Source organism: Chelonia mydas, chromosome 10 (assembly GCF_015237465.2).
Source record: "Chelonia mydas isolate rCheMyd1 chromosome 10, rCheMyd1.pri.v2, whole genome shotgun sequence".
NCBI classification, from domain to species: domain Eukaryota; kingdom Metazoa; phylum Chordata; order Testudines; family Cheloniidae; genus Chelonia; species Chelonia mydas.
The window spans coordinates 40,260,513-40,403,765 of record NC_051250.2 but is presented as its reverse complement, the minus strand read 5'-3'; the positions used below and the strand labels follow the sequence as shown (position 1 = coordinate 40,403,765).

The following is a 143,253-nucleotide window of genomic DNA, read 5'->3' as shown; positions in this document are numbered from 1 at the left end:
TGGAAGGTAGGATCTCCCCTCCACGGGAGACCCTCCCCTCCGAGATCCCTGAGGAAGCCCCTTCTGCCCGAATATCACCGGAACCCCCCGTGAACCCTGAAGCGACCATCATAGCGGGCGCCAGAGGGGAGACCCCCGGGGTGGCAGAAGACGACCTCTCCTCCATGTATGAGGAGATCGAGGCCCTAGGTTTGACCCCGGTCACCCAGGGAGAGGATGACCTTCTGCCGGCTGGCCTCGATCTGGACAACCTCACCCCAGTCCCCCTTTCCCCATGCTCCCTCCCCCTAACCGCCTTCCCGGGCGGGCACCCTACAGAAGGTAGTCCACCACCTGATGCCGTGGCTGCCAAATCCACCACAGAGCCTGCGCCTAGCATCACTGGGAGCCCCCTCCCCACCCCCTTAACCCTTGAATCTGTTCAGGAGGTGCCACCTCTTAGCTGCTTGCCTCCCGAAGCTCAGAGCCTCACCTCTGCCCCTGCCCCCACCCCTGTCCCTGCCCAATCCACCTCCTCCTGCAATGCTATTGCTGCCCCTGGGGTTATTTCTTTCCCTTTTTTTGCGGATCCCCCCCAAGGAGCAGCCTTTGCATTTTCCTGCCGCAACCCATTAGGAGCTGCAATTTTCCCTCCGCTGTCCCCTTCTACCCCAAGGCTTGAGATGGACCTAATAACTTTAGCCTGTCAGACGTCCCATCGGTGGTCTGCACCCTGCCTGCCCGCCTCAGCGGACCATGAGGCTGCACCAAGAGCCCCACCAGGGAATAACCAGGAAATCGCAACCCCACCCCCCATAAGCTGCGAAAAGCATTGCGGGAGTTTCTAGAAGACATCCATGGCTCCCGCAACAGGGTACAGCTAGCTCTCCAGCTATGGGGATACCTTGATCAAATCCTCCAGGCCACAAGGGCCCTTATAAAGGAGGGTAGAGGGAAAGGAAGGCACGGTGCCGCAGCCTACGGGCGGGCCCGCAGCTTCCGTGATGATTTACTCACTTACGGGATGGGTCACGGATTGTTGCATGACGCGCCTGGGGCCGCGAACACCCCCGCCAACAAGGAACCTCCACCCCCGCAACCCTCCGCATGATGCCTCTCATTATTGCAACTTTGAACACCAGGGGCTGTAGGATGGCTCTCCGCAGGTCCCAGGTGCTCTCTTACCTTCGGGAAGGGGGGTAGTCTGTGGTTTTCCTGCAGGAGACCCATACGGATCCGACCGCCGAGGACAGCTGGTGGCTGGAGTGGGGAGATGGGGTCTACTTTAGCCACTTCATGATTCGGCAAGCTGGAGTGGCGACCCTGTTCTCGCCCAACCTACGGCCCGAGGTGCTAGGGGTCACTGAGGCCGTGCTGGGCCGCCTGCTGCATCTCCGAGTCCATATGGAGGGGCTCGTGGTCAACCTCGTTAACATCTATGCCCCAACAATGAGCCCGAAGCGACCGCAATTCTATCAGCGGGTGTCTGACTTCCTCGGCACCCTAGATTCTCACGAGTGCCTAGTCCTGGGAGGGGACTTTAACACCACCCTCGAGGAGCAGGACCGCTCAGGGGCCGAGCTGAGCCTGGCCGCCATGAACATTCTCCAAGAAATAGTCGAACATCACTCCCTAGTGGACGTCTGGCGTGACCACCACCCAGATGACACTTCCACATTCACCTTTGTCTGGGTGGAGGCACATTGGTCACACCACTCTCGGTTGGACCGTGTTTATTTATCCCGTTTCCATCTTTCACGAGCCCACTCCTCCAACATTCAGCCGGCCCCATTTTCTGACCATCATCTAGCCACCATAACAGCCTCCCTCCATGCAGAGAGGCCGGAGCCGGCCTATTGGCATTTTAACAACAGCCTGTTGGAAGATGAGGGCTTCGTGATGTCCTTCCAGGAGTTTTGGTTGGCCTGGTGAGAGCAGTGGCATGCCTTTCTTTCGGCGCGGCGATGGTGGGATCTAGGGAAGGTGCGCGCCAAGCTCTTCTGCTGTGACTGCACCCGGGGCACCAGCCGACGGAGAAATGCAGCGATAGAGCAGTTGGAACGGGAGGTCTTAGAGATGGAGAGGCGTCTGGCCGCCAGCCCCGAGGACCCGTTCCTCTGCGGAGCATGCCGGCAGAAGCGGGAGGAGCTCCGGGCCCTCGAGGACCATCGCGCCCGAGGTGCCTTTGTTCGATCCCACATCCGCCTCCTTCGGGAGATGGATCGCAGCTCCCATTTCTTCTACGCCCTGGAGAAAATGAGGGGGGCCAAGAAACACGTCAGCTGCCTTCTAGCAGAAGATGGCACCCCCCTCACGGATCCGGTGGAGATGTGTGGGAGGGCCCGCGACTTCTACACAAGCCTTTTCTCCCCGGATCCGACTGATCCTGGCGCTTGCAGGGTGCTCTGGGAGGAACTCCCCATGGTCAGCGTGGGCGACCGAGACCGACTAGAGCTGCCTTTCACCCTGGCCGAGTTCTCGGAAGCCCTCTGTCGCATGCACACCAATAAATCTCCGGGCATGGATGGGCTGACCGTGGAGTTCTACCGCGCGTTCTGGGACATCCTTGGCCCAGACCTAGCCACTGTCTGGGCCGAGTCTTTGCAGGGCGGGGTCCTCCCTCTTTCGTGCAGGCGAGCGGTGCTCGCCTTGTTGCCGAAGAGGGGGGACCTCCGCGATTTACGAAACTGGCGTCCCTTCTCGCTCCTTAGCACGGACTACAAAATCGTAGCGAAAGCAATCTCGCTGCGGCTAGGGTCCGTGATGGCGGACGTGATCCACCCAGACCTGACCTACACTGTCCCGGGCCGCAGCATTTTTGACAACCTATTTCTAGTCCGAGACCTTTTGGAACTCGGGCGTAGAGACAGCCTGTCGTCCGCCCTCCTGTCTCTTGATCAGGAGAAGGCGTTCGATAGAGTGGACCATGGGTACCTCCTGGGCACTCTGCAGGCATTTGGATTTGGACCTCAGTTTGTGAGTTTTCTCCAGGTGCTGTACGCTTCCGCGGAGTGTCTGGTTAGGCTCACTGACCAAAGCGGTCAGCTTTGGGCTAGAAGTACGGCAGGAGTGCCCCCTCTCAGGCCAGCTGTACGCTCTGGCGATTGAGCCCTTCCTCTGTCTCCTCCGCAGGAGGTTGACAGGGTTGGTGCTGTGGGAGCCGGAGCTGCGGCTGGTCCTGTCAGCGTACGCTGATGACATACTCCTCGTGGTCCAGGACCCGGGCGACTTGGCGCTGGTGCAGGCTTGCCAGGCCATCTATTTGGCAGCCTCCTCCGCCCGAGTCAACTGGGTCAAGAGCTCTGGCTTGGCGGTGGGGGACTGGTGGCAGGTGAGCTCCCTCCCACCCGCGCTTCAGACCATCCGATGGAGCGCGGGTCCACTGCTCTACCTAGGCGTTTTCCTTTCTGCCATGCACCCTTCTCCGCTGGAGAACTGGCAAAATTTAGAAGGTGGGGTGATAGGGCAGCTCCAGAAATGGACGAGGCTACTCCGATGTCTCTCCCTCCGAGGGAGAGCACTGGTGCTTAACCAACTAGTCCTGTCCACGCTCTGGTACTGGCTCAACACCCTGGTCCCGGCCCCGGGTTTCCTGACGAACCTCCGGACATCGATTCTAGAGTTCTTTTGGTCAGGAATGCACTGGGCCCCTGTTGGGGTTCTTCATCTTCCCCTGAAGGAAGGAGGGCAGGGCCTGAAGTGTCTGCACACTCAGGTCCGTGTCTTCCGCCTCCAGGCCCTGCAGAGGCTCCTTTATAGTGCAGGTAGTTCGACGTGGAGCATATTGGCGCACACCTTCCTGCGCCGCTTCCAAGGGCTCCAATACAACCGGCAGCTCTTTTATCTCTGTCCGAGAGGTTTTCCGCGAGACCTCTCTGGGCTGCCGGTCTTCTACCAGGACCTCCTCCGGACCTGGAAACTGTTTTCAATGACCAGGTCCATGTTGGTCACCGTGGGAGCAGATCTCCTCGTGGAGCCCCTGCTACACAACCCCCAGCTTCGTCTGCAGGTGGCGGAGTCCCGCTCGGTGCGCCAGAGTTTGGTCCTGGCGGAAGTCACGAGAGTCGGAGACCTCCTGGACTACGACCGGGGAGATTGGCCGGATCCCCTGAAGCTCGCTCGGCGCATGGGGCTCTCCAGACCTCGTACCCCCCAGCGCGTACCTCAGGAGGTGAAGGCCGCCTTGACGCCCGCTGCTCGGGCTTATCTCAACCGAGCCCTGCGCGAGGGCACACCCTGCCCACCCTCCACCCCAGGCCCGCTGGACCTTTCAATTGGGCCCCTATCCCGTAGATCCAAACAAACCTCTCACACTTTCACTGCGAGCCGGCTGCATGAACTGCAGCCGGTCAGCTTCCAAATTGTGCCACGGAAACATCTATACACACTCACGTTTCACACCCTTCACGCCCACACCCTGGTGTCCCGCCCCGATACAAAGTGGCGGGACCTCCTGCCACCTTTGGAGTGTGAGCAGCCCCGGTGGGCCAGCCTGTATTCCACCTTGGTCCCGAGGCCCGTTGGGGACATTAGTTGAAGGCTCCTTCACGGAGCTGTGAGCACGGGCGTGTTTTCAATGCGGTTCACCCCCATCCCGGATACTTGCCCTTTTTGCAACATGAGGGAAACCCTGGCACATGTATATTTAGAGTGTGCCAGGCTGCAGCCCCTTTTCCGGTTCCTCATGAATATTTTATTATGCTTTTGGCTACACTTTTCCCCTCACCTTTTTATTTACACACTCCCCATCCGTGGCCCCACAAAGTCGCGGGATCTCCTGGTTAACCTCCTCCTAGCCCTAGCTAAAACAGCCAATAAAACCAGAGAGGGGAGGCTGGCCAATGAAGCATCCTGCGACTGTAGGGCCGTTTTCCGATCCTCAGTACATTCATGTATCTGGGCGGAGTTCCTCTGGGCCGCGTCCACCAACTCCCTTGACGCCTTCGAGGAGCGGTGGGCGCTGTCCGAGGTTCTCTGCTCGGTGACCCCGTCCGGTTCCCTCCGTCTAACCCTTTGATTGAGGGGAAGAGCGAGAGACCCCAGCCCCAGCTGTTGCCGCTGTGGATACCATCATCACTGTCACCTAGGAGGGGTCCTATCACACGTGGGTGTACGTCCCCCGACCCCCAAACCGCCCACGCCACAGCCGTGCCCATCTTGTCGGGCACTCTCAGGAGAGGAATAATCGGTGACACTGGGTGTGGCACTAGGTAACTCGAGGGTATGGAAGACCATGAGTGTCGAGGAAGTCCCCCCGCTCTAGGCCACCAGGTTATTCAGGAGGGTGGAAGACCACGAGGAAGCCCCCCCACTCTGGGCCCAGGCTAGCCTGAACACTTCTCCCTCCTGAAGGCTGCTGTGTTATACCTTGCATTTACTTTTGTTTTGTTCCATAGTTTTGCTTTATCCTTCTTGGTGATTCTTCGTAAGTGTTATACAAATAAAACTCTTTTCTGCTTTAAAAAAAAAAATTACTCTCCTGTAGCCATCCGGCCTGACCCTCTCACACTAGGTAACCCAATCCAATGTTTCACCACCCTCCTAGTGAAAAAGTTTTTCCTAATATCCAACCTAAACCTCCCGCACTGCAACTTGAGACCATTACTCCTCGTTCTGTCATCTGCTACCACTGAGAACAGTCTAGATCCTCTTTGGAACCCCCTTTCAGGTAGTTGAAAGCAGCTATCAAATCCCCCCTCATTCTTCTCTTCTGCAGACCAAACAATCCCAGTTCCCTCAGCCTCTCCTCAGAAGTCATGTATTCCAGTCCACTAATCATTTTGTTGCCCTCCACTGGACGCTTTCCAATTTTTCCACATACTTCTTGTAGTGGGGGGCCCAAAACTGGACACAGTACTCCAGATGAGGCCTCACCAATGTCGAATAGAGGGGAACGATTATGTCCCTCGATCTGCTAGCAATGCCCCTACTTATACAGCCCAAAATTCCATTGGCCTTCTTGGCAACAAGGGCACACTGTTGACTCATATCCAGCTTGTCGTCCACTGTATCCTCAGGTCCTTTTCTGCAGAACTGCTGCCTAGCCATTCAGTCCCTAGTCTGTAGCGGTGCATGGGATTCTTCCGTCCTAAGCGCAGGACTCTGCCTCGTCCTTGTTGAACCTCATCAGATTTCTTTTGGCCCAATCCTCTAATTTGTCTAGGTCCCTCTGTATCCTATCCCTACCCTCCAGCGTATCTACCTCTTGTCCCAGTTTAGTGTCATCTGCAAACTTGCTGAGGGTGCAGTCCACACCATCCTCCAGATCATTAATGAAGATATTGAACAAGACCGGCCCCAGAACCGACCCTTGGGGCACTCCGCTTGATACCGGCTGCCAACTAGATATAGAGCCATTGATCACTATGCGTTGAGCCTGACAATCTAGCCAGCTTTCTATCCACCTTATAGTCCATTCATCCAACCCATACTTCTTGGAGGAGCCCCCCAACATTGGGGAGCCCCTGCTGCCCAACAAGCAGATGCTGCCCCTGCTCCCTGCAGGACATGCACCATTGCAGGAGACAGAATCAAAGGGCTATTTTGGCGGTCATCGCAGGAGACATGCATGGCTGCTAGTTCACTGCGTGGCACCAGAGACCCAATCAAACAATATGGGGCTTTCCGGCCAACACTGGATTGAACTAGCCCATTGCCTCCAGCAAAGTGAGTCAGGCTGGGATTTTCAAAAGAGCCAAGGGGAGTTAGGCACTGAACCCTGGTATACATCTGGAGTGACTCTAGCGAATTATTTTGGATTTACACTGGTGAACCTGAGCGCAGGCTGTAGCTCACCACCAGCTGCTGAGGGCTCTGGAGTCAAGGGAGAGGCTAATTTAATCAGCCCAAACTCTTTGGGAACCATCTGTTTCTGTTTCTGTTTCTGATTGGCTAATCCCGATGCATGGTGCTGTCTTGGCCCACTTCTCCCAACCCAGAAACTTTGGCGGCTGCACCTGGCCAACCTCAGCTGTGTCTCTTCTATTGGAAGGAGGAGCAGGGGCACAGGAAATAATCCAAAGGTACAGTGCCAGGTAAACCAGTGCATTGCACCCCAGAGCTGTTCTCTCCATACGGGGGTGCGGGGTGCACCTTTGCATGCCCCATCCTTTCTGCTCCAGCCAAGTGCTGCCCCAAGACTTTTAATTCATTGGCTCTTCCTTGCTTCACAGGGGCTTGTGCGCGGGGAGAGAAACTGAGAATGAACTCATGTGCTTGCTCTGAGATGGACTGGTAGGCGGACACCTACACTCAGGCTCAGAGGGGCCAGTGGCTGCCTGCTTCTTCTACTGTCTGCCTCCCAAGGCTCTTCTCTTCTTCTGGATGCTATATCTATGGGAACTGGCTCTTGCGGAAGGGTTCTCTGCCGTTTTACTGGAGCTGCCAGGAATCTCTGCCTGGATTCCCTCTTGCCAAGGGGTGGAAGGAGGGTGTGCAGGCTGGGGCCGGGAGGGGGTTACTATTAATTCTTTGTATTGTGGTAGCACAGTTGGGCCTTGGCCTCTAAGTACTGTACACATAGCAAAGAGACAGTCCCTGTCCTACAGGTTCTGTATAAGACTAGCATGTGGATACACCAAAGAGACAGGGGCAGGGGCACAAAGAAACGGTCAGCTGATACAGGCCAGCATGTCACACTTTTTCGCCAACTGGTTCTTTGGCTGCTCCCACTGTCAGTGAGGGAAAGAGTGCACCTGTGTGGTGTGGGTTTGGCATTCCTCAGCCATACCCAGTGGAAAGAGAGCGGGAGCAGCTGGCTTCAGGGAGCAAGGCTCTCTCCATGGTGACAAGGTGGGAATGGCAGGCCCTAGAGCTGGGCAGGAATTTGTCAAAAAACATTTTTTCTTTGGAAAATGACTATTTGCCCAAACTGAAAGTGGGGTCGGGGCTGGTGAAAAATGACACATTTTGAACATTTGACAAGAAGGTGCAGTGTGTCAAAAATGTCCCATTTTTTGAATGGTTAAACATTCCACCCATAGGGCAAAGTGACTTTTCCTTTCGAAATTTCAGTTAATGTAGCGTAAACTATGTAAATAGAAGAAATTTAAAAATAGTCAAACTCCAAACAAGATATTCTGTAGTTATCAAAACAAAACCTGGCACTTGACCCAAACCAAAATGTTTACAGATTTTTGGTTTAAGAAAATTTTCAAGATTTCAACCCAATTTGGGACAGAATATTTTTGAAATCTCAAACTTTATCACAGGGTCTGAAAATAGGTCCCACTCTGTTGTACTAGTCCCTTTTCTGCTACTGGGCTAATGCAATATTCATTCTCTCATGGTATTATGGCGAGGGGAGCAAAACACACACACAACAATGCACGTGCCCCACCCCAAACTAGTGCATTGTAAAACAAATCAACATCCCTCCCCATGTGTGTGTGTATGGTTGGTGTGGGCATGCGCGGAAGAACAGAGGTCACAGCAGTTGCTGATGATGATGAAAGGCGGATTTTGAGTGCTCGCCATACCCATCATCCTCGCAGGGCTGCAAGCTGATAGAGCTGTTCTAAATCTCCTCTCTGGCCCAAGACAGGCTCCTGTGCAGGCCTGACCTGCTGCCCCAGGTGTGTGAGCCAGGGTGAAGCAAGGAAGGATGATTTGCACACAGACGCTGAGTCGCACAGCTCAGTTCCTTCAGGAGGGATCTTGGGGGAGCCATGCAGCCTCTGATCCCTCCCTCTCACCAGCTAGCTGTTCCTTCCAGTGTAAGACCCCATCTAGAACTAATTTGTCATACGTCCCCCATTGTTGCCCCGTGCTGGCTGGGACAGGAGCTCAATAGGGTAACTGCTGGGGGGGAGATAGGGTAGCATGTAACGGCGGATTCAGCCCTTGTAGAAGCTGCTGATCTATCAGTTCTCCTCCCTCTTCAGTGCCACTCCACTGGAAGACCTAGAAGAAAATTCAGGTGTTGGTATGACGTGATGGCCATGATCTCGTCCTAGCCCCCAGGGACTGAACTGGGGAGCTGCAAAACTAAACACATGAACTACTCCAGCATGAGCTAAAGACCCCTCCCCAGGCTGCCACAGCTCCTACCCTCTGTGGAGTGGGCCCCAGTGAATCATAGAATCATAGAATCATAGAATATCAGGGTTGGAAGGGACCCCAGAAGGTCATCTAGTCCAACCCCCTGCTCAAAGCAGGACCAAGTCCCAGTTAAATCATCCCAGCCAGGGCTTTGTCAAGCCTGACCTTAAAAACCTCTAAGGAAGGAGATTCTACCACCTCCCTAGGTAACGCATTCCAGTGTTTCACCACCCTCTTAGTGAAAAAGTTTTTCCTAATATCCAATCTAAACCTCCCCCATTGCAACTTGAGACCATTACTCCTCGTTCTGTCATCTGCTACCATTGAGAACAGTCTAGAGCCATCCTCTTTGGAACCCCCTTTCAGGTAGTTGAAAGCAGCTATCAAATCCCCCCTCATTCTTCTCTTCTGTAGACTAAACAATCCCAGCTCCCTCAGCCTCTCCTCATAAGTCATGTGCTCTAGACCCCTAATCATTTTTGTTGCCCTTCGCTGGACTCTTTCCAATTTATCCACATCCTTCTTGTAGTGTGGGGCCCAAAACTGGACACAGTACTCCAGATGAGGCCTCACCAGTGTCGAATAGAGGGGAACGATCACGTCCCTCGATCTGCTCGCTATGCCCCTACTTATACATCCCAAAATGCCATTGGCCTTCTTGGCAACAAGGGCACACTGCTGACTCATATCCAGCTTCTCGTCCACTGTCACCCCTAGGTCCTTTTCCGCAGAACTGCTGCCTAGCCATTCGGTCCCTAGTCTGTAGCGATGCATTGGATTCTTCCATCCTAAGTGCAGGACCCTGCACTTATCCTTATTGAACCTCATCAGATTTCTTTTGGCCCAATCCTCCAATTTGTCTAGGTCCTTCTGTATCCTATCCCTCCCCTCCAGCGTATCTACCACTCCTCCCAGTTTAGTATCATCCGCAAATTTGCTGAGAGTGCAATCCACACCATCCTCCAGATCATTTATGAAGATATTGAACAAAACGGGCCCCAGGACCGACCCCTGGGGCACTCCACTTGACACCGGCTGCCAACTAGACATGGAGCCATTGATCACTACCCGTTGAGCCCGACAATCTAGCCAGCTTTCTACCCACCTTATAGTGCATTCATCCAGCCCATACTTCCTTAACTTGCTGACAAGAATGCTGTGGGAGACCGTGTCAAAAGCTTTGCTAAAGTCAAGAAACAATACATCCACTGCTTTCCCTTCATCCACAGAACCAGTAATCTCATCATAAAAGGCGATTAGATTAGTCAGGCATGACCTTCCCTTGGTGAATCCATGCTGACTGTTCCTGATCATTTTCCTCTCCTCTAAGTGCTTCAGGATTGATTCTTTGAGGACCTGCTCCATGATTTTTCCAGGGACTGAGGTGAGGCTGACTGGCCTGTAGTTCCCAGGATCCTCCTTCTTCCCTTTTTTAAAGATGGGCACTACATTAGCCTTTTTCCAGTCATCCGGGACTTCCCCCGTTCGCCACGAGTTTTCAAAGATAATGGCCAAGGGCTCTGCAATCACAGCCGCCAATCGCCCCAGGGTGAGCCCATAAAGCCGTGTGAATTGCCTTGGCACATTTGAACAGTGCTAAATATTTCATTTGCCAGGACTTTGGCCTCTGTTACTATTAAGTTCTTTGCCTTTTCTATGGAGCTTTCTGCTAAGCTCTGGGTGCCCTCCAGCTCCCACTGACTCCACTCAGAGTGAAGGCACTCAGCACCGCTAGGCACTCAACAGGATGGGGGCCTTTCAGCATTGTTTCTCCCTTTGATGGAGTGTAGGGCCGCTGCCTTTCTGCCGCCGTCACTGCCATGCGAGCAGAGAACGGGGCTGTTTGTGTTGTGGGTTTGTTCCCCCTCCCCTCCCGTACACCAGTTTATTTTTCCAGTTTCTGATACCCCCAGCTCCTTTTGGGTCCTTTCCTCTGCCCTCACCCCTCTGTGCAAATCCACTCCCTTTAGTGGCACCTGGCAGCTTTCTTCATGTGCAGTTCTCGCCATTACCACGTTGTTCAGGGAGAATATGAAGAAGACCTGGCTGGCTCAACGCCAAGCTGTGCAGAACTCCCCTCTCCAGCCCTACACTTCAGGGCAGCAGGTCTTTACTGACCATGGGATTAGAGGACCTGGGGATTACAGTGGATGAGAATCTGGATATGAGTCAGCAGTGTGCCCTTGCTGCCAAGAAGGTTAACGGCATATTGGGCTGCATTAGTAGGAGCATTGCCAGCAGATCGAGGAAAATGATTATTCCCCTCTGTTCGGCACTGGTGAGGCCACATCTGTAGTATTGCATCCAGTTTTGGGCCCCCCACTACAGAAAGGATACGGACAAACTGGAGAGAGTCCAGCGGAGGGCAACGAAAATTATTAGGGGCCTGGGGCACATGACTTATGAGGAGAGGCTGAGGGAACTGGGTTTATTTAGTCTGCAGAGAGGAGTGAGAGGGGATTTGATAGCAGCCTTCAACTACCTGAAGGTAGGTTCCAAAGAGGATGGAACTAGGCTGTTCTCAGTAGTGGCAGATGACAGAACAAGAAGTAATGGTCTCAAGTTGCAGTGTGGGAGGTCTAGGTTGGATATTAGGAAACACTATTTCACTGGGAGGGTGGTGAAGCACTGGAATGGGTTACTGAGGGAGGTGGTGGAATCTCCATCCTTAGAGGTTTTTAAGGCCCGGCTTGACAAAGCCCTGGCTGGGATGATTTAGTTGGTGTTGGTCCTGCTTTGAGCAGGGGGTTAGACTTGATGACCTCCTGACATCTCTTCCAACCCTAATATTCTATGATTCTATGACACACTCTACGCGTGGTGGCAAAAGAGAGACATTCTTGGATTAGTGTCAGGGCTTGTCTGCACTGCAAAGGGGACTTGCGTTATAAGACTCAAGTATGTACCCTACTTTGCGCTCTGTCCCCACACTTGAGTGCATTTGTGCTTTTAACTCCAGTTAGCCTACACGCATCTCAGACCAGTTACAACTCAAGGGAGCACAAGTTGTCTGCCATTTTGTTACCCTTCGGGGAGGGGGTGCCGAAGAGACTGGGCCAGTACAGGGGTTGGGAAGCCCAGGTTACTTCAGGGGATGGTTCTGGGGATTCTGGGCTGAAGTCCAGTTCTTGAGGAGTGCTGTTTTGAGAAGGGACATGAACCCTGAGCCTAGCCCCTTGAGATCCTGTGACACCAGCTGTAAGTGAGGGGGATGGGCCCTGGTCTCCGTGGCAAACTCCACCCTTGCTGGTTATCTTGGCTTCTCCCCTCTGCAAAGACACCAGCTGAGGAGTGAATGTGGCGTCTGAGTGTAATACGCTGTCTTGTGTGCCCCTGGCCACAGCAACTGCGCTATGCTGGTGTCCCAGCGGGGGCTCCGTTAGCTCACGTGCCAGGGGCTGACACTTGGTTTGATTTCTGCTGATGACTGATAGCAGCCAGTAGCCATGAGTCTGGGTCACAAGCATTCTCCTGTGCTCAGGGGACAGAGCTAGAGGAACAAGGTGCTAGCTAGCCCCAGGCAGCACTCAGTGGAGGGGAGTCGCAGCTCATGCCACAGGGGGTGGGTGTCAAAGCAACCCTCGCAGCTGGCTGCACTGTGAGGCGTGTGCCAGCTGTGAGGATCGTCTGGAGGCCCAGCACTGTGAGACACCTGGTTACCTCTTTCCCTCCTGTGCTTAACTGGGTCCCAGCCCCTGCCATATCCAGTCTGTTATCCACCACCCCATCTCCTCTGCGTTCCCACAGCCCTTACTTTGCTCCCCGCTCCCTGAGCCCTTTTGGAGCCTTCCCCTCTAGGGTCCAGATATACCAGGGTGGCTGACCCCAAAGGACCAGTCTACATCTCAGTTTGGATGATTCAGCTGAGGGCCAGCACCTAGTTCAATATCCTAGCACTGAGATAGCGTTATAGTGAAACCAACAATACATTTATCATCAAAGATTCAAGAGCTAGTAAGGACAATAGAAGCAAAAGGGTCATATGTAAAACAAAGTTATGAGATGCTTTTTGGAGACTGAACTTAGCAGGCTAACCTCCACTCTGAATACACCTCACCCCAAGTGTCCTCTGTAGTGTTTCAACCCAGGCTGACTGAGAGCCTGTGGTCACGCATGTAAACACCCTCCCCATTGCCACAGTGCAGGATAAAGGGGTGTTGTTTTTCCTTCTCCATCTATCCCCTAAGTTATTGTCTGTCTTCATGGACAGACACTCCCCCCACCCCACCCTTCCCAGTCATTGGTGTTCTTGGGTCATGCTTCCTCCCCATTGATTTCATATGCCTCTGTTGGCTTCCAATGTGGAGGTGTAGCTGTTTTGTTAGCTACGATGCTCAATGTACATGCTGACAGAGGGGTGAACAGACAGCTGTTGTCTGACAGGAAGCCTGCTTGTCAATGCTGCCTTGATACAGACTTTAAAACCTGTTTTCAGCAGGCCTCCGTTACTCCTGGCATGGCATCTGCCCATACATTTCCCAGTGACTTCAATGCCCAGCGTGCCCCTGGCTTTCATTTCAGACTCACCTGACATTCTTTGGGGAACCAGACCATATAGACCAGGATCAGGATCTTCTTGTAACCCACTGACCAGCTAACAGGGGTCACACGTGCCCGAGTCAGGCTGCCTGCTTCCATTGCCAGAGCTTTGAAGTGGGGCAGAGGTATATGGAGGGAAGAGCATCCCCCTGCATGGGGCCATGGGCAAAGCTGCAGTGGAAGTGCACCTTTGTGCTATGCAGTGGCAGGGATATACAGAGCTTTTGTGCAGCAGGGAGAGCCACCCATGTGACCGAGGGCTATATTACCAGCTCTGCCACTGACTCTCTGGGTGACCAGGCAGCGCCCGTCCATGCTTCACTTTCCCTCTCAGTAGAATGCAAACAACAATACAACACAAACGGGATGGATCTTCCTCCTTATCACAGGCTGGTTTCCCCTCGAGCCCTGCTGTAGCTCCTGCCTACCCTGAGGTAGAGCGGGAGCCATGTTTGACGGGATGCTTCCTTGTCCTTCACGATGTCTTCATTGATCCATCAAACAGGCTGTCAAAATCCAGGCACTCAGGAAGAAGAAACCAACCCAAACTCCCCTTTGGAAGAGGCATAGCATAGAATCATAGAATATCAGGGTTGGAAGGGACCTCAGGAGGTCATCTAGTCCAACCCCCTGCTCAAAGCAGGACCAATCCCCAACTAAATCATCCCAGCCAGGGCTTTGTCAAGCCTGACCTTAAAAACTTCCAAGGAAGGAGATTCTACCACCTCCCTAGGTAACGCATTCCAGTGTTTCACCACCCTCCTAGTGAAAAAGTTTTTCCTAATATCCAACCTAAACCTCCCCCACTGCAACTTGAGACCATTACTCCTTGTCCTGTCCTCTTCTACCACTGAGAATAGTCTAGAACCATCCTCTCTGGAACCACTTCTCAGGTAGTTGAAAGCAGCTATCAAATCCCCCCTCATTCTTCTCTTCTGTAGACTAAACAATCCCAGTTCCCTCAGCCTCTCCTCATAAGTCATGTGTTCCAGACCCCTAATCATTTTTGTTGCCCTTTGCTGGACTCTCTCCAATTTATCCACATCCTTCTTGTAGTGTGGGGCCCAAAACTGGACACAGTACTCCAGATGAGGCCTCACCAATGTCGAATAGAGGGGAACGATCACGTCCCTCGATCTGCTCACTATGCCCCTACTTATACATCCCAAAATGCCATTGGCCTTCATGGCAACAAGGGCACACTGCTGACTCATATCCAGCTTCTCGTCCACTGTAACCCCTACGTCCTTTTCCGCAGAACTGCTGCCTAGCCATTCGGTCCCTAGTTGTGCTAGCTAGTAGCCTAGCTGTGCATTGGGTTCTTCCGTCCTAAGTGCAGGACCCTGCACTTATCCTTATTGAACCTCATCAGGTTTCTTTTGGCCCAATCCTCCAATTTGTCTAGGTCCTTCTGTATCCTATCCCTGCCCTCCAGCGTATCTACCATTCCTCCCAGTTAAGTATCATCCGCAAATTTGCTGAGAGTGCAATCCACACCATCCTCCAGATCATTTATGAAGATATTGAACAAAACCGGCCCCAGGACCGACCCCTGGGGCACTCCACTTGACACCGGCTGCCAACTAGACATGGAGCCATTGATCACTACCCGTTGAGCCCGACAATCTAGCCAGCTTTCTATCCACCTTATAGTCCATTCAGCCCATAGTTCTTTAACTTGCTGACAAGAATACTGTGGGAGACCGTGTCAAAAGCTTTGCTAAAGTCGAGGAATAACAGGTCCACTGCTTTCCCTTCATCCACAGAGCCAGTTATTTCATCATAGAAGGCGATTAGATTAGTCAGGCATGACCTACCCTTGGTGAATCCATGCTGACTGTTCCTGATCACTTTCCTCTCGTGAAAGTGCTTCAGGATTGATTCCTTGAGGACCTGCTCCATGATTTTTCCGGGGACTGAGGTGAGGCTGACTGGCCTGTAGTTCCCAGGATCCTCCTTCTTCCCTTTTTTAAAGATGGGCACTACATTAGCCTTTTTCCAGTCATCTGGGACTTCCCCCGTTCGCCACGAGTTTTCAAAGATAATGGCCAATGGCTCTGCAATCACATCCGCCAATTCCTTTAGCACTCTCGGATGCAGCGCATCCGGCCCCATGGACTTGTGCTCGTCCAGCTTTTCTAAATAGTCCCAAACCACTTCTTTCTCCACAGAGGGCTGGCCATCTACTCCCCATGCTGTGACGCCCAGCGCAGCAGTCTGGGAGCTGACCTTGTTCGTGAAGACAGAGGCAAAAAAAGCATTGAGTACATTAGCTTTTTCCACATCCTCTGTCACTAGGTTGCCTCACTCATTCAGTAAGGGGCCCACACTTTCCTTGGCTTTCTTCTTGTCGCCAACATACCTGAAGAAACCCTTCTTGTTACTCTTGACATCTCTTGCTAGCTGCAGCTCCAAGTGCGATTTGGCCCTCCTGATTTCATTCCTACATGCCCGAGCAATATTTTTATACTCATCCCTGGTCATATGTCCAACCTTCCACTTCTTGTAAGCTTCTTTTTTATGTTTAAGATCCGCTAGGATTTCACCGTTAAGCCAAGCTGGTCGCCTGCCATATTTACTATTCTTTCGACTCATCGGGATGGTTTGTCCCTGTAACCTCAACAGGGATTCCTTGAAATACAGCCAGCTCTCCTGGACTCCTTTCCCCTTCATGTTAGTCCCCCAGGGGATCCTACCCATCCATTCCCTGAGGGAGTCGAAGTCTGCTTTCCTGAAGTCCAGGGTCCGTATCCTGCTGCTTACCTTTCTTCCCTGCGTCAGGATCCTGAACTCGACCAACTCATGGTCACTGCCCCCCAGATTCCCATCCACTTTTGCTTCCCCCACTAATTCTTCCCGGTTTGTGAGCAGCAGGTCAAGAAAAGCTCCCCCCCTAGTTGGCTCCTCTAGCACTTGCACCAGGAAATTGTCCCCTACGCTTTTCAAAAACTTCCTGGATTGTCTATGCACCGCTGTATTGCTCTCCCAGCAGATATCAGGAAAATTAAAGTCACCCATGAGAACCAGGGCGTGCGATCTAGTAGCTTCTGCGAGTTGCTGGAAGAAAGCCTCATCCACCTCATCCCCCTGGTCCGGTGGTCTATAGCAGACTCCCACCACTACATCACTCTTGTTGCTCACACTTCTAAACCTAATCCATAGACACTCAGGTTTTTCTGCAGAGATCTCCTTGCATTTGGTTCCCTGACAAGCCTTCTGTACCTAGCTCCTGTCTCTCTGAGAAAAACTCCTCAGAGGATTCCAGTGAAAGCCAGCCACAAACAGCCCTCCCCGCCCTCGCAGCTGCTCTGGCTTCGTCCCTGCTGCTTGGCTTCAGCCCATATCAACAGCAGAGTCCCAGTGGCTCTGTGCCTTTGGGCCCAGCCTCACTCAACTCAGATGCCAGGGATTCCCAGCCACCTCCGGCAGGGGTTCTCAGCCTTTTTTCCCTAAGACCCCCCCACCTCACCACCCAATACGCTATAAAAACTCCATGGCCCACCTGTGCCACAGCAACTGGTTTTCTGCATACAAAAGCCAGGGCTGGCGTTAGGGGGTAGGATGCTGGGCAATTGCCTGGGGCCCCATGCCACATGGGCCCTTGTGAAGCTACATTGCTCAGGCTTTGGCTTCAGCCCCAGGTGGCAGGACTCAGGGCCCTAGGCTTCAGGCCCATGCAGTTGGCTTCAGCCTTCTACCCTGGGCCCCAGCAAGTCTAATGCTGGCCCTGCTTGGTGGCCCCCCTGAAACCTGTTTGCAGCCCCCCAGGGGGCCCCAGACCCCTGGTTGAGAACCACTGGGGCTCACATGGTCCCATGGGGCTCACATGGTCCCATGCCATGGCAATCGGGACCAGACACAAGTGAAAGTAGCCTCACTTGGTGAGTCAGGCTGGGGTAGGTCAGCCAGGCAGTGGCAGCAGAGCCATGGATATTTTTGAGCCCAGCTCCCATGGGCCTTTGGCCACTCTCTCTGGGAGGTTTTCCCCTCCGCCCCTTCCCCCTCTGAGTCCCAGGGCTTGTACTCTTGACAGGGATTGGGTTTGCTCTGGGTGTCGCCATCACTCAATCCCCAGCCCTGCTGTCTCCTCTGAACCTCACATGCAGTAATCAAGAGGATACCAGCTAGCACTTCGGGGCCTGATCTTGCAGACCCGGGCTCAGCATTTTGATTGGACACTTCCAGACTGGACAGGGCAGAAGGGGGCAGACCTGGAGACCAGTGGCTTGTGCTTCTGCACAGGCCTGGTATAGTGCAGTGCAAGCGTAACCCACGCACCTTCTGGGTGTGGTGTTCTGTTCCCTCTAGTGACACTGAGACCACATAGAGATTAATGCATCTGCTACAGCCTTAGCTAATGGCCATGTGGCTTTTAGTGCACGCAGTAGAGGCTCATTCATTTAGCTCCAGAGATCCCAGGTTCAATCCTGCCCATCGACGACAGGGGTCTGTCAGTGTTACACAAGTTCCTCCAAAGCTGCCCCATCACCATGCCATACACCTGACCTGCTGGGAAGCATCTTGAATGGCAAGAGAATTGTCCATTCTTAACAGCCTGTTCCATATCCGGCCTCTCTGCTGGCAAATTTCTATTCCATGGTGTAACAAGGTGCTGACCAGGAGGTCCTGAGCCAGGCCCCTATTAGCTCAGCTCTAATTAAGAAGTATTAATTGGGGCTGGCTGAGTATGCCAGCCCTAATTGCTGGAAGAGAAGCACCTGCAGGCCTTATTAGCTGGGAGCTATACAAAGCTGGCAGGAAGGAAGTAGGTGGGGGGTGGCAAGGGCAAGGGCAAGGGCAAGGGCGGAGCCAAAGGCTGTGCAACCCTGCTGGCTGGAGAAGCTAGCTTTCCCCCAGGTTGCTGGTTTGGAGCAGACTGTAAATAGAAGGTGGTGGGAGCTGACACTGAAAATAAAAAGCACTGGTGATTGCACTCAGCAGAGGTCTCTGGCTAATTTGTTGTGAGGACCAGCGAAGGCCTCGTTACACATGGGCAATTCCAACATTTGTTTTCATTCCAAAGCTGAACACAAAGTCAGTTTGTTCCGGGATGAAAACTCCAAAAATTTTCAATCTGCAAACATCAGAACATTTCATTTCAACAATCTGGCAAATTGTTTACCCCTCCTCAGAAAGTTTCAGATTTTGAAGACCTTTCCTGTGCTGAATCATGCCAAAAAGTCAGTCTCAATTTTTCTGCAAACTGAATATCTATAAAAAAGTTTAGGTCAATCGAAATGTTTCATGTCAATAGTTTTTAAATGTTTTGATTTTGGGTTTGGTTTTCTCTCTCACACACACAAAATGTAGAACCCAAAAGTCTTTTGAATCTGAAAACCAGGATTTTTCATTTCTAAAAACATCAAAATGGAACATCTTAATTTCAAGACTTTTCTCCAGAATTTTATATTTTGAGTTCAAAAATTCATCAAAACTGATCCTTTCCTGTGCAAAGTTTTGGTTCTCAGGAGTTGGCATTTCAATAATGTCAAGACATTCTAAGACATTATAAAATATTAAATATTATGCATAAGATACATTAAAATTATCATGAAAATTAATGTCAAAACAAAATTAAAAGAGAAAGTCAAAATGAAACATTTTTACCTTATCAAAACAAGACATTTTGATAACGTTAAAGTGCATCAACAAAATCTCAATGACTCAGTTTGACACTTTCCTGTCAAAATCAGCATGTTCCCATGAAATGTTCTGATTTTGATGTGACGGCCTTTGCTGATGGAAAATGTCCTCCAAAAGTGAGGGACCAATTAACGCCGCTGAAGGAGTGGATTTGCACTGGGGCCCATTCACCCAAGGGAGCTAACTGGAAGCCAGCACTCAGTATTTATGGAGTTGTAGAGCACTCTGTGTAAGGATGTTAGGAGGTGCAGATGTAGGCGTCCTGCTCTCCGTATGATACAATAATCATCTGCCTTAGAACAGCCTGTTACAGCTTCGGCTGTTAAGAATTTATTGCTAATATCATTCTTGGCACCTTTCATAATGAAGTATTAAAGAGACCAGCTCCATCTATTAGTCATTCATTTAAATGGACCAGATTATAACAGGCTCAAAGACACCCAGGTGTTTACACAGAGAATAACAGATGAACTGGAGTAACTTCCAAGGGAGTCATTCCACACAGGGTGGGTTCTGGTGCCATCAGGAAGCCGTAAGAGCTTGCCCATGTGACTCATCATTACCGGGATCTCAGCAGAGCACCTGAGCTAGCTGTGTGGGGGAAGGACATCTCCAAAAACCCCAGTAGCCAGATTCTCCACGGCCTGGTACAACAGGTTGGGAGGGCAGCTTTTCATCCCATTTCACACAGGTGTAAGTGGCCAGCCAAGGAGCAGGGGGCTGATTCCCCACTGTCTTAAGTGATGATGGGGGAATTGTGGGGGTTCAGGAGGCTAATTCAGAAGGAAGAGTTCCATCGGGCTAGGCTGTGGTTTGCTGCCATGCATCTGGGGGTTTTCTATTTAAGATCCTGCCTCCCTGTGGTCATTGAAGGACTAGGACTTCAGAGACCTGGACTGCATTCCTGTCTTGCCTCAGGTCACTCAGCAGGCCAGTGGGTAAGTCGCTTCACCGTTATATGCCTCAGTTTCCCCATCTGTCAGGTTTGGTTAATGATCCTGGCCTCCGTTCGTAAAGAGCTTTGAGATATCACTACACAACAGTGCAGGACAGGAAGAGAAGAGAAGGGGGAAGCAGAAAGCAATGATCTAAACTGGGCTCAGTAATCAGAGCAGCACATTCCACCCATAGATCTCCAAGTGGGCAGTCACACTCCAGCCCAGAGGTGGCTGCATTTCAGTGGCAGTGGAAGCAAGCTATGTATATGGAGCCCAGCCTGACCGCAGAGGGCTGTTGTAATTGTTCTCTCAGATAATGTTCTGAAAGTGCTTGAGAGGGGTTGTCTAAGAACAATGCATTTGCTCTCTGGGCTGGTGTAACCTGGGCCATGACAGGATAGGCGTCCCCGCCCCTCCCTTTCCTTGTGCCTCCATTGTGCCCTGCAAGGCCAGCTGTAGTGGGGAGAGAAGAGTCCAGGCTGCATGGCCCATTCAGCCCTGGGCCCCTCTGATGAGGCTGCCCATGGGGGACCGACAGGGGGGTTCTTGCTCACTGGGGTGGTTGTTTTGTGGGGCCTGGCCCAGAGGGGAACAGGACTGAGGCTGGCTGCCCTTCACAAAGGTGGAAGGAAACTGGCCAGAGGGTGACAATGGCCTCTGCTCACTGCTGAGCCAGCAGGGGTTGAGTTCTGCAGAGGCCCCGTATCCTGGCTCCGCTGTTCCCCCCACTCCACCAACCCCCCGGGACCTCATCCCCTCTATAGCCTTCTTCTTATCCCCCAAGCCCCACAATATCTCCAGCCCCCACACTGCTCTATCCCAAGTCCCCACAGTCCATCCCACTCCTCACTGCTCCCCATTGCAGTCCCTCATCCCCAGAATGGCCTGATCTCTTGTCACATGTTGCTAACCAGATTACCATGAAGAGGCAGACCCCATTATCTAGAGCGTTCTCTCCTTGGGGCTGTGCAGAATACAGTCACTCACCCCCTCGAGGGAATTGCGCCCAGTAATGGGGGAAGATGTTAGTCTAAAGTGGGATCAGGGCTCTTACACAAACCTTTGATTAATACTCCCAGCATTGCTACCTTCGCGTACATGGGATTAAAGAATGAATCACCTAATAGCATCTCTGCTGCCTGGACTACTCCTCCTAAGTGCCTTGTCAGAATAGAGGGAGCACCAAGGTTTCCGAGGCCTCCCGCACCTGAGCACCAGAGCCAAGTATCAGGGTTTGCTAGCAGGATGCTGACAGGGTATGTAGTCATTCAGGGCTTCCTGTAGCCTCAGAATAAAGGGGTTTTAAACCCCAAGCCCAGACATCCCCTTCTCTGGATTCCCAGGGTCCCTCAGCTGGAGACTGGTAAGACAGAGCGTGACACTGCACAGGGAAGGAGCCTTAGATTTTAAGGCTTGAAGGGACCTGGGAGAACACAGGCCAGAGAACTCCACCCTGTGATTCTTGCATCCAGCCTGTATCTTGTTACGGTGCATATCGTTTACAAAGACATTCAGTCTGGCTGTAGAGATTGACAACAATGCCTCCACCACCTAGCTCTTCTCAGCAATAGATCTCAAAGCGCTTTAAAATGGGAGGGCAGTGTCATTACTTCTGTAACCCTTCTGCCCATCAGAGTTGGCAGCAACAAGGGCCGGGTTCAATATCTAGGGGATCCATTCCAATAACACAATGCAAACCGGCTCGAGCCCCCACCCAGTGACCTGGGACAAATATATACCACCCCCGCTGGGCGCCTCCAAGAGGCAATACTTCCCCTCTCGCAAGCACATAGTCTGAGTGTAGCAAAAAGCCTTTTAATAACAGAGAGAAACAATGTGGCATTATGTTGGGGAAACACCACCAACAGGATTCATAACACAACCCATGAGCAAAAAAAAACCACCCCAAGCAAACTGGGGCATGCCCCTTTCCCTCGGGTTCTTGAGTCCCAGCACCCAAACGTCTCTTGAGTCCAGCAATCCACAAATCACCCAAAGTCCAAAAAGTCCAGCCCCAGAGTTCAAAAGTTCATCTGCATAGTGTTACTCCCCAGTCTGGCTAAAATGTGCCTGTGTGTGGGGGAAAGGGGTAAGGGGCACCTTACGTGTCCTGAAGCTGACTGCCCCACAGGGCTCTGCTCTGCTACGATGTCTCACGAACGGCTCTGCTCCACCACGACCAGCTCTGCTCTGCACAGCTCGCCGTCTCACGAACAGCTCTGCTCAGCTCGCCGTCTCACGAACACACCGCTGTCTCACGACCGGCTCCGCTCCACCACGACCGGCTCTGCTCTGCACAGCTCGCTGTCTCATGAACAGCTCTGCTCAGCTCAGCTCGCTGTCTCACGAATGGCTCCGCTCTGCACAGCTCGCCGTCTCATGAACGGCTCCGCTCCACCACGACTGGCTCCACTCTGCACAGCTCGCCGTCTCACAAACACGCCGCTGTCTCACGACGGGCTCTGCTCTGCACAGCTCGCTGTCTCATGAACAGCACCACTGCACTCTAGATCTTCCGGCTCCCCACTACTTGACACAGTGCTCAGTGATTTCAGCTCTTAGAGATTTCAGCTCATAGTAGTGGGGGCCTTAGTGCTGGTGCACCATAAGGCCAAAGTGAATGCAGCACAGTACCTGTAGCAAGACTCTTAATAGACCCAAAATTAGCTCTGACATTCCACAGTGGAGAGAGACAGAGGTGCAATTGGTGCTTCAAGCCTTCACAAAGGGGCCCACACCACCAAGTACTAATACCTGTCTCAAGTGTCTCTCAATTCACACAGTTTTGGAACCCATGACCCTTGCCTAGCGAGTGCTACTTAGTTGATGGTGAGTCCCTCCATCATAGCAAAAGGCCAAGTACAGTTCCAAGCACAGTTCCTATAATCAGGGTAATAACAATTTATTCTTCCTGCCCCAATAACAGTGACACTGGGGATCCCACAACAGCCAAAGTGACCATTTGGGCAGCTATGGCCTCATTCTAGGAGGGGTGGGTGTGCCTATGCAAATGAGATCGGCCCCTGAAGTTCTTTTCCACAACTTGCCACACCGCACCACCAGATGTCAGGGTGGAGCTCATCCTGACTCTGCTTACATAAAGAATCCCGCAAACCAGAAGGCAATGCTTTTCATTTTCTGATTTCCAAAAACAACCGTCTGCCCCGTCCTGCCAACCCAACTAGAAAGTTTCCAAACAAAACCAGAGTTCTGTTACACACCATTTTGATTTCTGAGAAAGGCCATTTTCCAACAAACATTAATTCAAAAAATTCTGGCCTACTCCCTCTTCACTTTTGCAGGGAGTTCAGAGCCCTCGCTGAGCATCAGAACTCCATGCTGTACTACTAGTGAGGAGAAGAGCAGGGTGGCTCCCCAAATCTTTACAAGAAACATTAAGGTCATTATCCCTATTTTACACATGGGGAAACTAAAGCACAGAGCAGTGCCATGACTTGCTCAAGGTCACTGAGCAGGTCAAGCGAGGAATAGAACCCAGGTCTCCTAAGTCCCATCCAGCATTCTATTCATTAGGCAACACTGCCTCCCTAACCCTCCTCTTCTGAAACAAACCACATTGCTGTTCAAATTGCACCCACCCTCATGACTCCCTAAGTCCTTGGCAAGTAGCACTTTGGGGGTGCTGCACACACACAACCCACAAGAGAAAACCCTCCACCTTTGCGCCCTGTGGTGGCTGGCCCCCAAGGTTCCAAACCTATAGCAACTGCCAGCGAAGGAGGCTAAGTGCTGAGGTGAGCAGTCAGATCCTGTTGTCTCTACAAGCACTGTAACAAATCCATGCTCCTAGGGGCAGGGAAGGGTTTTCCCCACCTTACAAGTGGGCAAAAGGAGGCCCTGGGAAGCTCCATGCCTTGTCCAAGGTTATGTCAGTGGCCCGAGGAGCTGGCATATTGGGCTAGGGCCTGAGAGCCCCAGTCAGGGACCAGAGCCCGGTGCATACACGCACCCAAGGAAAGGCCAGCCCTTGCCCCAGGCAGCTCACAATCTGAGTACAAGGCAAGAGACACCAAGTGGATGCAGACAGACAGACTGGAGCGCAAGGAAACAAGGAGGCAATTCTGGTCTTAGCACACCCGCTGCTTGACCACTGTCACTCTTTGCCTGGTGTGTGCTCTCACCACCACACTGCACTGCCTCAGCATGACGGGGATGTTTGACTCGGGCTGTGTGCAACTGGAGGGGCCTCTGTCCAAGCGGTGCAATACCCCCCTGAAATTCTCTGCCAGCAGCACCAAGGAAGTGGAATCCAGACCCGCCCCTTGCAACTGCTGGTGATCACATGGGCGCCCACTGATTGGTACTCCCCAGCATTTGGGTGGGGTCCCCAGGTGGCTCTCCAGCGACACAGCAGAGCCCCCAGTGTGGCTCTGACTGGCAGGGAGACATCTGAGGGCCAGGCCTGCCTTGAAGTCCGGTGTTGAGCTGGCACTTGAGATGCCCATGCATGGCTGAGGGGAGCAGGCTTTAACCCCAGCATCCTGGCCAGAGTGCGACTGCCCCCGGCAAGGATCCCTTCCTGTGCTGCTCCCTTCCTGTGCTGAGCACTGCTACACAGCTGCTGCTGGTGCAGGGGCTGGGTCCCAGTACTGCCTGGGTGGAGATCCTATGGGAGGAGAGGATGATGAAGGCACCCAAGAACATTCAGATACGCAGAGCGAGGAAGCTCCTGAAGGGCAACCAACTCCCAAAAGGAAACGTTTGCTGCCCCAAGGCAGTGCTTGGAACAGCGAGGGGCTGATCGCTCTGGCCAGCACCAGGCATAAAGCAGGATGGTCCAGCTCTGCCAGCTGTCAGTGCCCCTTGCTCTTGATTTGGGGTAGCTCTGCTGTTCCAGTGCTAGAACCTGTGTCCACCCCAGCACTGCCAAGGCCCCCCTCAGAGGCTGCTCTACAGCCAGGCCCAGGATTGGGGGCACCAGTGGGGGTGCAAAGGTGGCTTCAAGTGCCATGAGGTGTCGTGGATGCAGCCCATCATCTCCATTCCCTCTGCCCCCCATGGACCCACCCCCACCAATCTCTGTTCCCTCTGCTCCCAATGGCCCCACCTCCCACCACCCCCTAATGGCCCCACCCCCCCACGCATCTCCATTCCCTCTGCCCCCCATAGCTCCCCCAATCATCTCCAAGTCACAGTGTGATCACACTTAGACAAGTGAGGAGCTGCCAGCTGCAGGGCAACTCTTGGCCCTGTTGGTAGGGATCCAGCCTGGAGTCCCACCACAATCCCCTGCACTACCTGCTCCAATGTGGGGCAGGGGTGCTGAGCTAGTGAAACCCAGAGAGTGGGCAGCCCGGAGTATGGGGGTGGGGTGCTGCTGCTGCAGCCCATCTCCTGATCAGTCTCTACTCCCAGGCCAAGGTAGCTTCCTGCTTCCCTTTTCCTGGCAGAGCTCCCAGGGGAAGGAGGAGGGATTGCTGTCTCCTTTGGGTGAAGGACTTCCCTGGCACAAAGAGTGCCAGATTCAAGGGAGTCAAGCCCACCACAGCTTGTGGCACCTGCCTTCCAATCCGGGCTGCTCCAAGTGGGTCATCACAGCCATAGCTAGGCTGTCACCTCAGAGGTAGAGAAAGCCCCAAGACGTCCAGGATGATCCATCAAACTGGTGATCTGGTCATGTGCAGGGAGCACCCTTATTTCCCAGGGCAGCCATCTCAGAAAGCGGGACCATCCTAGGAGATCCTGGACAGGTGGCAACCCTAGCCATAGCCAGCTTCCCTGGCACATGCATCCAGGCTCTGTCAGCCCTGCTCCAAGAGAGCCAGTGGGGTGCCAGCCTGCCATGCCTGGGAGCTTGCCTGGGATCTCCAGTGCAGGCGATGACGTCAGAGCCAGGAAATGCCAGCCTGAGTTCAAGGCCAGGGTGCACCGGAGAGGTGTCTTTTGTATGTGAAGCTGGACGAAATTTCCTGTGGAATCCAGCCCCCCTTTGCTGGCTATTGCCAGGCTTTGACATCCAGTGTTGTGTGGGGAGAGGGGGAGGGCTGGTAGCAGATGAGTGCTTACAAGAGTTTGACAAGACAGGCTAGAAGGAAAAGACTGTTTCTTAAATGCCCTCCCCAAGCTGCCCCAAGAAGCCCCTCAGCAGCCTCCACTTTAGCGTGCACCAAAATTTCAGATTTTGACATTTGACAAAAGCCAGGGAACGTTTCTGAACATTTCTGCAAAAAGCCCCATGCCCATTTTTACCTGCTCGGGGGGTCAGAGTGTGACATTTGTGAATATTTCCTCTTTTTAACCCTCTCTGACTAAAACAGTGCTGGGTCCTGAACCACACACTGGGATCGGACTCTTCCCAACCTGGGACGGACTTCAGATTCAGATCCAAACGTGCAGTTCTGACCCATTTGGGGCCTGATACCTAGTTCTTGCACCATCTTTCTCGGAAGTGGAGGGCAGGATCCCCTATTGCTCTGGACCCAGCTCAGTCACAGCACTCCAGGCCAGAAGGGGCCAGACCATCAAGTCTGGCCTCCTGGAAATCACAGGCCACCAGCACCCACACACTAACCCAACAACTGAGCTGAGACCAAAGTTTGATAGTCCACAGGAGACTGGCTTGGTACAAGCCACAGGCAGAGAACAGGAGGGACAAGAAGCACCAGGGCCCGAGGTCCCTGCTCTGGCAGGAGAGTGATGAAGTGAGATACACCCAGATAAGCTCGGGAAGTGACCCTCATGCACATGCTACAGAGGGAGGCAAAACCACTCCCGGCCCAAGATCACTGTCAATAGGAGCTGGGGGAAATACCTTCCCGAGCCCACATAAGGTGAGGTGAACAGTTAGACCCTGAGCATGTGTCATAAATACAAAGGGAAGGGTAACCACCTTTCTGTATACAGTGCTATAAAATCCCTCCTGGCCAGAGGCAACATCCTGTTACCTGTAGACGGTTAAGAAGCTCAGCTAACCTGGCTGGCACCTGACCCAAAGGACCAATAAGGACAAGATACTTTCAAATCTTGGTGGGGGATGGGGGGGGAAGGTTTTTGTTTGTGTTCTTCGTTTACGGGGTTGTTCTCTCTTGGGACTGAGAGAAGCCAGACAGAAATCCATCTTCTCCAGCCCATCCTAATCCAAGTCTCCAATATTGCAACCAGTATAGGTAAGCCAGGCAAGGCGGATTAGTTTATCTTTTGTTTTATGTGAATTTTCCCTGTATTAAGAGGGAGGTTTATTTCTGTTTTCTGTAACTTTAAGGTTTTGCCCAGAGGGGGATCCTCTGTGTTTTGAATCTGAATACCCTGTAAAGTATTTTCCATCCTGATTTTACAGAGATGATTTTCACTTTTTTTTTTAAATAAAATCCTTCTTTTAAGAACCTGACTGATTTTTCCATTGTTCCAAGATCCAGGGGTTTGGGTCTTTGATGATTTTGTAACCAATTGGTTAGGATATTATTCTCAAGCCTCCCCAGGAAAGGGTGTGTGTAGGGCTTGGGGGGGATATTTTGGGGAAAGAGGTCTCCAAGTGGTCTCTTTCCCTGTTCTTTGTTTAAAACGCTTGGTGGTAGCAGCATACTGTTCAAGGACAAGGCAAAGTTTGTACCTTGGGGAAGTTTTTAACCTAAGCTGGTAATAATAAGCTTAGGAGGTCTTTCATGCGGGTCCCCACATCAGTACCCTAGAGTTCAGAGTGGGGAAGGAACCTTGACACCATGTGAGCAAGAACCTGCCAGCAAGCACCTGAGAGAGGCTGCTCAGTGTCAGCTCAGAACCGTGCTCCTCTTGTCCAGTGTCCCACTGTGGCCAATCCTGTTGTTTCAGAGGAAGAAGATAAAAACTTCCCCCTTGTCTAACAAAAAAACTTTAGAATACATGGGGAGGTGGTGAATCCCCTGCTGACCCCTGCGGGCCGAAACCCTGAAGCCTGAGCTTGCAGGAATGCAAGATGTAAACAAGAAGTGAGCCCCAGGGCTGCTGAGCCCTGACCCCCATCATCACAAGTAACCCCTTCATACAGGGATTTATTACATGCACCTGGCACTGGTATGTGCTACCAAATCACAGTGGTGGCACTTGGCAGCTGCTGTCGAAATGACTACCTCAGAGGCAGCATAGTGGTGAATCAAGCCCGCAATGCCTTCCCATTGACCTCTCTGTGGTACCTTTACCGTGCATGTGTCTGGAGCAATCAGAAGAATAATTGGCAGATAAAAACAGAAACCTTTGCTAAGAGTGCTGTGGATGAGACAATGGCTCACTTACAAACCTGTGCTGCTGGAACTTCACCACTAGCATTTCTAGCAGGCCCAAGTTCTCCAAAGAGTCCTGGGCTGGGCTGCCTCTGTGACAGAGACTCTCATGCTACCTTGGAAAGCGTTATCAAAACGTATTAGGAAGGGTGAAGTTAAGGTGCCTTTGTTAAAACTAATTCTGCTCCCACTTCCCTGTCCAACCCCCACCTCACTGGGGTCATGGGTAAGGCACTGTACCCCATATTCTTCATAGAGATATGCCATAATCAGATAGATCATAATAATAATTATGATGTATTTTATGCAAGATAGGTCATGCGAGGTGTAATTGGAAAGGTTATGATTTACTGAATATAATCATCCTACCTGTATGCATGTATCATCGCTATATCTAAAGTTAGGAATATTGTCTATGTATCTGTGTCAAGTATCAGGGGGTAGCCATGATAGTCTGTATCCACAAAAACAACAAGGAGTCTGGTGGCACCTTAAAGACTAACAGATTTATTTGGGCATAAGCTTTCGTGGGTGAAAAACCCACTTCTTCAGATGCATGGAGTGAAAATTACAGATGCAGGCGTTATATACTGACACATGAAAAGAAGGGAGTTACCTCACAGGTGGAGAACCAGTGTTGACAGGGCCAATTCAATCAGGGTGGATGTACTCCATTCCCAATAACTGATGAGGAGATGTCAATTCCAGGAGAAGGAAAGTTGCTTTTGTAGTGAGACAGCCATTCCCAGTCCCTATTCAAGCCCAAATTAATGGTGTTAAATTTGTAAATGAATTTTAGTTCTGCAGTTTCTCTTTGAAGTCTGTTTCTGAAGTTTTTTTTGTTAAAGTATAGCTACTTTTAAATCTGTTATAGAATGTCCAGGAAGATTGAAGTGTTCTCCTACTGGCTTTTATATGTTACCATTCCTGATGTCCGATTTGTGTCCATTTATTCTTTTACGTAGAGATTTTCCGGTTTGGCCAATGTACATGACAGAGGGGCATTGCTGGCACATATCACAGTAGTAGATGTGCAGGTGCATGAGTCCCTGATGGTGTGGCTGATGTGGTTGAGTCCTCTAATGGTGTCGCTAGAGTAGATATGGGGACAGAGTAGGCAACGAGGTTTGTTACAGGGATTGGTTCATGGGTTAGTGTTTCTGTGGTGTGGTGTGTAGTTGCTGGTGAGTATTTGCTTCAGGTATTTGCTTCAGTATTTGCATACTGGCCTGCATCCAAGGTCTGTGAGAGTGAGGGATTGTTTTCCAGGATAGGTTGTAGATCGTTGATGATGTGCTGGAGAGGTTTTAGCTGGGGGCTGTATGTGATGGCCAGTGGTGTTCTATTATTTTCCTTGTTGGGCCTTTCCTGTAGTAGGTGACTTCTGGATACTGTCCTGTAGTAGGTGAACTTCTGGGTAGTTCTGAGTGGACTACATCCACCCTGATTGAATTGGCCCCATCAACACTGGTTCTCCACTTGTGAGATAACTCCCTTCTCTTCATGTGTCAGTATAACAATGCCTGCATCTGTAATTTTCACTCCATGCATCTGAAGAAGTGGTTTTTTTTACCCATGAAAGCTTATGCCCAAATAAATCTGTTAGTAGTTAAGGTGCCACCGGACTCCTTATCTATGTATCTATTACAAATGTGTTTACATATGGGGAACGCCCACTACGTAGAATGCACTCAGTCTAGTCTCAGAATGCCATTCCTTTAACTCTGGCTCCTCTCTGATCCTTGGGGTGGGTCTCCATTGCTCACTCCCTTCCCCACAAAGGGAACTAACATGCTAGGGACCAGAGCCAGACACCCAGAGGGCGGCGCTGAGAGGGACATGTTGCCCTGGGTTTCCAAAGGTGTTTTAGCTGCCATCAGTGGGAGTCAAGTGGGTTGTGCTAATCCCACAGCACCACGCAGATATGCCCCAGCTGAACACCTGCCCTCAAAGCCATTGAAACGTCCCCCAGTGTTCAGTCTGTGTTACTGGTGCAGAGTGAGTGGTCACATGGGGAGGGGCAAACCCCAGAACCCTAAAGCAGCTGACTCCAACAAACCAATCCTCTCAGGGGCTGCTGGCCGTGGGAGGGGCCTGGGCTCAATGTAAGCCTGACCTGGCTTCTTCTAGAGAGGGGAGGATTGTAGAAGTGCTAAGGGGGAAATAGCTCCACAAAGGGGCAGCAGGAGAGGCTATCACCTTGTCTAGATGGCTGGCTGGGAAGGGCCCATTCAGCTTAAAGGGCCATTAGGAGAAAACAATAGGCCTTATAAGAAGCTTATCTCCCATCGGGGGTGGGGTGTTCCTGAGGATGCTCAAAACAGACATTGGGGGAGAGATAGCTTAGTGGTTTGAGCATTGGCCTGCTAAACCCAGGGTTGTGAGTTCAAACCTTGAGGGGGCCATTTAGGGATCTGGGGCAAAAACTGGGGATTGGTCCTACTTTGAGCAGGGGGTTGGACTAGATGACCTCCTGAGGTCCCTTCCAACCCTGATATTCTATGATTCTATGGCTGCTGTGACAATACAGGGACATGCGACCAGGTCACCTGGTGCTGACTCCATCTTGGGATACCAATGTTTTTTCCATTGACTGGCGTGGGAACCAAGCTTTGAAACAAAGCGTTCCCACCATATGCAAAAGCTATATAAGGCAGTGGAATTACATCACTGAGGTTCTTTACTGACTCCCCACCCAAAGAGACTCCTGGGAACACCTGAGGAACAAAGGCTGAACCAGAGGAAGTGTTGGACCCAGGCTAAAGGGATTTTTAGCCTGTGAATGAAACACCTGGGGATTTTAAGCTGTAAACCAGCACAGCTTGCCCCTTAAGAGCCTGAAGCCTGTTTCCATCATCATTTAGGGTGAGAATTTGCTATACATATCCAATTTATGTAGTATATTAAGCTTAGTTTCCATTTTTGTTTATTTGCTAGGTAATGTGCTTTGATCTGTTTGCTATGCCTTATAATCACTTAAAATTTATCTTTTGTAGTTAATAAATTTGTTTTTGCTTTGTCTAAAACGAGTGTATGTGTAAATCATAACTCTGTGCAGAAGGATATGCAACAGCTTTCTGCCCTTTGAGGGATGGGGCAAATTTCATGAGCTTATGCTGTACAGTTCTTTGTGCAGCGCAAGATGGTATAATTTTGGGTTTACACTCCAGAGAGGAGGTGCGTGCCTTAGGAATTGGGAGGTGCCCTCACTGTGCCTCCCTGTGCAGAGCTGATCACAGCATCTGTGTGTAACTGCAACTGGGTGTGTCCCTATCTGTATGTGTGCTGGTGAAAGTGCAGGCTGGAGCCTGAAAGAGGGCTTGGCAGGCTGGTCACAGCAGTACAGTATGAGAGGGAATCCAGGCTGGTGGGTCAGGGGGGCTCAGTGGGATCCTAGTTCCAAGATGGCACCCTGGGGGGAACCCATCACACCGGCTACCTTAAACATTACAGCAGCAACCAGATGGAAATGTGGACATTTATTGCTTCCTTTCTCTTCTCAGATAGGAGCAGAGGGCCACCCTGGAGTCCAGCTGGGGCCCAACTGAACAATAAGGGAAGGTCACCCCATGGATCTCTGCTGCTTCAGGTGGAGGGTGAGAGTAGGGTCACCACCCAAAGAGGACTTGCTGTTTGGTAGCAAGGGAGGAAAGCAGGGTCGCCAGAGTAGTTCCAGAGCCTCCACACAGATGGCCCAAACCTCCCACGGAACTCTTGGGATCCGTGGGGTTAGAGTGGCCTGTCTTTTCTGATGTCCTGGCGTTCTTCTCCCACCAGAGCCCCCATCCTGTGGGAGTGTTCACTGGAGGGGATGGCTCCGTGCCCTGAGAGACGCAGAGGGCCTCCAGCTTCTATTGACGTCAGTGTGAGCAGCTGGTGCTCAGCACACCTCAGCTTTCAACTACAGCTCTTAGCCTTTGGAGGAAAGAGCTCCCCAGGTCCCATGGCCAGGGCACATGGAGCAGATGGGCAGCAGGGGATCTCTGGACAGCCATTCTGCTCCAGGCAGCACACCTTAGCCTAAGCACCACAGGATGCCCTCAATGGTGAAAGAACAGGTTAAGGACTATTTAGAAAAGCTGGACATGCACAAGTCCATGGGTCCAGATCTAATGCATCCGAGGGTGCTGAGGGAATTTGGCTGATGTGATTGCGAGCCATTGGCCATTATCTGTGAAAACTCATGATGATCAGGGGAGATCCTGGACGATTCTAAAAAGGCAAATATAGTGCCCATCTTTAAAAAAGGGAAGAAGGAGAACTGCACTTCAGTCCCTGGAAAAATCATGGAGCAGGTCCTCAAGGAAACCATTTTGAAGCACTTGGAGGAGAGGAAGGTGATCAGGAACAGTCAACATGGATTCACCAAGGGCAAGTCATGCCTGACCAACCTGATTGCCTTCTATGATGAGATAACTGGTTCTGTGGATATGGCGAAAGCAGTGGACGTGATATTTCTTGACTTTAGCAAAGCCTTTGACACGGTCTCCCACAGCATTCTTGTCAGCAAGTTAAGGAAGTATGGGCTGGATGAATGCACTATAAGGTGGGTAGAAAGCTGGCTAGATTGTCGGGCTCAACGGGTAGTGATCAATGGCTCCATGTCTAGTTGGCAGCCGGTGTCAAGTGGAGTGCCCCAGGGGTCGGTCCTGGGGCCCGTTTTGTTCAATATCTTCATAAATGATCTGGAGGATGGTGTGGATTGCACTCTCAGCAAATTTGCGGATGATACTAAACTGGGAGGAGTGGTAGATACGCTGGAGGGGAGGGATAGGATACAGAAGGACCTAGACAAATTGGAGGATTGGGCCAAAAGAAATCTGATGAGGTTCAATAAGGATAAGTGCAGGGTCCTGCACTTAGGATGGAAGAATCCAATGCACCGCTACAGACTAGGGACCGAATGGCTAGGCAGCAGTTCTGCGGAAAAGGACCTAGGGGTGACAGTGGACGAGAAGCTGGATATGAGTCAGCAGTGTGCCCTTGTTGCCAAGAAGGCCAATGGCATTTTGGGATGTATAAGTAGGGGCATAGCGAGCAGATCGAGGGACGTGATCGTTCCCCTCTATTCGACACTGGTGAGGCCTCATCTGGAGTACTGTGTCCAGTTTTGGGCCCCACACTACAAGAAGGATGTGGATAAATTGGAAAGAGTCCAGCGAAGGGCAACAAAAATGATTAGGGGTCTAGAGCACATGACTTATGAGGAGAGGCTGAGGGAGCTGGGATTGTTTAGTCTGCAGAAGAGAAGAATGAGGGGGGATTTGATAGCTGCTTTCAACTACCTGAAAGGGGGTTCCAAAGAGGATGGCTCTAGACTGTTCTCAATGGTAGCAGATGACAGAACAAGGAGTAATGGTCTCAAGTTGCAATGGGGGAGGTTTAGATTGGATATTAGGAAAAACTTTTTCACTAAGAGGGTGGTGAAACACTGGAATGCGTTACCTAGGGAGGTGGTAGAATCTCCTTCCTTAGAGGTTTTTAAGGTCAGGCTTGACAAAGCCCTGGCTGGGATGATTTAACTGGGACTTGGTCCTGCTTTGAGCAGGGGGTTGGACTAGATGACCTTCTGGGGTCCCTTCCAACCCTGATATTCTATGATTCTATGATTCTATGATATATCTGGACTTTAGCAAAGCTTTTGATACAGTCTCCCACAGTATTCTTGCCAGCAAGTTTAAAAAGTATGGATTGGATGAATGGACTATAAAGTGGATAGAAAGCTGGCTAGATTGTCGGGCTCAATGGGTAGTGCTCAATGGCTCCATGTCTGTTTGGCAGCTGGTATCAAGCAGAGTGCTCCAGCAGTCAGTCCTGGGGCCCGTTTTGTTCAACATCTTTATCTGGATGATGGGATGGATTGCACCCTCAGCAAGTTCGCAGATGACACTAAGCTGGGGGGAGAGGTAGATACTCTGTAGGGTAGGGATAGGGTCCAGAGTGACCTAGACAAATTGGAGGATCGGGCCAAAAGAAATCTGATGAGGTTCAACAAGGACAAGTGCAGAGTCCTGCACTTAGGAAGGAAGAATCCCATGTACCGCTACAGGCTGGGGACTGACTGTCTAAGTAGCAGTTCTGCAGAAAAGGACCTGGGGATTACAGTGGATGAGAAGCTGATATGAGTCAGCAGCGTGCCCTTGTTGCCAAGAAGGCTAACGGCATATTGGGCTGCATTAGTAGGAGCATTGCCAGCAGATTGAGGGAAGTGATTATTCCCCTCTATTCGGCATTGGTGAGGCCACATCTGGAGTATTGCTTCCAGTTTGGGCCCCCCACTAAAGAAAGGATGTGGACAAATTGGAGAGAGTCCAATGGAGGGCAACGAAAATGATCAGGGGGCTGGGGCACAGGACTTATGAGGAGAGGCTGAGGGAACTGTGGTTATTTAGTCTGCAGAAGAGAAGAGTGAGGAGGGATTTGATAGCAGCTTTCAACTACCTGAAGGGGGGTTCCAAGCAGGATGGAGCTAGGCTGTTTTCAGTGGTGACAGATGACTGAACAAGGAGCAATGGTCTCAAGTTGCAGTGGGGGAGATCTAGGTTGGATATTAGGAAACACTCTTTCACTAGGAGGGTGGTGAAGCACTGGAATGGGTTACCTGGGGCGGAGGTGGAATCTCCATCCTGAGAGGTTTTTAAGGTTTGACAAAGCCCTGGCTGGGATGATTTAGTTGGTGTTCATCCTGCTTTGAGCAGGGGGTTGGACTAGATGACCTCCTGAGATCTCTTCCAACCCTAATATTCTATGCCAACCAAGAGATCACATGGGCACAGGGACCTCCAGGCTGCCCATACTCCAAGGGCCACAGAGCCACACAGAACAGCTGAGATCTACAAGAGCTTCTCCTGCTATCCCTGTAGGCCTTGCTATATCTCCACTGGCAGATCCACGCCAGCCCTTCCATGGGAAGCTACAAAACATGTATCTCTGGAGGGTAGTCTCTCTCCACCGGTGTTTTCAGCTCCAGGTAGTTCAGCAGATGATCATTGAAGATGACCCTCCAGCTACACCCCACCTCTCCCAGCTCCAGTATCACCACACCATTGCCTGGAGGGCCAGGATGACCTGCCTACTGAAAAGGTGCAGAGAGAAAGGACACCAGAGAGGCTGTAATAGTACTTACCAGAGGGGTGAATCAGGATTTAGTTTATCACCATCCACACACAGAGCCTTTGGTCCCATTCCCCCATAAACTCTCTCACCTTACAGGCAAATCCAATGCATTCTAGGGAGGCAGCGCCCAGCCTGTGCCCCACCCTCCCCAAACTCAGTGCCCTTTCCCCAAGGTGATAGCCTCTCCTGCTGCCTGCACTTCTACAATCCTCCCCTCTCTAGGGGGGGCCAGGTCTGGCTTATATTGAGCCCAGGCCCCTCCCACGGCCAGCAACCTCTGAGAGGATTGGTTTGTTGGAGTCAGCTGCTTTAGGGTTCTGGGGTTTGCCCCTCCCCATGTGACCGCTCACGCTGCACCAGTAACACAGACTGAACACTGGGGGATGTTTCAATGGCCTTGAGGGCAGGTGTTCAGCTGGGGCATATCTGCGTGGTGCTGTGGGGTTAGCACAACCCACTTGACTCCCACTGATGGCAGCTAAAACACCTTTGGAAACCCAGGGCAACATATCCCTCTCAGCGCCGCCCCCTGGGTGCCTGGCTCTGGTCCCTAGTATGTTAGTTCCCTTTGTGGGGAAGGGAGTGAGCAATGGAGACCTGCCCCAAGGATCAGAGAGGAGCCAGAGTTAAGGGAATTGCACCCAGAGAGTTAAGCCAGACCCATGGCCTTTGGTGTTCTCTCTCCACCCTGCTAGAGGTGCAAGCAGCAGCAGGTTGGCAGCGATCAAGGAAGAGGAGGAAATCTCGATCCCTGAGATTCTCCAGAGGCTGGGAACAGCCAGGGGAGTGGGAAGGCAGCTGGCATACAATGGCCTGCTCCCCATGCTTTGAGGCTCCCAGAGGGCTGGAGTCGCTCCCAGCTGGGAGCTGAAGACATTTCCAGGGCTGTCAAAGAAGCCGCCTTCTCATCCCTATCTTAAAAGGGGACCTGCCTAGGGAAACAATGGCTGTGTCCCCTTTATTCACTGCCTTATATCTTTAAAAAAGCCATAACAATACCTAGCTCTTTGCACTGCTGGAGCTCAAAGCACTTTACAAAGGAGGAGGGGACCTTTATCCCCCACTCACAGATTGGGAAACTGAGGCACAGGGTGGTGAAGAGACATGCCCAAAGTCACCCAGCAGGCTGGTGACAGAGGTGCGTATCGTTCCCAGATCACTTGAATCCCAGTCTAGTGCTCTACCCACTAGATCACACTGCCTCCCAGCCGGTATCCCCGGAGCTCCACTGGCTTTACACCAGCTGAGGATCCAGCCTACTGAAGTCAATGAAGCAACAGCAGTTTGCACCAGCTGAGGATCTGGCCTTTGCGGCTTTGTCTGAAGACATATGAGCTGCGTTTTCCAACAGAGGCCACTAATTAGGTTGCCTCTGGTCTTGGACGCTTGGCTCTTCCCCCCAGGGTTGCTGAGCATTGCAAATTCTGTCTGACAGCCATCGGCATTACCAGTGTTCAGCACCTGTGGGACGCAGGCTCTGATCTCCCAAACTCCCCATAAATCAATAGCCACATGGGGAAAATTCAGGCCAGGGAGGTCCCCCCCCACCACCGGTTTTTGCTCTTTGCCAGAGAAATGGCCTTGTCCAGCCTTTAACAGAACATTCAGGTGTAGTTACACTTTAACAAAGAGAATTTTCCTCCCTCCAGTTTGTTGGACTTGGAGTCCAACTGTGGTTAACAAAACCAAACCATTCTAACCAGTCCTTCCCCTGTCACTTACACGTTCTTCACTCCCTTGGCACAGATGATGTTATCAGCCTACCAGCTCTCCAGTCATCCAGAGAGTCTTCCAGGAAGAAAGGTCAGAGAAGACCTGGTCTCTGTCCTCACTTTTGGAATTGGCTTGATTTCCCCTCACCTCCAACTATCACTTGTCTTCCTCTCATGGGATCCAGCTTTGCTTGTGTGAGTTTCAGTGTCAATAACCACTCTTCCCCCCAGCCAGACGTATGGTGAGCAGGCACCGAGGAATGGTTGTGACTGAAGTGGTGCCAAGACCTTTTCCTGGCCCTCTAGGCTGGGTAAATTTCACTCAGTCACCCCTGCTGCCTTTATTTCCTGATTGTTTTGTGCTGACACCCCTGGTGTGCCAGAGAACTTAGAGCTGGGAAAGGCCATCCAGAAGTCTATCCCCTCCACTCCCACAGCACATTGAGCTAATGCATGATAGTCACACTGCTCCATAGCCACTAGCATTTGGTCTGGTGCAGGTTTAAAGAGAACAAACAATGTGGCGTCCACACCATCCCTTGGGAGACAACTGCACAGCCTCAGTGATTGCCCTGTCAGGCCATTTCCCCTGGTAGCTGTCAATTTCCCTTAGCTACATGCTCTTGGATCACACTCCCCAAGTCCTTTCAATCCAGGCTTATAGACGGTCAACACGCTGCTCTCTTCCCCACCTTGCTCAGTGCTCTCTCAAGCGAGCCGAGAGAGAGAGAGAGAGAGAGAGAGAGAGAGAGAGAGAGAGAGAGAGAGGAAATTAACCCTTTGAGGGCTGGTTGCTGAGCTCAGTTAATTTGGGGGTGACTCCAGTGTAATGCCATCAGGCCAGCCGATGCAGTGCTCCCACTGCCCTGTGCCAGGTACACCACTGCACTGTGCCTACTGGAGAGCCAGGAGGGGTTGTGCATTGATTTTTCTGCCTGGGACTCCCTGGGAGGGGTTGGGGCAGTCTGCACCGGGGTGGATTGCTCTTGGGACCAGTGGAAAGGTGGGGGGGCTGAGTCCTGGCCCTGCCTCCTCCTGAACTCTTTCTGGGTGACCTGATCATGTGGACAGATAGGCTCATAAAGGGGAAAGAGGCTGGGCTCCAGCATATCACAGTCAGGGCCCTTGATTTCAGGCGTGTGACTGGGGTTACCAACTTTCTAATCACACAAAACTGAACACCCCTGCCCTGCCCCTTCACTGAGGCCCAGTCCCTACCTCGTCCCTTCTCAAGGCTCTGCCCCCACTTGCCCCATCACGCCTCCATCTTTCGCTCACTGTCCCTCACTCACTTTCACTGGGCTGGAGCAGAGGGTGGGGTGTGAGGGGGTACAGGCTCTGGGCTGGAGGTACAGGCTCCGGGTGGGGCCAGAAATGAGGGCTTCAGGGTGCGGGAGAGGGCTCCAGGCTGGGGCAGGGAGTTGGGGTGCGGGAAGGGGGTGGGGGCTCTGGCTGGGGGTGTGGGCTCTGAGGTGGGGCTGGGGATGAGAGGTTTCGGGTGCTGGGCTGGAGCAGGGGGTTGGGGTATTGGTGCGGGCTCTGGGAGGGAGTTTGGGTGTGGGAGGGGACTCGGTGCTGGGGCAGGGCATTGGGGTACAGAAGCGGGTTTGGAGTGTGGGGTCCTGGCAGTGCTTACCATGGCTCCCAGGAAGCTGCCGCAGGTTCCTGCAGCCACTAGACACATGGGTGGCCAGGGACGCTCCATGCACTGCCAATGGGAGCTGCAGAGCCGGCCCTCGGGGTGGGGGCAGCACACGGAGCCTCCCTGGCTGCCCATGCGTCTAGGGGCTGCAGGGACCTGGCGGCCGCTTCTGGGAGCCGTGCAGAGCCAGGGCAGGCAGGAAGCATGCCTTAGCCCCAGGCCCCTGCTGCACCACTGACCGGCTTTTAATGGCCCAGTTGGCGGTGCTGACTGGAGCCACCAGGGTCCCATTTCTATGGGGCATTCTGGTCGAAAACAGGATACCTGGCAACCTTAGGAATGACTATGGTCTGGGGTGAGAACTGAGCCTACAAACTGCCCCTCGTTGTGAGCTCAATGGGAAGCCGCATGTAACAGCTTGTACAATGTCACACACTGCTGATAGGAAATGGTACAAAAGGGAGCCAGCAAAAAAGGCCATGTTGAGATAACGCAGAGGATTACGGGAATAACAGGCGAGATGGAACCTGAAATTAACAAACCAAAATTGGTGTGCTGGCTGTTAGGCCTAATTGGGAGACAAACTAGTGAGGGCTTGGGCTGTTCCACCCATCACTCCCTTTTGGGTCCTTAAAGAAAGAGACTGGGGGGAACAGACAAAAGAACAGAAGGAGGCTGCTGGAGCAAGGTTCACCACCATGGCTCCCACCCCACATCTCCTGGGACCTGGGTCCCTCTTCATCCTAAAACTACGAGCTGTGTTGACTGGCCTGGGCCAGCTAGCGGGACCCAGATGACAGCACCACCTCTACTGACTCCAACTGACAGTGAAACACCACACGAGATGAAACGGGATTGGATTTAGCTCAAGCCCTACTCAACCAACTTTTCTTGTCTCCAAAGGACAGTTCTTACATCTTTGACACCCTCTAAGCAGGCTGTGGTCGCTGTGTCCCAAACCTTGCTGAACAGTTTCATGCTGTTCAGTGCCTGGATTATGTAAACACCTTTGGCCCATTTGTTCCATATAAATTAATACAATCCTCCACTACCCTTCCCGTGCATGGTCATTTACACTAGGCCTGTAGGCAGCAATCTTCTCTACAGCAGGATCCCCTTTTCCATACCAGGACCCACACACCCCATCTAGCCAGAGTCCCTCCCAGTTGGCCATATGGGAATGGCGGGGCTCAGAACCCATGCTCTAGAGCTGAGTGTGTGTACAACGCTTCCATTCTGCTCTGGGTGTGTTTCACAGCTGCCCGGCACTGGAGTACAGAGGCACAGAGCGATGGAAAATTGTGCCTGACAGCTTTGAACTGGGCTTGTGCCACCGACGTCAATAGAAGTTTAGCCACTGATTTCAGTGGGTGCAAGATTCTCTCTTAAATCAATGCCTCCAGCCCCTTCATCACAGCTTGTTGCGCTTCTTTCCAGTCCCTGAAACTTAGCACCATCCCCCTGGCACAGAGGTAGACATACTGGCAACAAGGTTTGTTCACTCCAGGCCACATGCAATACAACAAACCAAAGCACATTGGCTTTTCTTGTTGTTGTTAAAGTGCATATGCCAAGCTTTATTGTGCTGGGTAGCTAATGTGATAGCTTTGCCAGTTCATCATCAACAAGGCTAGTGTTTAACAAGGTACCTGTTTTGGGGCTATGCTTGGTTAGGAGCCCAGGCTTCGGACAGGATTAAAAGAGTGGCTGGCTAAAGGTTAAGAACAGTCAGTTTTCTTTTCTGGTTGATTTCTTTGTTGGGAATGGATCAGCCAGCTCATTCCCTGTGTTGTGATAGTTCAGAACCAGCTTGAGAAAGCGCTCTCATGCCACAAGGGGTCAGATTCTTGATTTTCACAAACCAAGGGGCTAAATTGTGCTTGTCAGCTCTGCACAAAAAGCCCAGACAGGTGTGGCTGCAAACAGGTGACTGTGTGCAGCTGCAAACTCTACCCAATCACCAGCATGCATGTGCCCCAGGGGCAGCGTAGGCACCTCTATATGAAAATTAAACCTCATGGGCTAAATCCTGATGTCAGTTACTCCCTGTGTAAAGCTGCAGTGATGCCATGAAAGTCTCCAGAACGACTCCAGATTTACACTGGTGTAATTGGATCAGAATCTGGCCCTTCTAGGCCCGAGTTCAAGAAAGCACTTCAGCATGTGCTTAACTTTAAACACCTGCTTAAGGCTCAGTTGGACTCAGTAGGACTGAAGCATGTGCTTAAAGTGAAGCCTGGGCTTCAGCAACTTCCTGATCAGAGCTGGGCTCCTGGCCTTAGACCAGGGTTTTGTCTGGAACTGAAATGCAAGACCTGATGCTCTTCTCATTCCCCTGGGTGTAGATCAGGAATAGCGCCAGGGGAGTTAACTGGCGTATTTTATACTGGTGTACAATTGGTGTGAGATGAGAATCAGGCATGAAGAATCAAAATCCTTCCAGACATGTCTGGCAATCAGTCCTCCAATGCTACTTTCGTGCCATAGCCACACCCCATTCTGACTCTAGTCCCATTTGACCAAATGACTAGGAAAATCTAACCACCATGAATGGCACTTGACTGATGGAACAGGAGTCACTTGCTGACCCATGGCCGAACACAAAAAAACATTGATTGACCTAGAGAACTGACTTGCTCAGAGGTCCAGCCAATCTGAAACCAATTTGTTCATAAAAATAGAGCATACAAAAATTAATTGTTCTTTAATGAATAAACAGGTTTTTGATTGGCTGATTTCTTTCAGAAGAGGGGTGGGAGCGTAGTCAAAACCCAGAGGTCAATCCAAATTCCGGGGCTCGTCCCCATCTCTGGAACGTTGGGGGAAGGCGTAGGATACAAATCCAGCAGCACAAGGGGTTGGCCTGTCTTCCTTTCCCGGAGACTCTTTCAGTCTTAGTTCACTTGGGCTCTCACCCCCCGCCCAGCCCCGTTTCCCCTATGTATATATCCCTATGTGGAGGAGACCCACACGCCGTCCACCCACAGACCTAGTTAGTGAACTGAGGTGCTCGGCTGGCATTTGGGCATGCCCCTGAACATATCTCTCTCCCATCCTCTGCTTCAGAGGTGGGGGTCTCTATGTATAGATATTATTTCCCTTGTTCCACACGGTTATTTGATCTCTTTCGTTCAGTAAATAATTTCAAATTCCCTGAGCCTCAAAAATGACAGTTAGGTAGCTGGACATTATTGTTATTAGTTTTCCACCTTTTTTGTTTTGTTTTTATGATTAGTATTTTGATTTATTTAAATATATATATATATATATATTTCTGCCCCTCCCCCTGCTCCGATCAGTCCCCATTGCTCCGATTCCTCCCCACCCCCACCCCTGCTCAGTTTTTGCCTTTGATTTTCTGCTTGGCCGATACATAGGGCAGCACGGTCTGAGTGCTTTTGTCCGACACGGTCTGTGTGCTGCTGTTCTTCATCAGTTTCCGTTGCTGAGTGGCACTCAGGTGAGGAGAGTGCCGCTGCAGCAGTGGCAGCGGATTGGCAGAGGGCCCAGCCGGCAGCTTGTGCCCTGCCTCACTGGGCTCCTCTGGAAGGTCCTTGGGCGGTGGCAGCCAGCCAGTGCCTTCCTGGCTGTTCCCGTCGTCATCGTCGCAGCACAAGGCATGGTAGAGCACCTTGTCACTGAAGCGGACCCGCTCCCTCATGCCCGGCGTCCTCTGGTGCTGGGCTTTGAGGTTGGGGCCGGAGCTGAAGGCCTCCTCGCTGGAAGAGTCGGGCGTCTCCACCCGGGGTCCGTTAGGGGTCAGCACCCCGCCATTCATCAGCCGGTAGTCTGGCTGGCGGCCCGGCTGCTGCTCCGAGCCGTCCCCAGAGTCAGATGGGGTGGAGACCTCCAGGAAGGAGCAAAACTCCCAGCTGTCAGAGAGGATGTCTGAGGTCATGAAATCCAGCTGGCCGAGGTCGAACGTGCCACCCCCTTTCTCGCTGCTGGATGTGCTGCTCACTGTGGCCGTGGTCCAGTCGTCTGGCTCTAGCTCAAACTCAAAATCCGACGTCAGCTTGTCAATCTGGCTCACTACCTGCATGAAGACAGAGCGAGAGAGCAATCAGGGGGCTGGCGGGACCACTCCACAGCAGGCAAGCGGGCCAGCCTTAATGTAACGCAGTCCCACTGGGCAGGCCAGCCCTCCCAGGGCTTGAACCTGGTGTGACGTTGCACTCCATATGTTTTATGGACATATGTTTATAAGTGTAAATACAATGTAACTGGAATATGCTTTATGCAAAAGGTCTCTTGTAAAGTATCATTACAAAGCTTATAATCTACTGAGTGTGATCATCTTATTTGTATGTATGTATCATTCTTGTACCTGAAGCTAGAAATATGAAGTATTACTCTAAAGTCCTATTGTAACTATGCAAAGTGTGGGCCATTAATGGTAGTTTAGAATCTTGATGGATCCCATTAACAAGGACAATTGGTTGTGAATGGCTCTGTTTACTTGTAAGCCTTCCTGTGTTCATTTGAGTCAGGCTAGAAAGAATGGAGGCTTGGGGATCTCACAGCCCATGTGACCATGTCACATGGTACTGGAATCCATCTTAAACCTGGTGCTTTTCCATTTAGAAGGAAGGATGGGAACCCAGAGAGAGACAAAGGATTCCCGCCTTGTGCCAAAGATATAAAAGGGGGTGGAACAGAACAAAGGGAGCTGCAGTCATGATAAATCCCCTAGTTACCACCTGAGCTGGAACTAACAAGAACTGTACCAGGAGAAAGGATTGGGCCCAGACTAAGAAGGAGTCTAGTGTGTGAAAGAAGCTTATTGGAACATCTCTGAGGGTGAGATTTACCTGTATTCAGTTTCTTAATGTATTAGGCTTAGACTTGCGTGTTTTGTTTTATTTTTCTTTGTAACTTACTTTGTTCTGTCTGTTATTACTTGAAACCACTTAAATCCTACTTTTTATATTTAATAAAATCACTTTTGTTTATTAATTAACCCAGAGTAAGTGATTAATACCTGGGGGAGCAAACAGCTGTGCATATCTATCAGTGTTACAGAGGGTGGACAATTTATGAATTTACCCTGTATAAGCTTTATAGAGTAAAATGAATTTATTTGGGGTTTGGATCCGATTGGGAGCTGGGTGTCTGGGTGTTGGAGACAGGAGTACTTGCTGAGCGGTTTTTGGTTAAATTCTGCAGCTTTGGGGGTGTTGACCAGACCTGGGTGTGTTGCAGCGGAGTAGCGTGTCTGGCTCAACAGGACAGAATTCTGGAGTCTCAAGCTGGCAGGAAAAACGGGCTCAGAGGTAATCTCAGCACGTCAGGTGACAGTCCCAAGGGGGTCTCTGTGACCGAACCCGTCACACCTGGGACCATTGGATCTGAAAGCGAGACACTCCACTGCCTGAACTAAAAGACTCTGTGCTCTCAAAGCCAGCAGCAGACTCAAACTGCTCTTTCTCCTGGCCCCTAGAGGGGGATAGAGCAGCACGGTGCAGGTGTGTGATGCACTGGCATTTCCTCCCCATCGCAAAGCTAGGTTTGTGCTTGATTAGAGGCCAAAAGTGAAATGAGTTTTGGTGGGCCTCAGCCTAGTTTTTAGCAAAGGTGGGCAAAATGGGTGAGAAACTAACCTGCACACACACTCAACTGCCAGACTCCAATAGAAATGTCACTGAAACTCGTGAAAGCTTCCAGCTAGTATTTTTAGCTGTCAGGCTGGGCTTGAAAGTATTGACATGCTAGGAGCAAGGCTATTTCCACTGGCCCAGGAGGCCCGTGTCATTGACGAAGCTCCAACTAATCAGCTGGATCCTGCTTCTGCTACGCTCCCCAGATGTGTTTGTGGCTCCCCCAGCATCTGCCTTCTGGGAAGGTTGCTCACATCCAGTTGAGCATGCAGGAGGAACTTTGCTTAGGCAAAGGCTCTGGGACTGGAAGGACACATGACAGGGCAGCTTCTGATGGGCTGCTCCCACCTCTGAGTGGTGATGGGAGTCAGGAGAGAGAGTCAGTGGCAGATGCCCCTAAGTCCCTGACTAGCAGGAGCTGGAAGAGAGCTGCAGAGCAGGAGGGTGGCTCATTGGAAGACCTTTTTGTTGTAGAGCTTCACGTATGCTGGGGGTCCAGAGCTCCCAGTAGTGTCCCAGTAGCAAATTCCCACTGCCTAGGCTAGGGGTGGGGTTTATACTAGTGGATGTGTACAGTGCTGCCTCCAGTACAAGTAATAAGACACTCTGGGGTGCTGCAGCAGGGTGCAGGAATCCTGCTTGGTGTTTCCTTTGACGCGCCAATAATACCTGCTGACAACCACACGTCTCATTCTAAGCACGCCTCTTCACCACAAGGCGCTACCCAGTGTGGTACGGGCGGGGATAGGAGATTGCATGGGTCAAACTACTCCCTGTTCTGCTTCCCACTGGCACAAGGCCCCTGGCTGCCTCCCATGACTGTATCAGATCTGGCTGTTTTCCTTGCTCCGAGATACACTCAATTCCCCTGTTTCTCCTCCTCTGTTTCATGCTCTCCTACAATGGTTTTCTCTTCCACCTGCATTCCTCTATCGGCTGCTCTCTGTCCCCTTGTTCCCAGTGTCTCTTCCTCTTTCCGCCTGCTCTCTCCTTCTGGCTCTGCCAGCCCACACCTCTTTCACTCTCCCTCTCTGCCCCCTGTGGAGGAAGAACAAAGCCCGAGGCGTTCAGACAGCTCACGCTGCAGATTGGGCCGAGACAAGGCTGGGTCAGAAATGGGCGGCTCAGAGAAGAGCTGGCATGGGGAGGCCAATGAACACCAGGAACCAGCTCACCTGTGCACGCACAAACAGAGTCACTGGAGGGGGTGCGCTAGCAAAGTTGGTGCCTGGAAGCCACTGTATTTAAACACTGTGCGCCCAATTCGCCTCTCATTTACACGAGTGTGTAACTCTCCAGACGCCTGATTTACACCAGCAGCAGAGCCCAGCCTTCTCCTTCTCTCTGTCCTTGAGGAGGATTCCCAGGCCTGGCTGATGCCTGCCCGGCATGCACCACCCTGGCTGCACTCCGGTTAGATTTCTGTATGGGTGTAACCTACAGTCACCCACTCTCCCTGCAGCTCACTGCCTGGCTTGCCCTGCTGCTCACCATACCACAGCTCAGGTCTCCCAGGAACCAGCACTTTGTACTGTGAAACTCATCCCCGGCCTGATGGCCATGGGGAGAGCAGGATGCACTGCCATGAAGCTTTGGTCGGCATCTTGGCCTGGGGGAACCCAGAGCAACTTCCCGCCAGCTGCATTGAAGTTCCTCCTCCCAAAATGGCAGCATGCAGATCCAGTCTAGGGGGGCTCTGCATGTACCCAAACACTTTGCAGATTTATACCCATGGGGCCAGATCCTCAGCTGCTGTATATCACCATAGTTCCATTGACTTCAATGGGCCAGACCAAGAGCTACTCCGATTCACCCCAGCTGAGGCTCTACCCAATACATTAACATGTAGGGGGCCCGTTTTACTCCAGCCTCCCCAGACTGCAGACTGCTCTGGGGTGTAATGCAGAAGCCATGATGACACCATCTTGATCCTTTCTATGCCAGGGATTTTGTCCTGGAGAGGCTAACCCAGCAGAAGTCCCATCTGATAGCAGCACAACCCATCTGTGCTAAAGCTTGTTACTGGTGCCACACTCCCTGTCCAGCCAGAGCCACACACTGCACTAATGGAGGACATGAGAGACGGCTGGAGAGGGATGGGGACTTAGCACTTTATCGCCCAAGTGGAGTTTGGCCAGGACATCAGAGAAGCAGTCAGGGCTTCTGCCTCCTCCAAAACCCAGCACCCCCAGCAGCACAATGCCCCCTAGGCCCAGGAAGCAGCACCCAACCCCAAGCCAACTAGAGGTGTCGGGTTCAGGTCAGGGCGGGTATGAAAACCCCTTGGCATTCTGGGCCTTGGGTCAGGTTCTCCCTGGCTGTGGTCTAGAAGGGTTTGGGTCAGGCTTCACAATTAGGCCCGAGCAGGAGCAGACTTTAAGCAGCTTCCTAAGGTATAGCCCCTCTGACGCCAGCCTCCCCTCCTCCTGGGGAGTGTGCTGGGAAAGGAGGGGGCCAAGCAGCCCTTCCAAAGGGGCTTCCCAGCAGCCCCAGCTGCTGCACTGTCTGGCAGGAAAGGATCTGCCTGCCAGGTGCACCAGAGACCCATGGAGCAGAGCGGTTTTAGAGGAGGAGAGCGAGCCCCATGGCAGAGGGAGTAAACAGCCTTGCAAATACAGCAGCATCGCACCAGCCCTTCCTGCCCTGGGGGCGCAAATCTTCACCCAACCATCTTCTTTGCAACCAGGGTCTCTGCAGGGGATGCATGGCAGGCACTGGCTCTGTACACCCCCTGGGTCCTCCCTCTCTGCGCTCTGGCATTGCAGCTCCATTGCATGTAATTTGCACCTGCCACCAGTGTGCTATTAAGCACCCCAGGGCATTGCAGGGGCCTGAGACTTGCACCTGACTCGGTTTTGTTACCAGACCCTAACGTCATCACAGCCTTGGATGGGACGGCTGCACAGACCCAGCTCAGGCTCCTCCTTTACTGCCTGCTGGATCCAGAGCCTGTTCCAAGTCGTGGCAGGAATCCACTCCCAGTCCTTCCCTTGGCCCATGTTCCAAAAACATGCACAGCCGCAGGGACTTCTAGCTCTGCCTGATACCTGTGCATACAGCTCCTAGGTCCTGCACATTGGATTCCTGTGTCCCCCAGGACCAGTCACTGGCTTCTCTTTTTCTTTAGCTGGCAAGGGCCCTGTTAATGCACAGTCGGCTGTCGGGGCAGCCCTGGGGCTTGGGGAAGGGGAATTGATTCATTGGCATGTCATCGGGATGCTGTGCCTTTCTCACAGTGCTTTGCAGACATTAACTGATCACATCCCAGTGACAGACAACGGTCACCAGCCCCATTTTATGGACAGGGAAACTGAGGCACAGAGTGGGGCAGTGATGTGTCCAGCAGAGCCAGGAGTACAACCTAATTCTTCCCATTCCTAGTGCTGTGCTTTTCCCCCAGCTCACCCTTCTACAGTGAGGATAAGCAGAGCAGCGTCTCACAGGACTTTTCCTAGTCTCTATGCAAAGCAAAATCCGCATGGACTAAAATGGGATTCGTGCCTGTATGAGGACCAGTGTCGGCTGAGAAAGGTGACAGGTCTCAGGCGCTGGTAGAGGGCACTTAGTGGGCACAGCAGGGAAGCTGGGGGATCAGGGGTCATGCACAGCTGAAAACCAGGAAGGCAGAATCCTTTGAGCTGCATAGGCCCATGGGGAGACCTGCTGGGGAATGCAGGGCAGAGAGCAAGTCTGTCAGGGGATCCACATGTGCAGCAAGGGTGGCAGAAGGAAACAGCAGTCAGGAGATGGTTTGCTGCGGCTGGGCTGGACAGTTGGCCTGACCAACCCTGGGTCGGCGGGACAAAGCCAGCCTGTGCAGGGCCTAAGAGGAATGGGTGCCACAGGCAGTATGGATTGGCTATGCAGGCAAGCAGAACTGATGCAGTGCTGGTGAAACGGTGCAACCGGGACAGGTCAGCCAAAGCTGGGGGAAGGAAGTGTGGTCTGGAGCTAGGAGATCAGTCAGGAGACCTCAGGGCTACTCCCAGCTGTGCCATTGAGCTTCTGCATGACCATGGGCAAGTCACTTCACTTTGTGCCTCAGTTTCCCCTCCCATGCTTTGTATGCCTTAGCCTGGCAGCTCTTTGGGGCAGGGTCTGTCTCTCACTATGCACTTGTACAGCACCTAGCACAATGGGTCTTATTATTGTGCAATACAGAGCTGCAGTGCAGTACAGAGTGGGGCCAGTGGGGCTGGCTCCTGGGCAAGGAGGGTTCTCAGGCTCTGTAGCTATGGGAGACTCTTGTGCCAAAATCTGCAGTCCCCTTTCCCTCCTGAGGGAGGGAGCAGACACATCATGACCTTGCTTTTATTTGGATCCTGGGCCTGCTGTCTCCTACGGGTTAGCTGAGCCAGCTCAGCCCACTTCCTTGGTGCCAGTTCATCCCAGGCATGGCGTGGGTAGGAGGGGAGGAGCGACCCAGTGGAGAAAGCAGAGGGAGGGAACAGGGAAGGTCAAGGCACGACTGGCAGGCGCTCCATCTGGCGGAGAGGAGTGGGGTAGAAGAAAGAATGGATCAATTCGTCCCATGAGCTTCCCCAGGCCCCACTGCCTGCCTCACAGCCTCCCCCCACCCCACCCCTGTGGGGGAACCCGCTCTGGGATGCAGCTGCCTCCATTGTTTCCATCAAGGGAGCTCTAATGAGGCCCGACTGTGGGCGGCTTTTGTCTTTCTGCTCAGTGAGAAGATGGCTCTTTGTTCAAACACAAGGAGAGCTCTTGGGAAGCACACAGGGCTGCCGAGGAGCCATCCCTGGTGCTCAGAATGGGTCGGGGCGGTTGTGCAAAGTCAGCTGGCACGTCCCCCATCCTGACCATTCAGAAACAAAATCCGGGAGTGGGGGCCCCCCCCGAGAGAAACCTGAGAAGCTGCAGCTGACGCTGAGGCAGGGAAGGGAGCCAGGAGATGTCAGGGAATGGAAAGCTCTGGCTTCAGCTGCCTCCCTTGGCTCATGGGCTGGGGGTGTGTTTGTTTGTAGCAGCTTGTGGAGAAGATCTCACGGTCTTGTTTGTTTCAGGCATGTGTCTGCAGAGGGAGGATGCTCCGGTGACCTGGAGGGGGCCTCCAGCCTGGGGTCTATTCCTGCCTCTGCCCTAGGGCAAATCATGTCCCCTCCAACTCTTTGTCTCTCTTGGCTATTCTGGTTATAACCCGTCAGACCAGGCACTGTCTCTGTGGCCTTGTGGCGAGAAAGCAGAGATCTTGGTGCAGTTATACAGGTATAGTCAGACAGTACTACCCTGCCGTGGGGTCTGGTATACGTTGCTTTCTCAGTTTAGCTTAAACCCCTTCCCAAGTGACACTCCCAAAAGGCCCTCTTGTCTCAGAGGAGAGAGTATCTAGAGTATCTTGGTGTAATGAGATCGCTTTTGATTCACACCTGAGGTTGTACAGGAAAACCTTTCCCATGTGGCCAAGGCCATACTGTGTGTGTGCAGAGCCTAGCACAGTAGGTCTTGGATTGCCTGCTGGTCCTATAAATACTAGCAAGGAGGAAGAGGTGAGAGCAGTTTAAGTGAAATTTAAGTCCTCTTGCACTTTTCTAAAGGAAAAGCAATGGGATTAGAGTGAGGACAGATGCTCATGTGGTATTAGTGAAATTCCCAGCTCTGCCACAGTTCCTCTGTGTGACCTTGGCCAAGCCCCTGTGTCTTGCTGTATCACAGTTCCCCAGTTGTGAGATGGGATAAAGATACTCCCTGTCTCCCACCTCTTGTCTGTTTAGCCTGGAAGGTCTTTGGGCAGGGACTGTCTCTCTGTATAAGCATGTACAGCACCGAGTGCAATGGGGCCTTGACCATAACTGGCCACTAGCTGCTACCATAATTTCATCCTGCCAATGATAATGGGACAGCTGTGAGGGGTCATAAAGGGAATGAAGGCCTCAGGAGAGGTCCTGAAAGACGGGAGAAGGGCTAACATGGTTCCCATCTTTAAAAAGAGGGGAAAGGAGGAGCTGGAGAACTATAGACCAGTCAGCCTGACCTCAGTACCTGGGAAGCTACTAGAGCAATGTATAAAACATCCCATTTGCGAATACCTGGAGGATGAAGGGGTGATCACTACCAGCCAGCATGGATTTACCAAGAACAAATCATGCCAAACCAGCTTGATTTCCTTCTTTGTTAGGGTAACTGGTTTGGTGGATGGGGGAATGCCGTGGACTTAATATACCTGGACTTCAGCTGGGCTTTTGTCACAGTTCCACATGATATTCTGATAAGTAAGCTGGAGAATGCAGGCTCGACAGAACTACCATTAAGTGGATACATAGTTGGTTAAACAATATCAAACAAAGAGTAACTGTTAATGGAATGATGTCAGATTGGAGGGAGGTCTCAAGTGACCTGGATGTAGGCATAGAGAACATACTGATCAAATTTGCAGATGACACAAAGCTGGTGCTAATGCAGAGGTATACACATGTGGTGCTCTTTGCACACATGACCCGAGAGCACCACAAGCCCTCTGAGCATGAGGCTTTTATGGTGTACTTAATAGGGACAGCCATATTCAAAGAGCAGCGAGAACGCACAGTGCAGTAGCTGCATTTTAGGCATTAATAAAACAAGCCTTTTAAAAACTAAAACTAAAAGACCATAATGTCCTAGTTCACATTATGGCCAGAACAAAGCTGGTGGAATTATATTTTAAAATCACTGTACGCTGAGGAATAAAGAGAAAACCCTGAAACTGATCAATCAATCTTTCTTTCTTTCCCAGTGTAACACATTAGCAGAGTGTGCATCATGTCCCGCTCTAGTGGCTGCTCTGTTAGACAGTATTGGTCTAATACTGCTGCCAGCGAAGGAAGTGGTGAGATAGATATGGCAATTCCTGCACTATGCTTGGGAGCTCTTACGGAATTAAGTTTAAGTAGCTTTAGAGTCTGTTGTATTATAAATGCAAAATGTATGTCTTATTGTAGGACTGCATGTAACTTCTCAAAGGGGGAGATGTGAGCAATGGAAACCCTGGGAAGGGTTAGGGACGTCCAATAATCATTTGAATCAGTATGCCAGACAAGAAGGAACTTTTGGGACAGACAAAGTTAAGTGGGTTTCCTAGGACATGCTTGGGAGGAGGGAAAGGCAGATTCCCACCTCTGGACCCAAACTTTTGAAGCTATTCTCTGAGAAGAAACCTGCAATCTGCTGATTACCTGTTTCTGGACTCTAAAGCACAAAGGCCTGAGCTGTCCAAAGGAGGGACTCACAGAGTCAGGGGGGTGCTTGTTCTGAGCTAGCAGCTACTGTGCACTTGTAACCATAGAACCACTCCTTGATCGGGTTGGAAGGACAGTTCACTGCCCCGAGCCCTTGTTGGAGTTGAGGGGTGATCTTTGGCCAGCTTAGCAGCAGGCATGGTAGGTTCCTGTTATGTTTTTAATGTGCTTTCTCTGTAACGCATTCACCTTCAGAATAAATGGGCTTGCTTAGAAAGGACAGGGTGGTAACTTGTCACTATGGGTGATTACGCTGTTCAGAGCCTCTGAGGAGAAAGCAATGGGCAGACATAGGCTGTTGAGGCTGACTGGCTTGCTGGAATATCGTAGTATAGGCAGGAGCTGTGTAGCCTGGAAGAGCCCTGCTCAGGAAGGAGAGAGACACAGTCTCCACCCACGAGAGGTGACGGCTGCGGGGCTCTTGCTGAACCACAAGCAGGGAAATCCATGTGCTGTTGCCCTGAACTGTGACTAGCAAGTCCTGTAGCTCAAGCACTAGAAGGCGGTGCTGCGATGCAAAGGGCAAGCCCTGCTGACGAAGAACCTACCCATATGCTGTGAATATCCTGCCATGGCTACTGCTTAGGGAATTCATTAGCAAGCAGAAAGGGCTTATGCCTGAGCCATGACCGAGACCCAGAGCCCTGCTGGCATTCTAGCACGTGGCTTCTAGATCACTCCTGATGCTTCAAGATGCCTCTTGCAGCGGGCCCAATCCTGCACTTATGGTGCACACTCCTGAATGCCCATCACTGTCAGGAGCAACTTTAGGCAGGATCATGACATGCTGTGATGCCAAGGCCCAACGGGGCAGAATGCAGGGGACCGAAGGGAGGGAGTCTTGGCTCCCAATTCCTTCCATCTATGGCCTATGGAGACTTGGACCCCACTTGCTCACTTTCCTCCTGCCCTTTCCCAATCTTCCCTCAGCCCAGCTCTCTTCCCCACTCCACCGGCCCATGAATGGAGGGAGCAAAGGAGCTTCTCTTTAGGCTAGTGGCTCCCGCACACTAGGCAGGGGAAGACCCAGGGGCTTTCCTGGCGCTGGCTACAGCAGAGCAGGGTCTGTAGCATGCTCCTGGCTCCAGCTAGTCTAAGGTAGAGCATTCTGCCTTTGCTCACAGCTGCTGAAGCCGAGTGGGCATGGTCCACAATGATAAGGCCCCATGGAGCATGGGAATGTGTCTGGGAGCCAGCTACCTTCCCAGGGAACCTCATGGAGTGCCTTAGCAAGCTGGATACTATGCAGCTGGGAAAAAGGCACTTAGTTATCCCTAAAACACAGAGGCTGGGGGGCCCCAAATCCCACCTGAACGTAGGGAGAAGCACTGGATTCACCTCTGGAGATGTGGGATAAAATATGGGACAGGTCACCAGTGCCATGAGTTTGGTCAGTCTCACACTAGATCCTGGGGAGTCTAAAAAACAAACCTACAGTCTGGTCTGATTGACGGTCTGGGCTCGAGAGATGCTCGGAGGTGGAACAGCAGAAGGCAAGGCTACAAGTCAGGATGGAGGGGCACTGGCAGAACAGTGAGGGGTCCCGGATCTAGGAGAGTAGCAGGAGGTTGCAGGATGACAGAGGGGCATTGGTAGAGACCCAAGGGTCCTGGGCCTGGGAGAGCAGCAGGAGGTTGCAGGGAGGACAGAGGGGCCTTGGCAGAGCTGGGAGGGGTCCCTGGCCTGGAAGAGCAGCAGGAGGTTGCAGGGAGGATGGGGCATTGACAGAGCCATGAGGGATCCCAGGTCTGGGAGAGCAGCAGGAGGTTGCTGGGAGGGGTCCCTGGCCTAGAAGAGCAGCAGGAGGTTGCAGGGAGGATGGAGGGGCATTGACAGAGCCATGAGGTTATCCCAAGTCTGAGAGAGCAGCAGGAGGTTGCAGGGAGGACAGAGGAGCCTTCGCAGAGCCATGAGGAGTCCTGGGCCTACGAGAGCAGCAGGAGGTTGCAGGGAGGACGGAGGGGCATTGGCAGAGCCGCAAAGGATCCAGGGCCTCGGAGAACAGCAGGAGGTTGCAGGGAGGATGGAGAGGCATTGGCGTGGACTTGCACCCTCAGCAAGTTTGCAGATGACACTCAACTGGGAGGAGAGGTAGATACGCTGGAGGGTAGGGATAGGATACAGAGGGACCTAGACAGATTAGAGGATTGGGCCAAAAGAAATCTGATGAGGTTTAACAAGGACAAGTGCAGAGTCCTGCACTTAGGACGGAAGAATCCCATGCACTCTTACAGACTAGGGAGTAGCTAGGCAGCAGTTCTGCAGAAAAGGACCTAGGGGTTACAGTGGACGAGAAGCTGGATATGAGTCAACACGGTGCCCTTGTTGCCAAAAAGGCTAACAGCATTTTGGGCTGTATAAGTAGGAGCACTGCCAGCAGATAGAGGGATGTGATCATTCCCCTCTATTCGACATTGGTGAGGCCTCATCTGGAGTACTGTGTCCAGTTTTGGGCCCCACGCTACAAGACACACGTGGAAAAATTGGAAAGAGTCCAGTGGAGGACAACAAAAATGATTAGGGGGCTGGAGCACATGACTTATGAGGAGAGACTGAGGGAACTGGGATTATTTAGTTTGCAGAAGAGAAGAACGAGGGGGGATTTGGTAGCTGCGTTCAACTACCTGAAAGGGAGTTCCAAAGAGGATGGATCTAGGCTGTTGTCAGTGGTAGCAGATGACAGAACAAGGAGTATTGGTCTCAAGTTGCAGTGGGGGTAGTTTAGGTTCGATATTAGGAAAAGCTTTTTCACTAGAAGGGTGGTGAAGCACTGGAATGGGTTACCTAGGGAGGTGGTGGAATCTCCTTCCCTAGAGGTTTTTAAGATCAGGCTTGACAAATCCCTGGCTGGGATGATTTAGTTGGGGATTAGTCCTGCTTTGAGCAGGGGGTTGGACTAGATGACCTCCTGACATACCTTCCAACCCTGATATTCTATGATAGGACGCCCTTGGCATGCCGCGCAGCAGCCCAGCCATTGATCCCACTAGCATGGAGCTTGGGGAGGGCCCAGCCAGGGCTGTCAAGGTTCCCACTATTCTGGGCAGCAGTCACATGGCCTATGGGGAATAAGAGGTGCTGGTCATGCAACCTCAGCCTTCAGGTACCGAGCACTCTTCAGCACCACCTGCTGACCACTCTGAGAAGAGCATGGCTAGCCCTTCTGGAGCACAGGTGCAAGGGGTGGCAGCCAGCCAGTTGCATCCGGCTGTGTCTCAGGACAAAAGTGCACTGGTTACGCTGAATAAGTGATGCAGGCTTATATTATGACAAATCAGGGATGTACGTGCTCCCGCCCACTCCCTGTCTTGTTAATAGATAAGGGTGATTCCTCCCTGGGCAGCATAACCTCATCAGACCCCAATCAGGAATTCCAGCTTCATCATATGGCCAGGTCACCCAGGGCTGGGCCCATTAATAGATCAACACCAAAAGGTGGGGGCAGGGGGAGGTGAAGGAGAGATGCTCTGCTGGGTTATAGCTTCAGTTCAGGGGAATGGTGGAAATTACAGTAGGGGAGTCTGCTTCACCTCTGCAAAGGAGATCAGTTCCTAAGAAAGCTTCCTCTTCCACCTGCTCCTCTTCCTCACTCCACTCCCCCTCCCCCTCGCCCGCTGGGCTACAATCCAGTCTGCTGCTCATTTCCCTGCTGTATTTAAAGCTGCAATCAGGTTCTGGCATCAGGGCCTTTCACTTGGAAAACTGGCATGAAAGCCTGACAGATCTGCCAATGAGTGTTCAGCCCAGGGAGTGGGAAGTGGGGAGGGGCTTGCTTTCCTGCAACTGCAGGATGGGGAGAGAGGAGAGCTGGCAGTACGTTGGAGAAAATGCTCCTAGACACCCTGAGACACGGGCCCCGCTACTTGCTCACTCAGAGAACGATTCATGGCAGTGAGATACCACCCGTGCTGTTTGAAGAGTTCCCCAGGTTGGCTTTCAGACAGGGTGAAGTGCAGGGGCTCTTCCTAACTGCAAAGTCTTTGAGCACAAATCCACCCCAGAGGCTGGACAAGGGGCATGCACAGGGTTTTGTTCCCACTGCGCTCAGTGGCTGTTTACAAAATGGGACAGTAGCGATACTGCAACTCGCCAGGACAGAGGCGCATTGGCAGAGCTGCGTGGAGCCCAAGCCTGGAACTGCGAGGGGCTGGGGAGCAGGACTGAGGTGCATTTTTTTGGGGGGTTGGCTCCTCTCTCTCCTCCCCTTGCAGGAGCAACTGCTTAGAAAGCTTTCAGCCGAGAGCGACTAGCAAGCACCATGGCTCGAGGGGGAGGAGAGGTGACCATTGCTTTGCCTGAGCAGTTTCTCAGAGTCATAAGACTTCCTTAGATCTGGAGTTGCACTTCCCTATAAAAGTGCCTGGGCCCTGGGGTCAGCTGCAAAACTAACTAGATGAAAAGAGAAATGAAATAACAACAATTTCTAAATTAAGGATGTGATTTTCACATGTATCTAGGGGATTTAGACACCCAGTTCCCACATAGTAAGGAAAGTTGGGTGTTTAGATCCCTTGGGCAGCCTTGAAAGTCTCAACCTGTGATAACAACGGGAAGCCAACTTGTTTATATGTTATGCATTCAGACAACCTCACAGTCTTCTGGGCCCTCCCCACCCCCCCAGTCTTGTGTCACCTCTCACTACATCTCACCCAGTCCCTCATGTCTTACCTGGATGGCAAGTTCCCAGGGCTGGACTCTGAGCCCAGTTGAAGTGGTGCAACTGCAGAGTCATTTTAAAGGAAGTGGGTTGGCAGTGAGATCAGAACCCATCTCAGAAACGCTGTGCACCACCACTGAGGTGAAAAGGGAGGAGGGATGGTTCGATGATTAAACTTCTAGCTTAGAATTTAGGAGGCTTCGGATCAGGTCCCTGGTCTGCTACAGACTTCCTGGGGCACCTTGGGCAAGCCCTTAGGTGTCCCTGTGCCTCAGCTCCCCATCTGTACCATGGGGATAACAGCAGTGCCCTGCCCCCCAGTGGTGTGGAGAGGATAAATGCATTGAAGTGCATGAGCTGCTCAGATGGGGATAAAAGCTAGGGCCTGTGCTATTCAGGAGGATCACAATGGTCCCACCCGGCCTTGGAATCTCTGAATTCCAGGGAGTGGAGGGTCCCTGACCAAGGTGTTGTGCTCCCACACAAGGGCGGTAAATGCTTCTCGGGGAAGCAGGACACATGGGCAGCATCAGTGTGTAGTGAGCCCAGGGTGTGGGCACCTGACTGGTGGAAGGAAACAGGGCCAATGAGGCCTGAGATCGGGGCTCACTTCCCAGCTCAGCACCTGCATCCTCCGTGAGCTTGACTAAATCATTTGACCTCCCTGGGTTTCAGTTCCCCATCAGTACAATGAGGGGAGACCAATCTTTCCTTTCTCCCCCCCACCCTTTGCTTCTCTTGTCTCGTAGCCTGGCAGCTCTTTGGGACAGGGACTGTCTCTTATTCCATATTTGTACAGCGCCAGACCCAGGCTTTTCCCTGGGGGAGAAGAGAAGCAGACATGACAAATGCACTCGTGGAAAGCGCTCAGACACTGTGGTGAGGGGGGTCAGAGAAGAATCTTCATAGACTAGAGGAGGCTACTGATTTCCACTGGGGCCTTTGTGTGCTACCGTAATGCTGGGATGGCTGTAAGAGCTGGGAATGGGACTGAGCCTTCCAACTCCATGGCTTGGGGCATTTAAAAAGACAGTGGATAAGCCATGGAGTGTCCTGCGGTGGCCAAGGGAAGGGGATGGATGAAACCGTCTTTTCCATTTTGGACATCTACAGTCCAACGTTGGTTGATGAGAAGAGGGCAAGGTCTGTTCGTGGCTATGCTGACTGAAATGAAGCTGCCTGGTTCAGTTACCCGAAGAAATGAGGAATGTCATAAGAGAAAGAGATGCAGCACAAGAACATAGAAAGGCAGAAGCCCAAGGAGTTTGTGAGCGCTGGAGTCCTGCTCGGCATCAGTGCTATTAGCTCAAGGATGAGGATTGAGGACTCTATTTCAACGCAGATATTTCCTAGTAGGATCTAGGTGTCCCCCCAAATGCCATCCCTTGTCAGGGACCCTATGTTCCTAGAAGTCTGTGGGAGTGGGGAAGATCTGCTGCGGATGAGCCAAAGCCACTCATTCTGGAGACTCTACCAGTGGGGTAACGTGGCTGGAAACAGGTGCTTGGTTCCATCAGGAAATGTTTGGACGGAGGGCTCAGGGCGTTGTTAATGGGGCCTGGTGACTTTCCCTTACCACCAGCCATTGCAAACCCCCCCACATACACACACACTCGCTCGGCTGGTCACTGAATCAGGCCCTTGATCACCAGCCTGACTCCGGCCCTGGCCAGCCAGGTCTGACCAGCAGTTTTGTGATCAAATGTGCACGGAGTGGCTGGTCTCAGAGCAGCCTGCTTTACACAAACCACCCCACAGGTGGCTCCCTCATTGCCAGAGAAACCAAGAGCTGCCTGGGCCTGAACTCACTTCTCCAGGGTCAGGCTGAGCCCCATGAGGGAGGCTGTGCTGTCCAGCACACAGTCCATGTCTGCAGAGACGCCTTTGCTCCCAGGGTCTACTCACCTGCAACTGACTTACCCTGAGTATTGGAGTGAAACCACCAAATTCCACCCGCACCTTGTGCCACCCAGTCTGCAGCCCCTGTGCATATCAGAGGGAAGGCGAGTGGTGTCCGAGGTGGGAAGTCAGCTCCCGCTCCACACCCACCTGCTAGCCTGCTTCAGGAAAGGTACGGAGGGTCTAGGGCCTGGCACTTAGCAGGCCTGGGTTCTATTCCCAGCCCTGCTACTGCCCTGTTGTGTGCCCATGAGCAAGTCACCTTTGTCTCCTGTCTACCTTGTCTGTCTAGATTGTGAGCTCTTCAGGGCAAGGCCTGCCCACTACTCTGTATGTAGAGAGCCTGGACCTTGGGCTTGGCTGTTTCAGTATCCTTCATCCCACCGGTACGATTTCCAGACTTCCAGAGTTTTTGTTTTCGCTCTGGGTTTGGTTCACTGACAGCAGCTCCTCCGTTATTTCTGCACAGCTCTGTGTGTGTGGGTGGCATTTCTCTGCCTCGTGGGTGGGAGGCAAGGCAAGGAGCAAAATTTAAGATCAGCAGCATTTTTAAGTGCATATTTTTGGCAGGGAAGTTGGATTTTCTCCCCTCTTTCCCAGCTCTCGCTGGCGGAGATTGGCAGAGGACCCATGGGAAGCCTTACCTGCACAGAGTGCCCCGTACAACGGAAGGGGAGCTATGCATTGCGGAGGCTCAGATCCCCATGCACAGGAGGAGGGAGGGCTCCGGGGTGCCTGAGAATATGCTGGCATGTAAGAAGGGAGTGGGCTGAGAAGAAGGGGCACTGGGGCTGGGACCAGAGGGAGCCCTCAGGCAGGAGCCATTCTTCTAAGAGGCACTAGAAGGAGCTCACTGCAACCCTCTGGTCTGCCCTGGGGTAAGAGCTGGATTTTGTTCCTGAATCTCCTGGATTACTTAGTCTTCTGCAGTTCAACCCATGTGCCCTGGGGAAGGAAGACTAATGTGCGCCACACTGCCCTCTACTGGGTACAATCAGAACTGCTCTGACGTGTGTCACAGGACTTGTAGTGCTAACAGCTGAGGGGGATTCTCCAACATGCAGAGCTCTTGGAGCAAGGAAGAGCCATGTTCTATCCCTGTTGCTACCATGAGGTTTGGAACGACACAGCACAATGCCACCCCAGCTAGCTAGGGGTTTGCTGAGATAGTCACCCACCATTCATAACATGCTGCAGGGGCTCTACCATGGATTCAGGGCAGGGCGGAGTAGGCTCACAAGGTAGGTGCGGAGTGATGCTGAGTTGTGTTCCCAGCCAGATCTCTTTCCACCCCAGAAAGCGAGAGGTGGTAACAAGACCCTGGGCTTCAGCAGCACCTTCTATCAGAGGATCTGACAGTGTTTTCCAAACAGCCAGTGTTTACATGCCTAATTGAACTGATGGAAGACCTGGATCCCAGGAACTTGACAAATACTCTGTAAATAGCCTTCCCAACCCCCCAAGATATTAGCATCACTGCTTTTAGAGAGGAGGGGATTGAGGCCCCCAGGCATGCCATGACTCACCCAGGTGACACTGTGAATCAGTGGAAGAAGCAGGACCAGGACCCAGGTGTCCTGGTGCTCTGTCCCTTTCTCTAACCCCGGCACCTTTGGGACATTATTCACCATGGATCCTATCAAGGATAAATGTAACTGCACTATTACCAGCTACCATACCAGCCTCATGGCCATACCTTCTCCTGCCTTCTGCACCCCAGGGAAGTCGCCCTGACCACCCCATACACATCTCCTGGGAATCCCCTGCCATAGCCCCCTCCCCTGGGGCCAAGCTCTGGTTAGATCCAAGGAATGAAAGCAGCCCTGTACACCCTACACACCATTGTAATAATCTTTGCACAAAATGTGTCTTGTGAAGTTTCATTTGGTAACTAACAACTTGCTGCTCAACAGTATCATGGTGAAATGTGTGTAGCAACATTACATGCAGAGCTATGACATCCCCCTCTGTGATGTTATGAGCACATTAAAACCAGACAGCTCTGCCTAGACAAAAGTTGTTAAATGGGTCTGTCTTAATCACAGGAATGTGTGTTACCTCAATTTATATGTACATAATAAACAGGGTCCTCAGACAGTGGGGAGGAGATGGCAGGAGACAAAGTGAATTTGCATTTCAGCAAACACAGGTAGGAAGAAAGAGCATGGAGCCTCCTTCATCACCAGACTGCATGTCGCCTTCCTCACTGCTTGGTTACCCTTTACTCCGAGGGATAACTTTCAGAAGAATCCACATGAAAGGTGCAATGGACTATAAAAGAAAGGGGGAGAATCCCAAGTTCTCTCTCTCTTTCACTTAAGAAGACAAAGATGCCAGCATGTTTGGGCTTTGAGGAGAGATCCTGACCCTGGGAAGGGTCAGTCACCATCTGGCTGGAAGAGAGGGGTGAGAAAGGCCATCCTGATCTAAAGCCTTGAACCAAAACTTGCTAGATTAAGTTTTAGATGCATGTTTTCTCTTTCATTTGGTTGTAACCATTTCTGACTATCTCCCATACTTGAATTCACTTCTAATCCTTTCTTTTATATTTAATCTAAACCAATCCAGTGCTGTGTTTCAATGGAACTGTTTGGTAATTCCAGTTAGCGTAGAAGTCTGTTGAATATTGACTGTTGACAGGGGCAACAGACCTTTAATCTCTGGACTGTTCAGGAGAGGGCTTGACAGTGCAGAACACATGTTTTTGGGAGAATCCAGGACTGGGGGTGTGTTGGGGTCACCTTGTGAGCAGTAACCAAGGTTGATGGAAGCCAGAGAGTGGTTCGTCTGTTGCAGACAGGCTGCTGGGGCAGAGTTGCTGAACCAGAGCTGTGACTATACAGACACTCAGGTTGTGACCTGCATGCTGTCTGGCTGTTTGTGAGTGGCACAGGTTGTGAGCTACAACAGTAAAGCATTGTGAGGCACCTGAGCCTGCAGGGTAGGTGGTGACACATCCCTCCACTGGTCTGGATTGCGCCCCAGAATGTGGCAGACCCACAGACTGGTAGGTGCAATACTCAGAACCCAATAGCAGGTGAACTGAGAAAAACCCCAATTTTCCCCTCGACAGATAAACACATTGAAAACAATGTGGTATAAACACTGCATATGATGGACTGGAGGTGAGCGATCTACAAACTCAAAAGGTTCCCACTGGAGGGGTGTGTCTTCTTTCTTGTCAATCTGTCACGCATGACTAGCCCCACCCCTTGATATAGAACAGGAGGAACTGGTAGGACTATTTTTGTTGAAATAATGTCCCTTCCCCCTCCCCCCCAAAAAATCAAAAAATCAGCTCTCTCTGAAATTAACGCATTTTCCTGGGCAAATTTTTATTTTGCTCAACATTTTTCCATAAAAGTGTTTTTTCTGTGTTCCCCGCTCCCCTTTTTCCTCCTTTTCTAGTGGGGTGGGGAGGAGAGAAAGAGAAAAAATAGAAACATTTTCAAAACTTGTTTCATTTCATTTAGACAAAAAACAAAAAAAGGAAAAAAATCAAAGGAAAATTTTGAACAAAGTGGACATTTTTTGTTTCTTTCAAAAATGTTCACAGAAAATCCTTATTGTACAATTGCCCTAATTAACTGAGCAATTGAATATGTTGTTTCATTGCAGTTTACTTCTCTGTCTAGACAGAGATTCAATAATCTAGTTAGTTCTATTGTCCAACATAAGAGGCAGGATCTATCCTTGATTATTCTACTGATATCACTACTTGTGCATGTTGCTCCTAGCCACATAGCAGCTCTCAGAGAGAAACTGTTCTCACACCTGCAGAGTTAACCCTGGCTCTTGCCTGGCTTTTAGCCCTAACCCCATCTATCGACCACACACACAAACAACCCTTTTACCTGAGGTTTAACCCAGACTTGCTTACCTGGCTGGCTGTATAGGTTAGACCCTGGGTTTCACTTTAACACAGGCTCTCACCCACATACTTTGCAGGATAGATGCAGGCTGAGATACCCCGTAGAGTTGACTGCACTGCAGCTGGGACAGACATGCACTAACTCTGCTCGAACTAGCATGCTAAAAATAGCTGTGGGGATAATGGCAGAGGCTAGCCACCCGAGTGCAAGCCCCTCAACTCCCAGGGTCTAAACTTGGGTGGCTTGCTTCCAGCGGCAGTGTACGTGTAAGCAGGTAGCTTTCCTTTAAGGTCTCCCTCAACAAGAATGTATGACACCCCTCACTCCAGTTATGGCCAGGAGACACCACCCACAGCCACTAGGCACCCCACTGCTGGCAGCGTGGCTCTACAGCACAGGGATAACCTGGGCCTGGATCTATATATCATCATAACAGTTACAGCGTACACCAGTGCTTAATTTGTGCCCCAGCCCCTCTGGACCTGGTGGTTCAGAGCCCCAGCCCATCTGGGCTTGGTGCATCAGTTATGAAAGTTAAAAAAAATTGCTTGAGCCCTGGCACCTCTTTCATTGCAAATTAAGCACTGGTCAGACCTTATATTTCATTGTAAAAACCTACACTGCCAACAGGCACCGGTTTCCTCTGCACCCTGGGGGTGCTCAACCCCCCGCCCTGTTCCCCCAAGGCCCCAGCCCGCCTCTTCCTGCCCCTGCTCCACCCCCGCCCCACTCCACCCCTTCTCCCAAGCTCCCACCCCCACTCTGTCTCTTCCTGCCCCCCCCACCTCCTGCAAGCTGCAGAACAGCTGATCATAGCAAGTGGGAGGCGCTGGGGGCAGGGGAGGAGGGGAGCTAGCGCCCGATGGGTTTTAAGCACCCACTAAATTTTTTCCATGGGTGCTCTGCTGTGGAGCACCCACAGAGTTGGCACCTATGGCACTGACACACCTTGGGCTGCGTACATGAACACAAAGGCCCGAAATTGAAAGATTCCCCCCGGCAACACAGTCCCCACACATTGCATTTTAGACTACTATCTAGACTGGCTTTTCCATGGGCAAATGTGCAACCTTAAAGTTACATTAATGTAATTTATTACCTTGTTATCTCTCTGCATATGCTCATTAGATAGAGCTGCCTACACATGATGCTGCCTGGGGGTGGGCCAGCTGCAGGGACTGAACTCGAGGCCACTGGATCTAGAACAAGCCTCTACTGCTTCAGCCAAAGGATCAAGTCTTTTGATGTGGCAACAGATTCATAAACTTGTTACCTGGTCCAGACACTACAGGGGACGAAGACTCAGTTGGATAATGTGGGATGGATGGATGGACACATGCACACACTCTCTCTCAAGTTTGTCATGTGTTTCAATAATGGGGATGTTAAGAATGCCCAAAGGCTTCCAGTACAGGGGTCATTGTCAAGTCCAAGACTTTTACTGCAGACCTAAGGAGAGACTCACTTACCAGATACAAATGGCTTGATCTTTACCTCCCAATAGCCTGGAAAGAGCTCATGTCCAGCCACTCATGAAAACGTGTCATGTTATCTGACATACGTCAGTATACAGCACACACAGAAATTACATAGAGCCAACTGCAGATCAATTACACCAAGTTTCACTGGCTTTAATTAACCACTGATGATGAACAGATGGGAGACTCCAGCAGGGTGCAAATGGATTTGGAAGAAGGAGGTGAAGAACTGGATTTTGGAGCCCACTTTAACTGGATTCTGAGAGTAGCCACCATTGCAGTACAGGCTGGATCTTGGAAAGATACCCAACTCTCTGACAATGCCCCTCACTCCAGCCCTGCAGCCCCCTCCCTGCTCTTCCAGTCCTTCCCCCTTCCCCCCAGCTCTGACAAGACATTGTAGGCTTGTCCTGAAGAACAGTCCTGGGTCCACCAACCACCTCTGCCAATGTTCCTGGGGCCTGCCTGATAGCACCCGTACAGGCCTGACATTCCATGCAGCTCTCCTGATAAACTGCAGCCTTGATGGCTGGCACTTCTTGCAATTCCAGTCCTAGCGCCAGATTGCCCACTCCAGATTGTTCCCCTGCGGGTCTGGTTGGCTCCCCCCTCTCCAGCTCCATGCTTTCCCTTGCTACTGTCCCTTGGCTTCCCCTGCCAGCAGCCCCCCACTCCATGCACCATTCAGCTTCAAGCTCTATTGCCTTCTGAAGAAGGCCCCTCCAGCTGCCATGATGACAGTGCCCTTAGCACACCCAAACCCACACTTAGCCTTACCCAGCCTTACCCCCTGGAGAGCTCTCCATGGGGCCAATATCCCCATCTCCACGACTTAGGAGTTCTGGCGCTCAATTCCCTGCTCCTATCCACAGACCATACATCCTCTCGGCCCACTTTTATACATTTCAGCCAACAATGGGCTCCAATCCCTGGCTTGCCCAAGTGAAATCCAAGGCTAGAGGTTACAGCCGGCAAGCATCAGAGAGAGATGCTTACAACATTTCAGGCTCCTTGAAACCTCATACCCTGCCTTTCTTAAAGCCACAGCAGTCAGCAGGGCTGCAGAGCACACATTACAGCTGTCTCTGTCTGTAAGTGACAGGGGCTGTCCTGATTCCACTAGAGAAAGCGCTGCTAACTTCAGCATCAATTAATGCCAGGGGAGCAATGGATGCATGTACAGGAAGCAGGAACACAGCCACTAATTGTACATCTCAGAATGCACTGACTCTTTAGTGAAAGGGACATGGACTGTCATCTGCTTTGTCTCCTCAAGAAGGTTGTCTACAGGATAGGATGGGATCAGAAGTCAGGACTCCTGGGTTCTAGTCCTAGCCAGGAGAGCCAGCAGTCTGGTGGTTTCAAGTGGTCCATTGCTCGTTCCCTCTGTAGATGTGAGCAAGTTAATGTGCCTCAGTTTCCCCATCTGTAAAACAGAGTTACTAATCCTTGGCTGCCTCACACAGGCATTGTAAGGCTCAATTAATAAATTAACATGTTTGGAGACCTTCAAATGGACACCAGAAAGCCCAAAGTTCTGATCTGGATTTCAAAACTTCAAGGACAGGAGGGTTTGGATCTGCAGTTCTGGTTCTGCCCATTACAGGGCTGGGCAGATCAGATCTGGGGTTCCAGTTCAGACACATCTCTAATCCAAATGTTGCAAATTTTGCAATTTCTACACCCCCCTCCCCCAAAGCCGAAAGTCATTGATTCCCACTGAATTTTGCTTTCAGTCTTTTGGGTTTATTTTGACCCCACCTCAGAGCTAAACCCAGGAGTGGGGGCCATGTGGATGTATGAGCTGTGGACTCACACACATGGAAAGCAAACAGAACATTCCCATGAAGCTCAGCCAAGCAAAACAGCTGATCTCCTGTGTTATCAGCATGGGCTTTTCACAAACCAGAACATCCCATCCAAAGCGCAAGTTACAGACTGACCGTCCATCCTCTCCCATCATTCCCCTTTGCAAATGCTCTTGCTATTCACTTTTGCATTTGATCCTGCTCCCCACACTCTCTTGGAAACTGCCATCCTAACAGCAGGTCCAAGACTGGTAAATATCATATGCTGCTGGCAGTGTTCTGTGTTCTCCACCCCCACCTGTTCATTTTGTGTGCAATCAGCACATTTCACTCATCTACAGGAAGTCCTTTGGTGTAGGTCGGTGATGTGCAGGAGATGACAGCTCAGAACATCGGCTCCTGCGGGACGTCAGGTGACTGCGCCCTTCCACTGCAAGGAGCAGCGCTGCAAAGGCACTGGGAAATGTTTGTTTTTAACCCACATGGTTGCAGATGCACCCATAGCTGGATGCGTGTTTCACAACAGGCAGGCCCAGCTCCTGGCATCACGGGGCTAACCTAGTCCTTTACGTACACCTGCTCATAAACCCTTGGAGTAGCAGAACCGTCGGGTCCCAAATTATGTAGGGGGATTATTCACCTCAAATACAGGCTCCCACATGATCCCTTCTAAAAAGCCTTCTTGCTCAAGACGCTGATGTGTCACTCTGGATTTAGCTATTCCTGCCCTGGGCTACCCCCAGCTCTGCCAATGCCCCTCAGTTCTGACCTGCAGTGCCCCCTCCTGCTCCAATCCTGGACCCTCCCATATCTCTGTCAGTGCTCCTCAGTCCTGGGCTCCCCCAACACCTCCTTCTGTTCTGGCTTTAAGGATAATGACAGGTTTCAGAGTAGCAGCCATGTTAGTCTGTATTCACAAAAAGAAAAGGAGGACTTGTGGCACCTCTATTCTGGTTTTGTGTCTCTTGGGAGTATAACTCTTGGATGATTTTGCAATGTAAATAAAGGCTGATCGGGGATAGACTCCCCCAGTTTATTTCTCATTGTGCCTTAAGCGAGGGTTGATCTAACGGCCCCAATGGTGAAAGGACGTCCCTCTGCTCCCATGTGCACATCCCCTCAGTGGAGTCATACAGGGGCTTAAAACTGAATTCCGGGGTTTGGAGTTTGTGGTTGATATGGAAGATGAGACTGGTGATATTGACTAACCCCTCGCTGCTTGGTTTGTCTTGACCAGAAGCCACCAGCTGCCCCTTTCCTGAGCGAACAGGGTGGAATAGGGATTAATACCAACCCGGTCCCCAAAAGAAAGGAGGTTCCCTCTTCTGCTCTCTGAGCTGCTGCAGTCTGTCCCCAGGCCATTGTTACACAACCAGCTCCTCAGCTCCACGCTACAGCTGAGAAGCAGAAAAAGAAACCCCAGGTTGCAGTTTTTCTGACCTTGCTGAGCACATCCAGCCTGTGTGTAATGTGAGGAGAGAGTGCCGGCTCCACCCACCCTTCCCTGGTGCCTCATCTCCGGCCACAGAAGGGCCAGTGCCATGTACCTGACCCTGACACCTCTCCACCCATCCGGGACAGCTGCTCCAGCTGGCTGGGTTGAGGTGACAACAAGTATAGTATGGCTTGCTGGCTGTGGGGGAAGCACCTAGGGGAGGAGTAGCAAAGGGGGGCAGATGGCCCCAGGAGAGAGGGCTGGGGGGACCTCAAATCTTGACTGACCCTGATCAGATGATACCAGCCTTCAGACAGGTCTGTTGCTCCCTGGGGCAGCACTGCACCCTGGAGTCTGCCAGCTTCCCAAGTGCTCTCGGGTGGGGGTGTGTGTGTGTAGGGGGAGGGGGGAGGTGCTGGAGGGCCTGGGGCCGAGGCAGCTCAGGCTGAACCAGCAACCTCAGATCCTGCTCGGAGGCAGGCTCCTTGGAGCCAAGGGATTCTGGACACAGAGCCTGGTGCATCTACCTTGCAGCTTCCTCTGGATGCAATAGGGGCTGGCTCAGCACGACACATGCCCCCAGTCTTCACACAGCTTCTCACATCCCTCTCCATTCCCACCACCCTCCCCAGGGCAGCTGGCCACACTGGGAAAAGTGGGCGCAAGATACTGGCCCATCAGCATTCTCCAGTCCCAGCCCTGGCTGCTCTTTTCACCCATGTTGCACTGCTGTAAGTGACTAACCAGGGGAACGACAGTGGGCACTACGGCTCAGTGTCACAAACAGCATGTGGGTCTCCTGACTGCCAGCCCACTACGCTGACTGCCAGGCCAGGCAGCCTGACGGGCAAGCAGGGGCTCTGCTTCAACAGTGCACACATGCCGCAGAGCCTTTGGGCCATCTGATCTCTGATGCCCCAGAAGCAAGAGATGGCAGAGGCAGGGTGGCCTGGGGAGAGGGCACAGACTATAGGGGTCTCTTCCCAGCTTCCTGGTGTGACCTCGGGCAGATCACTTGCCCCTCTATTTCCCCTGCTGCCCTTTGTCTCATTTGATGGTGAACTCTTTGGGGGAGGGATCTCAGCACAGCAGGCTTCTCCTCATGTTCAGCCTGGCGTTGTCCTGTGCTCTGCCTCCCCCATCACCACTTTCCCCTGACATTGCTGCCCTTGATACCTGCTCTGAGCAAGGGGGGCACAAGATGGAGGTGAAAATACCCGCAGCTGCCTGAGTCCTGCCACCACTCCGTCCCCGCAGGAGGAGCTGGCCATTGGCGTGTAACCAGACCCTGCTCTTTTCACCAGGAGATCTCCAAGCACTTTGTAAAGGAGGCCAGCACCATTTTACAGCTGGGGAAACTGAGGCACAGAGCAGTGAAGCAACTTGCCCAAGATCACCCAGCCGCAGAGCACCCCTATTCCTGAGACCAGAGCCAGTGCTCTATCCACTAGGCAACACTGCAGGTGGACTGTTCCACTGGCTATCAGTCAGGGCTGTCCATATACTCCCTCTACTGGCTGAGTACGAGCCTACAGCCCCAGCCACTACTACACCTGCTCTTCAGTTGCTGCACAGACACCATTTTTGCATGAAGCAGCCCTGGTGCTTGTTTATTTATTCACACTGCAGAGAACTCTCCACCCATGGAGCTCTGTTACCACCCCCCCAGCCTGCATCAGGTTCCTCAGGCACTCAGTTGCCTTTTCCTGGGTGCAGTCCCCATTTCCCCTCCCACAACAGTCCCCTAACCAAAGCATGGCTCGCTCACTCAGAGCCCAGATCTCCGCTCCCCTAAGCCTACCTTATTTCCTGAAGGACAGTCAAGCTTTTCCTGCCATTCTCTTTCTGGGGCTCAGCTTTCCACAGATTCTTTCCAGGCTCTAGCCTCAGCCCCTTCCTGGGCTACCCTGTGCTAGCTCCCCGCATTTCCTCTCTGTGGCCCTCCTAATCCCCTGACTCAGGTGTCAGCCCGTCCCTCATTAGGCTCAGCCTGGGAGCACCTGGACCTGCTTCATTTAAAGGGGCTAGCCACCCTGCGCCATGTGAAAAACTATTTCACTAGGAGGGTGGTGAAGCACTGGAATGCATTACCTTGGGAGGTGGTAGTGGAATCTCCATCCTTTGAGGTTTTTAAGGTCAGGCTTGACAAAGCCCTGGCTGGGATGATTTAGTTGGGGATTGGTCCTGCTTTGAGCAGGGGGTTGGACTAGATGACCTGCTGAGGTCTCTTCCAACCCTAATCTCCTATGATTCTATGATCCCCCTTTAACCTTCAAGCTCAGGCGTGCAACTCCAGTTGACTTACAGCGTGGAGGGTCCAGGATCAAACCATGTTTGGAGGGCGTGAGTTTCTGGCATGTCCTGTGAGAGGCAGGTTACCAGCACAGATGCCTTCCAGCACACCGATGATTGTTAAAAAAGTAAAGCAACTTTGCCATGCTGGGGCAGGAGAGACAAGGAGAATCAGGAAAGCGGAGATGATTACAAAGGATTAGAGGAAGTCAAAAGGAATAAAGGCCAGGGGGTTAAGCACATTAAAACAAAGCAGCCAAGTATTTGACTGTGGTTCAAAACCTTGGAGCTATGTGGTGCCTTGCACTTGGGAAAGGTCAGAGGCAGGTGCAGAGTTAACAATCAGTTTGGGCTGAAACAACCTTTTCACGATGTGCAAAGCCAAGAGAAATAGACACTCTCTCCGCACTGCAGTGGGGAAGGGGCTTAAAAGAGATAAACACACAAGGCAGGGGCACCCAGAGACGGACACTTGATTTGCACCACCCAGAGCCACTAGGTGGTGTTGCTCAACTCAAGGCACCGATCACATACATAATCTTTGCATTACAGGACGGGTCTTTTGCTGGGCTCAAACTCTCTTTCCTGCACAGCCTCTTTAACAAAAAATCTAATGAATTTAGTGGAGGAAATTGTGATCTGGTGGTTACAGCAGGAGTCTTAGAGTCCTGGGTTCTGCTCCTACCTCTGTCACTGACTTGTAGTGTATCCATGGTCAAGTCCCTTAACTGCCCTGTGAACCAGCTATGTGTTTGGACAAATGATGATGAGCGATTTCATGACAGTTTGCAAAGTGCCTTGAGATGGGGCGGGAAGTGGGCTCAGCAGCAGCCATGGAGCAGAGAGTGAAAAGGCATGACTGGAGAGGTTCCATTCCAAACCCCTCTGCAGGCATCCCAAACATCCATGGATTTTTACATGCCTCAGAACAGCTAAGCCCACTACCTGCTTTGGATGGGCACCAAACTCACATCTTCCTGCCCCCCAAAGGATCAGCCCTACAACCTGAACTGACAGAGAATCCCCATGAGCTGTAAGCAGTATACTGTCTATGACACATAGTTGGGTGGTTCTGATTCCAGCCAGCAAAGGCAGTGAAATGCAAACACACCCACATACACACATTTACAAGTTCCCTGGCTCCTATAATAACAATGTTAATACTTAGGGAAGGTCACAGCTCATGAAAGGGATAGCTGGAATATTACATGGTAAGTTTCATACGATTGAGTTTCATAGGGGTTGGATTCTGGGCTGTCCTACACCATCATCAGTTTGTACTTAAATAATACTTTTATCTCCAGCCCAATAACTCAGAAAGTACTTTTTTAATAAAAAAAGAATACAAGACAATAGCTCATTCCAGTGACACTGAGAAGGGATGATATGTTTACATAGGCTTGGCAGAATATGATGTTTATTTTGTATAATTTGAATAATATCAATGTTTTTTTTAAGAATTTTTTTTATTTTAGCTATTTAAATTTTCACAGTTGTGGGCAATTAAAAGGGGATACTAGACTGTAGGGGATTTATACAATAATTATTTAATAGCAGTAGACACTGAGATTCAAAAAGGTAAAGCTTTATAACCATTAAAACACAAATTATCAACATCACATTTCAAAATATACATAATATATATCCTTAAGTCAAACTCTAATAAGTTCTCAATAGCATTTTTCTTACATTGCCTACCTTTAAATTTTGATTATTATTCAATGGAAATATATTTAATCAGTTTGTGTGTATACAGTGAAATCAACATTTACCAATAAAAAATCTAATCCTTCCAAGCCTGTGTATAGCACCTTTGATCCAAAAGTACAGCAAACAACAACACCAACAATACCATTTTCCAATTTTTTTCCATCAAAAAGGCAGTTTTTAAATAAAAATTTTCACCCCCCAAATTGTTTATTTTTGTTGCGTGCAACCCGAAAGAGGGAAAAAAAAGTTTGCAATTTTTCCTTTTTCTCCCCACTTTTATTCTCTATCCCCCCCAATTTTTCAGGGACAAAAGAAAGGAGGAACCACCACCTCAGAACCTGAAATATTGCTATTATAAATTCATAACAGATTTGAAATAAACCAAGAATGGTTCCAATTCAAAACCTGCAGAATGAAACTGATTTTGAAATTTTTCCTAAAATATCTTTCCGACCAGCTCTAATGCTGATAATAAGGACTTTGGGTACATGTAGTACAATTCATCTAAAGCAGGGGTGGGCAAACTTTTTGGCCCGAGGGACACATCTGGGTGGGAAAATTGTATGCAGGGCCATGAATGTAGGGTTGGGGCAGGGGGGTGGGGTGTAGGAGGGAGTGCGGGGTATGGGAGGGGGTCCGGTGTGAAGAAAGGGGCTTAGGGCAAGGGGTTGAGGTGCAGGAGGGGTGCGGGGTGCAGGAGGGGGCTCCGGGCAGGGGGTTGGGGTGTGGACTCCGGCCCAGCACCGCATACCTCAAGCTGCTCCAGGATGGCAGCCGCGCGCAGCAGAGCTAAGGCAGGCTCCCTGCCTGCCCTGGCCCCGCGCCGCTCCCGGAAGTGGTCAGCATGTCTGGCAGTGGTTCCTGGGGATGGGGTGAGGCAGGTGGCTCCACCGCCCCCCGCAGCTCCCATTGGCCGAGAACAGGGAACTGCAGCCAATGGGAGCTGCGGGGGATGGTGCCTGCAGGTGAGGGCTGCGCATGGAGCCCTCTGCCCACCCCCACCCAGGGGCCACAGGGACATGGTGCCAGCTGCTTCTGGGAGCAGTGCAGGGCCAGGACAGGCAGGGAGCCTGCCTTAGCCCCCGCTACGCCACAGGGCTGGGAATCCCGCGGGCCAGATTGAAAGCCCTGGGGGGCCAGATCTGGCCTGTGGGCCATAATTTGCCCTCCCGTGATCTAAAGATCTCCAAGTACTTTATCAGCTGAGTTAGTAGAGGAATCACCAACACATATGGGGGTACAGGGATTGCCAGACTGGGTCCGTGGGTCCATCTGGCTCAGTATCTTGTCTCCAGAAATGGACAGCACTAGAGACTTGAGAGGCAGGTGCAACAATCCCCGTAGTTATGAGATAACCTGCTCCCAGGGGAAATTACTTCCTAGCTCTCATTAATTAAAGGTTGATTTATGTCCAGAAGCAGGAGGATTTATCTCCCTTCCAAAGATCTTGGGTGATATCCTGGCAATGGCAAAACTCCCACTTGACTTCAATGGGGCTAGGGATTCCCCCTTAGTTTTTTCAGTCCTCACTAGTATAATTTGGACATCACTTCCCCCACCACTGAGGTGCAGCTGGCTCTAGGGCTGAACCCAGCGGCTGTTTAACATCACAGAGCAACGTTATTCAGTAATTGCACTACAGTAGCACTTAGATGCCATAACTGGGATCAGGGCTAAATTGTGCTGGGTGCTGTACAAAGCATGTCACAAGAGACAATCTCTGCCCTAAAGAGCCTGTAATCTCCCATACAAAAGACAAACAGGATGGGAGGCAGAGGTGCATAGATGTAAAGTGACTTGCCCCAGATCCCATAGTACGTCAGTGCAGATCTCCTGAGTCCCAGGCCTCTGTCTTGGACGCTAGATCATGCATTCCCTGCACCAAGCTCAGCCAACAGTGAAGGAAAGAGCATCCCAGGGCAAGGCTATACAGCAAAGAAGAACTGGCGGCGCCGAGTCTCAGAGCCCGGATGGTTCCCTGGAGCTGGCATTGCAGGGCTAAAGGCTGCAATGGGGCTCAGGCTTGAGCCTAGCCTCTGAAACCTAGAGAGGAGGGAGTGTCTTGGAGACCAGGTTCCAGCCCCAGGAACATCTCCACTGCTATTTTCAGCCCCGCAGCCCAAGCCTCGTACCCAAATCCACTGAGCCCGGCTCTGAGACTTGGCGCTGTGGATTTTTATTTTCAGATGTCCCCCCCAGAGACTCCTCTGAATTGAATTCAGGGGAATTGAAGGAGACAGAGTGCAATCCTTCCTGCTGGGATCTGGCCAGGACGCTGGGCTCAGTACTGTTTCTCTCACAGAAAGTGCCACGGGATCTGTAATGGGTGCGAGTGCCTGATATTACCTTCCATTGGGAAATCCCGGGGACTTTTGCTCCCCTGACATCCCAAGGCAAGCCCTTCTGTGCCTGGCAGCATTGGGCATGGTGTCAGCCCTTCCGGACCCCCGCATGCCTGGCACTTGGCAGCAGCACCCAAGGATTAGTGCTGAGCTAAGGCAACTGGGCTGGAGATATTTTTAGGTACGCGCTCCTGGCTTTTTCTATTTAAAAGGGGGATGAGGCTAAATGCGGCTAGAGCTGTGACCCAGCAGCAGCGGGGAGCTGGATTTAAATATAAAGTAGGATTTGGCTTTTTTACTTTACTGAAGCAGATTGTCAGAGTGTCTTAGCCCAGATGATCACAGACACAGAGAGAGCGAGAATATGAATGAGACGGGGTGAGTGAGAGAGAGGGATGGGGGAGGAGAGATCGGCCAGGAACACAGTGCCCTTAGGTCTCTTAGTGCCCCTGGAGAGGACCAAAGCTGCAGGAAGGAATGTTGCTTGGGGATTACATAGCATGGATGCTCCTCTCCCATGAGCCACCCCTGGGCCAGGGGCCATAGCCAGGGAGCAAAGGAGAGGAGTTGGATGCCAGCTCCCTCCCTCCGTCCCTCCCCCCACTGTGCAAGGAGTGAAATTTGCACAGGATGCACAAGGTACACTGATGCTGCTTGAAGCCCCACTAGTTAATTCTCCCACGTGTGGAGATCCTCCCCGGGGTCCCTGAGCATGGCCCTGAGCAGGAGCTGTTTGGGCTGCCACGGCAGGGGTGGGGGACACCATAAAGGGGCCTTCAGCAGGTCTGAGCAGGGATCCCTGGAGCTGAGGAGGGCTCTATGGCCTTTTGTGGCTCTGCTTCACTCCCTGACCTGCACGGCTATAGGCCCAGGAGGAGGAGGGGGTGGGGAAGTGGGAGACAGTCCATCCCCGCGGGCAGTGGCCTCTCCTCCTGGGGCAGCTGTTCTGAGGAGGTACCAGGGTTCTGGGAATGAAAGTGTCAGACTCCGCAGCAGGGAGAATGGCACAGAGCCAGCTCCCCAACCAGAACCAGAGTTAGATTTCTGTCCCCACCTGGACCACGCTGTGGGTGAAGTTCCTAGGAGGCTCACAATCTGAACTGGACTCTGGAGCCCACCTGGAACAGATGTCAGGTCTGCTACTGGCTTGTCCTCCTCACTGACAGGTGTCGGAGAAGCCATGCAGTGATCTCAGCCTGGAAACTTAAGGCAACAAACCAAGGGTTCCCATTACTGTAAAAGATACCAGTGAACCAGGAGCCAGGAGTTGTGCTGTGCCTGCAGTTCTTTTAGATAGAATCCGAGCCCACACTGGTACTTTATTCCTTTAATTAAAAAACAGCTTTAAAGCTGATTGCGCAGCGTAATATTACCAGTCAGCCAGGCACAGGCAGTGCTGCCATGCCATGGTCAGAGCTTAGCCACAGGATTCCTGGCGTGAAGGGAGAACCCACCGTCACAGTCCCCCTACCCCGCTCCGGCTGGCGTCCCTAACACACCGCCAGGAGCTGATGGAGACCTGGCCATGTGTTATAGTCCAAGAAGAATTCCTGGCTCTCCATTAGCCAGGCAGACACTGGATAGCAGTGCAAGAACCTCCTGTCCATGCAAGACAACAGCAAACACTGCTCCCGGTCCCCGGCGCTCAGCAAGTATGGCAACGAGGTATGTGTGAACTCACAGATGGATGCAAAGATCTGGCACTGTTTCCCCATAAGGACTGCACACACTGTCAGTGCAGGCATAGTGTAGGGATCAGAGCCATGGTCCATGTAACGCAGGCTCCTGTCTCCGACAGAGGCCAGCACCAGCTGCTGCAGAGAAAGGGGGTAGAACCCTGCAGGGGGATAATCACCCCCCTTTGGTCTCATCCTGATTTCTAGTAAATCGGTTTAAGCCCTGAAGCACCAGGTTTTATCTCCCTTCCATAATTTCTCTTAGCCTCAACTCATTTTCCATGTAAATAGCCAATCCCTCTCTGACTCCTGCTAAACTCAGTGAGTTCCCCAGTCTAATTATGCACTGTGTGAACACGTGTTTCTTTTCATCAGCTTTGAATCTGCCACCGTTTCATTTCATTGAATGCCACAGAGTGTGCCTGGGTGAATGCCAGGAGTTGCTGCACCCAGAACTGGGAGGAAGGTATGACCGGCACCACTGCCTCTGGGATGGGCAGAGGGCATCCCGACCATGCATGGGACATGGCTGCAGCTGGACAGCCCAGGGCACAGGGTGGGAAGAAGTTGGGCACTCTCCTGTGCAGCTGGAAGGGAGAGGGCTGCTGAGCACAGACCCACCCCGGGGGTTTCCTGGACGGAGTGTACCACTTGATGGACAGGGGGAGAGTAGAAAATTATTACTACTGAATCTGTGATCCCAATAGCACCTAGCAGCCCCAGGTGAGTTCAGGGCCTTGTTGTGCTGGGTGCTGTACAGACGCATAGTATGAAACAGCCCCGGCCTGGTGAGCATACAATCTAAATAGACAAGCACCCTTATTTTACAGATGGGGAGCTGAGATGCAGAGGGATTAGGTGACTCATCAGTCAGGGATCTTGTAGCAGAGCTGGTAACTGAAGGGCTAGCTCTTAACCCTTAACCACAAGAACATCTTGCCTCTCTGGCTTTCACATCTCTAGAATTCTCCAGTGAACCACAGACGTCTCACCAATCTCTACCCCCACAGTTTGCAAATTCACTGTGTGACAATGGGGCAAAAGGGCAGGGCTGAGGGCACATCTATCTACACCTGGAATTCTTGCTGTGCTTTCACACATGCTCATTGACTAAAACAACTACAAATTCAAGAACAGACAAAATATTTATGGCTAGTCACGTTTAATCCTGGGTTGTAGCTTAAAGACAACAAATAGCAAATTTAGGGCTAAACGCAACCAACATTTGTGTCCTGGAACAAGCATTTTTGCAGTGTTGACACTTGGTGTTATAATCATACCCCCAGAATACAGCTTCATTTCGAGCTCTGACACGGATTCATTCTGCAGCCCTGCATCAGTGTCTCTTGTCTCAGTGTCCGTACCTGCAAAATGGGGACGATGCTCCCTGGCTGGCTGGCTGGCTGCCTGGTTGGCTGGGAGGCGTAGTTCACTTACATTTCTGAGATCTTCATGTAGAATTGCCGAACATCACAACGGCTCATTCAGTCTCACCAGCACACTGAATTCTCTCTGTGAGATTTCTGAAGGCTTCATGCTGCTTGTACATGCTCACAAAAGCTGCTTGTACGTGCTCACAGGCATGAAACCCCTGTGTGGCTCAGCACATAGGTGTGAGTGCGGATGTAAATAAGAGAGGGGAACACACCCTGGTGAGCCCAGTACAATATTATTGTCTAGTGCGCTGTTCCTACACATCTCTCTCCACATGCAGCAGCAACAGCAATGCGAATGTCCAGTTGAGAGGGGGCGGGGGAGGAATAGCACTCATGACATAATAAGGAGATGTGCAATTATTTAGGCAAATAAAAACAACCAAAACCCCCCAAATATGAAGAGCTTTGTCAGTGACAGAATCAGAATCAGAGCGAGAGAGAGATTCCAAGTGATTTGTGAAAAACCCAGGCACTGTAATTGTTAAAGAATAATATAGAGTCTAACAAAGGAAGTCCCAGTGTAATAAGTGCACTAAACCAGGCAGCTTTCTGCTGATCCCTTGCCAAAGAGAAAAGTATTCCATCGTGAAATTAATCACGAAATTACGGGACATCTCAAACTGCTAAGGTAGGGAAAGGGCTAATGTGCTCATACCCAATTCCCACCCCTACCTCCAAACTCCTGCTTTCAGTGTGAAATTAATCACCGATTTACCATTCAGATCAAGCAGCGTGCTAAACTGATCATGCGAAAACCCAAGAGCTTCCTGCCACATCTGGAAGGCATTTCAAAGCGCAGGTGGACTTGTGCTCTAGTAAGCAAGGCAATTTCACAGCTGTATTTCATGGACCATTAAAGGGAAGCTGCTGGGTGGAACAGACATGGCTCTGGAAGGTTAGCCAAGGTTAGTGGGGGGGAGTGTGGCCTAGTGGCAGGAACAGGGGACTGGTAGCCCAGACTTATGTTCTATTCCCAGCTCTCTGTGTGATCGTGGGTAAGTCACGTCCCTGCTCAGTGCCTCAGTTTCCCTATCTGTAACATGCAGATGATGATACTTGGTAAAGTGCCTACAGATCAGTGGTTATATAAGAGCAAACTGGGTTATGTGGTGGAGAGCCATTCGCTACCTGTCAAGTCTTAGAGCATGTCTGGAGCTGAGTGAGCACGGATGCCTTCAAGGATGCAGCCTGATGGTGCTTGGTTTTTCGCCTTGAGGAATCCCTAGCATTGTTCATCCACTATTCAGCATCTGCCCTTCTGACTCCCTGTCTGGTCTGGTGACCAGTGCCTTTCCTACCCACCATGGAGTCTATGTTAAGTAATAGTTCTACAGCACCTATCTGGGGCTTTGCAGCTGGCACTGTGCCACCTGGATCCTCATAGTAGCAGTGGGTCTTCCTGCTACAAACCATTTGGTTTTCACTCCTGTGTTCTAAGCACAACAAAACGCTACAACACTGATCAGTTACCCTATTTTAAATACACAGGAATACGTTACACACACCTATTGACTAGACAACCAGCATCACTACAAAGAAGAATCTTTGTAAAATCAACACCCTGGAGGAAAGAGCATGGGAAGAAAATTCATGTTAGATTAGGGTTCTCGGTATTCTACTTCTAAGGACTCTGGTATTGCACACATGGAAAAATACCAATTATTTTTTGAGAGACATTTCTTAAAAAAAAAAAAAAAGAATTATTTTTCCAAATTCCCCACAAAAATATTTGGGGGTTTTTTAAATGAAAAAATAAAACCAAAATCCCCCTCTCCCCGATTTGTTTTATGAAAACCCTTTTTAGGTAATTTTTTTTTTAGCATTTTCAGGATAAAATTTTGGTTTTCAAAAACTGTTTTGGGTAAAACAAAATCTGAAAATTTTTCCTGCAAAATGATCAGTTTCCAGATTTTCATTAAAAACAATAGTGCAAAATGAAAAATTTCCATTGAAAAGTCATTTTCTGCCGGAGAGGGAGCTTCAAAGAAAAATTTCAACCATCTGAAGCTATTTTGCGAATGTTTCTGCCATCCCAATGGCAAACGGTCTGATGTAGCACATGTGAAAGGAAACTCCTGGTGCATGCCATTGAGGCAATGAAGTCACTTTGCCGAGTTCCTGTCCCTGAAAAGATGCTAGACGTTGCAGCGGGGGCTACTTTTACTTTCACAGCAAAGCACTGCCCAACATAGGTGGGGATCACTCACACACAAGGTAGCACTGCAGTGTCTAGACAGAAGAGCAGGTGGATATAACAGGATACTGCACTGTACAATAGAAAGACACATCGAATTAACATGGCACTGCTCAAATGGAAAAGCACAGCATGGCCCTATCTGGAGAGGACTTGGTACAACAGCACACAGCAGGACTGGACAATATCTGCTGCATGACTTCCACTCAGACACTACCCAGCACGACACAGTCTGGAACCCGATCAGATTCAGAACAACATGGCAGGACCAGTTGTTGCCCAGTGCTGCTCTTTCCAGATACAATACAACTCAGACAATGTGCCAGTTTTGCAATGCTGCACGGCCCGGAGGGGACTTGGACTCTGCCCAGCATTGCTCTGTCCAGATACCAAATCACTGGGATATTGCTCAGCGCTGCCAAAGTGAGATGCAAAAATACTTGAAAACAGCTCCACAGATTCCAAAGGCAATAGCCCCATTCAAACAGACCACTGCACTAGTCTGTCCAGGTCCAGAGACCAGAGAGGACTTAGAGACGATGCTGCACCGTCCGGAGAGGAAGTCACCCAGATACAGCCCAGCACTGCGCTGCCCAGACAGGAGATCACCCCGACACTGTCCAGCACTGTGTGGCCCAGATGGGAGATCACCCCAACACTGCCCAGCACTGCGCTGCACGGACGGGAGATCACCCCGACACAGCCCAGCACTGTACTGCCCGGACGGCAGATCACCCTGACACTGCCCAGCACTGTGCTGCCCGGATGGGAAATCACCCCGACACTGCCCAGCACTGCGCTGCACGGATGGGAAATCACCCTGACACAGCCCAGCACTGTACTGCCCGGTTTGGAGATCACTTCAACAGCCCAGCACTGCGCTGCCCAGATGAGAAATCACCTTGATACAGTCCAGCACTGCACTGCCCGGATGGGAGATCGTCCCAATACAACCCAGCTCTGCCCTCCTTGGACAGGAGATCACCTCAACACAGCTCAGCACTGCTCTGCCCAGATGGGAGATCACCCCAACAGCCCATCACTGCGCTGCCCAGATGGGAGATCATCCTGATACAACCCAGCACTGCGCTGCCCGGACAGGAGATCACCTCGACACAGCTCAGCATTGCTCTGCCCAGATAGGAGATCACCCCAACGCAGCCCAGCATTGCGCTGCCCAGACGGGAGATCACCCCGACTCTGTCCAGCACTGTGTGGCCCGGACAGGAGATCACCCCGACACTGTCCAGCACTGCACTGCCCAGATGGGAGAGCACCTTGACAGCCCAGCACTGCGCTGCCACATGAGAAATCACCCCGATACAGACCAGCACTGCACTGCCTGGATGGGAGATCATCCCAATACAACCCAGCACGGCACTGCACGGACAGGAGATCACCCCAACACTGCCCAACACTGCACTGCCTGGATGGGAGAACATCCCGATACAGCCAGCACTCTTCAAAGAGCAGGGCACTGGGTATCATTGTGGAACTGTCTGTCAAGTTTGGGGAAGTCAGTGGGACTCTGTTCTACAGAATTAGGCAGGACCCAACAAACAAGATGCAGGCTAGGGAGCCTGGAGGCCCCAGTCAATTCCCAGCTGTGCCACCTATTCTCTGTGTGAACTTGGGTAAGTCATGTCCTCTCTCTGGTCCTCAGTTTCCCATCTGCGTCATGGGGGTGATCACTCCCCCACCTCTGAGGACTATGGGTGAAAAACACTGCCACATGCTGGCACACTGCATCAGACACTGCTCTGCCTTTGCCCTCATACAAGGATGCCAGACTGCAGGCGTCTCTGACAACGCCCTGCCCCACCATGCTGCCTCAGTTAATGGCACTTCATCAGCAGCAGCACCAGGGAACGGTTCCCAGCAGCACCAGGGAACGGTCCCCCATGCTGTCCTGCTGGGCCTGGAGGAGGAAAGCCCTACCGGGGGGGCAGCACCAAGCTCTCCTGGACTCCCTTAGCTGTTCTCCGGTTAATCTTCCCAATTCCGTTCCATTCAAGGATTCCATTTACAAGGCCCTGAAAGTGCTATGGCAGAGATACTGATTGGGAGCCACAGGGAATCTCAGCTTCCACGTATGACTGGGGTCAGCCAGCTTGGTGCACTACGATTTATGGGTTTCTGTTTGGAGGGAATTCAGGGCTCATGAGAGGGAGGGACCTGAGAGCGCTAGCACAGACCAGAGCCAGGCAGAGGCTTATAGGTCGGAGCTGTGCACTTCCATATGAAGATCTGCCAACACACCTCAGCTCTGTCAATGCACCTAGATCTTGACCTTGTGTACCCGCTGCTATTGCAGCCCTGGGCTCCCCACAGCTGTGCCCATGCAGTCCAGTCCTGACCCACAGCACATTCTGCTGCTCTACTTTTGGATCCCCATAGCTGTCCCAATGCACAACCATCCTGACCTGCAGATCTGTCCCCCATTTCACTTTGCCAAAGTCCCAGCATCCTGACCCAGCTAGACCCAAAGCCCACACCCAAGCCATGGGAGATGCACTTAGGGTCAAGTGCCCCTGATGCTTATCCCTCCCCTCCATTACTTATACAGCAGTCAACAGACCTTCAGCCACAGGTCCAGCCCTGGCTTTGGGAAATGGGGTGAGGAGGAGCTGGGCATTGATGACTGCTCCTGAGGCAGGAACAACACACTGTGGTGCCGGGGCAGTGCAAGGCTGAGCATCACCATTCCGCAGTACATGCTTCCCGCAACATAAGAATATAAGAATGGCCATACTGGGTCAGACCAAAGGTCCATCCAGCCCAGGATCCTGTCTGCCGACAGTGGCCACTGCCAGGTGCCCCAGAGGGAGGGAACCTAACAGGTAATGATCTAGTGATCTCTCTCCTGCCATCCATCTCCACCCTCTGACAAACAGAGGCTAGGGACACCGTTTCTTACCCATCCTGGCTAATAGCCATTAATGGACTTAACCTCCATGAATTTATCTAGTTCTCTTTTAAACCCTGTTATAGTCCTAGCCTTCACAACCTCCTCAGGCAAGGAGTTCCACAGATTGACTGTGCGCTGTGTGAAGAAGAACTTCCTTTTATTTGTTTTAAACCAGCTGCCCATTAATTTCATTTGGTGGCCCCTAGTTCTTATATTATGGGAACAAGAAAATAACTTTTCCTTATTCACTTTCTCCACACCAGTCATGATTTTATATACCTCTTTCATATCCCCCCTTAGTCTTCTTTTTTCCAAGCTGAAAAGTCCTAGCCTCTTTAATCTCTCCTCATATGGGACCTGTTCCAAACCCCTAATCATTTTAGTTGCCCTTCTCTGAACCTTTTCTAATGCCAGTATATCTTTTTTGAGATGAGGAGACCACATCTGTACACAGTATTCAAGATGCGCGCATATCATGGATTTATATAAGGGCAATAAGATATTCTCCATCTTATTCTCTATCCCTTTCCTAATGATTCCTAACATCCTGTTCGCTTTTTTGACTGCCGCTGCACACTGCTTGGACGTCTTCAGAGAACGATCCACGATGACTCCAAGATCTCTTTCCTGATTAGTTGTAGCTAAATTAGTCCCCATCATATTGTATGTATAGTTGGGGTTATTTTTTCCAATGTGCATTACTTTACATTTATCCACATTAAATTTCATTTGCCATTTTGTTGGCCAATCACTTAGTTTTGTGAGATCTTTTTGAAGTTCTTCACAGTCTGCTTTGGTCCTAACTATCTTGAGCAGTTTAGTATCGACTGCGAACTTTGTCATCTCACTGTTTACCCCTTTCTCCAGATCATTTATGAATAGGTTGAATAGGATTGGTCTTAGGACTGACCCTTGGGGAACACCACTAGTTACCCCTCTCCATTCTGAAAATTTACCATTTATTCCTACACTTTGTTCCCTGTCTATTAACCAGTTCTCAATCCATGAAAGGATCTTCCCTCTTATCCCATGACAACTTAATTTACTTAAGACCCTTTGGTGAGGGACCAGCTTTGTGTCATCTGCAAACTTTATTAGCACATCCTCACTTTTTGTGCCAAGGTCAGTAATAAAAAAGATTAAATAAATTTGGTCCCAAAACCGATCCCTGAGGAACTCCACTAGTAACCTCCTTCCAGCCTGACAGTTCACCTTTCAGTATGACCCACTGTACTCTCCCCTTTAACCAGTTCCTTATCCACCTTTCAATTTTCATATTGATCCTCATCTTTTCCAATTTAGCTAATAATTCCCCATGTGGAACTGTATCAAATGCCTTACTGAAATTGAGGTAAATTAGATCCATTGCGTTTCCTTTGTCTAAAAAATCTGTTACCTTCTCAAAGAAGGAGATCAGATTGGTTTGGCACGATCTACCTTTTGTAAAACCATGTTGTATTTTGTCCCAATTACCATTGACCTCAATGTCCTTAACTACTTTCTCCTTCAAATTTTTTTCCAAGACATTGCATACTAAAGATGTCAAACTAACAGACCTGTAGTTACCCGGATCACTTTTTTTTCCTTTCTTAAAAATAGGAACTATGTTAGCAATTCTCCAGTCATATGATACAACCCGTGAGTTTACAGATTCATTAAAAATTCTTGCTAATGGGCTTGCAATTTCATGTGCCAATTCCTTTAATATTCTTGGATGCAGATTATCTGTGGCCCCCAATTTAGTCCCATTAAGCTGTTCGAGTTTGGCTTCTACTTCGGATGTGGTAATATCTACCTCCATATCCTCATTCCCATTTGTCATCCTACCATTATCCCTAAGCTCCTCACTAGACTCATTAAAGACTGAGGCAAAGTATTTGTTTAGATATTGGACCATGCCTAGATTATCCTTAACCTCCACTTCATCCTCAGTGTTTAGTGATCCCACTTCTTCTTTCTTTGTTTTCTTCTTATTTATATGGCTATAGAACCTTTTACTATTGGTTTTAATTCCCTTTGCAAGGTCCAACTCTACATGGCTTTTGGCCTTTCTTACTTTATCCCTACATGTTCTAACCTAAATAAGGTAGCTTTCCTTGCTGATCCCTCCCATCTTCCACTCCTTGTAGGCTTTCTGCTTTTTCTTAATCACCTCTCTGAGATGCTTGCTCATCCAGCTTGGTCTACAACTCCTGCCTATGAATTTTTTCGCCTGTCTTGGGATGCAGGCTTCTGATAGTTTCTGCAACCTTGACTTGAAGTAATTCCAGGCCTCCTCTGTCTTTAGATCCACAAGTTCTTCAGTCCAATCCACTTCCCTAACTAATTTCCTTAATTTTTGAAAGTTAGCCCTTTTGAAATCAAAAACCGTAGTCACAGATCTATTTTTGTTTATCCTTCCATTTAGTTTGAACTGAATTAGCTCATGATCGCTCGAACCAAGGTTATCCCCTACAACCATTTCTTCTATGAGGTCCTCACTACTCACCAAAACCAAATCTAAAATGGCATCCCCTCTAGTCGGTTCAGCAACTACTTGATGAAGGAATCCATCAGCTATCGCATTTAGGAAAATCTAAGCCCTATTATTATTACTAGCACTTGTCCTCCAGTCTATATCTGGGAAGTTAAAATCTCCCATGATCACACAATTCCCATTAGTATTTACTTCATTAAAAACATTAAAGAGGGCTCTATCCATATCCAAATTGGATCCCAGTGGTCATCTTCATTGTGTCTTCCACTGCTTGGGTCACTACCATTGCTGCCTCTGTATCTGTCATTGCCTTCCCATCTAAGTCCTGTTAGTCTGGGAAACACAAACCAAACCAAAACATCACCACCCACAGCAAAACAAACCCCCAACGAGCACCAAAACACTGCCAGACCACCACACACTCCCTTCACTAGCCTGTCTGCTCCTCTGCCTGGCTCTCTTAGTCTTCCGCCCAAACTCCCCTTGCAAACTCCCACTCAAACGCCCCTGTTTACAGCTCTGTTTGCTGGCTCCTGTGCTGCTGCAGCTGTCCGTGCATAGCAAAGGAGGAAGGCTCTGACCCTCCTTGGTTTGATTTACTCTCCAGGGGACAGGAGGAAGGACCCTTCCGGGCCCTTGTGTCCCTGTCACAGGTTCAGAAATGACTCGTCTTTCCTGCTCTGGGAGCCCTGTTCTCGTGTGGTGTGTGTGAGAGCATGAGAGAGGACATGATTGGAATGGAGACTTGAAGGTGCTTCCCCTTCCCTTGATCACTGCAGCAATCTTCCCTTCTCTTACATCCCTTCCCTTTTACAACCAGCCTTGCCTTTCCCCTGGCTGAGAAGCTCAGTGATCAGCTCAGCCAAGCCTGCCCCCACCCCACCCTTTAGCAGGTTCCCCTCTTGTCTGGCCATGGATACAGATGCTGCTCTCGCTGGTGTGCAAATGGCAGTGAGGTCCCCAGAGGGTGCCTGGCTCTGCTCAACAGGGCGCTCTTCCCTTGGCTTAGGGGACCAGCCAGCCAAGGGACCAGGAGCAGTCACAGGCATGGCAGGAAGTAGCTGACCTATGGCCAGGATTTCACTCCAGCTATGAGCACCAAGGAGGCCAGGTGGTCCAAGAGCTCCAGGAGCAGAAGGAACAGCCAGCCCAGATCAGACCTGGGTTGATCTAGCTCAGTGTTCTGTCTCTGATAGTAGCTGCTTCAGAGGAATGTGTAAGAGCCCCACAGTAGTAGATGTGGGATAATCTGCCCCCCATATTAGAACTCCTCTGATCTCTAATAGTGAGAGATTGGCTTAAGTCCTGCAGCATGAGGTTTAATATCTCTGCCAGAATTTTTGTTATCATTAAGGATGTTAATTCTGGATGGTGTTGATCATAGAATCATCATAGAATAGCCATGGAAAGCTCCAGTCTGCTTTGAATCTTGTTACATTCTTGGCCTCGTGACTTCCTGTGGCAGTGAGTTCCACAGTCTAATCACACTTTGCATGCAAAAGTATTCTTTTCATTGTTATCCTGGACTTTGGTAGCCAGGAAGCTGTGACCCAGCCTGATTTCATTTCTCAAAGGTGAAGGAAGGTTTTAATCCTAGGAGCCTTCAGTTATTGGTATTGTGAGAGCCATTTTGTCATAAATTCCACCCCACCCACCAGGCTTTCCCCAACTTAACTCATCTCCTTTATGGACTAAAGAATCCTATCTATTACTAGGGCAATTTATAAATCAGTGCTACCTCCTCAGCTGCAACAGGGCATTCAGTCCAGGTCTCTTCCCCTTCGAGATCACATGGTGGAAATAACAATGGTCCAGAAAAGGGCAGCAAGCACAAGGAGGGGCAACCCCACTGACCATACCATAGTCACTGAGTCATTTGTCTTCTCAATGCCCCTGTTATTGTTTCCACGGGGCACTGAGACACAGAAATTTAGTCATTCATCCAACTTACACAGAAAGGGTAGGGCAGAACGGGTAGGGGAGTTAAACACACATCTCGTGGTTCCCAGTCCAGATCATCCTTCCTTCCATTTGCGAGCTGAAGGCTAGGATCGCTAGAAGTGTATAAAATAGCCCAGGTGGCTAGCTGGGGTCCTTTATGTACCAAATCCCCTGATTATGTTACACATCCCCTAACACAACACCAGGAAAGTAAAGGGCAAAGTCCTGTTCTGCTCCCCCTGAGGTGGATGAGAGCTTTAGCATTGCCCTCAATAGAGGCAGGTCTTATCCCTTAATACGGCCTAAAGGGAATGGTTCTGTGTAAGCAGCTGTCCTCTCCTGAATGGCTCTGAGACTTGGGCAAGGCCCCTCCCCCCAGATGATCCATGCATCTGCACCGGGCAAGAAGGTGGATGATGAAAAGTCCATTCAGAGGCGTTCTGCTCACCCTTGACATCCTGGGCAGTGGGTCTCCACAGTGGATCATGTGCGTGTTACCACCACAAACAGGGGCATGGTCATTGCACGGCCTAGATTCATACAGCCAAAACAACACATGGCGGAGAGCAGCAGGCTCTGCTTCCCAGTATAAGGCAGTAGCCAGCAGTGGGCAGCCATCTGAGTGCCACAGAGTGGGGCTAAGAATTAACTCCCAATACCCCATTGTGTTTCAGCACTTTTGCAAAAGAGTGAAGCCCTTTTACTGGAGTTTTGCTCCTCTTTTCAGAGTAGGTACACGGGATTCACCTCTGGAACTCCCTGCCACAAGATAATGTTGATGCAAATAGTCGACTGAGCTTTGTTTTAAAGGATCTGATTGTAGCAAGGTCTCAGTTGGTCCACCGAGCTGCTGGGGGGCAGTGGGGAGCTACTGCCTTGCCAAAAGGCCTTGGTCACACCTCTCCGTCGACGGGGAATTAGTGGAGGGAGGTGTGCTATCGCAGTTGGCATGATGCCGGAGTACTGGCCAGAGTCCATGGCACGCCCCTCAGGCAGGGGAGCGCCAGCAAGAGTCCATGACGCACCCCTCAGGCAGGGGAGCGCCGACAAGAGTCCGTGACATGCCCCTCAGGCAGGGGAGCGCCGGCAAGAGTCCTTAGCACTTTAGTGGGGTTCTGCCACCCTGACGTGGGGTGGCAGGGGTAGGGGAACACAGGCCCACCCTACTCCACTGCGTTCCAGCCAAGGGCCCTGATAGGTGCGGGAGGAGAGAGTCCCGCCACTGGGTCAGCAGGGATCCGTCTGCAACACACTGATCAAACACTAACTCACCTCACTGTCCAGCTCCGCCCTGGGCTACTTCCTACCCAGTCTCTCAAGTGGGTCCCTCTGGTTCCTCCAACTCGTTGGGGTATTCAGCCGCCGGTAGCCCTGGTAACTCCAGCTCACCCTGAGCGTCGGGCTCACTCGGGCTCGGGGCACTTCCCGGCTCCTCCAGTTCCTTGGGGTACTCTGCAGCTGGCAGTCCTGGTAGCCCGAGTCCTTCCTCTGGGTCAGGCTTCCCCTGGCCCAGTGCGTCCCCTGGTTCAGCAGTGGCGTCTACATGGAACAGCGAGCAGCTTGTGTCTGTCTCCCTCCCTGGTCCTTTTTCCACTGGGCAGGGGGTGGAATAAGCTTGGCCTAGCCCCACCCACTCAGGCTGAGAGAGTGGCTCTTTACCCTCTGGTTTGGAGGAAGGCCACCCCGGCTCCCTACACTGATGCTTATTAGAATATGCTCTGCTCTTATACTAGCAAAGATAGGGGCTGTCACTTCTCATACTTAAGAGCATAACTCAATCACTAGGAGAAGTTAGAAGAGAATTCCTCCAGAGTATGGTACTGCTGAACTAGACAAATGCTTGATTGGTGGAAAGGGTATCTGCCTCTGAAGCTGTAGCCAATGGCCACTCTCGGAGACAATGAGCCCAGACTCAGTGGACCACTGAGCTGCTCTACCATGTTAAGTCGGATGTTCCTGGGCAGTCTTATAGCAAATGGGACCATCCTGCTAGCCATTTCTGTTACCTTTCCCTGGACCTTTTCAGTGTTAAAAGCTCTCCATCCAGGAGGATGATGCAGGTAGCTGTTCTGCAGCTAAGGAGAAGCCGTTGTTCTTTGTAATGATTGTATTTCCTGAGCCAGTGGACAGAATGTTGTGCATTTTTAAATTAATTAATTAATCAATCAATCTTCTTTTTTGTAAATTCTTGCCAAAAGTTCAAAATTTTATCTCTTCCCTCCCTGCCCCCCCCCCCAACACCAAACTTTTGGTGTTTTCACTCATCAGGTTTTGATTTTTCCCCTTTCCCTCCATTTTCTCCTTTTTCTGCTGTTTTCAAAGGCAAAACATTTTATGCAACCTGAAACAAGAGTTTTCAACTTTCTGAGTCACTGAGAATTTTTAAAAAATTAATTTTCAGTTCATCCAAAATTATTTCCCCCCCCCCGATCTTTTGAAATTGCCAGTGAACCGAAAAATCCATTCTTTGCCCCGCTCTACTTCTCACAGTCCTACTTGTTTTTCCCACTAACAGAAGCGAGGCAATTGAGGATGATGGTTGATAGCTGGGGTGCAGCAGCGATTGTGAATACACCACTCACAGCTGCCTCTCTGTTCTCTTGGGCTCCCTCTGGGTGCTGTATCCATTTGTCTCCCACCTTATACTTAGATTGTCAGCTTTTTAGAGCAGGGACCAACTCTTTGCTAAATGTGTATATAATGCGGCCCGGATCCCTCAGTCCTTCAGTCACTACCACAATATAAATAAATAACAGTGTCACCAGCAAAATACTCCAGCCACTCACTGGTCACCTGCCCTTTGGCCAGTCCTGTAACCCACAGTTTGCTTATTTTTAGGTTTTTAATCAAGGTTTTATTGTCTGCCTCTCAAATCTGCTTGGGCTTTAGTCACAAGCCCAACCTGGTCACTGGCCCACTTTCAAAAAGCTGGAGAGGCATAATTTCCCCCGACAACCCATGCTGGTTTGCCCCTACTAGGCTGTGCAGTACTCATCCCAATGAATTGCTACCGTCACATCTTTCTTCACAGTGGTCACTTAGCCCAGGGATTTCTTGCCTAACATTTTCAAAATCTGTCTGCCTGAAGGTGGACAGCTAACTTCCCAGTAAGAAGCCACCTTGTGATAAATGAAGGGGGGGTGGTAGCTCCCTTTTATGGACACCCAGCCAGCCAGTTAGCTAAAAAATCCCTCTTAGTAGCTGTTCTCTACTTGCTTTACCTGTAAAGGGTTAAAAAGTCCATAGATAAAAGGAAGGGAGTGGCAGGGCGGGCTCTAGGTTTTTTGCCGCCCCACGCAAAAAAATTTTTGGCTGCCCTCCCTTTTTGGCCAGAATGCTGCCCCTGGAAATGTGCCACCCATGGAAATGTGCCCACAGGTGCCGACTCCGTGGGTGCTCCGGGGCTAGAGCACCCCCGGGGAAAAATTGGCTCCCCACCCCCCCGCCCCAGCTCACCTCCGCTCCGCCTCCTCCCCTGAGCACACTGCCGCTGCTCCACTTCTCCCCCATCCCAGGCTTGCCACGTAACAGCTGTTTTGCGCAGCAAGCCTGGGAGGGAGGGGGGAGAAGTAGAGCGGCAGCGCACTCAGGGGAGGAGGTGGAACAGAGGTGAGCTGGGGCAGGGAGCGGTTCTTCTGGCCCCCCCCCCCCGGGGGTTACTTCCTGTGGCCCTCCCCATGTCCCTCCCCCCAGCTCACCTCTGCTCCTCCTCCTCCCCTGAGCGCGCCGCCGCTCCACTTCTTCCCCCTCCCTCCCAGGCTTACTGCGCGAAACAAGCCTGGGAGGGAGGAGCGGAAATGCGGCGTGCACAGGGGAGGAGGTGGGGCTGCGGATTTGGGAAAGGGGTTCGAATGGGGGCAGGGAAGGGACGGAGTTGTGGCAGCGGTGGGGGGCGCGAGCACCCACCAGCGCCGGGTAAAGTTGGCGCCTATGAATGTGCCGCCCCTGGAAATGTGCCACCCCAAGCACGTGCTTGCTTTGCTGGTGCCTAGAGCTGGTCCTGGGGAGTGGGCACCTGACCACAAGAGCCAATGGGAGGGCTAGAACTTTTTAAAATTGGGAAAAAACTTCCGCGTTGTCTGTCTGTGTTGTTCTCCCAGAGAGCAGAGACAGGGCTTGGGCCAGTTATGACAAATCATCAGATCATACCTAGAAACTACTCATTTGGAATCCCAGATATGGAAGTAGATCAGGAAATGTCTAGGAAGACGCGATTAGGTTTATCTCTTTTATTTCTTTATGGCTTGTGGACTCCTCTGTGCTAACCCAGGTGCTTTTGTTTTGTTTGTATCCTATAAGCTGGACCTCAAGAAAGCTAAAGCTTCTTAATTTATGTATTTGCTCTTTTTAAATCTAGCAATAGCCTGAGTTTTGAGATTTTTTTTCTTTTTTTTTTAAATAAAGTTTACCTTTTTTAAGAACAGGATTGGAGTTTTGTGTCTCAAGAGGTTGGTGCACATGTTGTCTAATTAGCTGGTGGCAACAGCCGATTTCCTTTGTTTTATTTCTCAGCTCTTCCCTGGAGGGGGAGGGGTGTGAAAGGGCTTGAGGGTACCCCACAGGAAAGAGTTCCCAAGTGCACCTTCCTGGGTTCTCAAACGGGTTTTTGCACTTGGATGGTGGCAGCATCTACCCATCCAAGGTCAGAGAAAAGCTGTAACCTTGTGAGTTTAATACAAGCCTGGAGTGGCCAGTATTAATTTTTAGAATCCTTGCACGTCCCCCCCCTTCTGCACTCAAAGTGCCAGAGTGGGGAATCAGCCCTGACACGCCTGTACTGCAGACGTTAAGCATCTGCTTCATTCTCTTCTCCTGTTGTTTGGGGTAATCAGCACTTCTGAAAATCAAGATGCGTTTTATTCAGCTGCCTATCTCTGGAGTTAGGTGGCCGATTTGAGGATCAGTGCCCCCAGTTTCAACATTTGTCCATTTGCCTGGGGAGGTTGTGGAAGCTCCATCACTGAAGATATTTATGAGCAGGTTGGACAAACACCTGTCAGGGATGGCCTAGATAATATTTATTCCTGCCATGAGTGCAGAGAACTGGACTAGATGACCTCTCGAGGTCCCTTCCAGTCCTACACTTCTATGGTTCTATGAATCTATAAATATAAGCGATGACACCAGAGACTGCTGTAGGGGGACTGGACTCTGTCCAATTCAGTGAGATATCTTGCTCAATATTTCTGGTTACAAAACATTGCAGAAAGAGCTATTGAAGGCTTGCGAATGAAACTCATGGAGCTGAGTTTATATTACAATCTTAGTTGCACTGTGTACTGAGCCTACTGTACACTTTAGACATAGATGCTTGGGTTATAGCTGTGAATCTACTCAAGGTATTTCTAAGCTATAAAGTAACTGAGCCAGATCTGCTCTGAGTTACAGTGGTGTAAATCAGAGGCACTTCACCGATTTCAGTGGAGTTACTCCAGATTCACAGCTGTGCAATGAATGAAATAAGACTCTGGCTCACTGGGTCTAATACTGGAGACATTGCCATTTTCTGTTGTCTTTGCCTTGTGTATTCCTTGCCATGGGTTCAAAACGGTACCATTCTGATTAACTAGCATTTTACACTTAGGGGCTTTAATAGAAGGAAATTGGCAGTAAGGGTACAGTGTTCACATGGTGTTAAACCTAAGAAAATGTGACAGAGCACAGGCCTTAGAAAACAACCCCCAGCCCCTTCATCAATCAAACAGAGCACCCAGCAGAGCTTCTGACACCACCCTGGAAAACCGACAAGCCAAGAAGCAGCAGAAAGCAAAAACCCTCCACATTCTGCTTGTGAGAAGGTAGAAACAGGAGGGTTCCCCTGTGGCTGTGATTCCTTCTATGGCGAGGTCACTGTGGTTGGTCCAACCAGTCCACGCACCCCAACCCTACCCCTGCCAATTACAGTCCTGGCTCCTGAGTGTCAATGGTTGGGCAGGTGCCAATTGGCTGTGCAGCCAGGCTGGGGGACACAGAGAAGAGAGAAGAGTCAGCCAAAGCCCTAGGAGCACTAACAAGCTTGGGTTTGCTGGGTGTTTGAGTGAATCAGAGGTCTATGGCCCAGGCAAGCTCATGAGAAAGACTGTGTGCCTGATTTTTGCAACTAAATTATGCAGACCCAAGAGGTTTGGGTACACTTTGGAGATGTGGAGCAGTGATGCTGGGATTCTGGTTTGGCTCATACAGATAGAGGGAGTGTGGACAACTCAGATCTGGAATTTGAAGGTGACCTAACGTCCAGGTGATGGCTGGTTCCAGTGCTTCAGTTCCGATCCACTGTCAACACACTATCTAAAGCAAATGGCTGATGCTTCGGGAGGAGGGATGACCTAGTCGGGAGCAGGCGGGCCTAGGACTCAGAAGACTTGGGTTCAGCTAACAGCCCAGCCATAGACTCCTTGTGGGACCTCATGCAAGTTTTTTAACCCACTCTGGGCCTTTGTTCTCCAGCTGTAAAACGGGGGTCATGCTCCCCTACCTCCCAGCAGAACTGTGAGGAGAAATCCATTCATGTTTATTAGGGTCCCTGTAAGGATCTAGCCAGGCAGACACTTCTTCCTTCCCTAAGGTATCTAGGGGGGACTGATTGTCACAGTAGATAGGCACCAATAGCAGCCTGACCCCAGAAACTAGGTGCACCAGTTCCCTCTGGTGCAAAGCAAGAGATCCTTTACTTCACAGCTAGCCCCCAAAACCAGAACATGAGAGCCATTGGCCCTGTGCCAGGATCCGTCCCAGCTGGGAGCAGAGTGGGGCTTTTTCTAGACTCCATTAGCAGCACGCCATTGCTCACCTTTCAGCAGGCATGTTGCTCCTGTAACAAAGTTTAATGAGCGGGAAGCAGAGCTGGACTGCCATGGCTGCCAGCCTAGGTCAGTCCCCGCAGCACACTGCCCAAATACTAACTGTGCCTGCATGTTTGTGATAAAACAATGCGGGAGGAGAGTGCCGCCCCAACAAGCCCCTTTCCAGGCCCCCGTTCGCTGAGGCATCGGCTCCATGAAATCCTGGGCTGACTGAGTAATTGAAGGGTTACCAAAGATGGAAGCCACCCAGTGAGCGGCTTGATTACCAATCTGCTCTCACTGACCCCCTAGTAGATTCAAGATTCCTGGTGGGGTGTGTAGGGGACTGCCAAATTCCCTTGGAGCAAGAGAGCACTGCAGCCACGGCAATCAGTGGCTGTCAATGCAGAGCGGAACAAAGCCGTCGGAGACAGGTGGGCAGGGCACAGAAATATGGACAGCACACAGGGATGAGTTCCTGAGCTCTGGGTGTGCAGGGATCAGAGACTGGGAGAGCAGCCAGGAGAGGACGTGCAAAGGGAATGCAGAAGAAATTTGCTCAATGGACGCTCCATCCAGAAGAAGTGGAATGCCCCCCTCTTCCCCACCATCGTGTACTGTCAGCACTGGATAGCACCTGGGGCTGGCAATCTGGAGACCTCGGTTCCAGTCAAGGCTCTGCCTCTGTGGTACATCTACACACCCAAAAAAAGCCCAACAAAACCCATGTTACCAAATCTCAGAGCCTGGGTCAACTGACTTGGGCTCATAGGGCTCAAAAGAGACATTCCCACTTTGGGCTAGAGCCTGGGCTCTGAAACCTGGGGAGGGGAGAGGGTCTTGGAGCCCAAGTGTCTACACTGTGACAAAGTTCCTCCTCTGCCTTGGCCACTTTTGCTAGTGGCTCAAACTTGCCGTTCACTCAGCTAACCTCATCACTGGCCAGCATGGGGAAAAGGAAGTAGAACAATCCCCGCAGTCTCTGCTGGTCCACCTAGTGGGTCGGGGGACAGGCCAGGGACCTTCCCCTCTGGTGGGACCCACAGTCCAGGTCAACTCCTCCTGTATCCAATAGGGAGTTGGGGAGATGCGGGAACCCGGGCCTGCCCTCTACTCCGGATTCCAGCCCAGGGCCCTGTGGATCACAGCTGTCTATAGTGTTTCGTGTAACACCTGTGTGACAGCTACAACTCCCTGGTCTACTTCCCCATGGCCTCCTCCCAACACCTTCTGTATCCTCACCACAGGACCTTCCTCCTGATGCCAGATAGCATTTGTACTCCTCAGTCTTCCAGCAGCACACCCTCACTCTCAGCTCTTTGTGCACTCCTCACTGACTGAAGTGAGGTCCTTTTTAAACCAGGTGCCCTGATTAGCCTGCCTCTCTTAATTGATTCTAACAGCTTCTTAATTGGCTCCAGGTGTCCTAATTAGCCTGTCTGCCTTAATTGGTTCCAGCAAGTTCCTGATTGTTTTGGAACTGCCCCTGTTACCTTACCCAGGAAAAAGGGACCTGCTTAACCTGGGGCTAATATATCTGTTTTCTATCGCTCTCCTGTAGCCTTCTGGCCCGACCCTGTCACAACTGTTATTTGGAGTCCCCCAGCACAAGCCCCATGAGCCTGAGCCCATTAACCCAGGCTCTGAGACTTGCTACTGCAATGGCTTTTTTTGCTGTGTGGACGCAGCCTCTCTGACCCTGGGCAAGTCACACACAGCCAAACTTTGCAAAAGTGGCCTCTGATTTTAGGGCTTCAGTTTTCGGGCTCAATCTAAGGTGCCAAGGTGGAGCTGGGTGGGAAGCGGGTTTCTCAGCTCATGACAATTTTTGAGATAGTGAAAAATGTTCCTGACCCAGATCAGGAGAAAAAGTCAAAAATCTGGAAAATCTGAAAGGAATTTTGATCTGGGTCAGTCAAAATGATCAAGTCCAATAGTCTATTTCATTTTGATTTTGAGCATTTTTTAAAATGGTTAATTTCTTAGCTTAAATCTTACTCTAATTAGCTTACATTTCTGAACAAAACATTGTTTCAAACCAGAAAATTATAATTTTTCTCTAAAACATTTAGAGAATTTCAAAACTCTTTTTTCCGAGTCAAAAAATGAATCAGAACTGACACTGGTTTTGACAAATCAGCATTTTCTGATAAAAAACATATGTATTGGGCAATTCCTGGCCAGCTGTACACTGAGTGCCAGAGATCGGCAGCTCCCACTGACATCTACAGCAGTTCTGGTTACCCAGCATCTCTGACATGCAGGGCTCTGGGGTGTCCGATCAAGCACCGTGAGCTGAAGCACCTAACATCAGACGTCACTTTTGAACTTGTAAAGCTAGTTTCCCCACCTGTCAAAGGAAGCTAGTGATCCTCGCTTGTCTCTGGGAAGAGCTTGGAGATTTATGGACGCAAAGCTCAAGAGAATTGCCAAGTGTCATTATTATCATGTCAGAAATACCAACTTGCTGAGGCAGAAGGAAGTTCCTCCCACATCAGACCCTCTGCACACAAACACACATTCATACATTTTTCCTGTCAGGCCACACCAGGGCCCCAGTTTGCAAACATGGGTGTCTGAGTTAAGGCCCCCAATTCCCCATCTGGGGGTTGCCCAGCTCCCCATCTGAGGTGGGCTCAGAGGGGTTTGAGCTCGAATTTCCCCAGAGTTCAGGAGCTGTGGATGTGGGAGTCTGGTGCTGGCCCATCTTTAGCATTGAAAAGCTACAGCCAGATGTTTAACAGCGCTCAGCGCTGGCACCGACAAGAAGAGCCGGGCCCTAGAGCTAGTTCAAGGCCAGATCCTTCTCAAGAGGCCCTGCTGATGTAGAAGGGACCACAATGTGTTGTGATCTGTCTGAGAAACCCTTTTGTGGACGTGCTTGAAGCCTCCTTGTAAGTGCTGGTTGTCAAGTGAAGCAAATGTGGGTGCGAGCTTGAAAGCTGGTGCCAGGCACAGCTGGCAACCTCCTAAACCACCAACAGATGGATCTGCAAACATCCAAAATGGAGCTTCATCTGCTTTAAAGGAAGCCGCCCCATCTGCTCCCCGGCTCTCACTGCTGCACCGCTCCAGAGCAAGGCGCAGGGATGGAGGGGCATTTAAAACAGCTATCTTCCCAGCTCTGCTGACTGTGAGGTCACCTGTCAGCATGGTATGAAGCTGGCGGGGGGTCTGATAGTTCAAAACCACAGTCACAGCAGGGGTCCAGAGCACCTGCAGCCTGCACTGAAGTCAGGGGGAACCCAATGGCCATCAGATCAATAAGCTCCAAGGCTCTGACTTTTGTAAGTCTGCGCACTTGCACTGGGAGCTCCAGCCCTTCTGAATACTAGCCCTCAAACCAGTTCCCATCTGGACTGGCCTACCCCTCACTGGCAGGCTAATTAGTGCAGTTTGCTTTCTTTGCACACCTGCAGCACTGTGGAAATCAGCAGATGAATGGGCCTGCCCCCGTTTTGCCAGTGAGCTCAGGAGTGGTCCCAGCACCTGTGCAGGGCTTTGACTGGCTTAACTCTGCTCCCACTGATGTCCTGGGGAGCCTTACCATTAACCTCACTGGGAACCACACTTCCCCCAGCTCTGTGCACAGCTTCCTTAGCCATACTGTTCAAACCAGCATTATAATCAGACCTAACAATGTAACCTGGAAAATTCATTCATAGATGCTTACCTCCACCAATCAACAGGGAGTAAACAAGATCCAGCTTTTCGGGTCAAGGGCCCTCCCTGTCTGCATTTCCCGAAATCCTTCCACAGGAGGTGAAGCGTGGAAACAAGTAATGATGGGTAAATGATTAATCGGAGCTTGTTTCTCAGTGAATGGTGAGTAGATGGGTTTCTGTTACACTGTCTCGCAGCATGATTGTGCTATCTTGTCTATTCCAGTGTATTAGAGTGCGCCAGATCATTTGCGATATCAGCAGCTGTTATGCAGTTAAACATCATTTACACAGCTCTCTGTAACATGTGATTAGAACAATAAGCCATCTTTTCACCATTCACTTTTCAAAGCAATTTCTACTCATCAGCTATTGATTGCAATATTATTACGGGATTTATTATAATAATGGTAACATTTCTGGAACCCCCATCAGCCAAGGATCTTGGAAAGCTTAGGAACGGTAAACAGTTCTCCCAGCACCCCAGAGAGTTAAGGAAAGTATTAAAGCCAGTTCACAGATGGGTAAAAGACAGCCAAATTGTGAGCACCTGGAGCAGTGCCTGGGGAAATCATACTGATTACATAGTAAGGTGCCCCTCAGCATGAGTAAGGATCAGAATCTGCCCCACAGAGATTAAGAGGTTTGGTTGTCAGGGGCCAGATCCTCAAAGGTACTTAACTGCCTAACTCCCACTGGTTTCTAAGAGAGTTAGGCACCTACATACCTGTGAGGATCTGGGCCCACATGTCTTTCCATGAACTTGTCAGTGGTTTTCGTGCCATTCTTCCCCATTCCTCCCTCAGGGAAAGGATGGGTAGGATCCCCTGGGGGACTAACATGAAGGGGAAAGGAGTCCAGGAGAGCTGGCTGTATTTCAAGGAATCCCTGTTGAGTTTACAGGGACAAACCATCCCAATGAGTCGAAAGAATAGTAAATATGGCAGGCGACCAGCTTGGCTTAACGGTGAAATCCTAGCGGATCTTAAACATAAAAAAGAAGCTTACAAGAAGTGGAAGGTTGGACATATGACCAGGGAAGAGTATAAAAATATTGCTCGGGCATGTAGGAATGAAATCAGGAGGGCCAAATCGCACCTGGAGCTGCAGCTAGCAAGAGATGTCAAGAGTAATAAGAAGGGTTTCTTCAGGTATGTTGGCAATAAGAAGAAAGCCAAGGAAAGTGTGGGCCCCTTACTGAATGAGGGAGGCAACCTAGTGACAGAGGATGTGGAAAAAGCTAATGTGCTCAATGCTTTTTTTGCCTCTGTCTTCACTAACAAGGACAGCTCCCAGACTGCTGCGCTGGGCATCACAACATGGGGAGTAGATGGCCAGCCCTCAGTGGAGAAAGAGGTGGTTAGGGACTATTTAGAAAAGCTGGACGTGCACAAGTCCATGGGGCCGGACGAGTTGCATCCGAGAGTGCTAAAGGAATTGGCAGCTGTGATTGCAGAGCCATTGGCCATTATCTTTGAAAACTCGTGGCGAACGGGGGAAGTCCCAGATGACTGGAAAAAGGCTAATGTAGTGCCCATCTTTAAAAAAGGGAAGAAGGAGGATCCTGGGAACTACAGGCCAGTCAGCCTCACCTCAGTCCCTGGAAAAATCATGGAGCAGGTCCTCAAAGAATCAATCCTGAAGCACTTACATGAGAGGAAAGTGATCAGGAACAGTCAGCATGGATTCACCAAGGGTAGGTCATGCCTGACTAATCTAATCGCCTTCTATGATGAGATTACTGGTGCTGTGGATGAAGGATGGATCTGTGGATGTATTGTTTCTTGACTTTAGCAAAGCTTTTGACACGGTCTCCCACAGTATTCTTGTCAGCAAGTTAAAGAAGTATGGGCTGGATGAATGCACTATAAGGTGGGTAGAAAGTTGGCTAGATTGTCGGGCTCAACGGGTAGTGATCAATGGCTCCATGTCTAGTTGGCAGCCGGTGTCAAGTGGAGTGCCCCAGGGGTCGGTCCTGGGGCCGGTTTTGTTCAATATCTTCATAAATGATCTGGAGGATGGTGTGGATTGCACTCTCAGCAAATTTGCGGATGATACTAAACTGGGAGGAGTAGTAGATACGCTGGAGGGCAGGGATAGGATACAGAGGGACCTAGACAAATTGGAAGATTGGGCCAAAAGAAATCTGATGAGGTTCAATAAGGATAAGTGCAGGGTCCTGCACTTAGGACGGAAGAACCCAATGCACAGCTACAGACTAGGGACCGAATGGCTAGGCAGCAGTTCTGCGGAAAAGGACATAGGGGTGACAGTGGACGAGAAGCTGGATATGAGTCAGCAGTGTGTCCTTGTTGCCAAGAAGGCCAATGGCATTTTGGGATGTATAAGTAGGGGCATAGCGAGCAGATCGAGGGACGTGATCGTTTCCCTCTATTCGACATTGGTGAGGCCTCATCTGGAGTACTGTGTCCAGTTTTGGGCCCCACACTACAAGAAGGATGTGAATAAATTGGAGAGAGTCCATGGAAGGGCAATAAAAATGATTAGGGGTCTGGAACACATGACTTATGAGGAGAGGCTGAGGGAACTGGGATTGTTTAGTCTGCAGAAGAGAAGAATGAGGGGGGATTTGATAGCTGCTTTCAACTACCTGAGAGGTGGTTCCAGAGAAGATGGTTCTAGACTATTCTCAGTGGTAGAAGAGGACAGGACAAGGAGTAATGGTCTCAAGTTGCAGTGGGAGAGGTTTAGGTTGGATATTAGGAAAAACTTTTTCACTAGGAGGGTGGTGAAACACTGGAATGCGTTATCTAGGGAGGTGGTAGAATCTCCTTCCTTAGAAGTTTTTAAGGTCAGGCTTGACAAAGCCCTGGCTGGGATGATTTAATTGGGGATTGGTCCTGCTTTGAGCAGGGGGTTGGACTAGATGACCTCCTGAGGTCCCTTTCAACCCTGATATTCTATGATTCTATGATTCTCTGTCTACACTGCACATCAACGCAGGTTTGAGGGGCCTCCAGGTGCTCCGATCCCCCAGTTGCCCCCAGAGTACAGGACATGGGTGACAATATATCCTAGGATCAGTCTACCCCAGAGGTCATGCTGATGGCATCTAAGAGGTGCAAACAGACACTCAGTCATGGCAAGGGAAGGCTCTGCAATGAAGAGCACTAAAAAGATCTATTAACCAGATCCAGTTCAGCAATAAAAGTCGAGCCAATGGAAAAACCACAAAACAAGGCAGCCCCGGCATCATATGCATAACAACAGCTCCCATCATCTGCAAAGAGTGGGGAGGTCTGATCCAGATGTCAACTTTGCAATAAGTTAATTAGCTAAGCCCCATAAAGCTCGCTGTGAGACAAGCATTACTGCGTCAGAGCTGATGGGTAAACTGAGGCACAGAGCGTTTAAGGGGTGACCCAAGGTCACACTCTGCGGCAGTGACAGAGCCAAGAATGGAGCACTACCATGCTGACACCAAAGGCCCCACATGTTGGGTGCTGAGCACAGACAGTGAAGAAACACTCGTTCCCTAACAGAGCAAAGTCAGGGGGCTAGGTGGAAATTGGAGCAGCAGGCAGGGGGTGTGAAAAGGAGCTCAAAGTAGCTACACAGAGCCTGGAGGAGCCAAGCAACTGGGGAGGGCAGAGGGACTGGGTGAGGTGAGTTGTGCTCCCAGGGCCAGCCAAGTGTGCAGTGATCTCTCCTTCCTCTCAGTTTGTGTCGGCAGCACAGCTGCTGAGAAGGAAGCTCTCTCACACCATGAGAGACCATAGCCAGCCCCTGACCTCCCCCTCACTGGGTTATGAACAGGGCAGAAGACACGGAGCCCCATTCAAATCCTATTCAAAACACAAACTAAAGGAGCTTGGGGTAGAGGGAACCATCACACTACTTCCTACTGGGGCAGCTCTCTGTGCAGGAGATGCCAGGGCTGGAACAGCAGAGACTGCTGCAGGTCAGGACTGATGTGTGTCAGCAGAGTTGGGTAGGATCTCCAGTGATGGAGCAGCAGGGTAGCCAGGGGCTGTGGGTCTGGGACTGAGGGGCATCTGCAAAGCAGGGTGGAGAATCCAGGATTTGAAAACCAGAGGGTGCAGTGGGCAGAGACCAACCTGCGCTACGCCCAGGCTTACAATCCCACATCACTGAACAGCCCCCCTATTTGGAACAGCTCCAAATGAAGTCAAAAGGGTGTGGGGATTGATGGACTAAATGCCTGTGCCTGAGTTTCCTCTGGAGTTTTGCCACGGGTGGTGGAGAAGGTAATTGCAAGCTCACAAGCAGCTTTTGCGGCCTGTCGCGACCATTCCCATGGTGCTGACACATGGCACTGCCGCCCCGACAAGGCCCAGAGAGGCACCGCGTTGATAAGGGTTAGTCAATTTGGAAATGCCAGCACGGAAGCCCATTCATTACCTGCCTCCCCGCTTTATCTTATTTCAAATGTGTGATCTCAGTCAAAGATTTAATAATCATTTTCCCTACACATAATACAGCCCTTTCTTGGAGTTCTGGGGAATAATTATATACACAAAAGGAAAGAGGGAAAGAAAGGAGAGGAGAGAGAGGGAGAGAAAAAAAGACTGTTAAAATATAATCAGGAATAAAATGGACACCTAAAACTGCACGGGAAATTTACCAAGATTAATACATGAGTGGCGGGGTATAAGAAGGTGGCACCTCCCTTTTGGATAATACTGTTAAAAATGAATGGATAAAACTGGGAGGGATTTTATAGAGATGGGCCTGAACTAGAATCCCGCATCTGAACACCCCTGAAGTCTGGTGAAACGCAGATCTGGGTCTAGACTTCACAGCTGCCCCGTGTCTCAGTAGCAGGCTGAACTAACCAACAGACCTGAATGCAGAAAGCCCATTAGGAAGGCACCATGGTCCAGCAGATAGCTACCAGGCCAAGCTGCTAAGCAAACGTGACTTCTAATGTGACTTCTCCTAGTCTAGCCACTGATGGGCTTTGTATCCTTAAGTAAGTCATCTCTGTCTAGCTTGCTTAAAAGACTGAAAACTCCTCAGCACAGGACCTGTTTCTCACCGTGTGTTTGTACAGCATCTACCACCCTCAGGCCTGGTGGTGCTACCATAGCACAAATAAAGATGTTGACATGTAGGACTGAAGCGCGTGACTCAGGCTTATTTCTAATTTACAAGATAGAGACAGGCCCAAACTGGAACCATTTATCCCAGCCTGCCCAGGCCTTGTGTGTGTGTGTGTGGAGGGGACAAGTGAACATGATCCAGAACCAGACTCATTTCCGGATTTACAAAACCAAAATCCAGCCAGCACATTTTTCACTAAATCAAAGCCAAAAGCCACCCCCCACCCCCACCCCCCATTGCAGAACAGTTGTCTGTCTCTGTAGAGTTCTACAGCACTCCGCTGTCGTAGGGTAAGGAGTTTCATAGATCCGCTTGTGAGCTCTGCAGGAAATATCACAGAGCACAAAATGCCTCTTCATATCATCCAAACACTGAGTGAAGATGCTCTGAGTACCAGGGAGACAACTTAATGGGTCACTCTCAGGTTAAAAATCCCAGGACAGATTTTCAGCTGACATAAATTGGCCTAGCTTCATTAACTTCTATGGATCTATGCTGCTTTGCAACAGCTGATGCCAGCAAACAAAAAAACCCAACCAAACAAGAAAACATAACACACTATATTATGGCAACAGAAATAATTTTTAAGATCAGATTTCTTGCAGTGCACTTAGGTCACTTTCTGCATTGCACTCCTCTTGGAAAACAAAATAGTCAATTTCACAGGTTTTTGCAGCCAGTTTGGCTTTCCTGCAGGCAATGTTTGGGTTGCAAACACAGGGCTGCCAAGTGCCAGGCATCTCATGTAACACTCACGCCTCGGATGCCATGCGGCTAGCCGGACTGCGACTGTAGCTGTGGTGGCTCCTCTGGGCCTGCTTTGGCACCTGCTTTGGATGCAGCCCCGCAGCCCGCCCTCGCAGCATTCCTTCTGCTGGAATCGGGTGGTGAATCTAAGCAGGGAAGGAGCAACGGAGAGGAATGGGTGGAGGCGGCACCGGCATCAGACTCCTACAGCCACTAGTGAGACCCCTGCTATCCACCCACCCCAGGACCCCAGCCACCATGTGACTCATTCACCCCTCCAGTAGCACCCAACTAGCACTGAGCAGCCCCCAGTCTGAAGCACTTACCCACCCAGCACCCATCAGACACCATCCAGCACCCACTGAGCCATCCATGTAACCCAACACTGCAACACACCCTCCCCCACGCCTGCCCTAATGCCCCCCCCACCTCCCGATAAAGCTGCCACACTTGGTGCATCTGTGAGTTGTACCCCCGTCACTGCTAGAGGCGGGTGTGCTGGCAATAAGCTAAAACCTATTTATATTCAAAGTATTTGCAAATATGCAAATTAGGCCATGAAATAAATGCAGAAAATACCACACCTCAGGCTCCTGCAGGGGAGGGTCAAGTCCAAACAAAAGTTATTTTCGTGGACATTTTAATTAAAAAAAAGAAACATGACAGGCCAACAAGACGCTGCTCAGCTCCAGACTAGGGGTCGGCTGAGGTGCACACATCGGGTTAGAGGTCGATCAGAGTTCTCCACGTCTGAAATCCTGGATGCCAGGCCCCTGAGGTTGCCATCTGATGATCTTCCTTGGTTGCTGCCATATTGGGTCAGAACAAAAAAACAGGCCCATTCCACTTAGGGGGTGCAAGTCCTCTAGGGATACAAGTCCGACTCAGCACTCCCTGAAACTGAAGGGGAGAGAGAGGAGCCAAGAGTAGATCTGAGTTTCTTAGGCCCATCTTTAATCACCACCAATCTTAGATCGTGCCTTGTTTTCACAAGGGCATGAATCCACTTGACAGTGCCTCTTCACAGAGAAAAAACAAATGTTTCCCTGCCCTCACCCCTTGCAGGACAAGGGAGTGATCCGGGGGAAGCTCCATAACACAAGACAACATTTAGTTGTTGTTGGTCCTGATTTAGTTGAGGTTTTTAAGGTCAGGCTTGACAAAGCCCTGGCTGGGATGATTTAGTTGGTGTTGGTCCTGTTTTGAGCAGGGGGTTGGACTAGATGACCTCCTGAGGTCCCTTCCAATCCTAATATTCTACGATTTTATGATTCTATGATCTCCATTAAAACACCCAAAAACCCTTTGAGGGGTTCGGATTTGTACCAAAGCAAATCAGTGGCCACCTAGCCACTTGACCAGCACCGCTGTGCTGCACACCAGTGCTTTTCAGACCTTCTCATATCAGCTGGGACAGAGCTGAGATCCTGCGTTGCAGAAGCACAGCACCTGAGCGAGAGCAACAGCCCCAAGCTGCTAGGGCCCATGTCACACAGTTGAGCAGTTCTGATTCTATCCATGAGAGCGGCACGCACAGCCACCATCCAGTTCATTACATTAGACAATGTCCATTCTACTTGCCCACTGACGGAGCCCATCAGCTCAACACAGCTGTGATGGTGTGGCTCTGTAGCAGTCATTCCTAAAGGCCTAGCTGTCATTTCACTCCACCCCACCACTCACAGGACCCAGTTTATCCTGTTGCGTTCAATGGGAACTTTAGGCCCAGCACATATAATTTCATTGTAATTAAGAGTTACCTTGAACGGAAGTGAGCCCCTAGTACTGCAGAAGCTGCTTGGTGCTGCATTTTTAGCAGCCTCCCTGGGTTTGGTAAGTGATGTGTGCCACTTGGAACAGAGCCCAGCTAGCTGCGCTACAGAGAGATCAGCAAGATCTGCTGCCTTAGATCCAGCAGTGCTGCTGCAGCAAGCCCAGGAAAGACAGCATGGGATCCAGCCTTTCTGTCCCCTTCCTAACCTCCCTGCTTCACCATCTCTGCCACAGCTTCCTGCTTCTCAACTACCAGCCACATCGGGGATGGCTCATGGCCTCAGAGCACATTCAGCTATCACGTTTACCAATTTGACAGCTTTGCTCGATGGGAAGCAACAAGTCACGACTGGGGCTTGGGTGGACAGACCTAGTGGTTGGAGCAGGAGTCAGTCAGTGATCCAATCCAAGGGTAAGAGCCAGAACCAGTCAGAGACCAGGGGCAGGAACCAGGAACAGGTCAGGGAAGCAGGAACCAGGAATCAGGGAAGAAGGCAGGGGGCACCGTAGCAGCCAGCCAGGAATTTACCAGTTACACAGAAAACACCCTGTACCTTCTTCATGCTTAAATAGCACTGCTGGACCAATTGGTGGGGCCAGGCACTCCTACAGTCAGGATTCCCATGGGTGGTGCCTCTGGTGGGGCGAGGGCTCCATTAGCCACTCAGCCCACCAGTTAGTAGCAAGCCACCAGATCCAGCCAGGCTGCAAAAGCTGCCTGGGGACCCATGGATCTGAGTTCCAGTCCTGTGGCTCCTCCTGAAGCTGGCTCTGGCTCTTTTCAGAGCTCTGAGAACCTCCCTCTTGCCCCTGCCACCAGATCGTCATTCTCACTGCTGTTCGCAGACAGTTCTGTGATTTCATTAGCCTGTCATTTTGTGTAATCTCTGAGGATTATCACAGCATCGCTTTCCTGCTGGGACTCCATTCTCAGTGCTGTCTCTCCAGCTTTGCTCTGAGTCAAGCTCTCAGCTAGCTGGCTCTTGAGGATAGTTCTGAACTAGAACATTAGACTCGGGTCTGGATCGGAGTCTCAGCTCTGCAGCTTGGACCCATCTCTAGCTTTCCTGCTGGATGCCCAGCTTAATAGTCTAGACCACAGCTAGCTGGAATCTTCAGCTGGCAGAAAGCAACATAGCTCTAACTGAAGTCGGGGAGCTAAGGATCGCCCCTGCCATGTCAGTTGCATGCACAGTTCCCACTGACATTAACCAATGGAATGAAGAGGCTCCTGAGGTCAGGTCAGTTTAAAGTCAGCTTGGATCAATTCAGCCCTTCATTGTTCTGAGGTAAATGATGGTGCAACAAGGTGCAGTTTTATTGAAGTTAGCAGTACCCATGAAAATCAGTCTATTTAGGTCCCTACTTGTGGAAGTGGATGCCAAAAGTTATGCCCCCAAGTCTGAGATAATATGTAAATAGAATCATAGAATCATAGAATCATAGAATATCAGGGTTGGAAGGGACCCCAGAAGGTCATCTAGTCCAACCCCCTGCTCAAAGCAGGACCAAGTCCCAGTTAAATCATCCCAGCCAGGGCTTTGTCAAGCCTGACCTTAAAAACCTCTAAGGAAGGAGATTCTACCACCTCCCTAGGTAACGCATTCCAGTGTTTCACCACCCTCTTAGTGAAAAAGTTTTTCCTAATATCCAATCTAAACCTCCCCCATTGCAACTTGAGACCATTACTCCTCGTTCTGTCATCTGCTACCATTGAGAACAGTCTAGAGCCATCCTCTTTGGAACCCCCTTTCAGGTAGTTGAAAGCAGCTATCAAATCCCCCCTCATTCTTCTCTTCTGCAGACTAAACAATCCCAGCTCCCTCAGCCTCTCCTCATAAGTCATGTGCTCTAGACCCCTAATCATTTTTGTTGCCCTTCGCTGGACTCTTTCCAATTTATCCACATCCTTCTTGTAGTGTGGGGCCCAAAACTGGACACAGTACTCCAGATGAGGCCTCACCAGTGTCGAATAGAGGGGAACGATCACGTCCCTCGATCTGCTCGCTATGCCCCTACTTATACATCCCAAAATGCCATTGGCCTTCTTGGCAACAAGGGCACACTGCTGACTCATATCCAGCTTCTCGTCCACTGTCACCCCTAGGTCCTTTTCCGCAGAACTGCTGCCTAGCCATTCGGTCCCTAGTCTGTAGCGGTGCATTGGATTCTTCCATCCTAAGTGCAGGACCCTGCACTTATCCTTATTGAACCTCATTAGATTTCTTTTGGCCCAATCCTCCAATTTGTCTAGGTCCTTCTGTATCCTATCCCTCCCCTCCAGCGTATCTACCACTCCTCCCAGTTTAGTATCATCCGCAAATTTGCTGAGAGTGCAATCCACACCATCCTCCAGATCATTTATGAAGATATTGAACAAAACCGGCCCCAGGACCGACCCCTGGGGCACTCCACTTGACACCGGCTGCCAACTAGACATGGAGCCATTGATCACTACCCGTTGAGCCCGACAATCTAGCCAGCTTTCTACCCACCTTATAGTGCATTCATCCAGCCCATACTTCCTTAACTTGCTGACAAGAATGCTGTGGGAGACCGTGTCAAAAGCTTTGCTAAAGTCAAGAAACAATACATCCACTGCTTTCCCTTCATCCACAGAACCAGTAATCTCATCATAAAAGGCGATTAGATTAGTCAGGCATGACCTTCCCTTGGTGAATCCATGCTGACTGTTCCTGATCACTTTCCTCTCCTCTAAGTGCTTCAGGATTGATTCTTTGAGGACCTGCTCCATGATTTTTCCAGGGACTGAGGTGAGGCTGACTGGCCTGTAGTTCCCAGGATCCTCCTTCTTCCCTTTTTTAAAGATGGGCACTACATTAGCCTTTTTCCAGTCATCCGGGACTTCCCCCGTTCGCCACGAGTTTTCAAAGATAATGGCCAAGGGCTCTGCAATCACAGCCGCCAATTCCTTCAGCACTCTCGGATGCAATTCGTCCGGCCCCATGGACTTGTGCACGTCCAGCTTTTCTAAATAGTCCCTAACCACCTCTATCTCTACAGAGGGCTGGCCATCTCTTCCCCATTTTGTGATGCCCAGCACAGCAGTCTGGGAGCTGACCTTGTTAGTGAAAACAGAGGCAAAAAAAGCATTGAGTACATTAGCTTTTTCCACATCCTCTGTCACTAGGTTGCCTCCCTCATTCAGTAAGGGGCCCACACTTTCCTTGGCTTTCTTCTTGTTGCCAACATACCTGAAGAAACCCTTCTTGTTACTCTTGACATCTCTTGCTAGCTGCAGCTCCAGGTGCGATTTGGCCCTCCTGATATCTTTCCTACATGCCCGAGCAATATTTTTATACTCTTCCCTGGTCATATGTCCATGACATATACACACACACCAAGCTACGTTAAAAGAATGTTCTGTTTGCAAAGTCAAGCACTCAAAAATTAGGAAATGCCAGCATGAAGACTGCCTCTGCAACCTCAGATCAGTCCCCTGGAGTGTGTTCATATGATACAGTCTTTACTCCTGGGGGAATTTTGCATCACTGCGTGTGCACAGAATTCATGTCCCCCACAGATTTCTTTGCTTCCCCACAGAAAAATGACTTTCTGACAGGGAAGCAAAGGGAAAATGCAAGAGCAGTCATGTACCACTCCCTAGCAGTGCAGGTACATTCTTTCAGGTACCTGGAGCAGCCAGCGAAGAGGTAAATCACAGCAGGGCTGGGGACACCCCAACCAGTGGCTCCTACCCTGAGCCAGGATCAGCTGCTAGTCCTGGCTGGGCTGGAGGCAGGAGAGGACGGGACTTCCTCTTCCCCTGCAAGGAGTGGCTGGGGCTGTGTCATACCGGCCCCCAGAAACCTCCCCCAGCTGCAGGAAGCTCAGCATTCTCCCCTGCTTCCTGCCCCCATCGCTCTTCAGTTGTGGGGGGGAGGGGTCACTGTATCAGGAGCTGCTCCCCCATCCACCCAACCCCCATGCATCCGGACCTACCATACCCAGACACCCCTGCCAAGCCTTACCTGGTACATCCAGAGCCCCCCTAGCCCTCCATACCCAAAGCCCACCCCACTGAACCTCAACCCCTGTATCTGGAGACCCCCTGCACCCAGACCCCCAGCCTCTGGGTCCCCACCCCTGCACCCAGACCACCCCCCACTTAGCTCCCTGCACTCAAACCCCCACCCTGATGCCCCACCCCCTGCACTACCCTGAGCCCCCACATCCAGCCCCCATGCCACTGACCCCCAACTAGCTGCAACCAGACCCCCATCCCACCAAGCCGCACTCCCCCACACCCAGACTGCTCCACTGAGCTCCAACTACCTTCACCGGGAAGTCCCTGCAGAGTCCCATTGTCCCTGCACCTGGATCCCCCCACACTTAGACCCCCCACCCCACTGAGATGCCTGCACACAGATTGTCCCACACAGAATCCTGTCACTCCACACCTAGATCCCTCCACACCAAGCCACACTTGGATCCTGTCTGGTTCAGCATGCCTGCCCTGCACCCGGTGTGCCTGACACAGAGGTGCAGGGCTCCAGGGTGTTTCTGGGGCAGGCCCAGGCCTTGTGCTATGTCACGGTTGGGTGCAGCCTTACCACTGAGTCCATGTCCCAGGGGTGTGGGGGCTGCAGGGTGATCTCCCTTCTTCATGCAGCAAATAGCCTGTGCTCCCCACTGCCATTCTGGAGCCTCTGCATTTATTTATTGACAAATAAAAACTTACAGAATTTTAAAATATTGTGCACATAATTTTTAATTTTTTGGTGCAGAATGCACTCAGGAGAATGCATCCGATGAAGTGAGCTGTAGCTCACGAAAGCTTATGCTCAGATAAATTGGTTAGTCTCTAAGGTGCCACTAGTACTCCTTTTCTTTTTGTGTATACAGACTAACACGGCTGCTACTCTGAAATCTTTAATTACATGGTTTCTGAATTTTATTTCCCCAGGACTCCTGCCTCATTTGCAGTACAGAATGGACACCGCTCACTGAATGAGCTGCTGTTCAATATTTTGTTTTCTCCTCATTGTTCAGTGTGTGGTCCAGGCCTTATTTACTATCCACTAGTCAAACCTTCCTCTGAGACAGGATTATTAATTTCCATATGGAGTACCTGAATGTGTCACAAAACCTTAATGAATGTATTTTCCCAATGCCCCCGTGTGGTGAGGGGTGATGTTTTCCCGTTTCACACATGGGGAACTGGGGCACAGAGACATTAACAGCAAAAGTTTGCACTAATTTGACACACATAGGGTCTGAATTTCAGAGTGCTTGGCATGATGTAGTACCTTCTATGTTCAAAGCTCAGCTCCCACTGACTACAGACACTTCTGGGAGTATTCAGAGCTCCTAAAAATCAGAGCCCAGTGTATCAAGCTGGACACACAGAAAATGAGGAACACAGTTAGGGACACCTGTGACATTGCAAAGTGTTCTTGTAACAGTTTTTGTGTGTAATTTCCTAGGGTTTTAAAAGAACCAAATTGGAAAAACAAACATGGAAACACACCAAACAAACCTTCCCCTTCTCCGCTGAAATTCCATCCTGGGGAACCATGTTGACACCTACATGGATCATCAGCAGGGCTGGAAATTTTAGACTCACACAGATCTTTGCCACTTGAGTTAACCAATAGCGAGAGCAGCAGTGGAAAACTGGGAAGTGTTAACTACTGGTGTTGCAGCCTGTGTAACACACACAACCCATGTGCTGCCGTAACTCTGACCAAACACAGCACTCCCTTTGGACATGAAACATAAGGGAGTTAGAACAAAGCTGCTCTCCCTGTCACATTAATTCTCTCTAATGTCCCAGGCAAAGCATCTCATCGCTACTTCAAACACCAATAGGTACAGAACTACACAGCCTGCAAGTTACGAAGCCCACCTGCTCTATGTTCGTCATGGGAAAAAAACTGACATAGTCAGCATGGTGAGAGTGCCAGGGTGCTGGTTCCTTTCTCAGGATGAGGGTGGAGGTGTGATTGAGAGCGATGGAAGGGAGGAAGCTGAGGATGAGGAAGGGAACTGATGAGTGGAGTGGAGATGTGCTGCTTCATGATAGCCACTTATTTTCTTGCTTTTTATCAGTTGCATTGATGGGACATTACTGCTTGTGACATTGCACTCCATGTTTTATGGAAATATGCCTATGAGTGTGAATATGATGTAACTGGAATATGCTTTATGCAAAAGGTCTCTTGTAAGGTATCATAACAAAGGTTATAACCTACTGAATATATTCCTTCTATTTGTATGCATGTATCATTCTTGTACCTGAAGCTAGAAATATGAAGTATAACTCTGAGGTCCTATTGTAATTATGCAAAGTGTGGGTCATTAATGGTGGTTTAGAATCTTGATGGCTCCAATTACTAGGACAATTGGTTGTAAATGGTTTATTTACCTGCACGCCTTCCTGTGTACGTATGCGCTGACCCTGAAAGAATGGAGACTAGGGGGTCTTACAGTGACATGTGACCATGTCACATGATATTGGAAGCCATCTTAATCCTTGTACTTTTCCATTGATAAGGCAGGGGTAGGGACAAGCACAGATAAAAGATTCCCGCCTTGTGTCAAAGCTATAAAAGGGGGTGGAGCAAGACAAAAGAGGCAGCCAGTCATGAAAAATATCCTGCTTACCACCTGAGATGTCTGCTGGAACTAACAAAAACTGTACTGGGGAAAGGATTGGGCCCAGACTAGGAAGGAATCTAGTCTGTGAAAGAAGTTTATTGGAACATCTTTGAGGGTGAGATATCACCTGTAATCAGTTTCTTAATGTATTAGATTTAGACTTGCGAGTTTGTTTTATTTTGCTTTTGTGACTTACTTTGGGTATGTCTTCACTACCCGCTGGATCGGCGGGCAGTGATTGATCCAACGGGGATCAATTTATTGTGTCTCGTCTAGATGCGATAAATCGACCCCCGACCGCTCTCCCATCAACTCCTGTACTCCAGCACCACAAGAGGTGCAGGCAGAGTCAATGGGGGAGCGACAGCAGTCGACTCACCAAGGTGAAGACACCACGGTAAGTCTATCTAAGTACATTGACTTCAGCTACATTATTCACGTAGCTGAAGTTGCGTAACTTAGATCGATACCCCCCTCAGACCAGGGCTTTGTTCTGGCTGTTATTACTTGAAACCACTTAAATCCTACTTTTTATACTTAATAAAATCACTTTTGTTTATTAATAAACCCAGAGTAAGCGATTAATGCCAGGGGCAGCAAACAGCTGTGCATATCTCTCTATCAGTGATATAGAGGATGAACAATTTACAAATGTACCCTGTATAAGCTTTATATAGAGTAAAACAGATTTATTTGGGGTTTGGATCCCACTGGGAGCTGGGAGTCTGGGTGCTGGAGACCGGTAACCTGCTGAGCTGTTTTTAGTTAAAGTCTGCAGCTTTGGGAGCATGGCCCAGACCCTGGGTCTGTGTTGCAGCAGGCTAGCATGTCTGGCTCAACAAGGCAGGGTTCTGAGTCCCAAGCTGGCAGGGAAAACAGGCTCAGAGGTAATTTCAGCACATCAGGTGACAGTCCCAAGGGCATCTCTGTGAATGAACCCATCACAGTGGTGTAGTCAAACAGGGTATGTGCACAGCTGATTGCTTTGAGACAATGGTAATGATTTTAAGTGAGTTTTGAGTGTGGTGGCTGGAGAACAGACAAAGTGGTTACTGGTTTGTTATTTTATGATTGCTTATTTCGGGTAAGAGAAATAGGGAAAGAAAAGTAAGCAAAATGAGTGAGAGTAAAGCTCAGAAGAAGCTAGAACTGCACAGGTTGCGGATCGCTGAGAAGGAAAATGAACACAAAAGGCAGATGGAATTAAGACAAATGGAAATTGATGCCCAAATTACCAAGGAGAAAGCTGCTCATGAAAGAGCCATGGAGTTAAAAGACAAAGAACTTGAGGCCCAGAAACAGGCCCAAATTGAAGCACAAAAAGCTGCCCTGGAACTCAGGCAGCTGGAGGCTGACAAAGAAAAGGCTGCTCACCAGCAACCCCTGGACTTAAAAGACAAAGAAATTGAGGCCCAGAGACAAGCACAAATTGAACACAAAGGCAGATGGAATTAAGAGAAATGGAAATTGAAAATTGCCAGGGAGAAAGCTGCTCACGAAAGAGCCATGGAGTTAAAAGGCAAAGAACTTGAAGCCCAGAGACAAGGAAAAATTGACACCCAGAAGCATGAACTGGTTGTAATGGAATGGAAGAGACAGAACCCTTCAGCAGCTGGCTCCCCTTCCCCCAAAATCCACAAATGGGAACAGTTATGTCCACCATATGATGAATCCAGTGATACTGCCGAATATTTCCTCACCTTTGAAAGACTGTGCACTCTCCATGAGATTCCTGAGGATCAAAAGATGACTACTTTGGTTGCAAAATTGACCAGGATAGCGCTGGACATATTCAATAAGATGCCTATTGCTGATGCTTCCAACTATGGTATATTTAAGGAACTGGTTTTGAAACAGTTTCAGATTACACCTGAAACCTACAGGGTTAAATTCAGGATCCTTAAGAGGGGAACTGGATTAAGTAATGTGGTTTATGTAAATGAAATGAGGGATTTGTTAGACAAGTGCATGAGGGGAAAAGGCATTACAGACTTTGAAGAAATGTGTGATTTGGTTGTTCAGGAGCAGTTCCTGAATATCTGCAGTGACGATGTAAAACAGTATTTGTAGGACAAAAAGGCAGATGCAATGGGACAATTAGCTGGGTTTGCAGACTATTATGAGCAATCACAAGCTGCAATTAAACATAAACCACTGGCAGCGGAGTGCAGGGTTGGTGGAAAGCAGGATCACCGTTTTACCCCTGGGAAAAAGGAGCCTGGGTGTCCACCTCCCCATTCCCCTGTTACTCATCCAAAATCTCCTGTACAAGCAGAGGAGCCCAGAAGGTTCTATCATTGTAATTCCACTGAGCATCTGAGGAATAAATGTCCTGGGATGAGTGGGAACGGGCAGCAGATAACACGTGGAACTGCTGATTCTCACAGCACAGGAGTATCCCAGGCTACTGCCTATTACCACACAGGATTTGTAAAGGTTGCTTTTACACAATCAAGCAGTGAGCATATGCATGCTGTAAACTTAATGGCAAAGTGCTCCAAGGTTGGAGGGATACTGGTGCAGAGATTTCTGTGGTCAGGAGGGACCTGATCCATGAGAAGGATTTGTTACCAGGAAAAATGCAGGAATTAGAATTGGTGGGAGGTTACAAAGTCCTTGCATCTTTAGCTAAGGTACACTGGTGATTTTCAGGCTGAACTAACTGTTGCAGCAGTGGCACACAGTTTTGCACTGTTTCTACTGGGGAATGATTTTTTTGATGTGGAAGAATCTGTCCCAGGGTTTGTTAGCAGCAAGAAGGAATCTTGTGCTGAAAGCCCCAGAGGGGAGGGTGAAATCACATGTGCTGCTGGGGAAATAGCAGAGTGTCTCTTTAATTCCTCTGTAGCAGTGGAAAATGGGCTGTGGGGGCAGGGATGGTCGAGACCAGTTACTGTAGCTCCGGGCTCAAGGCAGGTCCCTGCGGGAGGAGGTGGACAGAGCCAGCTCCTGTCCTGTGATCATCTCCCTTGGGGAGGGGGATGTTCCACCTTGTAACAGGGAGGCCTTCCCAGCTGCTGACTGCCAGGAAGTTGCAGGTCAGCAGGGGACAGGCTCTGCCCTAGGGTGCACCAGGACATGCATCCCGGAGATGGAAGTTGGGGTCCTGGTGACTGCTGTAGTGGGAACAGACCCCAAGGACTCTGTAGCTGGAAGCAAACCCAACTTGAGTGAAGGGGGGTGGATTTTGCTGACCAGTGAAGGGCCTGTCACAGCTGGTAGCTGTGAGCCCACAATTGGATCAGGGTCACATTCCTTTTTAGGGGACAGAGGGGTGTCTGCCTTAGCCGGGAGCCCAAAGAGGGAAGTCCAGATGGAAGGTGAGGGGGGACAGGAAAGTCTACCCACCTTTTGTAGGAAGGCTTTTCCCCAGGAGGAGGGTAAAGGGTCTGCATCTGAAATGCCAGACCCCCTCACCTGTGGATCAGGTTTTAAGGGAAGACTGGCGGAGAGATCTCCTGGCGGGGAGAGTCCACCCAGCTGTCCTTTTGGGAACAGAGAGTGGGGTGACCAAGGGGATCTTACAACCCAAAGCGCTTCATTGAAAGATGTTGTTCCTGCTATGATTATAGAATTTAACATTGTCTCTTCAAGGCAGGAGAAGGAAAAATTTTGCATTTGGGAAGCTTCTCAAGCTGTAACCCTACAGGTGATCTGGATGCCAAGTTGGAAGAATCCAAATTTAAAGTGGTCACAGCCTGGAGCCAAGAATATTCCCCGATGAGCACATGTATTGGAGCCATTGTGGGAGCAGGTGCAGCCAGCACCTTTTAACATGTCCTTTCACTCTATTACATGGGTGGTACGCCCCAAGAAATGGTGGGTGGACCAAATTCATCCTAATTGTAGTATGTACATAAAAGAATTGAAACAACAATTCAATTGGTGGGTGAGGGGACACACCTGGAATCGTTGTCAGAAAAGGGGATTGTGGGCAGCGGGGAACACTATGCTGGATACGTGGAATCTGGGGGACGAGTGGGTAACCAAACAATTAGTAAGCCAAAATGTGAAATTTCAACAACAAATTAATGAATTAATGGCACAGCAACTATTGGCAGTTACCACAGGGTGGAGGACAGCAGTAGAGGTAAACTTGCAGTTAACTCATTGGGCAGGGGACCTGGTGACATGGGTGGGGGATGGCTTCAGAAGATTAACATGGGGAGAAGTGTGTCAAGGTATTCAAAATGCTCAGTTAATAATGTTAATGGATATTATGAGAGATGCTTGGTCATAACAATGGCCTTCAGTATTAAATCGGGACGCTAGCCCATATTTATCCACAATTGCAAAAACATAGCCATCTATCTGGAAAATAACATACCCGACCTGTGGGGACAGTTCTTGTGTTATTGTTACTATGATATCATGGGAAGGAAATGCAAATAAGGTGGTCCCCTTGAACCCTATGGGAGTAACTAGGGAAGGGGGAACGCACTGGGAGCCACTAGGAAATAGGTGGGGGCGATGGAAATTGGACTGTCATCACATTAAGCAGTTGTATATCCAGAGGAGGAATATGGATGTGCCCTTCTCCTATGACTATGGAGGAGCAGGATCAATGGCCTATTGCAAAGGGGGGTATGTAGGGGTAACGTATATGGGGAACGGTGTATTCTGTTGGGAATGTATGCAATCCTGCAATATAACATTAGGAGGCAAAATCCTTCCAGTATATGACCAAATTATGAACTTCTATACACTGCCACCTGGACAATAGTGCACCTATGGATCAGTGGACTTAATCGTTGTAAACAATTGAACCAGCACCTACTACCCCATGCTGTACCAAGTAGTTGAATTGGTTTGGACAATACGAGATTTCACTGTGGATATTCAATGGACACACAATATGGACAAGAGTACACAAAGATTACAAGAGCAACTTGCTGCAAGCACCAACAGTTGGACACACTTACAATATCCACTACAGGATGGTTATGACAAAATTTTAACCCTATCAAAGGAGGAGAAGCAGTGTTTTTGGTGGTGGCCAGGATGTTGCAGTGGTCAGGACTCTCGGTGTTGCTGTGGACTATCATAGCAGCTGGTGTATTGTTAACTCTATTTGTGTTATGTTGCATATGGAAACAATCAAGGGGGTCACAACCCGCTAGAGAACATCCACTAATTATAACCTATAAGTAACGTAGTAAGACCTCCCCCTCTGTGTACTAGACAACCCAGACCCAACCTTCTCGGGCCCACTATAATGGGAAGTCTGGAACAGTAACTGGAATAGGTGTGGTATGCCCATATGAGGGAAGCAGAGGTGAAAGTAAGCCGGTACGCCCCGGTACGGCGTACCGGCAAGAGCCGGTGCGCCGTACCAGGGTGGATCGGCTTCCCCAGGTGCAATTTAAAGGGCCTGAGGGTCCCAGCAGTGGCTGGAGCCCCCAGCCCTTTAAATTGCTGCCAGAGCCCCGCTGCCGGAGCCCTGGGGTAGCAGTGGCGGGGCTGGGACGGCGATTTAAAGGGCCCAGAGCGGGAGCAGTGGCTGAGCCCTGGGCCCTTTAAATCGTCCCTGAAGTCCCACCGCCGCTTCCCCAGGGCTCCGGCAGGCTCCAGGGATGATTTAAAGGGCACGGGGAGGTAGTGGAGACCGGAGTCCCGTTCCCGGAGCCCTGCTGCCAGAGCCCTGGGAAAGAGGCAGCGGGGCTCCGGGGACGATTTAAAGGGCCCAGGGCTCAGCCACCGCTACCTCCCCAGGCCCTTTAAACCTCTGCCAGAGCCCCTGGCTGCCGCTGTTACCCCAGGGAAGGGGAAGGAGGCACTTGCCGGTACAGGGTGGGCTGGGGCTGGCTCTTCCGCCCGAGGCCCCGCCCCTTCCGGGTGCCAGAGCCGGCCCCAGCCCAGCCCAGCCCCGTACCGGTAAGTCCCTAGACTTATTTTCACCCCTGGAGAGAAGGTGCAGGGCACGGTACTACACAAGGGGCAGTGGGACAGATGGAGCATCGACATCTTCCACCTTGATGCCTGGCCTTATCAGGAAGTGTGTCACCATATGTCCTATGCTTTTCCAGGGATACCTGGGCAGGAGGATCCCAAAAGAAAAAAAAGGGGGTGGAATGTTAGGATATAGATATGCAGGCCTGCCTGTAAAGGCCTATACTTTAAGAATTTAGGTATATGTTTATCATTTAGCTAGTTATAGAGACATAAAGAAAGAATCAAAATCACTGTCTGCCTGTGTAAGGGCCTTCTCTCACTGTGACAGTCTGAGGCCCTGTTCTTAAGCTAAGGCCTTTGGCTAAGTAGCAGAGGCAGCCATAAGCTGGGAAACGACCGGTCACCTCCTCACATTCCAAACTAGTTCACATTGAAATAAGGTGCTATTGGGCTGTTAGGAATACAATCCTGTCCTGATAGTGCCTATCACCTCCAGATAAAGATGGTTAAAGAAAACTTAGTTTGATAGCCTCCTGTCTGGCAAGAAACCACTTCTCAATAGCTGTGGTTGTGAAACCGTCATTTCTGTATGTTTTATCTTTATGGCCCCCACTTTTCTATTGTTCATCTGTCTGGTTCTCTAATTGTTTCTGTCTGCTGTATAATTAATTTTGCTAGACGTAAATTAATTAGGGTAGTGGGATATAATTGGTTAAAGAATTATGTTACAATATGTTAGGATTGGTTAGGTAAATTTCAGTAAAATGATTGGTTAAGGTATAGCTGAGAATATTACTATATAAATTAGGGGCAAACAGGAAGTAAGTTGGGATTCGAAAATAAGGAAAAAGGAACTTGGATTTAAGCTTGCTGGAAGTTCACCCCAATAAATATTGAATTGTTTGCCCCTTCGGACTTCGGGTATTGTTGCTCTCTGTTCATGCGAGAAGGACCAGGGAAGTGAGAGGGTGAAGGAATAAGCCCTCTAACAGTGGGGCCCAACACACAGAGATTCCAGAGGGAGGGGCAGAGGGGAGGCATGGTTGCAGTGTACCCTTTCCTTGCCAAAACCCCAAACACATACCTGAATTGAGAACCTTCTCCAAAGAAACAGGAGAATCTGTATCTCAACACCTACCATGGTACACTAAGAGTTTGTGAAATGCAATAGACACTGAACAAGTCAAACTATGTGAACAAAGTCTGTCTGTCATAAATTGGCTGTTAATCTTGTGTCTTTTGCTACTTCATCTAGGGGTCAAGACAATGGAGCTGATGCTATGGACAAACCCTGTGAAAATGTGTAACATACCTGATTTTTGGAAAAAACTTTTGTACAGGCTAGGGATGGAAACAAGACAGTACCACAAACATGATGCTTCTCAGCTAATACCTGTAAACAGGCTTAGAGCTCAGCACAACAGCAAGAGCATAACAGACCTACACTGCTATATGGAAGGGGAAACTGAGGCACTCCACCTCATGGCACTGGTGGCTAAATGCCAAGACACCTACATTTTAGCAGATATTGCTGTCTGCATTCTGTTAGTAATACTACACCCCGGCATGTTTTCAGGCACCCAGAGACCAGGAACCCAGAACTTTGCTCGAACACCTATGAATGACATCATAGGGTTTAAAGGTACTGGGAGGGCATGTGACCAGAGACATACAGGGATTTTACATATACTGCCTCTGCCATGGACAGTGTCCAGGAGTATGGCAGTAAGTTCAGGAGGAAGGTGTGACGTTGCACTCCATATATTTTATGGAAATATGCCTATGAGTAACTGTTCAAAAGGACTCTTGTAAGGTATCATAACAAAGGAATATATTCCTCCTATTTGTATGCATGTATCATTTTTGTATCTGAAGCTAGAAATATGAAGTATAATTCTGAGGTCCTATTGTAATTATGCAAAGTGTGGGCCATTAATGGTGGTTTAGAATCTTGATGGCTCCCATTGACTAGGACAATTGGTTGTAAATGGTTTATTTACTTCCTGTGTATGTGTGGGCTGACCCAGGAAGAATGGAGACGAGGGAGTCTTAAAGTGAAATGTGACATGACCATAGAATCATAGAATATCAGGGTTGGAAGGGACCTCAGGAGGTCATCTAGTCCAAGCCCCTGCTCAAAGCAGGACCAATCTCCAATTTTTGCCCCAGATCCCTAAATGGCCTCCCTCAAGGATTGAACTCACAACCCTGGGTTTAACAGGCCAATGCTCAAATCACTGAGCTACCCCTCCCCGCTGGATACTGGAATCCATCTTAATCCTTGTACTTTTCCACTGATGAGGCAGAGGTAGGGACAAGCACAGACAAAAGATTCCTGCCTTGTGCCAAAGCTATAAAAGGGGGTGGAGCAGGACAAAAGAGGCAGCCAGTCATGAAAAAAACCCTGCTTACCACCGGAGATGTCTGCTGGAATTAACAAAGACTGTACCAGGGGAAAGGATTGGGCCCAGACTAGGAAGGAGTCTAGTCTGTGAAAGAAGCTTATTGGAACATCTTTGAGGGTGAGATATCACCTGTAATCAGTTTCTTAATGTATTAGGCTTAGACTTGCGAGTTTATTTTATTTTGCTTTTGTGACTTACTTTGTTCTGTTATTACTTAAAACCACTTAAATCCTATTTTTTATACTTAATAAAATCACTTTTGTTTATTAATAAACCGAGAGTAAGTGATTAATACCTGGGGGAGCAAACAGCTGTGCATATCTCTCTATCAGTGATATAGAAGGTGAACAATTTACAAATTTACCCTGTATAAGCTTTATACAGAGGAAAACGGATTTATTTGGGGTTTGGATCCCATTGGGAGCTGGGTGTCTGGGTGCTGGAGACAGGTAACCTGCTGAGCTGTTTTTAGTTAAAGTCTACAGCTTTGGGGGCGTGGCCCAGACCCTGGGTCTGTGTTGCACCAGGCTAGCGTGTCTGGCTCAACAAGACAGGGTTCTGGGGTCCCAAGCTGTCAGGGAAAACGGGCTCACAGGTAATTTTAGCACATCAGGTGACAGTCCCAGTGACGTCACAGTCACACCACTAATGTAAAGTTTTCCGTATGGGAGCATTCTCTCTCTCTCTCTCTCTCACACACACACACACACACACACTTTGGACCTGGATTTCAAACACCCCCAGATCAAGCAGGTTCTGGGGTTTTGGATTAGCTGATCATTTTTAAAAAGAGTCAGCTGCGTATATTTGCATCTGATCCCAGATTCCAGCCCCTCCTTACTGGATGGTTTGGATATTGACGACAAGGTGCAGACTCAGGCCCCTCTCTTCAGTTTTGTTACACAGAGGCTCGTGCGATTCTTTAACTTGTGTTTTGTCCCTCTGGGGCTGCTGTCCCCAAGTTCCACTTTGAATTTCAGTTTCAGGACAAACAGAACTGAAGCCATGGAATTTCACCCCCTCTGCTAGTGCCCTCTGGTGGACTCTCTCAGTAGTGGCTTAGTTGCATGATGTTACCTTCAAGTCCTAGATTCCTGGGCCAGCACGTTTTCTACAAGCCATTTCACAGCTTCTCCACCTCAGGGCACAGCAGGGCTCTGGTCTGTTCCTAGCTCCAGCTGGCTGCTTGGTGAGTCTTCGTGCCTGGATGCTGTGCTGCCAGCTCATGCATTTGGATAGGGTTTTATGCATTGTTGTATCAATGCTATACATTGCCATTCAGTTGGGCATGTTGTAAAACAGTTCCACATTAGTGCCTCTGTCCTGCCGAGAGCCCTGTGTTGGCAGATTAGCAGCTTGTGCATTTGTGAATCCTGTGTGGTTCTTTTAGGGCAACCAAGGGCTGATTTGGCAAGGACTTCCAGGGAGGTGATATCTAGTAATGGCACCACAGGTCCATGGTAAATATACCATGGGCCAGCCCACTTCCTGGGGAGCCCCATTACACCAGCCTGGCCCCTGAAGATTTTCCTTACCTGCAGGAAGTGAGGTTTACAAGACTTCAGTATTATTCATGGACCCATTTCCCAGCAGGGGTCAGCAGCTATTACAGTGAACCTTCTGAGAAGGTACAAGCACCTGAACATAGGAATGGACAAACTGGATCAGACCCGAAGTCCATCTAGGTCAGCAGCCTGTCTTTGACAGGGGACAGCATCAACTGCTTCAGAGGAAGGCATAAGAACCCCACATTACACAGATGTGGATAATCTGCTCCACTGAAGGTCTCACCCCGCTTTCCAGTAGCTAAGGGTTGGTTTAAACCTGGACGCGTGAGGTCTAATATCCCTGCCGGAACATTTGTATCATCACTGACTATAACTCCGGGGATTTTCCATCTCCATATGAGCCCTAGCACCTGCTAGCCTGTTAGAAGTCCCTGCAACTATAATGGGTCTCACAAAGCCGCTGTATCAGAGCTCCTCTTAGCCTGAATTTTGTAGGTTGGGCTCATCTCTAGCTAGGGCATTTATTGTCTCATGCTGACATTACATGCTGCTGACCAGTTGCTGCTCATTCTTCTGGCATTTGTAACATGCCCCCCGGGACAGAAACAACACCATATGGTGTGAGAACTTTGCCTTCCCCACCCAACAAAATCTTAACGCTGGTAAGATGAACGACATTTCACCCTTCTTCAGCACCTTGCAGGGTCAGATCTCTGCCTGCTTTGCTCACCGTTCACTAATGGAGCCTCACAGTACTTACGAATTATTCCAGGCCAAGGGCACCCTGAGTCAAATCTGACAGTGGAACCCGGATCCCCTGATGCCAGGGTCCCATTTCTAGGGGTGAGGAAACAATGTCTATTTAATGGGGTGGGGCAGTGGGTGGGACAGGGAATCACTTCTATTTTCAAGCCTTTGTTTTCCTTTTCCAAAAGTCAGTTTCCACAGATGGATCCATTGTTATTTCACACATAGCCGTGGACCAAGGTAAACATGGTGTAAAGGGCCCCACTCACCACAGGTGTGCATCCTTGTGGTTAGGTCAGGAAATTAGCTCTCTCCCCATCTGGCACTGCTCGCCAATGGTTATTCACCCTGTGACGTGCCCTCCTCCCCTCCCCGCCCCGCCTCCTTTACAACTCGACTCTCCAGCTAGGTCACTACACAGTCCCCCATCCTGGGGTGACAGAGTCCCACTGGACAGGCTGTCCACATGCCACCTCAGGCAGCTTTCTGTTCCAGCTCCAGATCCTGGGCCATGTCCCAGTGGCTGGCAGGGGAACCCAGGCCCACCCACTACTGTGAGCTCCAGCCCAGGGACCCTCTGACTGGCAATCCAGCTCTGCTCACTCTCAAGTCCCGGTTGCTGATTCCCTGGGCTCCTTTCTACTCAGCCTCTATCTCCTCCCCTATCTCTCAGTTTGCCATCAGAACTTCCCCCACTCCCACTTCACCCCTATAGGCCTCTTGTAAGGCTCCCTAGACAAGGCAGGACCTTAGGGCTCACTCGCCCCCTGGATCCTCTCCTTGCCTCTGACCAATGCACCTTTCCCTCCAGGGAGTGACCACAGGCCTCCTCTTTGCAGCCTCCTCCTGCTCTGCCTTCCTGGCTTTACATGCCTATCCCAGCTGGGCTTCCTCTGCCTTTAGGCCCTGCTTCCCCTCCAGGTGCAGTGTCTAAGGTTAATTGGCCCCCCGGCCCCCAGTAACCCACTCAGGGCTCATGTGAGGTGGACAGCCCGTCACACATGGTTGAACAGAGTTTACCACTGCTCATCTGGGGAATCTGGAGTTTACTCCTTTTTCTTTTATTTACAAATCTAGCCAAATCATTAAATAAGGATTAAAACACAGCATGGTCACTTCTATGTGAAAGTGAGTGCCCAAAAACAGTCTAATGACACTTCTGGCTTTCGCCCAATGTCATCCTAGCCTAAATCCCAATCATAATACGGGCATCTCGGCTCACCCACAACATCTGCCAGGCTACTGCTCAGCCTGGAACGCCAAAATGGTTAGTTTACCCACTGCTTTTTTCCCTCACTAACCTCCCCTCAGTGATTTCACAGCTTTCTTTGCAATGAGACATGGGGACATTTCTCTCCTACCACAAGATCCAGCTGTGATTTTTCATGGCATCTGCTGTGCCAGGTAAGAAAGTGTGTGCAACTGCACTGTTTGTGCTACATGACGATGTAATTGCTGGCAGAGAGAACATATTTTCTCTGGATAATTTTTGCGGGGCCGGAGGGCAGATAGGGGAAGATCTGGCCTTGAGTGCAAATACTGGCAAAGGAAACGATGGTGCAGAGGTTTCACACAGCTCAGTTCACAACTTAGCTAGACTCTGTGGGCCAGATCCCCAGCATGTGTGAATCGATGTAGCTCCACTGAAGTCAATGGACTTACCCCAAAAATACACCAGCTGAGGATTTCATTTGTCTTTCACCCTGAGGGAAGAGACTGACGTAATTTTCAGCCCTGGAACCTTAAAGGGACATCAGGGCCTTAAAAATTACCCTTGTCTGAAATTATTGCACTTGCTACAGCTATAATTCCTGTAACAGAGATGGAGGAAAAAACACTCTCCTCCCTCCCACCCCCACCCCAGTTTATTTGCTTCCTATATTTGACTGTACTTTTTGTCCAGTCAATTTCCCTGCTTCTTCTGTGCAATCGATTAGTCAGTTTCCTCACTTGTCCGCATGGGTCTTTCAGGCAGCAACAAGGGAGAAACAAATATTTTTAAACTAGAAAACTGTGACTATAAAAGCAGGAGAACGGGCAGGGGACTACCAGGCAGATTTAGGGCTTGGAAGCAGTTAAACAGATTTTTTTTTTTTTTTTTTTTAAGAAATAGACTGCACTTCAAGTGGATGGTGTCCCTTTAAACTGTGACTTTTCCTGCTCTATATTTCTCATCCTGTGGGATGAATTGCATTGAATAGCACTGAATTCCTGCACAAGACATCCCTCCATCCTGCAGGATAGGATATTTGAAGGCTTCAAGGTTGTACTTGGAGTTAGTTACAAGGATGTTTGGGGTTGTGTCTATGCCATGAAAAGGAGAGGTGATGTTCCATAGGTAGTGTATAAGCCCCCCAACACACCATTCCCCGCACACATCCTAGCTTTCTTCCATGTGGCTCTGATCCAAATGTCACTGGAAAGCCTCCTACTGACATCAGAAGGTTTTGGATCAGGCCCAGCTGTTGCACCAGTGTGGATAGTCAGTTAAATGCCCATTGCACTAAACAAAGGGCCAAATTCATTCTCAGCTAAGTCACACCAGGCATGAATCTGGCCCCAGCTGTCCACCATGACTTGCTACAGTGGGAGTTAATGTTGATTGACTCTGCCAGCAGGACACCTACTTCTATCCCTGATTCTTATCCACTCCATTCCTGCACTTGGAACAGGGGCACAGGAAGTGGGGGCAAAGATTGCTTCAAGCCACCTTTGCACTCCCCATATGCTGAGGCTGTTTGGGGTCCAGCACAATGCCTGACATCAGTTAGAGCAGCCACGGGGCTGCTCTTACTTATGCTGTGCTTGCCATGGCTCCTGTAGGTGCTGGAAAGCAGTGAATAACTGGAGAACAGAGTGCTCCCATCAGCTCCCATCCCTGCCCGGGCACATTCCTTCCCTCCCACCCCCAACCTTGCTCCCTTACCCATCCCTGCCTGGGCCTGTGGAACCATTACCAGAGAGGTGTAAAGGGGCTTTAGTGGAGTTTTCTGAGATTTACTCTTTACTCAGAATGCTTTCTGCAAATAATAGTTAGTTAGTACCTCACACATGAGCAGTTTGCTGTGACTAGTGTGTAGTCAAAATTCTAGCTGTTTTGATTGGCCACAAAAGTCACATGGTATGCTAGGGAGCTCTGATTTCACAAACTTTATTCTAAACTCACGTTTGTGGTTTCATTACAAAAGTGAAATTCATTTTACAGAAATATTTTGCACTATTTCTTGAATATTAGCTGTTCCCTCAAAACCTCCCAACCACTAGGAGGCACTGTGGTCTAGTAGTCAGGGCACTGGACTGGGAATCAAGAGACATTGGGTTTATTCCTAGCTCTGCCACTGACCTGCTGTGTGAGTTTGCTCAAGTCACTTCCTCTCTTCGTGCCTCAGTTTCCCATCTTACCTTTTGTCTCTGTTTAAATTGTAAAGTCTTTGACAGGGGGCTGTCTTTCACTAGGTGTCTGTACAATATCTTCCCCAATGCCACCTAACACAATTTCTAGTCTTACTTGAGGCCTGTAGGTGATAGTGTAATATAAATAATAATACAGCAACTGGCTGCAATTTTGGGGCAACAACACCACAAAAAGAAAAGGAGCACTTGTGGCACCTTAGAGACTAACAAATTTATTTGAGCATAAGCTTTTGTGAGCTACAGCTCACTTCATCAGATGCTTACGAAAGCTTATGCTCAAATAAATGTGTTGTGGTACCTTAGAGACTAACACATTTATTTGAGCATAAGCTTTCGTGAGCATCTGATGAAGTGAGCCGTAGCTCATGAAAGCTTATGCTCAAATAAAGGTGTTAGTCTCTAAGGTGCCACAAGTCCTCCTGTTCTTTTTGTGGATACAGACTAACACAGCTGCTAGTCTCTAAGGTGCCACAAGTCCTCCTGTTCTTTTTGTGGATACAGACTAACACGGCTGCTACTCTAACACCACAAAAGGGTCACAAAGACAGGGAAAAAGTTAAAAATTTCAATGCAGAGTCTCAAGAAAGATTTTGCCCAGTTCAAATACTGTTGCCTATGACACGGCAGGGGTGAGCTGGTGAGCAGACTCCGTGAGCGGGTGACCAAATGTTCTTCTCCAACGGGACATCGTCCACCTGATTTTTTTTTTTTAAATCGGTGATTCCACTTGAACTCCCCCACCCCAAGTTTGATTCTGCGAGTTCACCCTTTAAACAGCATGGCTGAGATTGTCCTTTACATTTAGTTCTCTTTACACTGCTCTGGCCACATTATGCAGGAAGTCAGACTAGATGATCAGAATGGTCCCACTTAGCCTTAAATATCTGTGAAAGGGGTCTTAAAGTGAGCATAAATTACATCCACTCTCATTGTGAGCCTCCTTTAAACTGCTGGGGTGGTGTACAGAGATCTCAGTGTAGATGAAAAACCAGCTTCAAGTTCTGATTATTTTTTTAAATCCTTTACAAGATTTTTATAAGGGTTTTTCAGCTCCCTTGCAGATGTTTAGAAGGGTCTTTTCTGCAAGGGAGATGCCGACTGATGGACTATACCATGGAATCAGTGAAACGGATTCTACACCAAGTGGGTTCAAGTACATAAAGAAAACAAATGGAAGAAAAATTCTCCCTTGTATTCCTTTCAGATTCAGCAATCATAGGTATGTCTTGGCACGACACTCTGTTTCCATGGTCAGGAAGAAATGTTCTTTTTCAAACTGCCCTTTCAAAACACTGCTTCCAGTCCCAAGGATAGCCCCTGTCAGAGTATAGCCGTTCAGAAGTAGGTCAAGCTGTAGATCTCAGGTAAGAGCCAGTGCCATTAAGCTTTGCTTAATGGATACTGACCATGTCCCCTATTTTAAACATAAAGCACTTTCCCAGGCGGAGATTCACATGGGGAAGGCAACGACCAATCTGCTGGCAAAACTGGGGTGCTAGGTGTGGATGAGGAAGACTTATCCCAGCTCTTGGGGAGTTCAGCTTGGAACAGGAAGCTTCTTTGAAACTTCGCGTGCTAATAAATAATGACAACTGGCTCTTATCGAGCACTTTTCCCCACAGATCTCACTGCCTTCCAGTCTGAAGGATCTCAAAACATGTTACAGATTGATACATACAGCAAAGACTTCAGCAGCCCCTGACATTCTCTCTCTTCCGGGCTGAGGCTGGGCAGCTGCGTTACTTGTGACAGCTTGGAGCAACGAGTTATAGTTTTGGCCAGGAAGCAAAGAAGAAAAATGCATCTGATTGAAATGGCAGCAGTTGGGTATAATTAGCCATAGTGGCATTTGGCCAGGAGGTTGGAGATAAGGCCCTTTGCTGTTGTGAAAAGTTCCAACAGGCCTTGAAAGTATACAGGTGCTCTGGATTTCCATGTAACATCTCACTCATTAAACACTGCACCCACATTGGTTCAGTCCTGACTTAGAAGGAAGAGAGCCATGTACTACGGGTCGGCTTCTGCCACTTAGCTCACATGTGCATTCCTCAGAATCATGACCTGGCAAAACTAGGGCAACTCAGGCACTGAATCATCCAACTCACCTCTAGGCTTTTCCCTGGAGGTCTTCATTCCAGCACCGACCTGACCTCATCCCACTCTATCAGCTCAGACAGGATTCCATGGGAGTCTCAGCTGCAGAGTCAAAAAATGCACAGGCTCCAAGAATCCAGCCTCCAGATGAAGGACTCCAACTAAGCAAGAGTGTCTGGTCATCTCCAGTGGGCATGAGCCACATGCCCATATGGAAACTCATTGGGCACTCTTCGCTTGACATCACTTCCAGCGCAAGGGTGCCCTGTTTTAGGCCCTTTCCCAGCTCAGTCTCTGTTACAAGAGTTTTCTGTCTGAATCACTCTCCTAGGCCAATTTTCAGGATTTGTTACAAGAACAATGCTTTGCCCTTCCCTCTGAGGCTCTCAAAGCACATTACGGACATGATAGGATTTAGCCCGGTGAGGCAGATAAATATCACTCTCCCTGTTTTACAGGGGAGGAAACTGGGGCACAGAAAGGCCAAGTGACTTGCTGAAGGTCAAGAATACCTTCCTATGCCTTAACCACATGGCCCAGCCTCCTTTCTGGGGAGCTGAAAGACACGTCTTTTCTAGAGCTACTATTGTGTTTCCAGCCAGAGGACAGCAGCTACCAATACTTCTGCTTTCTCTCTCTTCTTCCCGCCAAGCCCTAGCTCTGCTCCCTAGTCTAGTGTTACCATTTCTAATCTTCCCCTCTGGCAGGTATTGATCACTCTCCAAAGAGGAGAAGGATTAGCTGTTAGTCACATAACACGTGGCTAGCTGGTTGGCCTTTTCCTTCCATCAAGCAGCCCATGATTCTGGCCACCTGCATCTCCGCAACAGGGCTACAAGTTTGCCTAAAGCCCCCCCAACAAACCAAATGTGACCCCATAGGCACATACCATCAGGATGGTCCTGATGGTGCATGATGCCTTCTAGGCTCCAAAGTGTCCCATAGGGCAAAGAGGGGAATGTGTGTATTTCACAGACTCTCTGGTGCTGAAAGCAGTCATTCAAGAGGGCTTTGATCATTGCTCAGACACGCAGAGTTTCTCCTGCTGCCTGCACCTCCCACAGCACAGGTTGGGCCGAGTCAGGAGAGAGGTGTAAAGCAACAAGCCACAATAAGCAACCTGCCCCTCTGTCCTCTGCAAAGCCTTCATGCCCACAGATTCTTCGCCCCAATGGAATTCCAGTGAGCCAAGGGATAAGTGCAGCAGGATTTACCCCATAGATTCCTATGCAATTGCTGCTTGCATCTCCCCACCCTGTCTTTGACCCTTGGCTGGTTTTTTAAAGCTCTGCTATTATTTTCCAAGATGGGTTATTTTGGGCAAGGCACCAGGCTGGATTGTGGCTGTGAGCTCTGGCCAAGAGGCATGGAGAGGTATACGACTTCCAGTGCCAAGTGGGGATCTGGCAAGCTGGCTGGCTCAGTCAGCTCCTCCCCACTTGGACTGGGTGCCACGTGCACTCCCTTTTGCATCCATGGCCCTGCCTTTGCCACGTCACTAGTGTTGCCAGCAGTGCTAAGATGGGGTCTGATCCAAAGCTTACTAGAGTCAATGGAAAGACTCCCGTTGACTCCAATGGTTTGGATCAGGTCCCGGAGCCTCAGCTCTGCTCCCCAGCCATTCTATCCATTTCCCCTGCACGGGGTGCAAGGTTGAGGAGGGGAATTCCTTGCAATGCTGTCCACCATGCAGGCCCAGGCACAATCCAGCCTTGGGAGGAGCGGGGGAGGGGAGGCAAGAGCAAAGAAAGATACCCTTGGAGCTCAGCCAGAGCTGAATGTGGCCCAGTATGTTTTCTCATGAACACGTTATAGCGAAAGCTAATCATGCTCAAATGATTCCCAGCAGGAGCTTCTATTTTCACACAGGGAAATGTTTCAAATTTCTGCCCATAGCTGGTGCCACGCCCTTTGGAAAAGCTGAGCCATCCCCTTCAGCTACTGATGCTTCCTGGCTGGGGGAGTGGGACAAAAACCCATTTAATTCACCATCTTAGGGCCAGATCCTCAGCTGATGTAAACCAGCAAAGGGCTGTGGAAATCAATGGAGCTACATTGATTTACACCAGCTGAAAATCTGGCCTTGAGATTTTAGCAGACCCTGTTGATGCACCACCCAGTTTGTGACATCACAGCACTTCCTCCTGCCCAGCCTGACAGACGCAGGCCTGCCACCTGAACAAACCGGCCAAAGGAGGTTGGAAATAACTTGCATCCATGGCAAAATTCACTCGTATGGGGGACAGGAGAATTGTTGGCCTGAGGGTTAGGTGGAGGCCTCCTGGATCCTTTGATTTCAGGGTTTTTTCTGTGAGATTTGCTGCAATCTACAATTTTATGCCAGCTCCCAATTAACCCCCCCCCCCCCCCCCATCATTAAGTTTCTCTCTTTCTGCTTGAAAGATCCAGTCTTCACAATGCCAAACTGACAGGCTGCTACTCTCGTCACCCAGGGCAGCATGCAGTGAACTGTAGCTAAATATTCATTCGGATTCACCAGATCAGCCTTAAGGAAGCAACGCTTATCTGGTATCATTTAAGGACAGGGGATGTCTCCTCTCTCCACCCCCTTTTCTTTAAAGAAGGCAAGGAAATTAAACGCAAAAAAACGACCTGACTGCAGCACATAACAGTCCAAAGCACAGCAAGTCATAACATCCAATGGGAAACCCAAACAACACTAGCTCTACTACACTGTTCACACAGGTGGAATGTCTAGGTTACTTCTGTGATTCACAGGCACAGCTTGGTATATTAGGACCTGATCCACACGGGGGCCTATTGGACCCAATCCTCCAGGGGTCAGATGCCCCGAGCTCTACACTGGGCTCGATCCTGTGTGGAGCTGGGCAGCCCATGGCATTGAAGTCAATGGAGTCAACGGCAATTGGGAGCCCTTCTTGCTTCTTGGAAATCATCCACCATAAACATAAAACAGGCACAGGCGGCCCTGCTAAGGGCGCTGCTGGGACTGAGCTGTTGCATTCGCTGATTTGGGGAGCATCACCTCTCTCCTGTGAAGGGCTATCCTGAACATGGAGATGGAGGAAGGCATAGAAATGGGGGCCGGATTTTCCGCTGACATGGTGTATGTGTGTGGTGGGGGGGTGTCATGGACTTCTCCACAAAAAGAGTGCAAATCAGACAGCAGTCAAGATATGCACTCATGATTTGACTGTCTGGGGTTTAGGGCAATAGGGGAAATCTAATTTGCCCCCTACACACACACAGAAGCTGTACCCACAATAGGGGACAGGGACAGATCGAGGACCGGACACACACACACAGAGGCTGGACCCACAACAGGAGCCGGGGAGACAGATACACACACACACTCAGTACTCACAATGGAGGACACACTCACACACACACACAGGCTGTACCCACAACAGTTTGCTTCTCCTAGCCAGGCCTGCTCCATGAGGGGAATTCTTTAGGTATGGCAGAGCCTGGAACTTTGGCCCGCTTTGGGACTCCCCATGGTGCCCCCTCCTCAGCGGCGCTCACCTCCCGGAGCTCCTTGGCTACCTCCTTGAGCTCCTGCAGGATCCCCTCCAGCTGCCCGATCACCATTTTCATGCGGCACCTGATCCGCTGCCTCTCGCTGCTGCTGCCGCCGGCGGGGTCTTCACTGGGCTGCGTGTTCTGCGAGCCCCCGGAGCTCATCCTTCACAAGCTGCCTGGGCGCCCGGCGCTGTCCATTCTGCTCTCCCCCAGCCCGGCCTTGCCTCCGCGGAGCCCCTCTCAGCCGGGGAGAGCTCACCATCTTAACGTCCCACGCGCCACAGAGCCGCAGCCGCGCTCTGCCTCTCGCCGCTCTCCGCACCGGCAGCTCACAGCAGCGAGGCGCGGGGCAGGACTAACCAAGCTCCGCTCCGGGGACCCAGCCGCACGCCCATGGGACTGGAGCGCTGCCCGGTCGCAGGGAGCCGCCTTCCGCCGATGGAGATCCACTGGCAGGCGGGCCCTGAGCGATTCCTTCCCTGCTCCCGGCTAGCGAGAGAGGGCGGGCAATGCCCGTCTGCCCGGGTCTCGCCGGCTCTCCGGACAAGGCATAGCTCCGGATGTCCCACAGAGGCTGGGAGTAGCGCCGCCTCTTCCACCTGCTCAGTCTCCCCGCCTCGTTTGTGCCGCGCACTGAGCCCCCATGGGCCGGCTCCGGGTACAGCGGCCACCTGTCCGGGCGAGCTTCGCCCACTTGGCTCAAGGGCAGCGAACGATGATCCTGGGATATTCGCAGCAGGGCGAGCTCGGAAAACGCTTCGCAAGATCCACGGCGACTTCCAGAGCTGGGGCTGGTGTCCTGGGGCTCGGGGAGCCGCCGGCCTCCTGCGGAGAGACCAGCAACGCGTCACTGGGCGAGCCGGGTTGGGGCCCCAAGGGCCGGGCTGGCCCTTGGCTGTGCAAGGGCCAGCGGGGCGCCCTGAGGCCAGCCTCCGATCCAGGATCTCAAGGGTCCCCCCTCCACCCACAACCCTTTCTTTTCCGTGAGGGGACCCGGATTTGGAGCCGGCTCCGCGAGGACTGTTGGCGTCAGCAAAAGGAACCAGCCCCTCCCGCAGACTCCCCCCAAGCCTAACTCCTCCCGGCGCAGTGGCCAGCCACAAGCCCCCATCGCTGGGGTAAGTTAAACGAGGATGCTGCACCCCAGCTGCCGGCTGCCGGCTCTGCGCACAGCTGGGGCGCCGCGCCGGCCTGTCAAACGCGGCAGGCTTTGCTATCGCAAAGTTTATTTACCAGCCACCCCGCGAGAGCCATAAGCCAAGCGAGGCGGCCACGAAAACCAGCAACTTACTAGCCCGGCAGCGAGGGAAACCAGGCCGGCTCTCCCGTCTCCTGCGCAGGGGCTCCGGCTGCAGCTGCCCCGGGGTCACCAGAGCCAGCTCCGCGGCTCTTCTTGGCTGCTGCTCCCGGGAGATGCCATCCTGATCCGTCCCCTTCTTGCCCCTTGGAGCAGAGCCTACCGGCGGGCAGGAAACGCGGAGAAGGGAGACTGGCGGGGGAGGGGGAGCGCCCTGTTGTTATTCTGGCTGGATCGCCGCGAGTGGAGGAGCGGAACCGGCTCACAGGAGGAGGGGAGCTGCCACGCCGTGTGCGGCGGAGGCGGCCGCGCACCCTCCCTCTCCAGCGCCACTGTGCAGTGCCACTCGTCTGCCTTCGCTCCGGCGGCCCATCGTGCGCACAGAGCCCGCGGGCCGCTCCACAGGTGCCAGGGTCTGCGGCCGACACACAGCCCTCCTGGGGGTCCCGCGGCTGGCCTGGAGGGCTCTGCCAGCGGCCGCGCCGGAGCTAGTGGGCTGGGCACGGCAGCCGGGACGGCTCCCGCTGCAGCGGCAGCTCCTTGAGCGCGGGGCTCGGCCCCAGGCTGGGCTGCTGGCTGGGAGGCGCCGGAGCTCCCCACATGGCGGGGGGGCCCGGCGGCGAGCGGCTCAGATCCCTCCTTCTCGCCCGCCCTGGGAGGCTGGTGCCCGGCCCCTGGTGCCCCGCTCCGCGCGGGCAGGAGCGGCCATGGAGGGAGCCGCAGTGGGAGCGCGCCGAGCCGCGCCGCGCCGCACGTCCTGCCTGGAGCCGGGCTGGTGCCGCCTGCAGCCGGGGCTCCGCGCACGGGCGTGTGGCTGGTGCTGTCAGCGAGGGGGCAGAGCCAGGCAAAGCAGCCGGCGCTTAAAGGGGCAGAGCGCGCCTGGCCGCCTGCGGCAGAGGGGGGACCAGCGCCCGACTCTGCCAGGCGAGAACCCCTCCCGACCCAGGCTGGCTGCAGGGCTGGTCAGCTCCAGCTTGACCCCTCTGCAACGGAGGGCGGTGGCATTTAAGAGGCAGGAAACTGAGGCACACGGAGGGGCAGAACCATGCCCCGTCTCCCAGCGGCCAATGGTAAAGCCGGGACTAGAGCCCCTGTCTGCGCTGCCCCATGGTATATCTGCTCGATCACGGGGAAGGTATCTGGGCTGGTAGTCTGCACACAGGCCTGCTGGCCAGGAATGCCTGGAGTCTAACTCCACCTTTGCTACAAACTGGGAGCATGGCCCTGGGGCAAGTCACACGCTCTGCCTCGGTTTTCCCCTGTGTACCACCAGACCCAGCTCACCAGTTACATGGTGCTTCATGAATTAACGAACGTTCCCAGGGTAAATCCCCACCCTGCTTGGCCACCTGCTTGCTCTTCCCCTGCAAAGAAGCCACATAACTGCAGCCTCCTGTGGCCACCACCAAAGTGCAGGGGAGGGCAAGCTTGTGGGGGGCTCCAGAGAGGGGCCAGTAGATTTGACACTTAACCCTGAACACACCTACCTGCTATAGACTGTAAGGCAGCTACATCCCTGCTGCACAGGTGCCCCTGCCCTTCCTTCAGGCAGTGGTTCCCAACCTGTGGCCCTTGGGCTGCTTGCAGCCCAATCAGCACAGAGCTGCAGCCCATGTGACATTCTCAGGGCCATACAGGTAGTATTGGATGCGGCCCACAATGGTAAATAGGTTGAGAACCACTACTTTAGGGGAAGGGATGGTCCCGCCCTGCCATGGGTCCTCTCTCCCATGCCCATGTGGACTCTGCCCTGCTACAGTCACGGAGGGGTAAGAGTCTCCTCTCCCACCACCTTGGTTCTAGGCTGGTCTGATTTACACTGCTGGGAGTAAGAGAAGACTCAGGCCACGTGGCACACTGCACAAAGCAGAACCTCAGAGCTGCTGGGCTCAAGGAGGCAATCAGCCCTTTACTCCCAAGCCCTTCATCTGTGAAAACAGCCAGCCCTGAGCCCTCCAGCAGCAAGGAGTTGGGATACCCAGAAGCAGCTCCCAGGAAGGGTAACGATAGCAGTGTGATTCAGAACAAGGTAGGCGCATGAGTGCACCAGAGAGCCACCACTGCAGCTGGGATCATGCGGCCAGCTCAGGTTGGCAGGCACACACTAACTCTGCTCTAGCTGCATATCAGGGGGTAACATGAGCAGTGGCTCAGGCTAACTACCTGAGTATTCACTGGTCCATCTGCATTGGAGGCTGGTGGCTAGCCCAAGCCCCACCTGTGCTTCCCCCAGTTACAGCTAGCCCGAGCTGAGGGAGTGTGTCTGTCTGCTCAAGCTAAGAAGCATTGTTGCAGCTGCAGTGTAGATGCACCCTCAGAGGAGCCTCTCCATCAGTTTCACTGTCCGGCTTTCAGATGCCCCCAGCCACCCCTGGAAGATCTCTGTAAAATGAGGGCCAGGTTAGGAAAGGGCAAGCCATACCAATGGACAAGCTCAGTGAAAGGCAGCTCTTCCCTGCAGGGGGAAGGAGGGGTCGTCTAGCTTGTCTCTGGCCTCTCTGGAGGTTCATAATGCTGCTCATCATTGGTAGTTGATGGCTAATCCCTGGGCCTGTCCACCACACAACCTGAATCCCACCTCCAAACTCTTCTTCTTTCTCACAGTGACCCTGGCCCAATGTCAACTGTCCTCCTTGCATCACCTTTTGCTGCACCTCCCTTCAACTGCAGCTTCTTAAAGCATGGACCAGGCTTTCACTGTCTCTGTAGCGTGCTACACACACCTGGAATGCCGTGAGCCATATAATTACATCCCCCAAAATGCTATGTTAAAAGAACACTAAGGTTTCACATTTCAGCAATCAAAAGTTAGGAAATGCCAGAATTAAGCTGCTGGTGTCACCTTAATGCAGACCCTGTGTACATACACATGATGATACAGTTTTTAATGACACGATCCCATACCACTTCCTCCACAGGACCCCTGCCACCATCAGTGAATGAGGAATTTTTCAATATTTCTTTTAATCCTCCTCATTCATTTTGTGGTCCACATGCCATCCAAATCCTGCAATGAATACAGAATTATTAAGTTCCTCCTGGGCAATTGTATAGTGCTTTCACAATAGTGTTTGAGTGCTCCCCAAACATTAATGAATTTATCTTTACAACATTCCTTTGTTATTAGGTGGTTTTATTATTTCCATTTTAAGGCTGGGCAATTGAAACAGTAAAGGTAAAAATTGTCAACAGTGGCCACTAATTGTTGGTGCCCAACTGGAGACACCATGGGCCTGAGTCTTCAGACTAGCTCACATTTTTATTGCACTTTAGATGTCCAAAGCTCCGTTCCCAGACTTCAGCTGTGAGTGCTCAACACCTCCATGGCCATCTCACCTTGAACACCCAGAAAACAAGCCGTACACAACTAGTGGCCACTTGTGAACATTTTGGTTTAGGTGATTTGCCTCTGCCACAGGAACAGGAACTTACAGAGTCAGGAAGCCTGGGTTCAAATGGAGGTTCAGGAGGGAAATGTGCTTTAGAGACTGTAGACCCATCAGCCTGGTTCCCCCTCCCACCTATCTACCTGAGCTCCCACTCCTTGTTACAGGTTTGCCTGAGCCAAGCATCCCATGGAGCAAGCTGAATTATTTTCCATAAAATTAAGGTAACACTTCACATGGGCATTAAATTCCAAAATGCAGATCAGGGAGGCAGGAGCTGGTGGTGGACAGGAGTGTTATTGGGTGCACCAGGCATTTGCAGACCCTGATCCAACCCAAATACCATCAGAGCTGGGCACCGGATCAGGGTGAGTTCCTAAAAATTTAGAAAAGACCCAGCTTCCCTCCCCTGCCACAGCATCACCCACAACTGGCATTTGAAAGCAGCAGCCAGTCCTTTTGTCCTTGCCCTTCTAGCCACTGGAAGATCAAGACTCACTGGTTCCACCAACAGCTGATCCTGGGAGGCCTCTCTCTCTTGCTGGTCCTCTGTTCCACGAGGAGAGTTTCATAGGGCAGGATGCCCCAGGGCATCTGTCATGGGGCAGCAGATGCCTGCTACACCCCATCACACCCCTATCCCCGACCCCCACAACTTCTGCCTCCACCCCTTCTGCTCCTGTCCACATATCCCACACCCCAGCTCCTACCCTCCCCATCTCTGCACCTATATACCTCTCCCCTTACTACCATCCATCCTTCCACCAGCTCCTGTCCCCCTCCCACTCTGCTCATCCCCACCCTCCAGACCCTGCAATCTGCTGCCCCATTCCTCCCCCCTCTGTGTGCCAGTCAGGTGGCTTTCTCCTTCTCCGCCTTGCTGCCAGGGGAGAGCATCGAGAGCCCAGGACAAACCGACTCCCTGCTCTCAGTTCCTGTGGCCAGGAGAAGCAATTGCATTGAGTCCCACTTAGCTGCTGCAGCCTCAGGATACAGTTTGCTCAATCATTCTCAGGGGATGCTAGATGTGTCATTCCGCTGGCACACAGGATCTGGGAGAGGGTGGAGCATGCTCAGTTCAAACAATCTTCAGAGATTTTAGCTGCTGAACTAGATTTAGCAGAGGCTCAGAACTTGGCCAAAATTTGGCCTCCTTTCATGGGGACGTCAAAAGGCACATCCGCGGCACCAGGGCAGCGCCTCTGCCAAATCTGAGTCCCTGTTTCAGTTGTATTTTTTGCTTTTACCATGGGTAAAATAATGTATTTTCCCCTAACCTTGTTCTTGGAAATAACTGAACCATTTTAGCTGAAACTTTAAAAAAAAAAACACACACACACACCAAAAAACATGATCAGCCTGAGGCAGACATCTGGCATGGGAAATTTCAGCCCAAACTGGTAAAGTTTGGCCCAGTGATAAGAACCAAAACCAAGGCTTTATAATGGGAAATGTTTGGCAACCTTACCTATATGTGCTGCTACCCGCTGTTTAGAATTAACTGTGCACACAACATATCCCCCCACTGGATGGAATCAAATTGCTCAACAGTGCACTGCTAACAGATTAGCCTTTGACTCCTGTTATAGGCACCTCTATGGGTCCGAATCCTGCTGATCCTCCTGTTATAGGCACCTTTGGTTTTGGAGCAGGAACATCTGAGGCCTTGCCTTACTGTTGCAATGATGATCTAGAGGGCCACAGAACTGTGAACACAGCCTGTCTGCATCAGGAAGCGCAGAGGCAGGAAAAGTGAGCTGGAGAGCAGCATGGAGGATAGACAGAAAGTAGGTCTTTAGGAATGCAAGAGTGACACTGTGCGTAGCACTGTAAAAAGGTCAGGACTTATGGGTGCAGCACCTCTTGCTAGTCATCTTGGGACTAAGCTGAACTCCAGCTCCAGAGCGCTCTCTGATGGCAGTGTCTCACCTGCCTCTGGATCACAGTGCCCCTTTACTTCAGGGTTATGCCCCAGCAGTACCCCCACATACTAGGTCTCCCCTCCCAGGGGAACCCCCAACCCTCTACACCCACCTTGCCTCAGTGGCTACTGCCAGTCATCATCTAGTCCCCTTTCACTGGGGCAGACTGCAGTCTGTAATGGTCACTCATCATTGGCAAGGGGGTTGGACCAGCTGCCTCTGCCTAACCCTGGGCTACACCTCTGCAGCCCCGGTACCTCTTTAGGCCTTAACCAAGGCCTAAGCCTAGGGAGTTGCCAGGCTGGAGCTCCCCAGTTCCTCTTGCCCTTTTCCCCAGCACTGCTCTGTTCTGCTTCACATCCATTGCTTCCATGCAGCTAGCCCTTCCCACTGCAGGGCTAGAGTAAGACTTCTTGGTCTCCTGGCCCCACAGCCCTTTTATCCAGGCCAGCTGTGGCCTGATTAAGCCAGCCACATCTGGGGCCAACTATCTCGTCAGCCTCCCTCAGCTGCTCTTAATCCCTTTTACCTTGGAGTGGTGCAGCCACCCCACTACAAGCACACTTACCATAACAAAGCTCTGTGTAGCCAAGCACATGGTGAAGTGTTATTTTATGGTATAGCACAGCTGATGTGATGTTTTCACAATGAAACCTGAAACCCAAAAAGGAAACTCACCTGGTCTTAGGTTTTGTTGCAGACCTGAGCCTTAGACCAGAATGACTGAAATTTCATGAAGGTTTCTGAACACGGGACCAGCTGGAGTAACAAATCCACAGTTTCTTAAGGGTGCGACATAAACCTAGGTGATGTCCAGCCATTTCAAATGAGCATTTTCATGTATTTGTACCCAAACCTCAACTGGTGCAAACCCCAAATGAACACAATATTTGCACAAATCCCCCCAACTAAAAAAGCCATCTCCACTCAGCCCTGATGCAGATGTTTGCTCTAGTAGCAGGTTATTGTGAGCTTCCCATGTGCCCCCTCATGACCTTAGGGTGTCCCCGCAAGTAGTCCCTGCCTTAGTTTCTCCCTTCAACAGGCTTTTTCAATAATCCAGATCATTTTGTCCATTCTCACCCCTTTTTGGGTGCTGGTTTATTCAAATAACAGACATCCAAAATCAAGTTCTCAAGTTCATCCACTCACCCCTTACCAGGTCACTCCCAGGCCTTTGCTGCCTGTAGCCCCACTCCCTGAGCCCCAGGGCTGTCTGCTGGAACCTACTCTCCCTGCAGATTTCTGAGCACATCCCTGATGGCTCAGGGTTCTCCCAGCAGCATCTATCATCTCTGTCACCACTCTATGGGCTCCCTGGGGAGTCCCTCTGCCACTTCCTTCTGCTCTTCAGGGGGCATCATCTGATCCCTGCTCAGGAGTGTCTAGTTAGCAACTAGGGTTGGCTACCATCTGGCCTTTAAAAGGCAAGCCAGCCTATTACATGAGTGAATGCTGGTCTCTGCACTAGTGCCAATCCAGTTCAAGGATGGATAGCATAGGGAAGTAGCTAGATGGTTCTTCTAACACTAAGCCATTGGTTCCCATTCAATAGTAGGATGGTAGTACCTGAAAATTACCCGATTAGGTGTCTGTCTGTCTGTTCAGTGATGTAGGTGAAGTGGATTGGTAGATCTCAAACTCAGTTCCTAGCAGACAAGTGTCTACATCACATAAATACATCCCTACATCTGGCTCCACTGCTGGCAGTCTCTGCAGAGAGCCCAAGGGCTGAAATTGCCAGCCAAACACTCATTGACCTCCATGGGAGCAGGATTGGGCCCATGCGCATTTAGGGGTGCGCACAGATTATTCTGAAAAGGCAGGAGCTGTGGGCAGCAGAGAACTGTAATTTAGAGGACACTGTATTGCAGCTGATGCTCTGGGGCCCAGAGTGGTCATCTACCTGGAGATCCCTCCTGCCCCCTTGCCTGTGCCAGGCAAGTGACCTGTGAAAGCAGCTCCCTGCCAGTGGTCATTTGTTCCACTAGCCAGGTGGAAAGAACAGCAGATCCGCAGGCGAGTGACTGCACCGGGCAGCAGGCACAACTCCTGGAAGCTGACGTCCCCACCAGTGGTTCCGTGGCCTCAAGACCATGACAGGTCCGGGGGAACCTCACAGGGATTGAGAGTTCAGCAGAAGGGTTGGAGAGTTTGGCTGCTCATCCAGGCCTAATCCAGGCTCAGCCCAGTTGGTTGATGATGTCCCAAGTGCCACAGGAATGGCCTCTAGGGCCGGGCACTACCTGCACCTGAGATGGGTGCTCAATGGTCCCAGAGAGGGAGCTAAGAGCCCACCCCACACTTTGACTGACAGGCATAAGGGACAGTCAGGTTTGCAGTCCCTGCATGCACAGCGGTTGCCCCCTCCCTACTCCACTGGGAGCACAGTGCACCCCCAGGGAGGGGGATGGGCAGGGGAGTGACAAGGCCATGGCTCTGCCCCCCAGCACCAGCCCATGGATCTTGCTGGCTGCCTGGATTCGTAGGGAGCAGGTGATGTGCCTCAGAGGGGCACAGGGGCAGCATGGCTCTGGCCTCTACAGTCTTGGGAGCACAAGCTGTTGGGGGCAGGGCCCTCTGTAGTGTGGGATTCGTATCAGGCCCCAGGTCTCTCTCTGTGACCAGCACAGCCTGTTGGTGCATCACAAATCAACTCCGTAATAAGAGCCCTAACCCTGCTCCCTTGTGGAAGAGCCCTCTCCAGTGCACTAAGGGCCTAGAGCCATGGCGATAACCTTTACTGGGGAGCGAGAGCCTTCCTGTAGCTGTGTGGAGCCACCTTAACACCAGGCTTAGTGTTCATCCGGGCAAAGTTCCACTGGGCAGCGTCCACTGGCTCCCTCGACAGCTTTGAGGAGCAGTGGGCGCTGTCCGGGGTTCTCTGCTCGGTGTCCCCATCCAGTATCCTTATTTTGAACCTTTGACCCTCACTCCGGTCCCTGTTTTTTATTAGTTGTCCCCCGCAATCAGTTGGTCCCTGGGTCCAGTGGTCCCTCCCGCTAGGCTGGGGGAGGGGCCTTTAGCAGTGGGTGGGCTTGCGCCCACGCACTTCCCGGGTTTTCCAATACGACCAGGCTTAGTGTTCAACTTTCTAATGGCACAAAACCAAATATCCTAGCCTCACTCCTTCCCCAAGGCCCTGCCCCTGGCTCACTACATTCCCCCTCCCTTGGTGGCTCGCTCTCCCCCACCCTTACTCACTTTCACTGGCTGGGGCAGGGGGTTGGGGTGTGGGAGGAGGTGAGGGCTCTAACTGGGACTGTGGGGTGGGGCCAGAAATGAGGGGTTCAGGGTGTGTGTGTGGCTCTGGGCTGGGGCAGGGGGTGAGGGTTCAGTCTGGGGGTGTAGGCTCTGGGGTGGGGCTGAGGATGAGGGTTTGGGGTGCAGGAGAGGACTCCAGGCTGCGGGGTGGTGCAGAGGTGTTCAGGGTGTGGGAAGGGGCTCCAGGCTGGGGCAGGGGGGTTGAGGTGTGGGAGGAGGGTGAGGGCGCTGGCTAGGGGTGTGGGCTCTGGGGTGGTGCCGGGGATGAGGGGTTTGGGGTGAAGGAGGGGACTCCAGGCTGGGGCAGGCAGTTGGGGTGCATGAGGGCTCCGGCTGGGGGTGTGGGCTCTGGAGTGGGGCTGAGGATGAGGGGTTTGGGGTGCAGGAGGGGGCTGAGGCAGGGGGTTGGGTTGCGGGAGAGGGTTTGGGGTGCGGGGTCCCAGTGGTGCTCCTGGGAAGCGGCCGCCAAGTTCCTGCAGCCCCTAGATGCATGGGTGGCCAGGGAGGCGCCGCAGACTGCCCTCGCGCCTGCAGGCATTGCCCCTGCAACTCCCATTGGTTGTGGTTCCCAGCCAATGGGAGCTGTGGAGCTGGCACTCAGGGTGGGGGCAGCGCGCAGAGTCTCCCTGGCCACCAATGTATCTAGGGGCTGCAGGGACCTGGCAGCTGCTTCCAGAAGCCACGCGGAACTAGGGCAGGCAGGGAACCTGCCTTAGCCCCAGGCCCCTGCTGCACCACCAACCAGACTTCTAACAGTCCAGTTGGCCGTGCCAACATGAGCCGCCAGGTCCCTTCTCAACTGGGCATTCCAGTTGAAAACCAGACGTCTGGCAACCCTAGCTCCTGCACGGTGCAGCCCACAGCTGGAAGGTGGATGTGACCAGGGAGGGGAGACCCAGTATGTGGGGGTACTGCTGGGGCAGAACCCCAAAGTAAAGGGGCACTGTGGTCCATAGGCAGGTGAAACACTGCCAGCAGAGGGCGCTTCAGAGCTGGAGTTCAGCTAATTCTCAAGATGACCAGCAGGAGGCGCTGCACCGATAAGTCCTGACCTCGCTACAGTGCTACACACAGCGTCACTCTTGCATTCCTAAAGACCTACTTTCTGTCTATCCTCCATGCTGCTCTCCAGCTCACTTTTCCTGCCTCTGCACTTCCTGATACAGGCAGGCTGTGTCCATAGTGCTGTGGTACTGTGGCCCTCTAGATCACCATTGCAAAAGTGAGGTAATAGTGGATGTGGAGGTGGATGGTGGATGTGAACCTGCAGGCTACAAGGCAAACTACAGGGCAGACTCAAGCAGGGGTCAGATTCAAAAGCCTCCTGAGTTTATTCCTGCCATTCTCCCCCCCTCCCCCCCTCCCCCCGGGGTCAGGAAAGGGGTTTCCAGCACTAGTCTCATTAGGCACCTCAAGCATCGACTTGGGTTGCCAACCCTCCAGGATTGGCCTGGAGTCTCCAGGAATTAATAATTATGCCATGTGATGAAATCTCCAGGAATATATCCAACCAAAATTTGCAACCCTGAGCCTTGCCCAGTGAGTACAGCCCACCCAGTACTCTCTTTATAATAAACCACAGGAAGAGTCCTAGGACGGAAAAAAACCCTGTGGTCCTCTGCCCTTTCCTCCAGCAGTCTCTTGCAGTGGGCAGCCCCTGCAGAAAGGTCATCTTTCTCCATAGCCAGCCTGCTTTTTAAGTGGCCCATTCATTACCTGTCAACCCTTGCTGGCTCAGGCCCTGTCTACACTGGCAAGTTTTTGCACAGTAAAGCAGCTTTCTGTGCTATAACTTCTGAGGTCTACACACTGCCAAGCCACTTAGTGCGCAGATACTGCACAGTTGCAGCGCTGTAAAAAAACCCACCCCAATGAGAGGCGTACGGCTTTTACAGTGCTGCGGTGCCAGTGTAGACACCCTGGTCAATTACAGCGCTGTGATTGGCCTCTTGGAGGTGTCCCACAATGCCTGTTCTTGCCTCTCTGGTCATCAGTTTGAACTCTACTGCCCTGCCCTCAGGTGACCAACCATCATCCCCACCCCATAAATTCCTTTGGAATTTTGAAAGTCCCCTTCCTGTTTAATCGGTGATGCATGCGGTGGTCTCAGCGCATCTTTCCAGGTGGCCATGCCTGCTCCATGCACCAGACGATCCCAGCTTGGAGCAACGCTGAGTTGCTGGACCTCATCGGCATTTTGGGAGAGGAGGCTGTCTAGTCCCAGCTGCGCTCCAGCCGTAGGAATTATGATACCTACGGACGGATTTCATGATGCATGACAGAAAGGGGCCATGACCGGGACAGAGTGCAGTGCAGGGTCAAAGTGAAAGAGCTGCGGAATGCCTGCCACAAGGCACACGAGGCAAATTGCCGCTCTGGTGATGCGCCCATGAGCTGCTGGTTCTACAAAGAGCTGGACGCGATACTCGGTGGTGACCCCACCTCCACTCTGAAGGCCACTGTGGATACTTCGGCTGCTTGCATGCCAGTAGAGAGTGGACTGAGCCAGGAGGAGGAAATCTTGGACTAGGATGTGGAGGGGGAGGGGGACCCAGAGGCAGAGGATGACTTGGAGGTCAGAGATGCATGCAGCCAGGAGCTCTTTTCTATCCCGGAGGAAGCTAGCCAGTCACAGCTGTCAGATTTTGGTGAAGCGCAAACAGGAGAGGAGGCCCCTGGTAAGTGGATTTGATTTTGGGAATCGTTGAGGCGAGTTGTTGGGGGCAGGAGGGTTGCAGACAGCAGGCTTTTCTCTGTATGATGCACGTACCACATGCCTAGTCTGAGAGGCGGAACAGGCTGTTGATTGACTCCCTCACTTCACAGGAATCTGCGTCAGAGATCTCCAGGAAACTCTCATGGAGATACTGGGCAATCCACTGCCGTGGGTTCTTTGGCAGAGCTGCTTTGTTTCTTGCCCCATTAACGGTAACTTTCCCGTGCCACTGTGCTATCACAGGGGGTGGGGGTGTCGGGAACAATTGCTGCACACAGGCGAGCCGCATAAGAGCCGGGGTGGAAGCCGCAGTCTTGGAGAAGACCCTTCTTTGATTCCCTGCTCACCCTCAGCAGTGAGATATCTTCCATAATGATCACATTCTGTGGAAAATGTGGGGACAGGAATGATTATCAGCCCCCCCCCCAACAGTGCTGGCTCTCCCCAAGTGCCCAAAAGCCACGTGCCCAGTGTACAGCAGGGTCCGGGAACAGTGATTTACCCTGCCCCTGCAGCTACTCACCATTTTGGGGGTCTTATGGCTCACGTGTGCTTGCCTGGGGTCAGCCAGTTAGTGACAGGTATGTGAATAGTGGCTGTGTTTTAAATCACCAAATCAGTGTTGTGTGTGTTGCAAACAATACTGCTTCTGTAAAATGT

General features: G+C 50.9%; 1 protein-coding gene and 1 long non-coding RNA gene across 4 annotated transcripts; one reads left to right on the top strand and one right to left on the bottom strand.

The window, feature by feature from the left end:
- Positions 1 to 42,152: 42,152 nt before the first annotated feature.
- INSYN1 (inhibitory synaptic factor 1) lies at positions 42,153 to 132,080 on the bottom strand. Of its 3 annotated transcripts, XM_037911543.2 has the most exons (3): positions 131,300 to 132,080; positions 130,012 to 130,833; positions 42,153 to 42,860 (listed from the first exon to the last, which is right to left on the bottom strand). In XM_037911543.2, exons 2-3 carry the CDS (start codon positions 130,168 to 130,170, stop codon positions 42,162 to 42,164), a joined length of 858 nt encoding a protein of 285 aa, XP_037767471.1. In that variant the 5' UTR covers positions 130,171 to 130,833; positions 131,300 to 132,080; the 3' UTR covers positions 42,153 to 42,161. The 3 variants fall into 3 exon arrangements, with proteins under 3 accessions (XP_037767471.1, XP_043380067.1, XP_043380068.1); XM_043524132.1 differs by lacking the exons at positions 130,012 to 130,833; positions 131,300 to 132,080 and adding an exon at positions 76,184 to 77,999; XM_043524133.1 differs by lacking the exons at positions 130,012 to 130,833; positions 131,300 to 132,080 and adding an exon at positions 68,601 to 68,724.
- Positions 118,625 to 124,970, top strand: LOC122462052. Its single transcript, XR_006284386.1, has 3 exons — positions 118,625 to 118,858; positions 120,170 to 120,179; positions 124,959 to 124,970. It is a non-coding gene; the product is annotated as an uncharacterized LOC122462052 (long non-coding RNA).
- Positions 132,081 to 143,253: the final 11,173 nt, after the last annotated feature.

Coding starts and splice junctions, on each gene's coding strand:
- INSYN1 (XM_037911543.2), bottom strand. CDS start 130,170: ATGAGCTCCGGGGGCTCGCAGAACACGCAGCCCAGTGAAGACCCCGCC. Junction 42,861..130,011: donor TAGCCAAGGAGCTCCGGGAG/GTGAGCGCCGCT, acceptor GTCTTCATGCAG/GTAGTGAGCCAGATTGACAA.